This window comes from Strix uralensis, chromosome 4 (genome assembly GCF_047716275.1).
Source record: "Strix uralensis isolate ZFMK-TIS-50842 chromosome 4, bStrUra1, whole genome shotgun sequence".
In the NCBI taxonomy this organism is placed as follows: domain Eukaryota; kingdom Metazoa; phylum Chordata; class Aves; order Strigiformes; family Strigidae; genus Strix; species Strix uralensis.
Window position 1 is genome coordinate 128,394,083 of NC_133975.1, and position 144,179 is coordinate 128,538,261.

At 43.5% G+C, this 144,179-nt stretch overlaps 1 protein-coding gene across 6 annotated transcripts; it reads right to left on the minus strand.

The window, feature by feature from the left end:
• Positions 1 to 13,717: 13,717 nt before the first annotated feature.
• Positions 13,718 to 100,675, minus strand: PELI2 (pellino E3 ubiquitin protein ligase family member 2). 6 transcript variants are annotated; one of them, XR_012629000.1, is made up of 8 exons: positions 100,489 to 100,675; positions 72,949 to 73,078; positions 36,660 to 36,761; positions 29,701 to 29,898; positions 28,833 to 29,021; positions 25,448 to 25,916; positions 18,417 to 18,596; positions 13,718 to 13,827 (listed from the first exon to the last, which is right to left on the minus strand). XR_012629000.1 is itself a non-coding variant. In XM_074869123.1 (7 exons), exons 1-7 carry the CDS (start codon positions 100,563 to 100,565, stop codon positions 18,589 to 18,591), a joined length of 1,173 nt encoding a protein of 390 aa, XP_074725224.1. In that variant the 5' UTR covers positions 100,566 to 100,675; the 3' UTR covers positions 18,407 to 18,588. The 6 variants fall into 6 exon arrangements, 5 of the variants coding, with proteins under 5 accessions (XP_074725224.1, XP_074725221.1, XP_074725225.1 ...); XM_074869123.1 differs by lacking the exon at positions 13,718 to 13,827 and having other exon boundaries at positions 18,407 to 18,596; XM_074869120.1 differs by lacking the exons at positions 13,718 to 13,827; positions 18,417 to 18,596 and adding an exon at positions 19,361 to 22,564.
• Between the last annotated feature and the right edge of the window lie 43,504 nt (positions 100,676 to 144,179).

Genomic DNA, 144,179 nt, shown 5'->3' on the forward strand with positions numbered 1-144,179 from the left:
AAAGGGGAAAGGAAAGGGGAAAGGAAAGGGGGAAGGAAAGGGGGAAGGAAAGGGGGAAGGAAAGGGGGAAGGAAAGGGGGAAGGAAAGGGGGAAGGAAAGGGGGAAGGAAAGGGGGAAGGAAAGGGGGAAGAAGGAAAACAAAAAAGAAAGGAAAAAAGGGAAAAAGGGAAAAAGGGAAAAAGGGAAAAAGGGAAAAAGGGAAAAAGGGAAAAAGGGAAAAAGGGAAAAAGGGAAAAAGGGAAAAAGGGAAAAAGGGAAAAAGGGAAAGATCCAAACATTTTGCAATCCTGGAAGCAAGGCAATGATAGGAGTGGGCATGGGGACCACTGGGGCCGAGCAGGAGCAGCACACCTCAAGTCACCTCTGAGCACTTGCTGAGGAGCAAACCAAGAGCACCGCTGATTAAGTGGGTTAATTCCCACCCTAAATGATTATTTTATCACAGCAGCACTCCTCGGCGAGGCACAGGCCCTGCCTCTGCTGGCTGCTCCCCAACCTTCCTGTGCCAGCGACAGCCTTCCCCTGAAGAGCTCCCAATCTAGGTCAGAGCCGCGTTTTAAACATCTTTCAATATTAAACAAAACTAAGGCACTGCAAATAACACATCTGGGGAGGGGGGGTCTGCTCCTGTCCATCAGCTTTGTGGGAAAGTCAGCATTGAAAAAACACGGATAAAAGGCTCTAGTGCTACCAGGGTCTCAAACCTGCCAGAGCCCGAAGCAATAACAATCTGCCCTGCTAATATTTGATATGTTGCTCAACCTCGTGCCATATGATGGTGGTTTTGTGGCTGGAAAAACCCAACAGTTTGCTTTCTGCTTGAGCTCCATGGGTTGAACGAGGGGTCTGTGTTTTCCCCAGCGAGAAAGGACGCAGAACCACCTCCCCGTGCAAAATTTGACACCGGTCCTTTTCCATTAACACATGTGCGATGGATCCGGCACTGCCAAACCTGCGGGCACCGCAGGCAGGAGGAACCCCCGTGTCTCCAGGGAGCACACAGGATTTGGGGAGCCTTGACCATGGGGAAGAGCAGTGGTGCTCTGTATCCACAAACAATTGCTCTGAAATTGCCATTGAGGGGCTGCTGGTGAGCACAGGGAGGGTCTCCGAGGTTGGGGTGTGCGAAGGAGATGGCACTTGGTTCGGATGTCAGCCAGCTTTGCCGCTCCCTGCCCGCTCTCTTCCATTCCAGCTGCGAAAGCGCCTGTCGAAAGGGGTTTCAGACCCAATAAATCCAACCTCAATTTAGTGGCTGTTACACTCCGCAGGGAGAAGGACGCCCCTGTCCAGAAAAATGCACTTGCTGATTTTCATCCTTTTGATTTATAGAGCTTCTAGTTTAAGAGATGTTCCTCTCCTCTCCAAACGAAGCAGATGCTGACAGCTCCATCCATCACCTGGGCTGTCAGAGGCCTAGTGCTTTAAATAAGCTATTAAAGTGAGATCTAGCTGGTTAACAGTCATAACAGACCAGAAATCAGAGAGTTCACTTACTTCAGTGCCCAGTGAAATTAATTTCCTTTTAATGACCAGGGACTGGAGAGAGAGATTGCTCTGGTCTGAGGAGATGCAAAGATATTGCTGATTCTGGAGGTGGCCAGAGCATCAGCTATAAGCACCTGCCTGTGCTTGCTCTGGAGGGGGAATCTCCAGTCTTCGTTGCTGATGGCAAAGCCTAATTAATGGTCTCAGACACCCACAATGCTTGCTCAGGTGAAGGAGGTGGCAGCACTTCCCCTGGCAGCCCTTGGGGACCCCTCTGGGACCCGCCGGGGATGTGCTAGGATGAGAAACAGGTATAAATTGAAATGAGACGCATAAAACTTAACAACTTTAAATAACTTTTGTTATCTACTACCATTACCTATTCTCCTTTTTGTTTCCCTAAAGTAGATGTTCAATACTTATAAAATGAGTGTCACAACAGATTTTAAAGAGGAACATTTTCTTGTATAATTAACCCTTGAACTTGTTTTGGTAAGCCTTAAAATTACAGTGTTAAAATAATTAGTGCTGTTATCCAAAGTTTATTGAATATGTATGACTAAAGATAGAAACATGATCTAAGTGTAATTATCTAAGAAGTAGTCCTACAGAAGATTGAAAATGAACATAGTGACTGCAATTATCTAAAAGGAAGTCTATTACTGTATGATAAACCTGTCAAAATAATGATGGGGGCTCCTACAAATCACACAGGAGATCAATAAAGCTAATCCTCTATCATAGTGTGAGAATTTAGAAATTGTATTTTGACCTTAATTCACGATGGAGCCATTCAAAACATTTAATAAATGGGTTATAGTACTCCTTAATTAAAAATTAAACCTATTCCTGCTGGGCTGGGACCATGGTGGGGCCAGGTCCCACTGTGCTCTGCCCAGCAAAGCCCATCACATCCCAAAAGCAACCAAGATCGGCAGCAGCGTAACACATTCCTCTGCATTTTGTTTTTCTCCCAGCTCCCTGCAGGAAAATCCCAGCACTTTGTCTTTTTTAGTGAGACCAGCGTCCTTGTCATCTTTTCCCTTTCGATTTCTACCAGCCCATTTCATCCCTTCCCACCCCACCATCTGTCTTGTCCACCTTCACTCCTTAATCCAATCTCCCCGCTCATATCGCCTTGCCTCCGTGCTGCAGCTGATTTATTTCAGAGCAGCCAGTTTCTGCACTGGGTGGGTTGGGACACCTAGAAATTGGCTCAGATTTAATTTCCGGACCCATGAGGGGAGCCAGAGGGGTTTGCTGGAGATGTCCTGCAGGAATAGCTCCATGGACCCCCCCCAAGACACACCACGAGGAGGAAATCTGGACCACATCCCCATGCTTTTGCCTCTGGATCATTAATGGCCACTGATGCCTTGGGGGAAAACCTGCTCTAAACCCCCTGCTTGGCTTTAAGCTGTCCACCAAAACAAACTTTACAGCATTTTTTAACTCCAGGCTGGCCAGTAAGTACCAGTTTCCAGCCATTAAAACACTGCTTTTCAGCAGCAGAGACAGCTTGTTTGCTGCTTACTGAATATTTAATTCCTCCAAAGCAGCAAAGCTCTATCTGGGATGGTCCTGTTGGCCACAGCCATGTTGGTGTGTTGGGTCATCACCCATAAGTTGATGCCATCACCCCACAGCTAAATGCACGACTGGGGCCGAGTCCCCAGCCCAAACCTCACGAGGTTTGGTTTCATGGGCACAGACCCCCAAAAGCTCTTGTCTTTTTATCCACAGGTGAATATTTGGCTCTGCAGCCTCTGTTCCCAGCCTGGCAGAAGGTGGAGGGCACAGCACTGCAGGATGCTGCCTCCCCCGGGGAACTACACATGCGAGAAAGCCCTCGTGGCCCCTCCCTGGGGACCTGTGGTCCTGTCACAGGGATGTGGGAACACACCAGACTGCAGAGGCGATGCTAATACAAATGTATTAAGCTTGAAAGAGGCTATTTTTGGCAACCAGCAAGAGCTGTGTTATTGTCCAGTTACTCATTTGTGTCGCCATCAGGGCACGGCCACCCTCTGCCACTCCCCATGCTCGCAGAGACAAGGCCACGGTCACCACAGGTGGGGCTGGTGGCTGAACTCCCCTTTAGGGGGGGGGATTTCTGCCTTCAGATGAGTTTATGAAGCATCACTGTGGTCAGCAGAGACCCTGGAGAAGGATGTGGCCAAGGAACCCCTGCACACTGACCCTATGGGACAAGGTACGGCCATCCCACAGCCAGGGACCACCCCTCGCCCTCAGAGCAGCCTCCCTCTCCTTCAAACCATCAAGCCAACTGCATCGAAAGGCATCCAGGGCCTACACCATCGATTGTGCCAAAAGCAGAGCCTGCCTGGAGCTGCTCGCCTCCAAGAGCCATCCCTCCATGGAGCACCAGCCTCTTCGCAATCAGTTGGTGTTAAATGCATAAATCATTCCTTGGGATTTTCCCTCTCGTGCAGGCAGGAGTAGTCTAGGCTCCTGCAATCCCACCTGCTTGGGCAAAGCTAAACACCATGAGGCAAGCGAAAAGGAGTGGTGAAACAGAGCACCGAGAAGAATTTGGGAGGAAAGAAACGGCCAGGTCTGCAGTGGTAAGTTCACCCTCCCTTTGCCCCGTGTTGGGAAACAACGTTTTTTAATATGTGAATTGGCTCCCCCTCAGCATTAATTACATCATTATTATTACCTTGTGCATTTCCTCAGTGGCTGGTTTTGCAGCGAGCGAGGGGAGTCGCGTCCTTGCCAGAATTAAACGAGACACAGGGCCCTCGCCTGCCTTGAAATGAGTTTGTAAACAAGGATTTTGCTGGCATTTACTCTCATCCAGGTAATGCTTCTGGGCAAAGAGTCAAGCCCAGATTTGCTGTCTCACACCATCATTTCAGTCCCTTTAATACCCAAAAAAGCACTTTTCCTCCCTCTGCTCCCAGCACCACTTACTCTCCTCCTGTACACAACTGATGCCATCCTGCAGATGCATGCAGCCAGATCAGGGAGCTTCTTGGGATTAAAACCAGCCTGCAAAGAAAAGAGAAAAGGGTTGGTTTAATTCGGATCAGTGCCCAGACCAGGTTTACATGCAGCCCTGGGAAGGTTTGCAGCGGCACAAGGAGGCTGGTGCTGGGCAGCGGCACAGGGCAAAATCAGCTCTGCTGGGCTTAGTTCAAAGCAGTTGCAAAAATACAGCTTGGTTTTCCCTAGTGCTAAAGCTCACCCAATATTAGGGAAGAAATAAGACGTGAGGCTAATCCAAGTCTACCAATATTTCTCGTTATAACTCTGGAAATCTAATTACAGGCGAGCAGGAGCATCGCAGGCGCCTGGACCACGTCCTGCCCTTTCCCATCTCTGCGGGACCTTCTGCCAGGGGAGATGTGGAGCGAGCTGTTCCCAGGGGCTCCTTCTTGCTCTGCTGCTTGCTCCATCAAAAAGAAAAAAGAAAACAATACAAAAAAAAAAATAAAGGTCACAGCATGAGGGCAAACAGCTCCTTTTGGGCAAGGAGATGGAGGCGAAGAGAGGGGTCATGTGCGGCGATGGGGAGTGCGCCTAGCACCAAGGGAAGCTCAGCCAGACAGTGATGAATGGGCAGAACGATGAAAAGATACAGCCGTATTTATTACCACTGGTCATTTCTGACAGCAGAATGTTAATAAGAATACTAATAGTCAATATTTCTTCAGGAGAGGCTTCATCCATTTTTAGCAGCTTGCTGGAGCACAGTAGATGAGTTTCTTATGGGCTGTTTCTTGCGGCAGCCGACATGATGTGATGAAATCTGAGCTCCTCAAGCTACGGTACAGTGCAGTGGCACAACTTTATTGGGCTTTCAGAAATCCAATTCTACTGTGTCCAATATTGTGAGTTGATTAAACCTGATTTGAATCAACAAACGTCCAGGAGGGTGGGTGGTAACTTACTGTGAAAGAAGGGAGAGAGTTTAATAAACAGGCTTGGGAGATAAAAATCTACTTTTATTCCAATAAAACTTCCGTGTCAGAAAGCTGATGGTAGCATGAAGGGTTAGAGAGTGGGAAAAAAAAAAAAAAAAAAGACGCCGCCAAGCTGGTGAGGACTCAAAGATACGGAGAGTACAAAAGATTAAAATGAAAAGACATGAAGGCAGTATCTGAGTGCAGAACTTGTGGGCAGAGTTTGGGGATGAGGTGCAGAGCAGGGGTGCTGCAGGAAAGCCCCCACCACACTAATTAAAGCAGCAGGCCAGTATTTCTGTGTGGTCAGGTGGTGCCAGGAGGGAACAGCCTCTGTTGAGCTCAGGACAAGATCAGCCTTTCCTTCCACCTGCAAAAACCCAGCTGGGCTCGAGCATGGTTTAAGGTGATGGACCAGGGCACTGCCAGTGCTGTGGAAGAGCCTGGGATGGCAAGAGGGAAATGCAGGTGCTCTCTGCTCCTGTCCTGCACCTTCATCCAGCCTTGCTCAGGGTCAGGATGCAGCTCCTGAGGTGCTGGGCATCAAATCTCACCCCCAAAACCCAGCTCATCTCTCACCTCCTTCCCGGTGCAGCTGTCTGGCATCAGAAAATTGTGCATCCCCCGCTGGGACATGCCCTCCCCAGTCCCCAGAAGAGGATGGGGTGCCCAGCCATCCCTCACAGCAATCCCTATACCCCCCGCATCAGCCTTAAAAGCCTTCAGTCTTGCAGGTTAAACCTCCTGAGCTGGGAGGATCCCCAGCCAGCTTCTGCCTTACATTTGTACTCCCCTCTGATAAACCCAGAAATCCTTCACCGCTCGGCACCTTGCCTGCATATTAACCGGCAGCAGTCGGTGCGCTATAAATTCCCCACATCCCTCTCCGGTAGAGCTGTTCAGCGCTGTCAGAGCCGTATATAAAACCTCCCCCCATGATTTAGATGTGGGGGGAAGATTAAACACAAACTGAGAGCTTTGCGATAAGAATCTCTTTCAACAGCTGCCTGAAAACTGCGGGGTGCAGGTGAAGCCCTCTGCTCTGCATCACTTGCACCTCAAAAACCGCTGCGAGGATGGGATATCGGGAATGTGCCGTACAGAACTGCCGGGCAGGGCTGAAACCACAAAATGCCATACCTGGCAGCAAGGAGGGAGTGGATCAGAGCCTGGCTCAGAGCTGGCATCGAGCAGGTTTTACTGCCCTGCAAAAATATATTGTCCTGTCCTCTGGAACCGCGGGAGTCCTTATTATTCTGCCTGCATCCGTGCCGATGGCTCTCTCCCAGGCAGCTAAAGATCACAGCCAAGGCTGCTCGAGACAGTCGCTGTGACTTTTTTCGTAAGGGATATGTTGTCAAAACTTACAGGCTTTTTGCAAAAGGTTTAAAAGAGTTTTACAGCTGGGGAGTGAAGATATAAGCTGTTACTCCCAGGCATCCTAGAGGAATGATGGGCAGATACTGAATCAGTCTCTGAGAGGATGCTCGTGGCTGTTTGAACAAAAGCAGAGTGCAAACTTCAACCAGTGTCTCCCATCGGGCCACCAAACATTTGGCTTTCCCCAAATTTCTCTGCCTTGACATTTGGTTTCAGTAAAGAGGAGGCATTTGGCTGTCCCCTCCCCGATCTCCAGGATTCAGGCGTCCTACACAGATCCCCCCAGCACGTTTGCTAAGGAAGCATTTTGTGGGTACGTGGGCACCCCGTCCTCCCTGTGCTTGGCAGGTGGGCACATCTGCCCCCACCCAGCAAGCCCAGCACATCACAGCTTGGCTGCTTGCAATCCCACCTCCGCCCAAATTTTAATTAAATGGGAACATAAGTACCTTGAATCAAACACGAAAAGCCTGGTTATGTTGGATTTTGGTCTCTTTTGAAAAAGATTGTAGCTTTAGCACAAGCAGATAAGGCAAAACTCAGTATCTGCTGTAAAACTTGCTTTTTGAGCAGCAGCCAGCCCTCGCCGTGCGGCTCCCTGCCATCACTGGCTCCTCTCCAGCCCGGCGGCTGCATCTGGGCAGCTACTGAGGAACCCAGGGTAGCATCGTGTTGCAGCTTGTCATTTGAGAAACATTACGTTATCACATGCCCTCTGTATTAGACACCTAAACACCCATCTGGGCAGTGGGTGACACCCATCACCTTTCTTTTACTGCCTCTGGCCCATGAACTTGCATCTTGGGCAAGGACAGGGATGCAGAGGCACAGGGACAGCTTTGTTCAGCATCCCTGGTCCCCCTGTGGTCTGAACCTTTTTTTTTTTTTTTTTTTTTTGTCCTTGACAGCTGAAGCAAAATAGCAACATATTTCTGGGAGCTGGAGGTCATTTATGCAGCCATGACTCTGAGTTTGGAGAGGTGTGATCAGCACAAGCACTTTTCCTCACCCCCTCCCACCTTTCTTCTCAGCTGTATGGAAGCTGGGCCACACACCCAAATGGGTGGACAAACCCCTAAGGAAAGAGATTACAGACACAGGCTCCATCCCAACCTCACGCTTGTTTTATTGCCCTCAGGGCTATCATAACCTAAACATCCAAAAGGATCAGCCTGTCCCTCCTTTTCCATCCTCCCCCACCCATTTCCCTCAACATCATATTTTCCCTCCATCAATCCCAGCTCTCTCCCCTTCTCCCACAAAACCAGGAACGTTTCCAAAGGCTGGGAGGTTGCCCCCCAAGGGGCTTTGACGTGCACGGTATCGATGTGTATCTCCTTGTAAGGCATGCATCCATTATGAATGCAAATCCACCCGTGTCTGGGGTTCAGGGCACCCACACCAACATGGAACAGGAACAGTTATTGCCAGCACCTAAAAACCCCAGCCCTGGCAGGGTGGAATGCACATGTGCAAACCCTCCCTGTCCCGTTGGCGCTGTGGGTCTCCGAGTTACAGGAATAGGGGTAACATGGATGCACCACACAAAAATCCCACCTGGGTTTATGCTTCGCTAAAGCATCTCTGAATAGGTGCAGGCAGCAGCAGGCAGGGCCTGCAGGCAGCACTGGGCCGCCCCGAGCTGCCAGCCAAAGGAATCGCTCCCCGAAAACCAGCACAGGTGTTTAACAGCCCCAGATGGCTGTGTGGTTTTTAAGCGCTTTCAAAATAAAACCATTTTAAGCCAGGATGACTCAGACCAACAGCCCATCTCCAGGGCAAACAGTCAGCAAAAGACATTTTCAACACAACTTTTCAAACTAACCATACCTGAGGGGTGGAAATCTCAAAACTGGATGCACCCCCATTTTCTATAAGATGAGGGTCGAGCAAAACCTTTAATTTCTTGGGGATAAAATTACATGTCGGTATCATTTTTGCTGCTTTAAATGTTGCATTTTGGAGGGTCCATACTCAAATGCCTGGCAGGGAAGGGAAAATTAAATGAATCCCCAAAAATTTTGACCACAAATGCTCCAGGGCTTGGGTTTTTCACCTCATCTGAGAACCAGCCTCCATCCAAACACACCAAGGTTTTCCTGCATCTTTCCACACACTGGTGAGGTAGTGGCCTCTGGTCCTTCACAGTGGCTCCAAATCCCTCCAGAAAAGAGATTTTGCCTGCCAGGTAGGATAAAGAGGGAAATGACACAATTAACAACTCTTCTGGCAAGGAGGAGCTGTGCTTTATTAAGGAACTAAAAAGCATCCCTGGCTCCAGTATGAGCGCGGGATCGTGCTGTACCAGACATTGCTCATCCGTGGCCAAAATCTCTGCCCCGATAAGCAGCAGCCCCTGCCCCCAGCATCCCCTTTCCCTCCAGCGTTCCTCTCTTTGTTGAGTCCCACCCTCACAGGAGGTCACTTAGTTCAATTTTTTGTTTATTCCCTTATTCTGTTTTCCTGTCCCCAAATCCCTCAGCATTTTAAAGCCAAATCAAAGCCCTGTTTTGGGGTTGTTTTTTTTTAATTACTCATAATTAAGTGATTCTTGGCAGGGAAGACCATGGAAACAGTGTTATCCCACAGACAGGAATTCAGCTAGGAATTTCCTCTTAGCCTCCTAGCCCTAAATACATCTGGAAAAATGTATAATCACTTTATTTATTACAGCAAATATTTCCTTGCAAATACAGCCCTCCTGCAGCATCCCAGAACCTTTATCACAACAGCCTCCAGCAAGACCTTGAGCTGTGCCTTCATTTCATTATTTGTTGAGCCCCACTTTTCCTCCTGCCAACGTCACCTGGAAAAACCCTCTGGATTTTTTCGGGGGGGGGGGGGGGGGGGGTGTCTATTTTTCAGCGTGGTAGCTGATGCTAGATAGCGAGAACATCACCTGCACCCACACAGCACTATATATTGCAGGTGCTGAACATCTGCTGAAAGCTCGGTGGTTTTGGCCACCATCTCCATCGTGCTGATGCTCTCCTGTGAGTTACAGTGCAGCCGTGACAAAGCCCGAGCACCCCTTAGTGTAAAAGCAAAGTGGCTTTGGTGAGGGGAGGAAAGCAGTAAATCCCTGATGAAAATTGGTGATTGAAAATTGTTGATTGCTAGCTGGCTGAACAGGAGCCAGCAGTGTGCCCGGGTGGCCAAGAAGGCCAGTGGCATCCTGGCTTGTATCAGCCATAGCATGGCCAGCAGGGACAGGGAAGGGATCTTACACCTGGACTCGGCACTGGGGAGGCCACACCTCGATTCCTGGGTTCAGTTTTGGGCCCCTCACTCCAAAAAGGCCATTGAATGACTCGAGCGTGTCCAGAGAAGGGCAACGGAGCTGGTGCAGGGTCTGGAGCACAGGTCTGATGGGAAGCAGCTGAGGGAACTGCGGGGGTTTAGTCTGGAGAAGAGGAGGCTGAGGGGAGACCTCATGGCCCTCTACAGCTACCTGAAAGGAGGGTGCAGAGAGGGGGGATGAGTCTCTTGAGCCAAGGAACAAGCACCAGGACAAGAGGGAATGGCCTCAAGCTGCACCAGGGCAGGGTCAGACTGGCTCTTAGGAAGTATTTCTTTGCAGAAGGGGTTGTTGGGCGTTGGAATGGGCTGCCCAGGGCAGGGGGGGAGTCCCCATCCCTGGAGGGGTTGAAGAGTCGGGTTGACCCAGCGCTGAGGGATCTGGTGGAGTTGAGAACGGTCAGTGTGAGGTTCATGGTTGGACTGGAGGAGCTTCAAGGTCTTTTCCAACTGAGATGATTCTGGGATTCTGCCAGGGCTGACAGGGACCTGCAGAGCTGGGGATGCTGCGTCTGAGCTTTGCTGATGAGCAGTGCAGTGGCTCTGGCTGAACGAAGCTGCCTTGATGGTCTTGCAGCATCTCACATGCTGTGGTGCAGGGTCTGGGGCTGCCTCGGAGCCTCGCTTCTCTCTAAGTGGGTTCAACAACATTTGGTAACGGTGTTCTGGCAGGGTGCATTGGAGGGAACCCATGTATATGGGCCCAAGGGCGCACAGCAGGTGCCGCAGCCACACAGTGTAAGGGCTGGTCCCCCACAGTGACACGACCATGCTGTGTCCCCCCTCCCCGTAGCTCACAGATGCCACAGCACGAGCATTGCAAACTAGCACAGCACACCGAGAGGGCAGAAGCACAGAATCACTGGCTATCCCATGCACAAGCCGACGAGTCCCCAAGGACTCAAAGAGCCACAAGCCCTCCTGAACCCTTCCACCCCTCCATGGCCCCCACGTCTGGCCTCTGCACATGCTGCACATACACCCACATTAGAAGTTCAGCCTTAAAAAGAGTAATTTTAAAAGTTCACCAGCAAATGCTTGAGCTGTATTCCTACCAAGAAGCTTAATTCTGATGGAATTTACACGACAAACATCATACATGTGGGTGATACCCACAACTGCATCCCACATCCCAAACCCAAAAACTGGAGATACGCAAGGAAACAGGGAAATCCAGCCTGTTCATCAGCAGTCTCCTCCAGCCCTTCCTTTTTCTTAAGACCTGCTTGCAGCCTTGGGTCTCCAAAACACCAAAAAGTGTCAGCATTCTTCCCCTGTACATCAAAGGGTAAATAAACCCCAAGATTACTCTTTTCTGACATCTCACAGCATTTTAGGAAGACCACGTGGGTCTCCTAGGGCAGGTAATGATACAGCCAAGAGTAAAACAGCCCCAGTGTCCTCTTTCCAGGCTCAGAACTACCACCCAGAAATGCTCAAAGGAGCAGAAATGCTCAAAGTAGCAGGTTTAATAGGGTGGGCTGCTTCCCAAGACCCCAGCACATCTCAGGGAAACATCACCCTCCTGCTAAACCCCCAGAACTAAAGAAACTGCTTTCATGTAACTCCAACATGCCCTGCTGGGCTGCGTTGCTTTGAGCTCATCACAGTCTCAGCTTTGCACTTGAGTTTAGCTCTACTTTTCCAAATAAGCTCAAGGAAAAGCCTGTATCCAGGACTGTCAGCTCTAAATATTCATAAGTCATGAGACTGGCTTCAAAGTCATCAGATTTTTTAGAAACTCACTCATACATTGCTATTATTCAAACTTGTCTTTTTTTTTTTTTTTTAAATGTTCTATATTTGGCTTTCTTTTGATGTATCTTCTCCTTGGGTTTGTGTTTCTCCCTGCAAGCACATGGGCTTTAAAAAAGAAAAAGAAGAAGAAAAGATAGCTGCAATTCTGATACATTCATACAGATCCAGATGTTAATCCTTAAAACAAAACAGATAAGTGGAAAAAAAAAAATCAGGATGAAGCTGCAGTAGCTGGTGGGAAGCTCCAGGAAATCTGCCTCATCACCCAAAATCCCATCTGGCACCCAGCGCCCTCAGAGATCCCTGTCCCGCGCTCAAGAGTGGTGGCAGGGACTGAGGTGGGGTGAGTATCAAGTACCTCATTGCTCTGCTGCATTTGGATCTGCTAGAAAAGCAGGAGATGGCCATAAACCTGCAGGTAAAATTCTAGAAAAAAGCTCTTTTAGGTGACAGGGCTTGTTGAATGAGTCAGCGCTGTTCCCAGGAGCTGGATATGGGGACAGCGTGAATCCCCATTTCCCACGGCTGCATCCTGCACCCAGGCAGAAGGAAAAAAAACACTTTGATTCCTGCTCCTGTTGAGAGAATTAAAGCAAAACCCCATGCAGCATCCCCGGAGAGCGTACCAGTACCCCCCCCCCAGCACCCTGACCTGCCCACGGGCTTCTCCATCCCCAACCAGCTCTTTTCAGTGCTCCCCAAATCTGAGCAACAATGGAGATAATCCCAGCCGCCGTGGCAGGTGTCTGCCTTGTCCTGCCATTGCACAGCAAAACGCTTTGCATAATCCGACTAAATAAAATTGATGTGTCACTTGGCACAGCGCGGGGCCGGTGCGAGCACCCAGCTAATCACCACGGAATAAAAGCTACCAGGACTTTGATTGCTGCTGTAGTATTCTCTGAGGAGCAGCTTTACCTTGTAAATCCTGGAGTATATAGTTTGATGTTATCACTGCAGGGGAGGCGGGGAAGAAAAGAGAAAAATAGGGAAGTAGAAAGCAAATGCCTGGGTACAGAGTGCTCATGCATTCACAGACTGGGTGAAGGAGATCATTTCTTACTGGTACTAGTGGAAGCAGCAGTCAGTCATCCCTGCACATCATGGCTCCTCTCCTGTTAAAAACAGAGGTGAGAAACCTCCCAGAGCCAAGTGGCAGCTGACACTGTGCTGCTAATAATATCTAATTAATTATGGATAGCAAGGAAATTCTAGAAAAATATAAAGATAGTTTAGTGTGGCTCCAGAAACAAATAAGGCAAAGGGGGTAACCCAGGCGGCTTCCCACCAGATGTCTGTCCCAGGTGGAAAACCACGTGCATTTGTGCAGGATTCAACTCAAAGAATAAAGAAATGCAAAACCAACTGGTTCCACTGGGTGGTCGTGTAGAAAATAAGCATCAGACTCATGTGCTCTCATTCTTAATGAGATAATGCTCAGGTTTACTAACAGCCCAGCACGCTGTAGGGAATGCGGAGAGACTTCCAGGAGGCTTTTGACTTCGAACGCCCTGACATTTGAAAGCAGGATGGCAAAATATCAATAAACAGAGGCTAAGTGGCTTATGGAGTGGTCAATACCAGTCTCTGGCTTGGGGGAGCTTCCCAGGGCACAGCAGGGATCAGCACTGAGCTGCTGCCTGGGGACCTTGCTATTAATGAGCTGGAAATCCATCTGAACATCTCTGCTGAGTGCATGCAGAGTGTCAAGTAACAAGGGAGGCAGGACGTTATTAGAACAAACGGCCTGAGAATGGGGTTGATGGCAAGGGGCTGGGGGGGGGTGGCTTTGGGGTGGAGGTCTTCAGCCAGGGGAGCCCATTTCACCTCTTTCAGCTCAGCCAAACCCAAAACCCCCATTACTTGCCAGTTGCCCAGAGCCTTGCGGGTATGAACAAGGCGGTTGCAAGGACGGGATGTGATCTTACATCTCTGTATCCCACTGAGCAGCTCAGCAGGAAACGTGCATGCACAGATCTAGGAGAGAAATTTGAAAAAGCATGGAACAAGCACAAAAATGGTTTTAAAGCAGAGAAAATACTATATAGAAAGGCTCATAAGGATCTCATTCTGCTTAAGCTTATGGGAAAGAAAGTTGACAGTGGCTTGACTATGTCCATGCACCTGAACATAAAGAAAAACTTGAGAACTAAAGGGCTTGTAGCATGTTTTGAAGGAGGATGTTTGAAAAGCAGGGCCAGACTCGATGAAATAAGGAGGTACACCTCATTCATGGGCAGGGTGAGTAGGGACAGGACAGCCTCCAAGGGAAATCAGGGCTATTCCTCTCCAAGTGGCTCAAAAATGAAGATGAGACACAATCTTGGGAGAGATGCATTGGTTGGACACAAGCTCAAACCAGGCTGACATCCAGCAGCCTGGGCTGGGTTTTTGATCCCTCGTGTCTTGGACCTGTGGATCTAAGGTGGCCCCTAAGGCCCAAGCCCTTCTGGGCTGAGCTCCCAAGCCCTGCCCTGAGGAGGGAGGTTTGGAGAGCCCCACCGCAGCAGGATCAGGCACCATCATAGGTAGCACAGGCTCTCAGCAGTCATCTCCTCACCCATCTGCTTTCAGACACACCAGCAAGGTGTTGTCTAAATGTGCTCTGCCCCACAAGCCTCTAGAGCCACCAAACCCCAGCAAAAACCTGTTAAGAGTGGCTCATCCCACCTGGGTTCCCATCCATGTGTCCATCTTCCCTCGCTCCCTCCCCCCACAGCATCCTGCTGTGCCCGGCCACCGGCGCTGGGACAGTTTCTGCCCTTTCGTTTCCACATGGCCCTTCAACACAGCCCGCAAGTTGGTTTTTTGGAAAGCCAGTAGATCACCGGAAACATGCAGAGCAATTGCTTGAGGCTGATGGTGCTGTGGGTTTTTACAACGGAGGGGCTCAGGACAGCTCATGAGGAAAGCAGAAGGCAACTCAACGTCAGTGCATAATCCTACAGTGACACTCTAACTGCCAACAGGAACAAAAACACAGCAAAACCTGCTGATTCTAGTAAAATAAACACTTAAACCTCAACCTTTGAGATGCATGAGCCTCCCATTACACCCCAGTACAACTTTACCAGCAGGTGAAGATGTGAGTGTTCAACCATCATCACATCCCTCTTGAAAGAAGAGTTTATAAAAGCCCCAAGGCTGGAAGTTATTAGTTACTGCTGCCTGATGGTCTGCAGATGGGGGTCCCCGAAGGAAACCTGTGCATTTGGCAGGGCTGCCGCAGCGAACCCTGGGCTACAGCATCCATCAGATGCTTTGGTTTCCCATTGTGAGTTTATTCTTTGCTTCAAAACCAAGATATTTGGGGTTTTTTTCAGAGAAATCCATCACTGTGAGCATGTCTTCAGTTCAGAAGGGCAGGACCTGGCTGCTTTGATCCTTGCTTGTAGAGCACAGGAGATGCAGGGACACAGACAGTGCTGCTGTACATGTAGGGATATTAATGGTGCTTTATCCTCCCAGGCTAAACACAGCCGAGCTTTGGAGAACTCCTGCCAAACCCCCCAGATTTGTTTCCAAAAACTTCCCTTCAAAAAAGGCAGATCCAGAGAAGCACAGTGCTGTAGTTTCACCAGCCTCTGCAGGGCATTGATCTGGACTTGCCGAATGAGGGGCCAGGGCCCTATCTCCTAGCAGGCTCTGTGTTTATTAATCACAGGCCTTGAATACAAAATAGGCCAAGTTCTTCAAATCTGCAAACAATGTCTGAGTTCTCTTCTCAGTCTGCCTGGCATCATGAATCACTTAAAAGACTTTGGGCTTTCAAGGAAATTTCTCATGTATTTGCTGGCACACATGATGTTTCCAGTAACAGGCACCACTGTGGAGTCATTGACTCAAATCTCTGAATCTTTCTGGAAATGTCATCTTAGAGACGTTTTCAGTATTTTATTTGGTTGTTCATGAGAATTAAAATCCTCAGAGTTTCTACAGAACAAACTCTTCCCAATGCTTCTGTTTGGAAGTTGATGGAGGAAGCGACGATGCTCATTGCAGAGTTTACTGAGACCAAGCTGGTTGGTATTTTCTGAGTGGGGAAAACTTTATCAAGATCAGATCTTTTTCTATTTAAAGTAATCTACAGCAGTGGAGCTTTGCATTTGTGAGCAAAGGCCAACAAAAAAATCACCTTCCCTGGAAAGTGGATGAGACAATGCTTAGGATCAAGACAAGCAAGGTGCTCCTTTGCCTTAAATACAACACCCTTCCACTATATATAGATACTGCCTCTTGACTGTAGGGCTATGAATTATTTAAATTTTAATATAAATCTTCTCTTCCTCCACCTGCAAGTGAAAAAAAGAAGTCTGGTTGTTTGGAAGTCCCATGCAGACAGCTGCTTGGCATGTACTTTCTGGCCTGATGGCTTGCAGTTGAGTCCACCCAACCCAGACCTACCGCTGCCAAGTTGAACTCTACATGGATGGACCAAACCTGAAGTTCCTCAGATTCCCTGCACGCTCCTTGTCTGTCCAGACACATCCAAGTCCTTTCTGCATTTGTTGCACGCGTGCACGTCCCTGCCTGGGAAACCTCACCTCGGGTAGGAGAACAGGAGCTCACTTTTGCTGCTTGCTGCCCACGCAGCTCGGGAGCCTGGGGATCACCCCAGTGAAGGTGAGGCAGAACATCTGGCCCCCACGTGCATTGGGGAGGAAAGATTTCTCCTTGTACATCAGGGACCTCCTGTAAAACTCGCTGTTCTCTCTCAGCTGGAGGCTCCTGGCTGTCCAGACATTCTCAGTTATATGCACTCAAATCCCCAGCTGCTGCTGATCTGGCTTGAAGTGACCCTCCTGGCTCTCCTCCCAAGTAGGGGCCCACTCTCCCCAGCCAAGGGAAAGACAGGAGGATCTTGATATGAAGGGCCCAACCAGCAGTGGTTTATCTGGATGGGAAGGGAGGGAGGGAGAAAAATCTTTCCGAAGGGACAGCACTCCTGGGAGCCCACGAAGGGTGAAGGAAGAAAAGACATGAGGGAGGACACTGGTTTCTGCAGGGAACATTCCCAATAAGAAAAGGGAAATATTTATTTTCTGCTTGCAGGAAGATAAAACCATTTAGTCAAAAGCCAGATTTCTTTCAGAAAACCCTCAAATGGTTGTTTCAACCCTCCAAGCTGGGCTGGGTAGCCCTGTAGCTCCTATTTTTTAGCTAGAAAAGGGGAAATGAAAAACATCCACCCAAGGGTCGAGCAGGGAAAAGCCAGAAGTCAGACCTGCCCTCCCTGTTAACTTGCTGCCTTCCCCTGGGCTCCGTTAATTTTTCGGCTTTAGGTGCCCCAAGAGCCCCCATAGCATAGGGGGGCTCTGGCAGCACTTTGAAGTGCCTTTCGACATGGATCTGAAGATGTCAGTGGAGGTCAAGGTTTCCAAACAGGACAAGACAACGCATGTGCACATGGGAGTGGAAAAGCAAAGCAGCTTGCCCAGGGCTGGGGAACACACCAGCTTCCTGGCACACACACAGGCAGGGTTTGCCGAATCACATTTAATGTGAGAAGAGACTCCGCTTTGTACAGACCCTGCTTGTACAAAGCTCAGCCTAGTCCTTGCCTGGACCCTCTCCTCAGGAGAATTACTCTGGCCCATTCTCCCTTCCTCCACCCCTTCCCTGGTTCCTCACTTCGATTTAATCAGAAATCAAGAGGGGAGGGGATGCGCCACAGACCTGAGATTAGCCAGATGTTACTCATTGCTCTCCCCAACCTGCTGAGCTGGATTTGTGGCCTGAGCTTGACAGGCAGTTTGGCCCAAATCCCACGTCACCCTTGAGGCCGAGGCCAAGCCCTGGCTCCTCTGGCTGCTAACACACCTGGCTGTGCAGCTGCTCTGCAGAGCCACAGCTGGATTTCAGCAGCCTGGGAGCTGCCCCTGACACACCTCCCTCGCCTTCGCAAGGTGACACCAAAAAAAAAAAAAAAAGGCCCACAGAGAAACCATCTGTGAGGAAATCCACCAGCACCATCCCTCCTCGGGTCTGTGGGCTCAGCCTCAGCACAGCTCCCCCCCTTGCTCTGCAATTTAACCCCCCACTGAGGAGGGGTGTCTGGGTCGCTTCCCTGGAAAGGGCAGCAACAGTACCCAACCCCTCACCATTGAGCAAGGGAGCCTAAGGTTATTTTCAGACTTAAGCACAGCCTTCTTCCCTCCCCTGCCTCCCCTCTGCTGCTCTTGCAGAGGACAATTTCTACCAGAAACAGCAATTTCCCGCTCAGTTCAAAGGCCGGGGCCCCTGCCTCTGCAGTCTGCTTTACCTAGAGCTTTAATAATACAGCATTTAAGGCAAGTACTCCACAAAAATGTATTTCTACACACACACACACATATACATGCCTATATATAATTTTAAGCACTGATGTAACTGGGATTCTACTGAATTCCTTTCTGCTGTTAAGTATGGCCTCATCTTGAGCCTGTCTTCAGACATGAGTTTTCAGCGAGTTAAAAAGAAAAGAAATACCAGGCTCACACTCCTGTGTCAAACTTCTGTCTGCCTTAGTTTTACATGAAAGAGATTTCTTAAGTTTCTCCTGAAAATATGCATCCATACAGCAATACCTTGAAAGGGAAGGAAAAGCAGTCGTCACAAGTGCTCTGGAAGCCTCTCACAAAGATCACTTCCCAGCAGCACAAGCTGCAGTAAGAAGTGAAGTTTTCCAGCCAGGTAACACGGAGGCAGGAGTACACGCTCTCTTCAGCGGGGAGTGAAAGGCTACCACAGCATCTTTAGTCAGGTAGCTGGAAGAATGAGGAGAAAAGCAGCAAGGGAATGAGATCATTAGGATGATGTTTGGTCCTGTTGTCTTGCATAAAGTGAACCGAGAACAGACTGAGAGCTGTGGGTTTAAATTAAAAACCAAACTTGTGGCGTTGTCCAAGAGAATTGATACAAAATCTGCACAATTTGCATAAAAAAGCTCACAAAAGGTTACTACTGAGGGGTTCTATAGGGTTGCTTTAGGATCCGACCCTTCTCTTCCCCAGCCCTTGGGGTACACCACCAACCACCTCAGCTCTGAACGGTGCCTGTTTCTTCCTCAGTCCTTGTTCCTGCCTTATGCTTGTCTCCTTCCCTGAGGATTAGCAGAAAGCTCTCCCCCACCCGTCTCCCCAGACCTACTCTTAGGTTGTCTCCGTTTGAAACAAAAGAGGATCCTGTCTATCTTTGCTCTGCTATGAAGGGCTGTGCTTCACCCGTGCACTGCATTTCTTCAAGCCCAGAATCCCTTTTCAGAAACCCACCGGGCCAGAGACTGGCCTGACCACATCTAGACCCTGCCTGGCCAGCACCGCTCTGAGCGCACCGAACACATCCTGAACAAAGCTGGTCCCTACGGAGACAGCGATGGTCCCAGAGGAAAGAGGGTTCACTCTTCCATTGGTAGGTGGACACAGTTACACACAAATAATCCTGTTTGCCTGGGAGCATCTTCCCTGGGAAGTATTTCGCACTCTTCAGTGACAAGGAAGCCCGGTAGCCAGCTGGCAGACAACCACATCTAGAGAAAGTTGCAGATATCTTTATTTCCCTTTCCTATGCTCACACCAACATATTTTTTTTTCTGCTTACCAAGAAAGGCAGACAATTCATTTTAACTCATTTTAAAAAATGAAGCTTGTGTACTCACAGGGACTGCATACAAAAAGGGATGAATACACAGATGCAAACAAAACACTGAATTACCATTATGGAAATTAATTTTAAGAGTCACAAAGCATATTATTCCTGGAAATTGCTTTTATTTAGCAATTATGTTAACACCGCAAGAAGGCAGTTGGCATTGAAAACAAACAGTTCAATTTAAAAAAATCAGGGAAGTGAATTAACTGAAATTTCAGGGCACTCACACCTGAATACACTCCACTACCTTGAATACTTAAGAATCCTCAATCAAAGGCTTAGGCTTTTGTTTGCTGAGGAGTAGAAGAAAGAGGATAAAAGAGTAAGAGAAGCTGTTTATTTCTGAAGTTATTTATATGGTTTTGCAAATCGAAGTTAAACCCTGACAACCAACCAGCAGGGGAAAAAAACTGAAGGAGTCAGTGACAATACTGAGATAATATTTTAATTTTTTTTTTTCCGAAGGTTGTTTTTCTTTTTCCTGTAAAATGGCTTGTACTTCCACAGGTACAACAGCAAAGAAATTTCAGTCCATTTCACATGGTGTATAAAAGACCAATTTTACAAATATACCCAGAAGTTTTAGCAGCTGCTAACACTGTTTAAAGGTAAACATCACTTCTCCATCGTAAAGGGCTCGCTGTGTGAACGAGACTTTCCCTACGGTTGTGCCACAAGGAGCCTTCCAGGGGCTCTCCATCATGTTTTTGATCCGAAAGGAAAGTGAGACCCTTCCCTAATCACCATGACACCTACAGAAGGTACTTCCAGGTGACTCAAAGACTGGTTTTCCCCATCAGGGAAGTATAAATATGCCCCGTTAAAAGGAAATCTTGACAGCCACCAGTTTCATTTCTAGTTTGACTGTCCAAGCAACTCATATTTCTGTTCCGCTGCTAGTAAATAAAAACTCTGATCAACACAGAAAGTAAAGCTCTATCTTTACTACCTGTGGAGGCTGACTCTGTTCTTTCAAGACTGAAGTGTCTGCTGCAGTCAATGGGGCACAGTCTGCACAGGGCCTGCAGAACTACTGCAACTTCATCCTAGAAACTACCCTCTCTCCACCCCCCACCCCCCAAAAAACCAGTCTTACTTTCTAAGTTTTTCCTTTTAATTCACAACACCAAGTGTGAAGACTTGTGAAGAGTGCTTATAAAAATCCAAATAATGAGAAAATCTGTAAGAGACATTTGCAACTCCAATTTATATTTTCCTTGAAGAGATAAGCAAGCCTGAAGGTATCTTTTTAATTCTCTTCTTTGTTTGTTTTCTTTCCAAGCTGTATTTACTTGTTTACCTGTAACTACATGGATAAATAGAAAACGAGAGGAGCCAAGAACTCACAAGAGGCTGAAAACTGAGCAGACAAGGAGGAGGAGGAATCCTTGGCCAGAATACTGCAGAATAGCTGTGCTGTCCACAGTCTGCCTAACAGACTTCTGGTTCCTACCTGTTCCCATCAACCTACCTGCCGATTCCACTTCTCATCCAATGCAGCATGTTAACAAGTCTCGGGGAAAAGAAGACTTAACCATCCGTGACAGAGCGTTCCTTTACAAAGAACAGACAAGCACGGCTTATTTCAGAAGCAGATTTGCAGCTCAACTTTAAGCGAGAGCAGGAGTCAAGCCAGGTCAGTTTTCCTACCACACTAAAGCCACATTTAAATGCCTCGATCCATTCTCATGATGGCCAGATCGCTTCCAACAGCTCTCTGACCCCAGACAAGCGTCAAGACTATGAGCTGGCTGAACAGAAACATGACAGGCTTGGTGAAGCTTCCTACCACTTTCAGAAGAATGACAAAATGGCGATCAAAGCAATCAGCTGCTGCAACAGCACTAAAGGGAGAGTTACCAGTTGAAACCAACAGTTTCTTTTGGGTGTGTGGAGTTAAAAACTAAGTTCTATTCAAAGACTATTGCAGTTTCTCACTATCATATGCTCAGCACCCCTGCTCCTCACTCAGGCTCTGAAGCAGAACACTCAGTTCCAGGCACTGCCATTAGAACACCAAAGAATGTTTTGTTGGGAAGATCACAGCCTTTCCATGTCATCCCAGTACTTCCTAACAGACTGAGGAGAACCCTTTTTAGAGCCTGAACCAGGTCTGAAAGCGGGAATGGCTACAATCACATTTCTGATCAGTTCCTGGTATGCCTTTGCTTCAAGGTGGGTCTGTCCCTACTGGAATCATCCTGACAATGGCTTTTGTCTCTTCTGAGCCCCATTCCACCCTTACAAAGGAAAAAAAAAAGTTCCTCCTTTAATTACTCTGCAAGTACAGTACTATTACTGTACCCTGAGGCACAAAGTGACCACACTTGAAAAAAATTCATGACTAAAATGCAGTATCATGATAACTCTTTTGTACGAGTTGGACCACGATTCAAAATAAGAACAACGCTTACCACTCAGTCGTCTATTCAGACTTCAGCACTCTATCAAAAAGCTGCCAGGAAAAAGGAAAGTGTTACAGCTCCAGCATGCATGGATGTGACAGAAGTTGTTTTTTTGGTTTTTTTTTTTTTTAAAGATCAGACTAGAAAAATACTTTTAGTTGTAAGTTATGCAGTCAAAGATGGTTTTGAAGCATCCAAATAGAATCAACAGTAACAGGTGAAAAAAAATCCTTGCAGAATACATTGCCAGCATTTGAAATGGTGTGTAAGAAATACTGTAACACTGAAATCATGAAATAAACTTTCAAAACAAAGTTTAAAGGTGGTTCTCAAGTTCACTCACTCCGAACAGAACCAGTCATATTTATCCAGAAACTACCTTCTCCTATCGAGTTGTCAGACCAGTGAAGGTGTTTACTGATATGAGGGAAGGAGAAAAGGGCTAAGCAGCCAAATGCTCTGTCATTTCATTAGAGCAGCATATGTGGCAGTAGTGTTTGAGAAAAACAAGGCTACAAACTGTCCTGCCTTCCCAGTAAATTGAGCTCTGTGGGACCCTAGATTTGAATACTGGTTAGTGCCAAAGTACCTGGATTCATGCAAAGGAACTGAGGAAGTTTGTTTCCCGGGTAAGAGGAGAGTTCTCCTTCCTGCAGTGCTTCTTGTGTTATACAGAATTGCTGAGAGAGAAGGAAACAAAAGTCTCGCTTAAAACACAGTCTTTTCAAACGGACACTTCCCTCGGATACAAACCATTAGCCAGTCTTCCACTTCATGCAAGCCAAGAGCACCACAACCAGATGGTGTGCTAGTGTCTCCGGTGAGGATTCTTCTAACGCTGTACATGCCCTTTGCACAGGGTATAGCTATAGGAAGCCCCGAAGCAGCAATTAAACTGCAACAGCAAAGGAAGAAAGTAAAGAAGCTCGATAATGGAGATGCCTGGGAACCTTCACGTTTACAGTCCATTTATGCTCAGAGGGAGACTACACATGCAAGTCCTGCTCAGCTCAGCAATACAGCTGCCACCCCAGACCTGTCAAGCTGTCGTACACGAAGCCCGAGACCTCTGGCCACCAGCCTTAGCACACGGCCTGTGGCCTTAATTCAACAAGGAACTTTTCCTGAAAGCGTGTTTTCATAGCATCTCTTGTGAGAAACAAAGTATTTCACAGAGTCCAATAAGAAGGAGGTGGAGGTGAGACTGCCTCTCACAGATGAGGTATATGCTAAATAGAAATAATGCTGCAGTATGCATATGGGACCTGAGGAACTTGTACTGAATATAAACAAGGAAGAGGCACCTTCACGTTTATGACAGAAACCATGACAAGGAATTGAAGGCCAAAGGCATTTCTTCCCAATCTGGTTGGGCTGCCACTCTTGATGAAGATTAGCCACAAGCTTGTCTTGTGGGAGTAAGGACTCGGAATACGGAATCACAAGAGGATCTCATTGAAAAGGCACTAGGAAGAAGCATATAGTTTTAGGTTAACAAGATTCATCCTATTTCCAATTACCGAGAGGGACAAAAACTGTACAGTTTGGGATTTTTAGAGAAAATGCTGCAGAAAAAGAGGGGTTTTTTTAAACAGCAAAAGCGTAAAAAGAAAAGTAAAGCTATTTTCAAATTATTAAAATGCTGAACATTTATACAGCAAAATTATATTAAAACCAGCAGCAGACAAAGTACGTCCCCATCACCGTTGGCAAGGGACATGTAAAATGTTTATAAGGTTAACTATAAAACAATTTTACAACCAAAATATGAACAGGCCAATTCAAGTATATATATACAGAATATATTAAAATCATATAAATTATATATTTATACAAAGGGCACAAATATAGCAAAAAGCTATAGTTGATTAAACAGAACTGAGCTTGAATGATCAACTTCATCTAGAGATGTTATAGTTTTCTCCCAAATTCTTTTTTTTTTTAAACCTGGATAGATTGATACCTCAGATACCAAGAGTACAGAAAGCAAAAGAAAAAAACCCACAAATCAAAAAGTTATTCTGTATGAAATGAAACTAACAGTGGGCGGGGTACATCTCATCTGAAATTCTGATTTAATTATTTCCATAGTAAACATTTATCAGCTCTCTTAAAAAGTCAGGAATTTCAAGTGATCCACTTCAGATGTACCACCCTGGTGCATATATTTGATTACATTTGAATGTTGTTTGATTTGCAAACATTTGAAAAAAATGGATACAAACACATCTCAATCTGCAAAAAAAGGTGACAGATGGCAGCAAGTTGAAAACTGAACAAAAATACTCAGCTGAACTAGAAACGATGCTCTCCTTACAGCATTTTGGCTAGTAAGCGAGCTTAAAAAAAAATAACTTATTTTTAATTGCTTTTTTATTTCAAAACATAACAGCATATAACCACAATCCATTGAAGCACTTGAGAATCTAAGCAGTCCCATCCATGGGCTTATATTTAAACATGAACTAAGTGCTTTCCTGAATTCGGGTCTATGTAAATAAGTTCTGTGTAAGTTGTACCTCAACCTTCTGTCTGGGTGTGGCACTACCCCTTCCTTAATGCAGTTTTCAGAGGCTCGCTACATCTCAATAAATCCAATGGTCCTGGGCATGCAAGGAGCAGTTAGGGTAAGCTAAGTTAAGCAGAAATAAAAAGGCTGGACTACACATGTACAGAACATTGGTTTAAAAACAGAACTAAGTATGTAAAAAAGTAAAGCAGTTTCACCAGATGCAGGTTAAATGGGTAAAAAGAAAAAGAAAAAAACCCAGCCATATACCATACGTAATGAACAGTGGATATCTATTACACTGAAAGGAAATCAATGCAAACAGGATTTCCTCAGTTTCAAGTAATCCTTGATGCCTTTTTGGCCAGCTGTGTTATAACATAATAGATATTTTAATAGCTTTTATACTCTACAATTTAGGCGGCTAATTTTTCTCTTAGATATCCAATTATCTCTAGTGAACATTCACCTATGGTTGTCCACACATTCTGTATTAGCTCCTTGAGAAACTATTCAAGTTAAATTATATTGCAAATTAAAGACAGTTACATTCTGTATGTTCCTTCTAGATTTGAAAAATAGGTTTTAAAGGCTTGTCAAAGTTTAGAAGAAAAAACCTTTCCATTAAAAAATCTTAGTTTAAAAAAATCATTAAGACACCTTCTTCTGATCCAGGGTACTAATAAAAAGATTACAAATATACTACAATTTGACCAAGAAGACTTCATGAATATGCTGCTTTTGAGCATGCAACACCACTGATATCTGTCATGTTCCAGGTATCAATGTATCCCAATTCCACCACAGTCCCTCACAATTGCCTTGTCAGTTCCCCATCCCCACCCTACCACCCTATTAATAACATTATAAAAAAAGGTAAAATCTAGAGTTAGTGGCAAAATCTTCACAGTAAATTGTTAAAGAAAATGTTATTGTGGTCATTGCGAAGTGATAAATCAGTCAATTGGACCCTGAAAAATTAGCTTGACGCAGTTGTGTTCCCCAGACAGCTGTGTTGCACAAAACGGGCAGGCAGCATGAAATGCATGAGTACCGTGAGGCAGCGGGATTTGAGACCAGTATTTTGCAGACTTCTCAGAGCACACGTGTCCGCAAGGGGTGAAAGCATGAGTCGGAGGACCAGCATCCACGTAAAAGCCTGCTTCACAACCAAGCCAAAGAGGCACATAGGGGCCAATGGTTCTGCACATAGGACATTCCCGCTCGTTGGCTTCTGTGTCACTGCGATGTCCCCAGTTGTGATAGCCATGAACGTGACCGCAGCTGAGGTACGCCCAAGGCTGCTTCTCTTCTACCACATCTTTACGGTTGATGCTGGGAAATGCTAAAGTGTTTAACCCAACGGGACACTGCGGTCTGGCAGCGTTTATCTCCTGTCGCAGAGCTTCGATGTGTTTCTGAGTTGGAGTGTGAAACAGTCCATCTGCCGTTCTCCACAGAAGGGTGGCTCCACACAGGTCGATGAGGGAGCCATCTTGGAGGACGTTGGTCTCATTTTCTACCTAGTAGTAGAACACAAGCAGAAGTAGTTAAGCCCTAGAGCTTTTACAGACAACTGATTTAGTTCTGTAAACGTGTCATCCTTCTCACCAAACCCCTCCCTAGCACGCTACCTGATTTTGTCTTATTGTTTCCTTGTGGCCCCCCCCGTTTGTCTGAATCCATCTCTTGTCTCTTATCCTATACTTAAGATTATAATGAGCACTGCTCTCTTATTCTGTGCTTGTACAGGAGGTTCTAAATTTGCAACTGTCACATGCTATGGCAATACTAATTATTATACAGAGTCTTCCTGCCTGCAGTTCTTTAGGAAGGTATTACATTAGTGATCACTAACTTCTTCACAAATACCCCCGACCTCTGAGCATGCTACTTTTTCTCTCTAATACTGATTCTCTGTACGCCTTTGTCGTGTTTAAGTTAAGTCATGATAGACTGAAGACGAAGCTTGCCATTCTAAGGGCTGTATTAGCAGATTGCTCTCCTGGAATTCTTTGCCCATGTAGACTGGCAGAGGCTGCTCATGCAGCAAAACATCCTTTTTGGACTAAAAACTGCTACCTAGGACAGACCAGCTGTCCTGCCACTCAGATACCATTTTTTTTGCTTGTGGCAACTATAAAGCATTTTGCAGAAGCACGAGCTCCCACAGCGTACCTCATCAACAACAGGGAAACTCTTCCATAGAAACATTAGGGATAAGTGACAAATGCAATACTAGCTACTGGCATAGATTATCATTACAGCAGAGTGAACTACCAGTTGAACTTCTCAAGTGACAAGTTCTGCAACTGAAACCACACAAGCTCGACTTCTGAACAAATAACAACCCCAACTAATTAGGCCCTTTATTTAATGAGGTATTCCATGCAAATACAGCCCCAATGTACATTGCCTAAAGGCTTCTCTCATCTGACTAAAAGCAGGCACTTAAAACATTTTCAAGGGATTGTGCCAAACACACGTTGTACTTTGCTGAAGTATTCTTTATGTCACAAACATATAAGCAACTTGTGCTATTGCTACCAATTCAGTAATGAAGAATATATATTAAAAAGGTTCTTTATGAAATTAAAAGAGGAAAACAGACCTACTGTATGGCTTTATGCATAGACAGTTTGTAGAAAATACCACTAAGGCAAAACAAATACCCAAATACAAATGTATTAAGTAGGTCACATGAAATCATCATGCCTGTCTGAGAAAACTATGAATGACAACCAATTTGGCATTTACATTTTAATCCAGTTTAAATTCACAGATTAACTGTGGATCATCCTTGCACAAAACACCTCAACAGTACAATACAGACTACAGATAAGAGGTCACGTGTGTAAAGTGCTTCCAGCAGAAAAATTCAGCAGTACAAGTAGAGATGAGAGAAGCCTTGGTTTGATGCACTTTTCAGATAATTCCTTCACAAACAGCAAAGCAAAAAGCTTTCTCGTATGCAGTGTGTTCAATTTATTATACAGTGTGCATTTGGTTTTATGAACCCAATCAACGAACACTGATCACATCAATACCAGTGTGCCATGTAATTTTATTTAAATGAGAATTCAAGTCATTTTGGATGCAGGGAAGGGAATTTATTTGTTTTAGTATGCCTTTCTTTAGAAGCACTAAAAAGGTGTTTTGCTAACCACGTACAAAGGGCGCAATTGCAACATCATCTGTCCCAGGCCCCGAGGCGATGTTTGCCTGCCACCATTAAAGTGACAAAGCAATTTATGTACTGCAGGTTGCCTACTAAAAGCAGAACCAAATAGTCAAACTCCATTTTCCTAACTCCTTTAAGCAGTCGGTTTTCTGCAAAGCCAATGGCAAAGTTGGAAAGTCATTTCAGTGCGAGTATGTGGGATACTTTTAACACCATCAAGCTAATGGGACCTCAAGGTAGCAGTAAGAAAGCATGAAGAAGAGAAGGATATTCCCCCCGCCATGCACACTTTCGGTCGTTAAAATCCAGCAGCTGGATGATAAAGTTACAAAAGAAAAGGGGCATCTTCAGCTGCTGTGAAGATGCCCCTTGAACATCCTCTCACTTCCCGAACCCTAACAAAGGGCAGAATGGGCTTTTCCAGGTCTGCAGGCAGGACAGCATTCCAACCCACCCAGAGATAAAGAGGACTTCTGCGGAAGCTCATCTGCCTGACTGGAAATACGGTTGTCCCTGTATTTTGCTCGACTACTTCTATATGGTGGATTTTTTTTTTTTTTTTCCTTCTTTTGAGGGTCAGGGGGAAAAGGGATGAGTGATGGTTCTCCTTTGTAGGCTCCACAGATTTTGGGAAGGGGAAAGAATGAGAGTGCTGTGGGAATTCCCTCCCATCTTCCATGGAGAAGCAGACACATGCTTTCATGGGAACCTGTCTCCTGGTTATGTATGCCACAGGTCTCTGTGGCAGCTGAAATCTCTCACTTTTGGTAAAGGCAAAGTCAATTCCACTTCACAGGATAAACCAGGAATATACTTAGCAGGGCTTCTCTTATCTTCCTAGTGGCAGGTAAATCAAACAGAAGCTGCATTATCCAAACTTGTTTTGCATGCAAGTGGACTCTTCCTGTTACCATAGTACCACAAAAGACAGATCCCCATGCAGTAACTTCCAGATGGCCCCAGGTCCCAGGAGAACATTCCAGAGATGGAGAGTCAAGAGCAAAGTTTATTTAGCTTTTACACTCTATTTCAGTTGGAAAAGTGACATTAGTGGAAAATTTAAGAAATCGTGTTCTCTATAAGCAGAAACAGAATAGCTGTACAGAATCTACTGTAACACACCTACTTTGATGATTTCAGTGCCCGCTACCCAGGGACAACGCTATTATTCTACAGTCACCCTATGACAGCCTCCATGCAATGCTGGGAAAACAAGTATTCCTTGTTTTGTTTTAATTACCAGTTACTTTCAACTTACCAGTTTCCCCCTCTGTTGAGCAGACCTGGTTTCCCGGAGAGTGTACACATCACCACAGACTGAGATTTCCCGCCAAACTCCAGGTTTAGACTCCTCCGTGAACCCTCCTTTTGGATGCATGACCAGCACCCCGTTCGTTGTCAAACCATCCATGTGGCCATCAGGATTTTTCCACTTTGCTGCTTTTTCCTGCATGTGACAAACCACCCCAGGAAAGAAAAAGTTTGTCTAAAAGTTTATGGACTAAAGTTTTACACACTAAAGTTTTACTAGCATTGTCTAAAATACAACATTTCCTCACCGGCCAGCATTGCTTAGACACAGATTTACAAAAAAATGCATTTTTAAGAATACCTTGTGCCAGTGTGGTAACATCTTTTGCTTATGCATCTTCAATTACTATTCTATCTTAAATATTACTATTTTTAACTCAGCTGAGTGTCTCTGACTGCAGGTCAGTTAAAGGCCTCAAAGGTCAGTAACCATAATGGAATACCATGGCAACGGGCACATCCTTTTCTATAATGCAGCTGATGGGCTCCTTGGTCTTCAGCACTCAGAACTGCAACAGCACCTTATTCACAATAACTATCAAGAACGTATCAAACAAACCTAAAGAAAATCTGCTAACAGTTACTAAAGTAGAGCTTCACTGTTAAAGACAATTATGACCCTGAGTCCATACTGGTAATAAATCAGGCACATAAAACTGCAGTTTGTACTGAACACTGCAGCTGGTACACTCTAGTAATAAAAGTCTAATGACTGTATAAGTTATCAACTAGTACAAGGAAATTTGGGGGCTTGAAAATAACAGAGAATAAAAAACAGAGTTTGCTCATACATAACAATTACTAGTAGTACTTACACCAAGAAATATATTTTTAGATGAGTCAAATCCAGCTGCAAAAATCCTTGCTGTGTATGGTGGGCTCCTGTCACAAACAATCCTACATGCAAAACGGGATATGGTGCTTTGCGTAATCTGGGTTTCATCATTATTTTGACTTCCAGAAATTGTATCTGTTACTACAAAGTCTATGGGGCTTTCCGTTGACCTCCCAACCTGCAAAAAAAATTAAGATATTGATATAATTAGAAAGAGCCATAGAACTATCAAGCATTAAGGACACAGTTTTGCCATGTTAATGTTGATGACATCACTAAACTACTGTCTACCGAATTTGTGGATGGCAAGATCCAACCAGAGACTAATCTATATTTTCACATTTGTCCTAGGCAGAAATACATCACTGACATGGCATGACAAATTTTCACTTACTACAACTGACATACATGCTTGCCCAACACAGCCGCAATTCATTGTTTGCTAGAGTATTGTCAACAATATGAAAGTATTAACACCTTGCTATTTCATAATCCAATAACAGCAAATTACCACTATATTCTGTCAATTAAGAAAATGCTAAATTAATCTGTCATGAAAATAAAGGAACTTTTTTAGACCCAGAACTCATTTTGATATGTCATAACAAAAAGCTACCCACCTTCATGTTTTCAGAATTTGTAGCTCCAGAATAGAAGAGTAATAGTACTGCAGGTAAAACCCACCATGTGATTACATTTATTCCTAATCATGCGCATGCATGACTACAGAAATTAAAAAACTTGCTTCAGCAGAAATAAAACACAGCTGATCAGTAGACAAGAATATTTTTCTATCTTGCCATCTATAAATTTTAACTCTAAAACTGGAAACATCTAGGCATCTGGAACAGAAAACTTCATTATAAAATGGACAGAGGGATCTGACTGACAACCAAACATACAGTGAGACTTTATCAATAGTTATACATGTAAATTAGTGTTGCACCAACTTCAAGCGTAATTGGGAAGGTGGAGTTGAAGAACAAGGAGTGGAACAGAATATTAATTTTACAGACACCTTGTGATCAAACAGAAGAAAATTAAGACTATTCTTCACATGAAATCACTTTCAGTATCAGGCATCTACATTTATATAAAATAACCTCCTCACTAAACATGATCTCATTGTCCCCCAAGAAGTTATGTTCTGCTTAGCTTCTTGCTGTTCAAAGCCAGCTACAGAAAGACATGTATGGTTCCATCATTAACAAACATCTCTGCCAACTAAATTTGCTGTAAAGAAACATTATTCAAGAGTCAAGGAAAGTGGTAATATTAATACTTAACCCTTGTCACAACTGAACTGATAGCAACAGTACCGGGATCTCTCCCGTACTTCTCTTCTGCTTTGAGTTCTACTTTGCAGTGTTAAACTTGAACGCGTCAAAATTCATGTCTTAAGTGACACGTGCAGTCACTTTCTCCATATCACAGGTCTCGAGTATAAAATGTGATGAGCTTGCTGCAGATAAAGTGCTAAGGAAATACTGAAAAAGGCCTAATCAAACCCATGTGTTTCAATTTTTCCACAGAAAGTAAAGTGACTACTAGAATACCCAAGAAACAGAGCTTAGAAACTGTTTAATATGGGACACTTCTGATTTATATAACTTGACAAGTTGAAGCTAAAACTTATAAAGCTATATTCTTCTGCCTTTTACAGAATTATTTCTAACAGACTTCTATTTCCCATCCAATGCAATTCCTCCTAAGAGTCAGGACCAGCAGCAGGAAGCTTATTCATAACTTCTGACTATTCTCTATCTGTATGTGAAGTCTCCTAAAAGATAATCAATAACATGAAATAAATTTGTTCATAACAAGTTTCTGCCTGTTGCAGTCTCCCAAACAGATCTCTATCTCAAAGCTTCTAGATGCAATTAGAGAAAAACCTACCTTATTTGCCCTTAAAGGATGACAAAACACCCAAGTGTTTGTTTCCTCACATCATACTAATCAGTGAACGTGAAATCCAAATATGCTTGGATATAAGCATTAAAATCTATACACAAAGCTTTTGTGATTTTTAAAAGCCCTGAAACTACATGTAACATTTTAAGCAACAATGTAATTATATATCTTATTTGTGTCACAAGTATGTTTATACAACATCAAATATTTTACATATTTGGTTTCCTTTGTTTTTTTTCTGTTGAAAAGCCTTCTAGAGGATCAGTCTCATTCATGGTGCTACATTTCAACACCGGAAATTATTTTAAGTAGTCTTCAAAACATGGCAGTTTGCTCATGCTCCGTATATCAAATCAAAATTTGAGGTTTGAGATCACCTGAAAAAGTCCCTTGGGAACAAATGAAGAACTTGATGCTACCAACATTTACCCACCAAAAATTTTAACTCATCTGATGTTGTGGTCAGACTACAGTCACTACAGACCTAGTTCCATTATTCAAAGTTACTCTTTACAGACTTTATTACTCATTTTTCTTCCATTTTCCTCTATAGCATAGAAGACTTTCTTCTTTCTAGTAATTTTAAGCTATATTTTGGGACTCCTCTTGTTAATTGTGTCATATTATATATTATTTCATTAAGTTATTTCCAATAACAAACTATAAATCTTCCAACTGATGCATAAGACAGCATCTGTTGTCTACACTACAGGTTATTGTTAAAAGCTGTGTAAAAGCCAGGCAGTCAATCAATTTTCTAGTGTCTACTGTCAATCAAAGAAATGCTATTAAAAATGCCCACTCCCGCGACAAGGCAAAACCAGACAACCTGCCAGCAGATAATTTAACAGTTGCAGATTCCTGGACTTAACAGAATTTCACTCTGATAATAGGGAGAATTGGACCATGCATCTTCTGGAGGGCTGTTCTTTAGGAAAAAACAAATCGATGCTTCATATTGAATTACCTGCTTCTTGTATAAACTTGCAGTTATTTAGGGTACAGGTTGCTACACATTTTGGTTCCTTGCAGTGGTACAAACAGGTTTAATCAACCCATTCTCATCCAATCAAACCATGAAGGAACAGGTTCTACTCCAACTGACACATCATCAACAGAATGGTTACTAAACACTCAAGAAAATCTTCCATTTTTAGCAGCATATAGCTACTGCAGCATACAGACTTTGGGAGATGCCAGATGGAACAGGTTAAGTTTGTTATTACATGAAGAAATCTGAGCTGTATGTCACTAAGACAAAGTAGCATTTGTACACAAATTTCACCACAGAATTATATTAAGAAAAAAAGGAAGAAAACACACACCCAACAGCAGAACAACAAGTACAGTGTGGGTGGGGAAAAAAAAAAAAGAAAAAAGCCTATTCCCAAAACCAAGTGCAGGACAAGAGAACAGAATCATATGAAATGTCCAGGACAACCTTCCAAAGCACTTGAACACCTCCCAGTTTCAAAGCCTCAAAGCCCTGCTGCAGGAGGTTGTGAAGCCGTCTTGTTAAAGTGATCCAGTGATCCAGCAGATGTTTGTCAAGTGACTGAGCGGGATACAAGTCAGCAGGGAAGACAAGAGCACCCATTTCTGCATTGTTTCCAGCTTTCAAAAAGCAAGAACTTTCCTGGTTAATGCTTTAATATATTCAAAAACTCTTAAAAGACTACACTAATTTGTAAATAACTTCATGTTACCTTCAGAAAAAAGCTAGAAGAACAAGGGGTAGGACAACTACTATACAAAACTTCATCATGCATCCACTGAATGTGCATTTAACCGCCATGGTTAAGAAATGATGTGTAACTGTGGGGTGGTAGAGTACATGCATGGTGATTTAAACCACTTAGCTGCTAAGCTATACGCAAGAAAATACCATCATTTTCATTTTGTTATGGAAAATGTCAAGAAAATTGGTATTTAGCCTGAACACTGCTCTTCAATGCCTTCTGAATTTCCTTACTGCCCCTTGTATAGTTTCCCCATATTTTCCATATGTGCCTCACTTCCCATAAGGGTCTACTTGTGCTGCTTCTTGGTTATAAGCTTGGAAAGCATAAAATAAGCTATTCCAGGTTTGCAATCTTCAACATTTTCCTGTTTCTAGAAAAACTGAAGAACACAAGTTACCAACACTTTTCACATTTTTCTTCAAAGAAAAGGACTGACAACAGACTCAAAGTGGAAAAAGGTGACAGCTTTTCTGTGAATTGTGAATCCCCCTTATTTTCACAGGCAATCAGCTCTAACCCAATGGATTCAGTCCTCACAAGTTAGAAGCGGTACCGTGACCAAGAAAACAAAGAGCTCTGCCATCCCTTTTCCTTATTTCGGGTCCCACTGACTACTGTGTTACTAACAACAGCCATTCTAAAGCTTCTTGCATTCCTTACTATGGTTACCTTAGAGAAGTCACGCAGTGCTACTATCCCATTTCACAGAGGGAAAGATTGAGATTAAAAAGAAATAACACATGTTATCAGCAGCCAAGGAAGGCCCTCAAGCCTCAAGCCAATCCTGTGGTCCAGGCATTATCTTCCCCTTTTCAGCTTCTGCATCCTTGCCAGTGTTCTACAAAAGCCAGAAAAACACATTTGGAAAGAAAGCAGTAAACTCCAAGGATTGTCTATCCAAGTGATGCTTGATCAACAGTAAGACTTTACTCTCTGGATCAACAGACAAGTGATTTGCCTTATGTACCACAGGGCTGCACAAAACAGTCCTCAAGTCACTTTTCTCTCACTGCCCACAATCAGATTACCAAGAATAATCAAAATCTAATGGCTTATCTAAGTAATGGAAACCTCTTCAGCTGCTGTCTGGCATCACTTGAGCAACAAAATATTGCCACAGTCCACCAGACTGTTCCTTTTCCCATTCTCACAGCTATCTGTCCCTCTGGGCCAACACGTGGAGTGCAATCCTCAGAAGACAGCCACAGAGAGTGGAAACATGAACCAAGACACAGTGCTTGAGGTGAAGTTGAGATCAAGTCACAGCATGACAGTCCACACATCAAGACAGAAGAAACAGACTGCACTGAAAAGAGGAATTTTAACAATACGAAGCCTTAACCCTGACACATTAGCCATTTGAGGGGGCACCAGAAGGGCTAAGACAATACCAACACAAGATTCAGCTCAAAAAGTTTTATTGTTATTAAGAGGGGGTAGTTTGACCTATTACAAGCCAAACCAGTCATGTAACTACAAATGTATGGCAGATAATTGCCTGAACCACAAGCAGGTTCTCACAGGTGAATTAGTACATGGGTCAAAAGCAGGCCTTTTGTGACATTTCATCAGGCACCTGAGAGCTGCCAGAAAGAAAAAGCATGACCTGTGCTTGTGAAATGGCAGTAAGGGACATGCACTCCAGTGCCAGCTGTGGAAGTGCAGTAGTAGGGCTCCAGGCCAGGCAGCGCCATCCAAGCTGTCTCCAGGTACTACCCTGTGCAAATTCCTCCTCTACTGGGCATCGATGGATCTCAGAGGGGAACAGGGGAAGATATGCTGTTAGCTGGGCTACGCTATGCTTCACCGGCCCATTCCTCACTGAGCCAAACCCTGTCTTTAGATCCAGAGCATCCTCAATTATCTCCCTTAACCTACTGCCTTAGACAAGGGTCACTTGAACCTGCGGAGCACTGCTTTGCCTATGCTGCATCTCCTCGCTTCAGGCTGCTAGGTTTTATCAGAGTGACAGCTAAGCACCCAGCCTACCTAATTCTTCATTAGTACCACCCCCAAGTAAAAGCTGTAACCACCACTAGGATATTATGCCATCAAGAAAAGAGCTGGCTATACAATATGACAAAAAAGCAGCTGTTCTGGAACTCTTGTTTATTTATTTTTTAGTGTACACAAGAATGGGAAAATTCCAGCTTTCATAAATGGCTTTTCAAAATTTACATACAGGAAAAAGTTTTACTGGAGCTACTCAAGGCACAAAAGCATCTTGCAGAGATAAACAAGTATCACACAGTAACCCAGAAGGATGGGTTACATTTTTCTTTTACTAGTCAGCATAGAAAAACCTATTTCAGTTCACTGTGGCTGCATGATCCTTCATGCAGCAGCAAATGAACAAGACTGTTTTTTAATCAATCCCTATTTGGACCTAATCGTTCTAAAGTCACACTGGGAAAATTTTATATACAGCAAAACACGGAAGCCACATGAAGCAAAGACATCTTGACAGAGTTATTTCCTTTTCTGTCAACATCACTCAGCTGCTGACCCTTCTACATATGAAAGACTGAATGAGGAGGGATAACAATTTATGATAAGATGCTCTAATTACAGAGGTCCCTGACAAGGCAGACCTGATTAGTCTAGATTAGAAAAGGTTGTGCATGTTTGTTTTTTTCCAAGCTTGAAGTCTCCGTTTGTACAAAATTTCTGCTCTCATTATATACAAAAATAAGCATTGCCCAAGAAAATAACTTAGGTTACCAGAATGTTAGGTGATGCAGGAAAACATCAGGGAAGAGTGAAAACATGTTGGATAGATGGCAGCTTAGAGAAACTCAGCACAGTCCCCTACGCTACTTGATACATTCACACACCCTTCAGGAACAGTTTTCTTTATTACTCTATCCCTAGTTTGTCTCCTTTAGTGCACAGCTCCCACACTGCTCTCCCTACCTTTGCTTTTACCTTCCTCTTTCCCCATTCCCATCCTATCCACTTCCTTTTAACTCTAGCTACTTGATTAACTGGAGGGTGGGGGGTGTATTCTTGTGCTTATTCATGAATCCAAACATTTTGTTCTAGCACTATTTGTACAGTTGCTACACTGTCCTTGCAGAAAAAAAAAAAAAAAGAGTACAGCAAGAGCAGTGAGGATATTAACAGATGCTGGTGCTGGTTTGAGAAGAGCAGACAACACCATATTAATGCCACTGGGTTCAACCATGGTAATTCCACCGATCGCAGAATATCCAGAAGAATATAATGCAAAACTGTGGTTCCATATGTTGCTTTTAAAAAACAATGCATGTATTGCATAGAGCCTTACCTGAAACATGTCTGTATCTTTATCATGAGTATACTCCACTACAACGGTCTGGTTTCTGGATAATGTGTAAGAGATACTGTGCTGACCTTTACAGCTGATCGCCTGTTGAATAAAAAAATATGTCTATTATACACAGCTTCCACAAAAGTATTATAATGAAATTCATTTCACTATATAAACACCTTTACTATGAACAGGAAAAGCAGTGTATTGTAACATTTTATTACAAGGCTGGGTAAACACATACAATAGGATTTTTTTTTTCCCAGTTTGTTTTTAATGAAAAACCCCAAGCTGCACTTGCTCATTTCTAGTTCAGAAGTACCTAATACCTACCATTTTCATAGTTTAGACTACAAACACACGGTTTTGTCTCTGAAATGATATGAAGTTCCTAACCCTCACAGGAACTTGTACCCCAGCAAAGACTTGGGGTTTAAGGTTCTTTGGTTTATTTGTTTGTTTTTAAAGCAAGTGAGCAATACAATTGATTTCCTGTTAAGAGTGCCAGGATTTCAGGGATATCATTAGAGTTAGGTAGACTTCTAGTTATATCAGAAAGACCCCACCAATTTTATATAAACTGTGATGAAGACAAGCACTTTCAACCTGTTTTTTCTAATTAAAGGGTACTTCTTACTACCTGTCAAGGGAAGCTGATCTCTATAGATATAGCATCAAAGACTAAATAGTATTTCAGTATTTAAAACAAGACTAGAGGAGGACAACTCCTGTTACTCTGCTGTATCTTATTCAGATTGAATTCCTTACTTGTTTAGACTTCCCAGGTTTACAACTCTAGGTCGCCCTTTTATTAGTCCGGCAACTACTTCAGAAAACAGAACATCACCCCAACACAGGAGCAGTCCCAACTCGGAAAGAAACAGTGAGAAAGTTTTCCTTGATGAATAAACACACGAGCATAGTTGCTACGGCAGAGAGACATGGGGAGGGGCAGGGTCCAGTGATCCTTTCAGGACCTCTGAGACTCAGCATACAAAACTCTTTGTGGCACTGATGATCGCTTCTCAAGCTTAAGGAATCACCCTTACTTCAAATGATTAAGTGGTGTCAAAGCTTAATTGCACCAGCTGTACAATGTAAATGCACTAGTAAAACCTTCAGGACAGAGGAAAACAAGCTGACAAACTAAACCTATTGGCTAACAGGGGAATATATGTAAATATAAGGTCCATATAACTGCACACAATTATGAAAGGTAATAACTGTTACTGCTCAGAAAACACTTTGCAGACACTTCAGTATTGAATTAATAGGTTAATTAAAGCTTTCTCCAGCTTTCTGCTAAGGGGGGTAATTTTCTAGAAGAGTTTCTCAATAGCTCCATTCCTTCATGCTGCTCTTCACCTACAAAATTCACAGATAGGGATGATTAAACTAAGCAACTAAATATATTCCACTCATCTGTCTCACAAAAGCCTAAGTGATCCCAAAGCTACAGATTAATTATTAAACAAATCATTAAAAGTCTTGGTGAATGTTGGAGATATTAAAAACATCTACGTGCATACTAAAAGCCTACTAAGGGTTAGCAAAAGTATTTGACACAGAATTATTGAAAACATATACTGGAAGAATTTTTTTTAGTAAACCTCATGCATTTACAGCAACAGATTAGAGACTACTTTTACAACATGCCTCTTGTTGAAAGCTCTTAGAAGCTCCAACACTTGCTAAAGATTTCGGCTTAGGTGCTAATACCTGGAGGCAAAGGATTAGGCAAGATGACCTTTCCCAGTCCCTTGCAGTACTTTTTTCTCCAATGAAGCTTTTAAAAAGAACCAACTCCAACCATAAAATTTGGTTTCCCTGATTTTGTTCCAACAGTCATAACAGGTGAAAGGTGAGGTAAACTTATTTGGTAATCAACAGTACACAGATTCTAAGTCTCCCAGTTTAAATTTATAGTGTTTTGTAATAACCATCACACTAGCACGCAGCATGTTGCAAGAACAAAGACCATCTCGAGATGCAATTCAAAGGACGTCACTAACACTTTGTGACTTGCTAGGACACTGAACTGTAGGTCTGAAGTGTGGCATGTATGAAGAGCTTTTCCTCTACACATGTTTGACAACTAACAAGTGGATCTCAAGCCCTGAGCAGGTCTCCAGTGTTCCTAGAATATAAATGAAATACAGTGATGAACAGGAGACCATTACACCTTGCATTTTAAGCATAACATAACAATAATCAATTTATATTCATGTTATCAGATTCAAAAAGCAATAGCTTTCACACACAAAAATTTTCATTCATCTCCACAAAACTGTGCTACAGCTGTGGAGAGAAGGGAGGACAGGCCAATCAGCAACTGTTAACATGATGGTCCTGGCTTCAGCTCTAGCCTGTCTGTGCAGCACTGACCACCAGCAACCCAGAAAATTCCCAGGCAGGGATGTGTGCCCTAAGCTTATGCTCTTGTCAGACAAGATATTGGATCAAATGGAAACTTCGGTGAGACCCAAAACTGAAAGTTTTAAGGTCCAATAGAAAAACCAAAGCAGGAAATGTAAGAGCTTCCAGAATTACTTCGTAAGGTCATGTCCTATGCCTACAGAACTTGTTAATAATTCCCATTAGTATGACCAGGGTCAGTATTTCCTCTGAAATATTAGGATAGGACATAGTCTTTCTTTTCTGTGTGTGTTCCTTTCCCGTCCCAACTTTTCTTCCTCATCTTACTTCCTTTCCTCTTTGTCTTCCACTATTTAAACAGTTATTTTCAGTGTGAAATGCTGCATTTCATTTCCTGGAATTGTGAAATTGTTTTTCAAAAAGCTAAGAACGTTATAAGAAATGTTTCAACTTGCATGCTTTCACAGTCTACTCATCAACAACAGTTCCTTCGATTCAAAGACATTTTACAGGCATTTTAATTGCTGGTCTCAAAGCAATTGGCCACTTCCAAGTTAAAAAAAAAAAGAGTATTTCAAGAACTGCACAAAACAGAACAACTATGAACTATTCACAATGACTATGACAAGTGAAAGGTAAATACCTTAACAGAACAGTACTGTAAGTGGAATGCAGCTACAGGCAAAATCATGAAGAATTTTGACAGCTTGAGTAGCTACAGAACCACACTACTACAAGTCCCCAAAAAAGTCTGGAGATTGATTGCCCCAACCCCCTTAAAATTGGTTTGTAGCAAGCAAGATAGTGACGTTGCCTTTTTACTGCTTTTAGCATTCAAATTTCTAGACTTGTTTCTGCCAGTAGGATTTCCTTTCCCCAGAAAACCCTGATGTTGTCACAGAATTGCACTGCTGTGGTGATTGATGTTGTGAGGAACAGGCAGCATCACAGCTTCTAGCAGATGACTTCAGAATTTCAGGCTGGACACCACCACTTCCACCTTCCAGGCAGGAACTAAAAACATGAAAGAACAAAAACTGGGCACTAAACCTTACCTGTATCTCCTCACCTCCACCCCAAGGCTGCCAAAATCTACCTGAGCAATAGTGTGTCTTTTCAAAGCTTGTACTCAAGAGTCCACCAAAATTTTGAGTGTGGGGGCCAACATCAACTTAATTTGAGAGCAGTTTTCTCCTATCTTTTAGGTGCTTAAAAGTTTAATGAAAATCATCAATTGAGCACAGAAAGCAAGCAAACTAAATTAGTTCCCAACAGAAATAAATGCTGAAAAAACTTTGCTAATATATATAGCCTGAGCCTGCCAAACAAATGAGAAACATGTGGCTGGCTTCAGACCGGCCATGGCCATGGCATATGCCACCTCTTGTCCAGTAGGAATGCTGGTGGGGAGATACAGGCTACATTAATTCAGCCGCCTACAGTTTGGTTTATACGGTTAACTGCCTCAAACTGCTGAATTCCAGTAATTCCCTTTGGAGGAAACTGATAGCAAAGTGGAGACTGACAAAAACCCTGGGGAGGAATAGAGGGAACAAATAACAACAGCAAGAGATTCTTCCAGAATAATTCTACTGCTAGTGACTCTATGTCCACACTGGGGCTGAGGGACTTTAAAAAGTCCAAATGCAAGCAACAAGGGAAACCTGAGGTGCCATATTCCACTTGGCATGAAGGGTCACATCTCCCCAGCATCTTTACAACACAGAGCCTACGTTAGCACAGTAATCCATCCACCTCCACAGGGCTTTCAAGTTGGAGGACAGCATGCAGCAGCTCCAAGCCTCACTATATGTCGAGCCACTTTACCTTAACAGGAAGGCTCCCCTCCTCCCCATCGCTCAAAGTAAATGCCGCTGCTACCCCCACTGCGTGGCACTCCCACCGCCTTGAGATTTGCATTCCAGTGATTTAAGGTCATCAAAACCGCCACTTGTTATCGGAGACTGCAAAGAGCTGCATCTGAGAAGCCCCACTATCTTGCCCCCACACTAACGTGACCTAAACAATTTTTAATTTTTTATTTTTTTTTATAAAACTTTGCTAGTAGCTCCTCAAGTTTGCAGTTATATCCTTCCTGCTGGCTGGAATTATACTTGGCCTTGCTTTTTCCCCTGCCTCCTTACACACACTTTTCATTCTTACTCCCTTCTCTCAGTTTTGAGAACAACACCTCATTCCAGCACTCTGCACTCACAATCAAAGCAGCAGCTAAAGGCTACGGCTTACAAATCTGTCAGGTCTCAGAGGAACTAAGATCAAACAGAGACTGATTTCCCAGCAGCAAAACTGCAACTCAGCCAGCCCCTGGAACATCCCAGCCCACCTGAATTCTTTGCTCTCCACTCATTCCCCTGGAAAGGTAGCTGCTCGGAGTTTTACCACCATTTCAAGAAGTGAGAAAGTACAATTCCCTCACCCTACATATAAGCACATCTTGCAGGTAAGGGGAATAAGAATACACAAAGGTTTCATTTAAAAAACAGTATTTCTTAGGACCCTGCTTTTTTAGCAAAGATACAGAAAAAGGAGGGAACACAAAACTAAAAAACCCGACTCTTCAGCAGATTGGACATAGGCCCAACTGACTGGCAGCGACGCACACCATCGTATTTGCAAACACACAGCGTTAGCCAGGGGCGTGCACAGCACTGTGTGCCACCTCTCTCCCAACCACAGGCAGCATAGGTGGCTGCTGTCCTAGGAATGAGCAGAAAGGTCAGTACATCTGAAAAACTTGAACTGTTTCCTGTTGCACAATGACAGATTAGTGTCAAACACATCTCCAGAAATGCCCTTATCGACCAGCAAGCTATAAGGAGGCAAAGTGGCAGCAGACCAGCCCTTCTGCAAGAACATACAAAAAGCCTGTAAAATAATTTGACCTAAGATGGAATTCTTTTTCAAGAGGTTAACTATACCAGTGCTGGATTTCTCCAAGTGCAACAAGAAAACCTACATTTTCCTTGCACTCCTTTTTTATGGGGTACCCTTTAAGAACTCTGAAAGCCCATGTTTTGCACAGTTATGAACTACTATATATTCTTAAAATTTGTCTTCTGTAATAAGCATGCCATTGTTTCGACCAACAACAGACATAAGGGTATAGCAAACATTCTGGCTTAAGGATCAAATCTGAAGAAAGGCTTGCAATGTGCATGTGTTTTGGAGGTCTTTTTCTTCCCTAAAACTTACACTAATTGTTTTAGTAAGAGATTCTATGTTTATCTACTACGCAGACTTTACCTCTACACTTAGCCAGATGTTCCTTATACAGGAGCATCTTCTGGTGTGCGACAGCTCTCCCGCACACTGACACTGATAAAGTTGCTCATTTCCTTTAGTCATCTTCAGCCCAAGAGTGCAAGAACAGGTCAGGAGCTCACGGCATGACTACATTAACTTCACACTAGTCAAACCTTCTGGGTAAGGAGTGTGTCAATGAACTAGAGAAGCAGATCCCAAAACTCACACAGCCCTTAGGCTGCTGCTTACAAACTTGCAGGGAAGAGGTCTAATCCACTTCTAGAAACGGAGACTTTGCCGCTTTCTTCTGGTCCGTTGACAGTTTTTCCAAGGAAAAAACCCAAACCCTCTACATTTGGAAATTTAAACTTCACAGTTCACTTGTGCCTAGCTAGATCCCCAAAGATCACAGGAGGGACTTATTATTATGGTTACCAATGCTTCTGCACTATAGCAGAAGTGAAGGCTAAAACCCATTAAGGAAAGAGGCAGATGTCTTGCAGGAAGGGCTGCTCCATCAGAATAGGAGTTTTAGTTTAGTTAATTAGGTAGAATTAGGACAATAAAATGATTTATGGGAACACTTTAGTTTTCTTTGTTGGTAGTCAAGCTGACCGACACCACGCTGACGTGTTTAAAATTAATGACAGCAGTGCCTTCATGAGTTAAATGCTTTCTTACTTGGCTGCCGGCCTTCAATTTCTTTTATAAAAGAGAACACAAGAAACACTCAGGGACCTCAGACAAAAGATCTTGCAACTTAAAAGGAAGCTCTAGCTAGCAAGGAAGGAGTCCTTTTAAAGCAAAGAACACATCACATTTCCACTGGATTTCTGGACAGACTGACTGCCAGAGGCAGCAGACATTAGGTTACCATAAGAAAACACACCAAAAGCTCATGATCATGACACACTGATATTTTGACCACATCAGAAAAGTGAGTCTACTTAGTAAGTTTCCCAGCTGATTACAACAAATGTCAATTCCTATAACATTAACTAAAGACTGTTTACAATTTCACTCGGTCTCAACATAAACCCAACAGTAACTGACCAAAATTACTGCTTCTGTAATACGAGATTTCAGTAGCACTGAAAATTTGCACTGACTGATACAGCTATTATATACAATCTTCCTCTAGCCTTTTGCAAAGAAAGTAAGAGACATTATCATGGGAACCTTACAGGCTTCACGGACCTACAGGAGGGGCTTAAATGACTGTACCAACCAGAATCACAGGCCCAGCTGTTCAACAAGTCTGCATCTGCTTCCTGCACAGCTCCGTACAAGCCCATCCTTCAGTGTTCTTCCTTCCTCTCCTTATAAACAAGTGTCTACATTGGAACAGCAACATCTATGCCCACATTTTTTGAATACCAATGCTAAGACCTTTTCTGTCTCAACATTTTAGCTGTCAATATTCTCTTGACAACTAAATGAGAGTTAGGAAATGGTCAAAAAAGACCAAGAGTCAGTAAATGCAGATAAAGTAAAAGAATATGCCACCATAAAGAAATTAAATTCTGTACACAGCACTTAGCGAGCAATTCAACAAAAAATTTTAATACATATACTGACATTGCAACTACCTACTGGCAAACTGTTTCTTTTGCTTCAGTACATAGTTAACTGAATAAAGCAATGCTTGCCTCCTGAGAAACACCAATTAACTGTAAAAACATTGCTAATTCCGTATTGGTCTCCGACAGTTTTGTTAAATTTGTTAAATGATGCAAGCACTAACACACAGATTGGGGGAAAGTTAACAACATACATGTAACAATGGGACAACAGATACCTGACATTTAAAGAAACAGTTTAAAACTATGTATGTGAGGCACTGTCTGCAATCCCAGTCGTCATAATCTAGTTGATGCACGGAACTTGGAGGCCACCCCTCTTCAGTCTGCTGACTGCAGATCACCACCCCCCCCCCCCAAAACTCATGGTACATGGGCCCAGTGCCTATGCAGACACAATTTCAGTAAATGGTCTAGTTTATTTACACTTCAAGCTTTTATGGCTTTCAAAGCATTCACAAGTTTGTTCTTATGTACCCTTTCATGCTGAGTTTGGAGATTTGAGGGGGAGTGGGCAGAAGGGACACCACATTTGCCTTTTGCAGACATCAAAGCCATCTGCTACAAGTGCACATGTGAGGCTGTGCACTGCTACTCAAGCAATTTGCCATATATCAACTCAATAGGCAGATGTTAAACGATTTTCTCCATTTGCTGAAGTTGCATTGGTGTGCAATTTTAGACAACCAGCCAATACAGAGCATGCCACCCTTTCTCCAGAGAAGGCAACAAAATATGCCATTCCCAGAATTCTCTACTATGGGTACTGCAACAAGTCAGGAGGCAATAATCTCAAAGTATTTCTAGATAAATTACTGTAAAGCTAGGTCAGGGCTGACAGACACTTGACTGCACACTGTTATTCCAGGGAATAATGTAGAGTAGGCTACTCCTCAGACAGAAGTGAGTATTCAAAACGCATCTTCAAAATGCATAGTGGATGTTGACTAAATTGTACAGATTAAAGTTAGGTGGCCAAAACCATCATTGTTGCAGCCACTTATTAGACCTGAGCCCTAGCTCATACCTAGGACTCCTGACCAGCTCTGGTAAAGCAACCCAAGTTGCTCCATTTAATAATTCAAAGTATTAAAACCAGCATGAAATAGGTGCCAGTTTATACTAACAGGCATGGCTAGACGATACAGTGCCTCAGGAATTGTTTTGTAAGTCACAAACTTTTGGAGAATCAACACTTTTTACATAACCAACCTGTGAATCATTTTCCTCCCAATCTCACCTTTTAGCTTTTCTAAATGTTAACAACTTTCTCTTCTGCTTCCGTTTTCTTCCATCTGTGCTCAGCAACACTACACTGCAAGTGATCTTCCAGCCATCTTTAAAATCAAGTCTGTAGTCTTCCTCCTTTAGTCAGCTTGCTGAATTTCCTCCCCCAAGCAGACTGGAGCTAGACAGCTCAGAGGTGTAACACAAAGCTGCAGCAGTGTCAGATGCATCAACTACCCACAGCATCAATCATTTACCTCAAACTCCAGAATGCTCCTCTGGGCAAATTACTGCCTGCACATGGCTGCTACACTTTCTATTGCAACTGCTCCGGAGTTGCCTGCTGTGGTCCTGTGTCAGGACACATTTTGCCTGCTTTGGAAACCCAGGAGACATGTGTTTATCTCTGTCCTGTACTGAGTTTCATCTATTTGAAATATGACCTTAATTGGTTTTTGAACAATTGTTTCAGACTGTAAGTATGTGCGTATTCCTCTAAATTTTGCAGTTCACACATTGGTAGACAACAATAATTTATTCATACTTTTTTTTAAAAAAAAGAAGCTGTCGTACGACAACTTCTGTTTTACTCCACCAAGTATTCTCTTTTCATTATCTCAACTGATCACTACGGGGTATATAGAGATCCACTCACTGTCTTACAGCTTAGATTTCCACACACCTGTCAATACAGATTACAACCTAATGATCAAGATACTTTTTGGAAGACACATCTGTTCCTGTTTCAGCTTCAATCCACCATGCAGTCTTATCACTATCTAAAAGCAAAACGCATATAGGCATAAATTTGCAAAGTGGTTTTGCAGAGTATTTTATTGCCATTTGTGAAAAGGAAGCAGAAGAGCCCAGAAAAGTAGGACCAAAAAGTTGAACATATTCCTGCCAGAACACTGCTTTGGAACAAGACCTCTTACAATATACTGAGCATTCGAGGTCCTCTATCTGCAAAAAACAGGGAAGAACATAAGAGATAAGCAGCTGAGTTCTGTTGAGAACTACTGTTCCTGATCCTGCTGCTAGGACTTTGGTGGTACTAAGGCTTACTACCTTCACACAATAGATTTGGTTCTCCTCGTCTTCATAGTAAAGCAGCCTAAGAAACCTTCTTGTCTAAAAGCAAGAGAAGCTGAAGAGACTAGCAGTCTACTAAAAAAGATTTTGCACAAGAGACACTTCAGCTACAGTCACTTTAAGGAGAAAGACTAAATGGCTGACTGGAAAAAAGCTTGCTATACCAAGAGCTGTGTTGAACATGATGTTTACTGTACTAAGATCACATACTGTAAGACCTTTCCTGATGTGTGACCTTTTGAAAGCAAAACTTCTGACCCCAAAACTCCTGGCCTTAGTTCACTAAGGGTAGCATTTCCTTTGGAAGACTACAAGCCTATTAATTTAAACATAAAGGCATAAACATGATTTTGCCACTGCAGCTGGAGCACACCCCCCAAAACTCTTGATACACCCACAAAAATATCAGTAATTAGAGAAGGATGCAACAGTGTTTGTAGCTGAACATTCTGGTGCCAACAGTCTACACAATTCATTTATATACATCAGGAACAAAAGCAGCAGATGCCTGGCTACACTTATGTATTTGGATATGCCAAGCACACAAAATAGCCACAAATTAGAATCCTTAACTAAAAACCAGACAAAAAACTACAGTGATAAAGTCCCCTCAAGGGCTTCTATCAATAGACTGAAGGATTTGTACACTCGGCGCATCAGCAGTGAATGCTTCTGTGAATCGAAGCACCCATGAGCACCAATCTAAGCCTGCCTGCCAAAGGAGAGCACATAATAACAATATGAGAAGCTGCATATCATTCTGTAGCTTCCAGAAACCATAAATTCAATCTGACACAAATCAATTTTACATTAAGACAGCCAAAGACTCTCTAGACAGTTACTTTAACAGACCTGTTAACCAGCTGCACAAAAATCTCTCAAGAGGAAAAAAAAATACAAAAATGTGAACTGCCTTTTGCCAAAAAGCCATTTAGTGCTTACAGAAAGCAGTTACGTTTTACAAAGCCCAACAAGGGACAGAAGGTGCTTTCTCAACTTCACGCTACAGCTATTGTCCCGATAGAAAGCACTTTTCAACAGAACAAACCTAAAAGCAATCAGATTCTTCTCTACTGGTCTGAGACTCCTACAGAAATTGCAGCAAGTTGTCAAAACAAACTTGACTTTGTAGCATTTTCCTTCACAGACATTACCAATTAAAATATTCCTGCAGAATAGTTCAACTGGTATTTGAACCAAGTCAGACAAGCATTACTGACAGTAGCTCTCAGGAAAAGCAAGTTAAGCCTAACTTTCAAACAGAGCATCCTTCCTGTGAGACATTTTGGGGGCAGAAGGCACAGAAGGGTGCATTTGTAGGATCTGTCTCCTATATAGGGATGAAGGGGATCGGTCTGACCAGCAGGCTCACGGAACTCTAATACTCAACTAGAAGAAAAATAGGCATGCAAGTTAACAGCATGCATCTCACGTGGGAAATTATCACTTTTGTTTTTTTAAAATCCTTTGAGTCTACAGTAAACAAAAGTATTTCTAATCTTTCCAGTTATCATTTATACATATCACCAAGCATCCTCCTGGGTGAAGTTCAGAACTTACTCACATTCCTTATACACAACTTAGTACATTTTAAAATATACACACATACTCTGTTTGAACTGTTTAACTGAGCTACTTAAATGATTTAAGTCTAAACAGCAGTCAAAATGCAATCCTGATTTATACTGCTGCACAGGAGTTGAAAAGTCAACTTGCTAACAAGTGGGAAGCAAGAAGCTTTCTTCACTCTATGTGCAGTTGCCAAGCTCATTTCAAAACATAACTGACTGTAAGCCCCCCCAGTGCTGCCTCTGAATCTGTACAGAACTAGAAACAAGTCTGGCCCTGATTCCTAGACTTTTTTTTTTTTTTTTAAATTATCCGGGGGGAGGGGGGGGGGGGGGGGGGGGAAGAGACCATTTTTTCCACACAGGAGATAGCATGGCTCTGGGAGTATGCAATAACTAGTACTGCCTCTCCATCTTGCAAATTGAGAAGGACAGTGAGAAAGCAACAAGTACACATCCCATGCTCAGTCACCCACCTGAACTATAACAAAGTGTTAACAACAAAATTCAGGACTCATTTATCAGAATGTTTTGTCCCTGGGTGCCACTCCCAAAATTTTACAGTCCAAGCTACCTGCTAGGTTCACTAAATACACTCAATATTAATACAGGGAGGTTCAACCAAAAGCCAGGTATTTAACCTCAGTATCTTTGTCTATTTACTAACTTCAGTGTGGAATACCAGACTGGAAAAATTTTCAATATTAACAGTACGAGTAAAGCAAGTACAAAAGAACTGTCTGAGAGCACTTAAGCTGAAATATGGGTCATGTCTGCCACTAAATAGCTTTGATATCACAGTGGAGCCAAACAAACCTTTTATAGTTCAGTCCAACACAGTTACTGCTGCAAATACGCCACATCCTCAGCCCTGCCCCCCAGAGCAGTGTGCTCCATCTACCTGATCATTTAGTTAAGTTTCAAAACCCAGGCTGGGAAAGAGTGTGCACAGGGCAATTAACATCCAGGAAAATTCAAGCCTGTAGACAGACATTTGACAGAGTAGCCACATCTGTTCCACTTCTATCAGATAAGGACCACCATAGCCCATTACCATTCTGAGTTGGCAGCAAAATCCCTCCCTCTGTAGCTTTGGAATGGAATAAATTTAGCTTATTCTAGATTGTACTGAAGGATATTCCGCAGCACAATTCCCAGTGTTCAGAGAAAGTAATTAGAGGATTAGTCTCCTCTATTGGTCTCAGTTCCTGTTATTTTCATTGTGTTCTCAAATTCAAATATTCTGTCATTCTTCAGTAAGATTGATTCAGACAGAGGGGAGGAAGGAGAATTTATGTCCCTAAAATTTAAATCTATCATGACAGTTTAAAAATTCAAGCCACAAGGATTTGTTTTAAAATTTATAATACTGAAATTTGGTTTTAGGAGGCTGTCCTAGATGCACTCATATCCAGAAGTTACCACTTATCTCTTCTGCAGTTTAATAAAATTTAATGCAAGCTTTAGAGACAACTTGTTTTATATTCATATGTAACATTAGATAAGAGAACAGCTCATCAAAAGCCATGCACTTCGTACAACGTGATTTTACCACTGATAGGACCTGTTCCCCTCCCTCCCCCAAACCCACATACAGGCACTCTCAGAAATAAGGCAGGCAGAACTCCGTCTTGTATCAACACTTTTTTTTCCATATGTACCTTGAGTAATAAGGCCCAAGTTATCTGAACATATGGTCAAAAAGACTTTTTTTTTTAAAGGTACAGCAAAAGACTAGAGTTGCAGTAGCAAAATTATGGGATAAGTCACTATTTCTATGGAAAATACAGACTAGTACCCAGTGATGTGTGGGATTTGGGGTTTTACATTGACTGAAACAAACTTTGAGAAACAATATTAAGCAATGACACAATGCACTTAGCAGGCCCACAGTGTAGATAAGGCACAGTTTTAATTAGGGCTATAGAATATCAAGTGCTTCTGAGGGTAAAGCAGCCTACACTTATGTGGAGAGTATAGAAGGCTTATGAAATTACATACAGCAAGAAGCACTTCAAGTAGCTTTTTTTTCCCCCAGCATGCCTGGGTACAAGTTCTTTACATAAAAATTAATCATGTTTCCCACTATTAACTTATTTACTGATGTTTTTAATTTGGTGTCTTAAATTACTTGATTTCTTAAATCAGTTTTTTAAAGCAGGTTTTAACAAGTTGGAAAGTCTTCACTGTGTTGAACTCTTCTCCTGGTGGAGCTTCAAATCTCAGTCTTGTGACAGTTAAGAGTATTTAGCACTCAGTATAACTAGGTTGCCCATAATAAAGATGATAAATGAGTTTAAGATTACTGCTTACATTTAAGAATTCATAAATTTACATATATATTTGAGAGTTTTAATAGCAATATTTGACATTTATCAGAGTCAAACCATTTCACGATCCACAATTTTACAAGTTTAACAAGAAGTGGGTAAAAAAACAAAACCAACACCCCCACCCCCCACCCCCAATATTTCATTTCTTAACCTCTTTAACACTGCAGCACAAGACATACGCAGTGTGAGAGCCTGCAAGACTCCCCTGCGTGACACTACTCTGCGTTCAAGTTATGGCTCTGTGAACTTCCAAAAGACTTTGCCCCAAGTTTAATGGTTTTGACTGCTGGCAAGACAGTCATTGTTTTCCCTTGCAGGCAGCACGTGGGCTGGAGACTGCCAGTTAAAGAGCATTGGTACAGACACCTACACATTTTGCATAGAGCTGAAGAGATTCCTGCTTACTCACCCACTCTCTGGAGCCCATATCCACAGCTCTTGCCAAGGGAACAGCTTGTGCACAAGGTCCGGGACCCGTCTGGACCCGTGAGCTGAGCTAGCAGATACCCACTGTTTAATGCATTTCTGACAACCTAAGCAGTTTGAAGGGCAACCTCTTCTGTCCACACAACTGGGTCTGAAGCTTAAATCTGTTGACTATTCACATTACACAAGTTTTTAAACTTACTTGGCACATGAAATGAATACATGTTAACTGCTGTGTATTACAGAGCAACATTCATCAAAGTTTCTGAGCTTTGACAACTCCAGAATAAAAATTATGCTGCAGATACGAATAAAAGATTCCTTTCTGCAAGCTCCCTGCCAAAAAGCCCCATTACACTTTCCATAGAGCTGCCGCATAAAAGCATTCCCAGAATTGTTTAAATCATTTGCACTGTCCCTTTTTCTGCACCCACCTTCACCTCCAGACTTACCTGCCCTTTTTTGATTGCTTGACCAAGTATCTGATAGTTGTTGCATGATTTGGAAAATACAGCTAGTGTATATAAGTGACATATACTGTATATAGAAAATGTGATATAGTTTAAAACACTGAAATCACATGGTTTTGGGTCAAATGTTAGTCAAATTCCATTACACTTTTGACATATCTGGATGGTATCCAAAGGAATCTTCAGGACACTGAATGTACAAGTGGCAAGTCAGGTCAACTGTGTATGGGTGAATCAGGAAGAAGCTACAGGGACTCCTTGGAGCAAATGCTATCTACAAATAAATGATCAGATTATCTAATGCAGGCAGCATTAGAAAAAAAATCATGAATAGCTCTTTTTTTATATAAAATAAACAGCAGTGACCCTGAAGATCAAATTGAAAAAAACTGATCAGCCACCACTCTGCTGAGCTAAAAAAGTAATTTAAGAATAGTTAATGTGGGAATCTGCACTGAAACCAATTGATTCTTTCACAAAGTATGAACTGGAAGTCTACAAAAAACAGCAGGAAGACTAATTCATGACAACAGATGAAACTGGCAATCCAGATCAAATGCCAGATAAAAAAAATAATTAAGAACTGACATATTTTTAGAGAAAATATGATGGAAATCCAAAGAAAAAGATAATCTCTTCAAAGTCAATACAACTGAAGAATGTATTCAAATTCACATTTAATATAATTAAAACTGAAAAAAGCTTATCAGTTTTCATAACAACCACCCAACAAGCTAGTACAGATTCACTAATCCTTAAAAACAAGAACTTAATAACATAGTATTGTTGGAGAAACACAGACCACACCGAGTGCAATACCAACACAAAAATTCTTTTTATGTACAGATTGTACACAAATAATTAGCTTTAAAGAATTACTTTCAGAAACCTGTAGAGGAACCCCTGTTCAGGTGCCAAGAAAGACTGTCGTGGTTTAAACCCAACTGGCAACTAAGCACCATATGCAGCCACTCACTCACTCCTTCCGCCTTCCAGTGGGATGGGGAGGAGAATCAGAAAGAAAAAAAAAAAAGAGTAAAGCTCATGGGTTGAGATAAGAACAGCTTAATAATTAGAGTATAATAATAATAAAAATAATAGTAATGAAAAGGAAGATAACAAAAACAGAGAAATAAAACCCAACACAGACAAGTGATGCACAATGCAGTTGCTCACCACCCACCGACATCAGGCTCAGTATAAAAACTGGGGGGAGTGATATATATATATTCACTTCTATAAACATGTAAGGAAGGGTTTATCTCAATAACTGAATGCACTCCCCACCTGCAACATGACTTTAAACAACTTACTGTTTTACCATGTCTTGTCCTATCAAAACATTAATTTTTGTATGGACTCTCCCGTGCTTCAGTTAATCTCTGGGATAATAGCATTCATTCATTAACAGAAAGCCTAGTAAGTGAGGTAGTAAGTATAAAACATTTCACAACTAAAAGGGTTTTTTTCAACTGCATTAATCTATCATGCTGTATCAACTTGCATTATTATTATTATAGTTCAAACCACAACGGTTATATATAATAATTTAATAAAAAGTGTTTTTATCAAAGCATCTCATTTCAGCCTTTTAGTTTCTGTACATGACAACTGATACAAAATTATTTTCATTCAAGAGATTCACCCTCTGACTGTTAAGTTAGGTCAGTAAGTAGGGATAACACAGGGATTTAAAATGATGGTGGAAGCTATAAACCAAAATTTGCAGTAGATTATAAATCACTTCTTTATACTACATACAGTATCATTCCAAACTTACAACTTGGCAGATTAAATACAAACTTCAGTTTGAGGATTTTTTGGTATCGGCTTTTGGTTTTGAGCCTCTATAAGAGTAGCAAATAATCTCTTAAATCTCTGCTCTGTTAAAGATGAACGGCATCTGCTTTGTCTAACGAAGCACCAGAAACAAAGCGCCCCAGCAGCTGAGAGGGTTTCTCCACATCTATGAAGGCAAGGGCTTTTACCTCCTTCCCTGCAATATGATGCCTCTGCAGACAGAGCTGAACCTACAAATCACATATGGGCAATAAAGCCGGTATCTTCCTTTAATCTTCCAAGACTAATGCTTCCCAGGTTTTCGATCCACACTGTATACACAGATACTACTCTCTCTCAATAAGCACTATCATTTTCTACACCTAAAAGAGTCTCAATTTTGGCATTTACTCGCAAACAGCCCTCATCTGGTTTTACAAGATCCATTACCCTCCACATCCAGTTTCATGCATTGCAAACAGTGTCTACTGTAACACAAGAATGTTTTCCATCATTCTTAAGACAACATCATAGTTAACTGCGACACAATTTACCTCACCCCCCCACCCTGAGTTAAGGAGAACAGGGAACTCCTGCTTCAAAATAACCAAATACCTTTGTGTACTTAATATCAATTTCTCCAAAAGAGCACTTTAACCAATGCAGAGTTTAAAAATCTTAATTATAATTCCTTTATCAGCTCCAATCTTCCCCCATACCGGATATCTCCCAATTTCATCCAGTTGTCCCCATACTGGTTTTTAAGTACACCGTGTTTGGCTAAGATCTTTCAATCTGCTCCGTGCCAACTCGATTTCATCAAGATATTAAAAATCATATTTCTTAGTAGCTTGCTCCAATAGTTAACCGTTCTCCTAAAAAGCTTCCCATTTGAGTTGGTTTGGCTTCACCTTCTAGCTCTCGTTATTGATTCTCCTGCTAGAACAGAATGCCTTTTAGTATCCCGGATTTTCACAGCCACACTAACAGAGCTCAGCAGTCTTTGAGAAGCAAAACAGACTGTTCTTCTTCAAGGAGCTTCAGCTTTCACGCAGCAGCAAGTTAAAATTGCCAGGCAGTTGCTGCAGTTCAGAAGCAAATTTGAGAGCCACTTTCTGTCACAGAAATGGCAGTTTCTCAAGTAGCTGTGGTAACTTGTAGAATAGCTAGTTTAAGCTGCCAGTTCTCATTTGATGCTATACAAGTCAGAGTCTCTCTATTGCCTTCTTCAAATCATTTTTGCAGCTCCCGTTTGCATCCTCTCCAGTTTTTCAAAATGCTTCTGAAAACTTGACAGCAGAACTGCACACAGTATTTCATTAAGCAGCCGCATCAACATACACTGTAAGATGCTACCATTCCCTTACTCCTGGTACTGCTCTTTTCATCCAGGAAATCTATTACTCCTTTTTACTGATTGTAGAAAACTGTTTTCCAAGATACAGTCCCTGCTGCAATACCTATAGATCCTAATGAAACTCTCCAAATATTTCACTTTGCTAGTATTTGGTTATAGTTAGATTACAAATAACAGGCCTTCTCCAAAAACCTGTATCACCAAGCCATCCAGACCGCTCTATGCAGCCACCTTTGTTTTATTTACCCTTCTGACAGCTGAACTGCTATCAGTTTTGACATATGAAGTTTGTGGGTTTTGTTATTTGGGGTTTTCTTTGTTGTTTTAAGTTTTCTTTCATATTACGCATTTAATGCTGCAAGTTGCTTACTGCTATGGAATCGCATTAGTAATCAGCTCCGGAATTTAAATTTTGCAAATAGTTTACTGGGTTTTAAATTAATTAATAGCCAGCTGATAACAGCTAAGATAATATCACACAGAGCTGCTTCCTATTTCTCTCTTCTTGACTTTTCATACCAGACCGTCATCAACTAAAGAAAACAAATCTTAAAGAATAGGGAAAATAATACACAATTTATCATCCATCAGATGTTCTGCCACCCTTATACACAATTCTCACTTCACTGTCACACAATACTGTGGGTCACTAGCAGTTATTTTATCCTCCTCCGTTAAAAACAAGTAAGCTTCCTCACATTCACCATAGTAACAGCACAGTCAGACTGTTATCACCAGGCAGCTGAACGACAGGAACTTGTTTGGAATTATGTGCAACAGGGTATTGATACAGTTAATCAGACAAATTGCATGCCGAGGTCCCGTATAAATCAGTAGATTATCGATAAAAGCACATTATCCACAGAACTGTTCACTAGCGCCATACTCCCATCCTGTACTTGGGGTTACAAGAAATTCAACTCCAGACCCTAATCATCCAGTTTACCTTTTCACTCTCTTAGCAGACCATTAAAACTCTCCAGGAATTCCCCCACTGCTCTAATACCAGTAAGCAATTACCAAGCCAGCTTGTGCTCTCTCTCTCTCTGGCCACTTAGGATTCTTAGAAACACACTCATTTAAAAGTGTTTCTTCTAGTACATACTCAATAAACCAGGACTCACCTTATAACCCTCCAGTGAACAGACACACACTGTTCTGCTTTTCTCCCCAAATACAGGCAATAAGTGTGTGAACAGGGATGAAGAGGCACTGAAGAAGCGCTGTGCAAGCTTTATCACGCACACCTACCTTTGGGAAGGAAACACAGCCAGGCTCTCTCACGTTCTTCATCTTGAAGAATGTCTCATTACTTTAACTATGGGAAAGATACTGTAAGGGGCCTGATCTAACTGGAACGGATGAGGAACTAGATCGTGGCACTCATGCTGTGCTCCTGCCCTCTCCCTCAACAAACAGGAGGGTAAGTAGTTTAGAATACCACATTCCCCCTTCCTACTTCCCCATACACTTTCTGAAATATCAGCATTTCACCTACACAAATCCTCAGCAGGTTACAGAAACACAAAATAAACACAAAATAAAGTTTCTTCTCAAGTGATGACTTACAAAGATTCCTTGCATTATTACGTAGGCAAGCAAGGAATTTCTCTGGACTAGAACCTGCTGAATGAGTCTCTCACATATGCTGCTTAACATACGTACCATAGGCTGTTCTCCTCGGTGCTCTAAACTGTCTTCAACCCAGATGACAATCTCACTTGCAAAAAAATTAAGGTCATCCTTTATGTAGTCTTGTCTTCCATTGAAATGGAACAAAATCACAGAATCGTCTAGGTTGGAAAAGATCTTGAAGATCCTCCAGTCCAACCACTAACCTAACACTGACAGTTCCCAACTACACCAGATCCCTCAGTGCTATGTCAACATGACTCTTAAACCCCTCCAGGGATGGGGACTCCACCACCTCCCTGGGCAGCCCATTCCAACGCCTAACAACCCGTTCCGTAAAGAAATACTTCCTAATATCTAGTCTAAACCTTCCCCGGCGCAACTTGAGGCCATTCCCTCTTGTCCTATCGCTTATTACTTGGTTAAAGAGACTCATCCCCCCTCTCTGCACCCTCCTTTCAGGGAGTTGTAGAGGGCCAGGAGGTCTCCCCTCAGCCTCCTCTTCTCCAGACTAAACCCCCCCAGTTCCCTCACCCGCTGCCCATCAGACCTGTGCTCCAGACCCTGCACCAGCTCCGTTGCCCTTCTCTGGACACGCTGGAGTCATTCAATGGCCTTTTTGGAGTGAGGGGCCCAAAACTGAACCCAGGAATCGAGGTGCGGCCTCACCAGTGCCGAGTCCGGGGGTAAGATCCCTTCCCTGTCCCTGCTGGCCACGCTATTGCTGATACAAGCCAGGATGCCATTGGCCTTCTTGGCCACCTGGGCACACTGCTGGCTCATGTTCAGCCGGCTGCCAATCAAGCCCCCAGGTGCCTCTCTGACTGGCAGCTCTCCAGCCACTCCTCCCTCCCCAAGCCTGTAGAGCTGCTGGGGGTGGTTGTGGCCGAAGTGCAGCACCCGGCATTTGGCCTTACTGAAACTCATACAGTTGGCTATAATTCACAGCACTAGAACATTTAATTCTCTCTGGTCATGGTACATTTTTTCCCCCTCCTCCTTGCTGAGAGAGTCTGAGAAAGCCAGGCTTTGCATGGTACCAAATCTATATATTGACATACTCTCTTTCAAGAAAAATATTTTGGAGAGACCACCCCATATCACCTCTGTTTCTAAAAATAAATATTGAACAATAGTTAACATTCATTTTCCAGGCACAGAGAGAGTACCACGAATTGCAGATAGTGACTTAAGCACAATCTTTTCAAAAGATTATAGACGTTCCCTTAACAAGGAGCTACAAATGCACATATAAACTATTCGTTTCCCCTGACTTACACTCCACACTTAAACACTGGCAAAGATACTGCCATATACTCTATGGAAAAAGAACCATGCCCCACTAAAATACTTAAGCAAAAAAAGAGCATTTAATTGTACATTTAAAAATTCTTTTATGATTTATATGGAGTTTAATCATTTAAAGGGTCTTGAAATACCAGGTGCCCAACTGACACATACTCGTACACAGCAGAAAGTATAAGCATCAGATAGTTTTTGTGTCCATAACCCAAAGCATCTCTATTAGTCTTGCACTGAGGCTCAGACTTTGATGTGATAGCTAAAAATGTCAAATTAAAGAAGGTTTAAGTGTTATGAAAAGACAAAGCACTACCTGAAGAGGTTGATGTTACTACACTGCGTAACTAACAGCCTGGAAGGTCTGAAGTATTAATCAACCCCAAGGGAAGGTATTTATCAAATCTAAAATTTCAGAAAAGCCTGCTTAAATGCACACTATCTCATCATGAAATTATTATAGCATTAGGTTAAGCGTTAAAGTATTTAGTGCCTGTCAAATCGTATGAAGCAATATTAGAAATACACCATTTTAAAGCCAGAAACATAACTGTCCCTGCCTTTAGCTGGTAACAGTGAATGAGCTGATGCAGCAAAACAGTCGATACTTCTGCTACACTGCTATCAAACAAGTAGGTTTAAACACTAGGCCTGCCAGAACTCACACAGACTCTCCTATTGCTACAAGAACCACAAAAAAAGGGCGGTTAAATGTTCCATCTGCAGGTATGAAATACTACACAGAAAAAAATATTTGTTGTCTCTGCTGAATCCTGAACTTCACCATGCTGGGAAACAGAAGCAGCTAAAGAGGAGCCACTTTAATGAAGCCCCATGGGAGTGCAAAGATAGAGATAATTGCAGCTTTGTATCACTGCATATCAACCTGCCTAACTTCTGTTAGGAAGTTCAAACGCAATTTCACAAATTAATGCAAGATTTTTATATTTTTTTTTATTTTCAGTTAAAAACCAAACAAAACACCCACACAGCACTTATGGAAAAGGCATTCATAAAAGAACAATGCGCTTAAGTTGTAAGAACAAAAGACAGACATTCCTTCTGGAGGAAAAAAGCTGAGTTGTTACTATGAAGCTTCTCCAGTGCAAACGCTACAGAAAAAACGAGCTGAAATTCTGTCCAGATCTGGAAAGACTCATTTTATTTGTGACACTAGGAGATCACAAATCAGTGTTCTGCTGCTAGACACACAGATAGATGACTGACACTTTGTGCTCAGACTAGCTTCCAAGCAAAATAATAGTTTTGAGGAAATGATAGCTATGAAAGAACAGCATGTATCCTACGTTTTTCCCTTCAGTAGCAAAAGGCCTCAGTACCAAGGAAAATATAAAAACAGCAGAAGAGTTTGAAGTCAACTGTAACATGTAATTTTTAATGCTTGCCTCTGTGCATCTCACTTAGCAAAGCATATAAAGTACTGATTTGCAGTATGAAATAGTCAAACTAAGAGATAATCTAGTGTAACTAATATTCTAATTATAGAAGCATGTTTATTACTCCAAGATTCCCCTTCACCCTTCACAGAAACATGAACAAACAGCAATGCAATAAATTCCTACAATTTCCTGCTTTACAGAGTTAAGACCTATTTATTCATGAAGATTCAAAACTAGGATTCAATGACAATTTTAGGATTTAAGCCAGAACCAGTGTTCTGAACTATTCTCACGATCACAGCCATTGAAAACAAATGATTAAGAGAACAATTTGTAGTTCTACATTTCAGATTATTAAAATATCTTTTCCAGATCTAATGTTATATGTGAATATTCTGTCAACACACCCCCTCCCTTTCTGTTGCTACACTGCCATAATTTTTGTTCAGAGACAAGGAAAGAAACTTGCTATGGTAAAAACAAGTTTCACATTTTGCCAGCTCAAGAAGAAAAAAATAAAACTCAAATGCTACCAACATGGAGCGATGGATCGGCACTGTGCAAGTGTTAGTGGTACAAATGAAAACTGGGACACATCAAGCCTCACAATTCCTGAGCAAACTGGACTATTTTTACTTTATGTATTCCAGTAGGAACAAGGCTCTACAACAGTAGTGAGTGCTAAGCACAGTGCATATATGTTTTATATATTAAATGCAAAATGAGAAGGAAAATTCTCTTTAAAAAACCCATGAGTACAGTTTTAACGTTTTTCTTTCCAAAAAGAAAACGTTCAGCAGTGTTTCTCTAAAAAGATCAAAGGCACCTCACTGATCCCTATCATAGGCCAACTAGAAAAAACAAAACAAAAGAAAAACCACAGCTTCAAGACTCCTGGTGTCCCTTACTTCCCAGTGACAAAAGAGTACGGAGTAGAGGAGCAGCACAAGATGGGTAACTGGCAGGGGATGGGAGAGGGGAGGTGTGTTGGGAAGGAGAATAACTGCAGAAGGGCTTCAACCCATCCTTTCAAGCCAATTCATTAAATCAAAGGCCCACTTCAAGCTATGTATTATGTCTATTTTCATAAGATGTGCAGGAGATCATGCATAAGGGAAAAGAGACAAACCACAAGCTTTTTATCAGCTGATTTCCACATTATATGATGTCTTCTCCTAAAAAGTTATTAGAATACACTCCTCCAAAACTATGTCACAGCCTGATCCTGTATGCCAATTTAAGCGTTTAATGCAACCCCATCAGCCCCAATTTTTAATGCTTTAAAATCTTGGCAAAGTTAGGAACTAACTCCCAACCCAACAACTTTACAGCAATTCACCCGAAACACCACATCAGAGAGCACGTCTTCACTCTGCTTACACATACAACCAACCAAACTGCATACTTGACAAGAAGACTACCTGCCCCAGACAGGTATCAATCTTAGTTTCTGCCAAAAGCACTTTAATATAACCACAATCCCTATTTTAAAGACAAGGTGTTTTCCCCTCAATGTGAAGCAAAACATACACTCAGTATAACAAACTATTAATATAGAACTGCTACAGCAAGGCACAATCATAAATTAGATTAATACGGCACTGACAACGCCAAGATATTTAGTACATTTTTGGCCTTTCCACTCCACACGCAATTGCTTGCTGTTGACAGTTACATTAACAAATTCCATCAAAGGTGAATCTTATTCCACTCCAAGTCTTCCACTAGCCTTCATGAAAGAGGATTCAAACCTCATACTGGCTATAGTTAGCAGGCAGTAAATAAACGGATTTAAATGTCTCTGAGATGCTTCATGAAAAAGGGTTGCAACTGTAAATTGCATGCCCCACCAATAGGTTGTAATTTTCCTTTAACACTAGTCATCTATTTTAGTAACAAGGAGTGTGGTATCTAGACCAATGCAAAAACAAAAAAAAACACAAACCCAAAAATAAAGTGCATAAGCAGCAAATCACCATGTCAAAATAACATGAAGACTTTGGCCAATCATTGAAATGAGACTGTGGGTCCTTAATAAATAAGGAGGCTTTCCATTTTAAGAAAAACCGACTCTTTATTTTCATTGTCCTTAAAATACATATTCATACACAACAGAAAAAGTTATACAAATGATACAGAAGAGACATTATGTACCTGTAACAAGTGTTCTAAGTGCACTCTACTTGCTGTTAATCAAGCCTGAGAAACACGAGATTGAGAAAATCCTGGAACGCTAAATAGGCTGATTAGACAGAGTCAAGGTATCTGTGATTTATGAACTTTTACTAGTACTAACAACTCAATTCACAGGTTGGCAAGTGAAAGCCAAGGAAGTACTGCCTTTAAGACAGAGCATTCAGGGCTAATAAAGCCAGACCTGCACAATAAACAAATGATTCTGAGTATGACATTTCCTTGAAGACATCCTTGACTTCAAAACAAAGATTATCTGAATCTTGGCAGGAGAACAGAAAAAAAATGACTCTGCAGATACTCCTTCAGTGTTTGGCAGAAAAATTACTGAAGGACAACGAAGCTCCCAAAATATCAAACATCCACTGTACCCAAATTTGCTAGAGGTCCTTCTGGAGTCATCTTCAGCTGGAGTTAAATCAGCAATTAAGATACCTAAATTGATATGACCCACTGTACACATCAGATGTCTAAGCTGCTGCTGAGTCAACGGAGCCTTGACCAAATCAGTTTGTTCTAAAACAGGCACATGCTGCTCAGCTGAGCTGAGACTCCACTGGCATACAGACTAAACCTGCACAAAGCTTCAGCATCTTCACACATAGAGCAAGTGTGTCAACAGAGGTGTCAGTCTCAGACTCAAGCCTTAACGGCCCTGACACTCCTTTCAGTGACCTCCACGAGTTGCTGGAACAGCGAGGCTGCTGAAGTGATGGACTATCTCCACTGTATCCACCTTTGAGCACCATTGTGGTGCTTTGGTTTTATCTAGGCAAAGTGGCTTATTCAGAGCAATTCTAGGCAGGACTGGGAAGTGGGAGCAAGACTATTTAGGTACCAGAGATCATCTAATTCACATTAATGCTCTGCCATCAACACTGCAGCTAAGCATTATGTGACAAAACACTAGAACAGAAAGGATTACTGCTTCATGAAAGCTGTAATGTTTGCTTGTTGAGGCAGAACTATCACCTCTCAGCATTTGCATAGCCCACAATCCTACCTGAGGCAGAGGTACTGTTTGCTACATTCCAAAATCATCTCCTTTTCAGAGATTTGTTTGAAGCCATTCAACCCTCTGACCCAGGAAGGTGTCTCTACACTCCTGTTTCAAAGTGATTTAGTGCTTTTAAGGCTAAATGTGGTTACCTTCACTGCCACCAAGTAAAACAAATTACTACTTCAGTCTGAAAAAACCCTCAGTACCTTCATACTGACATGCTATATGGTGGTGTTCCCTCTTGTCACCTGTATTTGGTATGCGTATGTGTACTTTCATTTATCATTATGGCTAAACTTTAATCAGAGAATTTTCTACACAGAATTCCTGAGCATTTACTCACACAAACACAGAGAAAAAAAATCAGGGCCCTACTTTCTCATTTTAGCAAGTACATCTTCACCCAGAAAAAGTAAAAGATTGCAGGAAGGGAAATCCCTCCTTAAGGTGAAATCAAGCGATGCAGTGCCACTGCTTCACCACCACCATCACACAAATGTTGACTTTCCAAAGCATTAGACAGTGTTTGACATCAAGGATTTACAAAATGAAGAGAACTAGAACTACAGCTGTAGCAGACAGGACAGCAGGAAGTATGGACATACTGGTATAGAGGGAGATTAATACAAGAGCACCAAAGATTAGAAATAAACCTGGATGTCAGAGGTCTGCAGGGGAGGTGCAGGCTGATCTGTCCGCATTTGGGGATGTTTCTCACGCCCACTCCCCAGGAAAAAGCCTTCTGAACTTGAAGGGCAGGAATTAAACCTCACAGCAAACAGGAAGAGAGCATTCTGGTAAAGGGTTTCAATAATAGACTGTAAAGTAGTTACTGTCATCCAACATCCAATATTGGAACAAAATACAAGGTATAGAACATATACTCCTGTTTAGATTTACTGAATGAACTCTGTACCCAAATTTTACTGTAACAAGTTTTATATCAACTGATGTAAAGCTACAAATCCTTTCTCTCAAAAAATTCTAGTATTCTTTAAATAACAATTGGAATGCCTTCTTTTTTCCCTATCTCTAAAATATGTCCCTGGCAAAAGCCATAAAACCAGCTTAGGAGAATACGTGTAAAGCATACACTGCATCATCTAAATATGTATATTACATAGGTATTTGACAAAACCACTTCTGGAAAAGTTTTGAGTAATGAATGGGGTTACCTTAACTCAAAACCCTGATCTTTTGTACCTACTTGAAACCTTGGGTAAATTCATACATCTAAAGGAACTTAACAGATATGCAACTTCTTTGCTTTATGAAATTGTTTTTCTACTACTTCTAGAAAAAAAAAAGTTCCTCAGGAAGAGTCCTGGTTTTTATATGCATCACATAATGCCATAGTAATACTCTCAACTCCAGCAGTATCTGCTACTATAGTACAAAGATATTAAGATATCACATTAAATAACCAAGATATTTTTAACCAAGGAAACTAGGGTTAGACCTTCCCAGTAACAGTCAAGGTCATAACGAGAGTGATGTTTTAAGATATTTAACATGGGCTGGTTTTTGCACAAAATTGCAAACATTTTGTTTTGACTTACAGTTTATTACACTCAAGCAGCAGTACAGTAAAATTTTGTGACAAAATACCAAACAGTAAGATTTGAGAAAGCTTTGAGGGGGAAGGATGAGTTAGGAAGAACACTTTGAGCTATTAGAAGTTTCGCAACCCAGCTTTCCAAGGCCAGCTTTCCATTTGGAACAAAATAAGAGCAGCTGCCCATGCTGAAGCGAGGTCAGCTTTGTTCCTGCCTGCCTCCCACCTGGACCACCAAGGCACTGCCTTACTGCTGACCTTCAAGCAGTGGAAGATTCTGTGGTGGGCTGAAGCAGACAGAAAATGGTGTGGAAAACCAAATGCTAGCACAAGAAAACAGGGAGGAGGAAGAATTTGTGCCTCTTACACAGTAGTCTATTGTCTGAAGTTCATAACAGTAAATGTCATTATATGAAGGCTAGCAGTCAAAAGTAATCCACAAAGCCCCCTCAAAGTTCCTTTCAGTCCTCTTTCCAGTTCTTGTGGGTTTGCAGTCACTGTCCTAGTTAGTATTTCCTCCAAACCTGCTTTGTAGAAAATTCAAAACTAGTAAGGTTTGGATATAAAGTACAGTACTATCAAATGTGCAAACTAGATAAATCAGCCCATAATTGTTGAAGATTTTTTTGATCATTCATGCACTTTTTTTGCATTCATGCAGTACAGATAAAAAGTTTTGCTTTAATAACACCCACCAGGCACTCTAAAGCCTCAAGCACAAAAAACACACCTCTCCCTCACCTTCTCTCAACCACATGATCTCCTTAATTACATCTCCTGGAATTCTGGACTCAGGAGGAGACTGCATGTTAAACAGATGCATAGTCAAAATACTGTGAAGGAAAGAGCTTCAAAGAGAGGTTGGTTGGTTATCTGTGTGATCAGCTTACGTCCAAGCAGAACTACCTGAAGACCCAGTTGTGCAGAAAAAAGTCTCCCAGAGTCCACACTTAAGCCAAGGGCTGAAGGACAGCATTTTCCAAGTACAACATCCAGATATTTCAGCGGGTGACATGTAACTAAGGCCAATCTCAGGAGCTAAACCATTCTTTATAGGAGTGCTTCAGTCATCTCAGTGCAAGAGAGACCACAACGGATCTTAACACAGCCAGGAGAAGATCACCAAACCTTCAGCCATTTGTGGTAGAGACAGCGAGTTGCTGGTCCTATCAATTTAGTCATGTCAACAAGAAGACAGCACAACTCAGTCAAGAATGCACACACCTTATAAAGACAGGGAGGGAAAAGGTGGAATAATCTCATTCAGCTGGAATTAAACTTCAGCACCAGCAGCTGCTTTGGAAGAGCATTGTTTGGGGAAGGGACAAGAAGCTCTAATCCTCAGAGGCTGTAACCTGTACCCAAAGAACAGTTTCTATAGAGAATTCCCCAAAGAGCTGGAGAACAAGCAAGCTGCTACAGCTTCAGAAATACCCTGATCATCCAGGAGGTAAATGTGCACACTCTGGTCCCACAAAGTCCTGATTCCTGGAGGAAGTGTGATCCTACAAAAGAAAGTATCTTGTCAGTTAAATTTAACTGAGATTTGAGATTAACTAGCAATAAGAACCAGAAGTTTGACTTGCTGCAGAGCAACCATAAAATGTGGTTTATATCACCAGGGAAGTCGAGGTTCTTTTCAGATTCCTCTGCTCAATAACAACATCCCTCCCGGAAGCTGAACAGTACTGGCTTAGACACAAGAGCTAAGCTGCACACTGGGAGTGCCTTGTCATCTACATCTCCAATCAGCTGAGAAGTCTGGGAGGAGAAACTGAATTATGCAGCTACAGGTAACTACACAACAGGCCCTGGTACTGAAGTTTCTTTGGTCACATGGGAGCCACGAAAGAAAACTAAATACATAAAAATCAAACCGATGTTTGCTTTCCCTTTCTTTACCCTGGGTTAGGGCAAAAGAGAAAGAAAAGTATGTCTCTATACTTAGAAAAAGGAATGGTCCCCAGGGAAATCTCTGGAACTACCACAAAAGTAGTAGTCACCAACATCCAAGGCTGAGCGCGCAACATTTCTGGATGATCCCAGTTCAAGACAGATCACTGTTAAGACACTGGTCTCATTCTCATGAGCAACTAGTCAAATGCCAGGCCAGTAGTCACCGGAGCGAAATTTCTGGGGGGAATATGCGAATCTGACTTCAGTGCCCCAATTCCACAGTTTTTCAGCTTGACAGGAACCAATACCCCTCCTTGCTTGCCAGTGTCAAAAAGCAGAGAAGAAAGTGTCCATCATTCCCTGACTGTGGTGAACTCCATGTAGGAGAGATCTCTTTGAGCTCACACTGATATGGAGCTGGAGGAAAACTTGAGTACTGTACAACCAAGCAAGCTGGCAGTGCTGGGCCTTTAATGAGCTTCCTCAAGTCAAAGCGATAGGCATCTGCTACTACTGAAATTAGAAGGCCAAAGTATATATTACCACACACATTATCTCACACCAGGCATCCGCAGAGTCCAGAACTTCCTGAAGTACTGGCAGGATCACTATGGACAAGAGACATGCAGAATTTAAAGACAAGTCTGTACACAACACACAGAGTCTTGCATGGAGGTCATGTAAGTACAAGCTCTGATGTAGACCCAATGGCTAGACAAGCTTGTTTTCATGGAAGGACAGCTCATGAGATGATCAAAAAAAGAGATAGTGATCTTGTAGGAGCAAACCCGTAGTGCTAAAGAATTCTGAATTGCTTTCATGACTGCCAAACACAGATAACAGAATTTCTGCATACAGTGCTGAAGAGCTTGGAGCATTCAGCGAATGAAGGATCACCATAAGCACTTTGCTGGGGATACATCCCTTCAAAAGAGATTATCCTGATAAAGTACTCCCTGTTTTCTCCTAAAATCTTTGTGAGGTCTTTGGTGTTGAGTAGGAGCAAAACAGCAGGATCCCAAAACAAAGTAGTCCTGCATCTAAAAGAAAGCATAAACATGTCTCAGACAAGAGACCTACAAACAGTGGAAAAAGGCATCTTGTAGTCTCTCACAAGTCAGTCACCCCTCTAGTACTTCACTTAGTGAACAGACAAAATTATTCATTTTGCAGATGTAGTCATAAAAGACTTCCAAAAAGAGAAATATTTATATTTTGTTCTTTCCATCAACAAAATCTCAAAACACTCTGGAAAATAAGTATTTTCTAATTTGTAAAACAGGAATAGCAGCTGTTTGTTTCTTTGAAAAGTTACTGTTGGCCCATGAAGCTTGAATTGCCTTCTATGTTTTCAAAATAATTGCCCCTCTCAACAAAGCCTTAGAGCATAGGAGTCTCATCTACTCTTTGATGCAGTTCCAACTCTTCTGTTCCAGGAAAGCTGTTCCATACTGCTGTGACTGAGTATATGCTACCTGATTTTTCCAAAACACAACATTCCATCCACTTAAGACAATTTTGTTTGGATATTACAGTTTGAGATAACAGGAAAAGCACATACATTATTAGTTACATGTTCCTTTTGTCACCACACTTCCTTTTGAGCACAAAACAACCTATATACATATCATTAGCAACAAATACTCCAAGAACTTTCAAATTCATTGAAAGAGGGTAACACAAAAGTAAGATGCATGTTGCCTTACACCTCTTCATAGTGCCAGAATATCCATCTTCAGTTCTGTGGTACAAGTCTCAGTCAAGGACAGGCTCTGTATCATATGTGCTACAAAACTACATTCTATACAGCCTAGAATCCAACTGTCTCTCTCTACAGGGGCTTTGCACTTCAAAGCTAATGTGAAAGTTACACTTCTGACTTGTGTAAAGTCCCCCCCAAGACAGAGGTGAAGAAGCGTGTTTCCAAAACAGTAGCCAGGAATTCCTGCATTATAGATGCTAACAGTCCCAGACTCTAACAGTTGTACAGGAGCCCCTGTAGTCATCAGGCTGTTCATAATTGTGCTGCAGCACAGCCCACCCAAACACCTGGGACACAACAGCAGACTGTCATCACTTCTTAATATTCTAGGGAGGGTCTCCCTTAGTAAGGCCAACTCCCAGTGATACGTTATCCCCGAGAGCAAGTTCAAAAGGCAGTACCACCACGCAGGCAGAAACATTACATTCAGTCCATGCAGTTTCATTTAATCCAAAACCAGTTTTCTCCTAACTTTTAGGAAGCTCAGACCAGCCCAGCTCTCAGGAGACAAACACTTCTAAGACCAGATCCATTCCAGCCAAACAGAACAAATGTGTAACAGGACAGAGCTTCACCACGACAGTAGGTGGTCCAAAATTTCCACTCTAAATCCTGAGGAATGGTGGGGAAGCATGCAGAAACCAGTCAAATTGGAACAAGATCATTTTAAACAAGTTGTGCTACATGAGGCTGAAGTAGTGAAATTGTTACCTTTCGGTGAAACAAGTGGCTTTGCTGCCTGCAGTACAAATGCTACTTGAAGTTTTTCCAGTGGCACCAACAATTGAGGCTATTCCCCAATGGGCAGCAAAGGTTTTACAGCATCTGCCCCTACACTATGGCATCTGAAACTCAGCTGAGATAGTCTCTACTTTACCTAGCTCTCCATTACCACAAGACCAAAGTCCCCCAGGTTATTTCTGACATGGTAAAGGAAGTTGCAAACTGATAGATACTGCACAGCAGTGGGTTATGCAGCCCGGCTCCCTGCGGGACATGAAGTGGAAGCGTATGGGGAAATGCAATGCTCCCGAGTTTAACACTAGCCCTGGCAATTGCTGCACCTTCCTCTGCTTTCAAAGGGCACCCAAATTCAAGCAGAAACTGCTCTAAATGTTAATTTAGAGCAGATGTAGTTTATACAGAGTTTACAATGAAAGCACTTTTTGATCTTTTGTCTACCCTCTGAAGGGAGAGTATGAAAACAAAAAACAACATTAAGTCATAAAAAAATAATTGTTGTAGTCCTCAGCAATTTTTAATTTTCCTCCTTTCACTAAACATCTGGTTTTTGTTAGAAAACGCTGTAAAATGATTTTCCAAAACCTTTGACATGCATTCTACTCAATAGGTCCCAAAAACTCAGGAAGGAGAGCTTCAAACCAAGTAACAGTTGTTATTTATTAAGCCCTACTAATGAAATTGGTCTAACCATTTTCTTCTGTCTAACCATTCCCTACTATTTGCAAGGGCAAGGGGATAGGGACTTAGCATGTTAAGATGATGCTCATTTAATAGAAGGACATTACACTGCGGAAACTATTATTCAAGCAGACTCAGTCTGACGAGCCAGGAAAAAGCTGCCTCTGCACACCTTGGGACTCTCAAGATACCTGTGTGATTAAGTTACTTCAGAACAAATTATTGCTCCATGAACTGATTACACCATAAATAAACCCAATAGGTAAGTGAGAAGCCACTGACAGACACAGTATCCTCCTGACAGCAGCTGAGCTCCACCGCTCTCGTCCAGAGTGAACACCAAAAAGCTGTCAGTGCCAAAAGGATTTCTGGTCTTTTTTACTCAAAATTCACAAAGTACGTCACAGCAGATGCAATACCTACAGTAGATAACTAATCACAAGAATCCTATACTTTCATTTTCTCTCATCACTCAAAGCACAAATTGCAGCTCTCTCCCCGACCTAATAATTATTTGTATGGCTGCATTTTGTTCTTCTCCAGTAGCAGCATGAAACTTGATTTGAGCTGCAGGAACCAAGCCAGTGACTATACAAGCTGCTGTTGTGACAGCACAAAGCAGAAGCTAACTCGGCAGGTAATTGGACTTGAAGTCAGAAAGATCTTCCCCAGTCAGCTTGAAATAGTAATTTCATAGGGTAGAAAATACGTTGTCTTTATCTACCACAGGTTACCAACGGAAAACTTTGATCCCAAGACAGACAGACATCATAAATACCAAGACATACCACCATAAAAAGGTATTAAATGTGGGGGGTTGTACTCTGCAGCAATTCAAGAGACATTCGCAATCTTCTCTCAAGTCAGTATTAAGAATGCAACCGCTTAGGTATCAAAGCACAACATTCACTTGTTAAGAAGGAGTACTTCTAGTGCTTGCTAGTTGTATTCTTTTGCCTACTGACTCAATACTTTAGAAGGTCTCAAATACTGTACAAGCTGTTACAACAGAATTATTCATGCTTCCAGAGTAATCCTAGGGAATCCTGAAGGGCTAACATCAACAATTCATGCTTCCTAATGCCACACTTCAAGTAACTCAAATGCACATGAAGCTCCTCCTTCATTTTTCTAAACTTCACACCCATGGAAGTAATTCCAAAGCATTAGAAACCAATAAAGAAAACTAAATGCATGCATATGTGAAGTCATGACTTGAGTGTTCAGCATCACCAGTAACCTCATTGTTAATGCCAGCTGCGAGCAGCCCCCTCACATGGAGCTGGGAGGTTCTCTCCCACTGCTCCACAAGAACAGCTCCAACTAACAACACCCAACAAGGAGTTAGTGACAGCTGTGAAGGAGTGAAGATCCACCTGTGTTTGCACAGGGGGAAGCGTTAACCTGACAGCCCACTGAATCAACAGATTGGACGCGTACAGGAACATGAACATCTTTGCTTAGCAGAAATTGGGATCATACAGTCTTATTTAGACAGGGCATATTATTCACCTGCTTAAGATCTGTAAGAAAGCTGTACTGTCCTCAAATATTATTCTACAATGATATTAAGTGATATTAAGCTGGTTTTGTTTTCAATTACAGATGCCTCTTTCCCTGTCAGACATGTACACCCCCAGACCAAAAACCACCCCACAAACCCTCAAAATACGAAGAAAACCCCTCCCATAACTCCCTCCCCCTCAAGCCTAGTAAACTCAAGTTTAGTATCCTATCATTCCCAAGTGATTATTCTGAAAACTTTCATCCCCCTCTCACTTGAAGTTCAGCACTCACCGGAAAATTTCTACACAAGTAAACCTTGTAATCATTTCAGACACCAGCAGACCTAGACTGGAGTTCCACAGCATTAATTATTGTGCATTGGAAGCAACAGTTAAGACAACTCAACCAAATAAAAACATTACAACTGCTTGAAAATAAAAATCAGCAATCCTAGCTATGTCATGATGAGTTAGTAGCAAACCTACACCTAAGAGTTTGGGAGTCAGAGGAAGGTTTTCACAGATCATATGATCATGACTGATGAGAGTTGTCGTCTTCAACATGAGACCAAAGACAATGCAAGGAACGGCCTCTCCTGTGACTCGATGATTTTGAAAAAAGCCCGTCTCAAACAAACAGTCTGAGTTTTGTAAAATAGAGGACACTAGAAAATTTCCTGAATGGTGCCTAAGCATAGAGTTAATAAAATAGGTTTTAAAGTCAAGTGCATAATGTTGAAGAGATGCACACATATTTTAACAATACTCTGAAAAAACTTGAGACTTATTACCCCATGCAGTGCTTTCCCCCAAAATATATCCATACACCCTCAGAAGGCCAAAGAATTCTAAATTGTCTTCAGCACCTCCAGAAGGCACAGAGTGGCAAAAAACAAGCACTCCAGCAGAAAAAACAAAAGGCACTGATTCATATGCAATTAGCTCAGCTAAATTTACTACTGAATCCATTGCTACTCCAGCTGTCCTTGACACCTGCACGGACAATGGAACATGACAAGCATCCTCTTATATCTACTGCAGTTTTCAGGCTGACACACTAACTGAAAATTGGTGACAGTTACAGTTCTTGAGCTGCTGCATTAACGGTATTAGCGCAAAAGCAGCATTGCAGCTTATTCAAACACCCATGCCACAGCAGAGACAAAACAAATGGAGACAGTCAGTGCTTTACCCACCTCTGCTAAATCCACCACCCAAAAAGTATCAGTACTCTAACACGTTTCTTTCTACTCAAAGATTCAGTTTACACAGTGACAGACAAGCAAAGCAGAACAAAGAACTGGTATCTGAAAAGTTAGAAGGAAGGATGTAAAAGCAGGAAACTTGTTAATATCCTGCGCAGCACAAGTTCCCACTGTTTTATCTTACTTAAAGAAGAGTTAGACAGAAAGACTGAGAGCAGAACAAAACTTTAGAGGTCAAGTTGCACATTATTTTTCTAAGAACAAAGCAGCTCACTCTTTTCTCTGTTAGTCTGTGATTCAGCAATTTACAGAAGTTGTATGCAGAAGCCATTCCTAGTAAAATAGATTTAGGCTCTGGTGTCTAAGATGTCAGAAAAGCCTACGGAAGCGTCTTAAAACATAAGTGTCCTTTCTGTGCATCAAAAGATCCCTAACTGAAATCCACTGCATCACTGTTCTGGCACACGTCCACCAGCCTTGCCCCAGACAACAGTATAAATACACAAAAGCTCTTTTATAAGGGTTCAGAGAAAGTGCAAAGGAATACATTCAACCTGACATATCCACCTGAATCCAAATCCTCAAAGGGGGGGCTTTAATGTCTCAGACTCTATGCTATCTTTATAATGGCACTAATTTGTACAGCACACATTTTATCTGCGCCACAATAACGCACATGAACATTAACCAGATACCTTGCGGTGTCTGCCAGGTGTTTAAATATTTTGCAACTCAAATGCTGAAATACTATCTGCAGTCCCAATGCTTAAGATTATCCAGTGAGAACATGTGTATATTTCCATCAGCTATGTAAACCACATTTTTTTTAATTTGTTACATTTTAAGCAACAGACCAGAGTTACCAACACACAAATATAGGCCAATTTTGAAGGTTGATTTCATCAGGAAGATTCAGCTCACAAATGCATTCATTTTGAGAATACAAACACTGAAAAAATTTACAGAAACTTTTAATCCAAGTACATATTTATCTGCATTAGGCAGGCCCTATATAATCTGCAAAAAACCCAAGCTGGATATTGTATATTTTGATAAGTTTAGGTGTATTCTGTGTACAGTATGTATTAGAAAACATAATCCTATACTATGCATTAAACAATATTCTTCTCTTGGTCTGAGTTAGACAACACACTCTGAGAATAGTATAGGTTCTCTCCCTCCCCTGATATGTATTTTGGCAAGAGTGATGTGCACCTCTTACAAACCATCCACTTTTGTGAGTGTTGCCACAGAACTCCCCCTCCAGTTTGGCCTGAACTCTAGACGCTTTTTGTCGCTAGGAAAAAGACTTTGAGAGAAGAGATAGCATGACTTTTTGCAGCTTGAAACATGTTCCAACACCAGAACTCTAACCTAGACAGTTCTATACATTAGTATACTACTATATTAACGTATTTACTGCTTTTCCTCCATAAATTACTGTGTTCATAAATTTACTGCTTTTCCTCCTTCACCTACACTAAACTTCAGGTAAAAACATATACAATATCATTATTAGCAACAAAAATGAAAGGCTCAGAGGGATCACAATGGTTTTTCTGTACCATGACAGTTATCTTCCTGAAGAGGAAAGAGGCATACCAAACTTACACTCCAGTGAGAAAGAAATTAAAATTCTTTTTTTATTTGCATCACCTGACTACACTATGGCTCAGATGAAACAGTCAGCACTGACAAAGTCAGCTTTCTGAACAGGGCAGAAAGGTCCCATTATCTCATACCTGAGGTTAAAGACTATTTTAAACAGGTAACTGGATGAAAGATGTATACCCCCAGAAAGAAAATCCACTGCAGACTTCTCATTAAACCAAACATATCTAACTACCACAGAATGCATCAGGAGCAAGGTAAATCAGTGGTAGAATGTGAGTTGTTCTCCACCCAGGATCATTAGAAAAACAGGGTTTGCCCCACTGTCACATACCTTCGATGCTTGAGGAGTAGAAATCACGTGAACAGTGCTGGGCTTAACTCCGTTTGCCTTAGGTCGCTTATAAAGGGCAAATCTGCTTTTCCTGCGTCCTCTGTCACCATTAGGGAGGGATCCATTATACCTAGAAATAAACAAAAGAAGTTTGGCATAAACCACCACCAGTTTGGAATATAGAAAGAGCAGCAACTTCATCACAATATCCTGATGTCATCAACTGCATGGGCAAAACCAAAAAAGTAACAACCATGGTAAATTTTGTTTCCTGAATTATGAGCATTTCAACATTCTTTACCTACCAGTGGTTGAAAATGTATTCATCATTAATAAGGTAATCAACTACAAATTACTGACTTTTTCAGCCACAGAAACACTTCTTCACCTCTAGAATCTAAGGAATTCAGAAGAACAAATCTTCTCCGTAATTCAAAACATGGGGAGTTTTAAAATGTTTTTACCCTACCATCCCCCTTCCCCACATCTCATGCAGGAATGGAGAAGACAAGAGGAAGAACAGGGGTGATTTGAAAAAACAAAGTAATTCAGGGGCAAGTAAAACTAAATAAAGGGAATTTTACTCTACTCACATAGAAGGATTTTTTAGTTGGGATTTTTCCATTATTTTTTAACTCTAATCTTAAAGGCTTCATCTATTATTAAGGAAAGGGGATGCAACTGTTTTTAATTCATGTGACTATATCTGAAGACTCGCCGATGACTTCCTTTATCAGGTGTAACACGGTAGCCTTTGACAGTTCTTTCATCTCTCTCGGAGGACAGAGACCCAACAGATTAATTATTCAGAGAAGTCTTAAGCCTCAAGGGAACACAGCTCATTCTCCAGGGAAGGGATCAACTGGAAAGTTCTTTGCAATGCATAAGCATTGAATTCACTGCCAGCCCACCCCGAAGATTTAGGCCAGGTAGATGCTTCTCATCACAGCACTGTCATCTGTAACATTCTTGCTAACTCTCCACTGGTCTATGAAGATCTCAGGGTTTTACTGCATAGATACCCCTTCCGTTCGTGATCCTGAGAGATTTCAGAGTTTTGCTTGAAGAACTACAGATGTTATTTCACTTATAAATCTCACTGGTGAGGTCTATTCTACACTGATTACCTATACCCCTCTCCTACAGTTTTTATGATTAAAAGCTAACATCACAGTCAAGAAAAGAATCTGAAAAGGAGAAGAAAGAGGAAGATTCAAAGGTGACAAACTCGCTGCAAAGCAAAAGATGTTAAAGTTAGGACAACTCTTTATAGATACACTTAAAAGTAGCTCAGCTCTGCATCTGCAGATGAAAATAATTTGTTTGTAGCCCTGCAGAAGGCTCATAGTCACTCATTGCTCAGGCTGTAAGAGCTGCTCTATGACAATCGCTGACTAGGAAAAGCAATGCAGTAACCCAGAATCTTTTTTTTTTTCCTTACCATTACCATCTGTATCTGTAACTAACTAGTTTGTGTAACAAGAGATCACACTTGGAGAGCCTTGTCTCCTTTTGCAAACAAATGAGAAATGGGTAGCGGATGAAAGCAAGCAGTCTCCTTGTTCAGGCTCTGGAGCACTGCCCTGCAGAAGGCTGACTGCCTACTTCAGGCAAGGATCACCTGGTGTCACACAGGGAAATAGTTTAAAACTTCACACGCATGGTGTCTAAATACCAGTGGTCTGAATTGCAGGACTGCTGAATGTTTGTGAGCACAAACAAGAACAGATTTAAAATTGAAATAATCTCAAATTTAAGTACTCTAAAACATGAAAACAGACTTTTTAAAATATATATTTAATACATTATGCTAGAGACACCCAAGTTAAGAGCTTTTCAGCTGGGCTACAGTTGAACTTGTTTTCCCACTTCCATTTTCATAGGGAAGACTACTGTATTTTTCTGCAATATTAAAAGATATTTCCAAACACAGCAGAAAAACAACAGAAGTAATTTATTTCATGCCAGGCCTACTCATATCTGGAAACTTGTTATTAACCCTACACAAGAGAAGAGTAGCACTCGGTTAACACAGCAGATCCTCGTCACCAGAGATGAATTCCTAGAAAGATACATCAACACAATCCACAGGCAACTTAAATACCAGCCCTCAAAATAGGAATGATTTGATTCTGCAGCTTGAATCTTCCTAGATATATACACATGCTTTCTTTCAAAGACATTATATTACCATGAATATGCCAACAAGTTCTAACCTGCCTGAAGACAACATTCTTTCTACTAGTATTTTTATCTGAAAGCCTGAAAAAGCAACTCCTTCAGAAATATATATAAAGTAGTATCATCACTAGCTTTATGTTCTGTAATTAAAATTTTTGTATTTGTGTAACTTAAGCAGCACTGAATTTAAGTAGTTCCACCAAAAGTTAAAGCCAGGCTATGGGGGTTATTTTGTTTTTTCTCATGTTTTTTCCTCACAAAATAATTATAACTGGGAAAGGCTACTTGATTTCATTTCAGGTCTCTGTGGGATTTAATTATCTTTTAAAAAAGAGAAAGAAAGAAGTCACTCAAGGTTAAAAAGCCTTCTGGAAACTTTAAATAGCAAGAAAAAGCAAAGCGAAAGTTTAATTCACTCATCCTGATTAGCACTGACAAGTTTTCATGAAGGTTTTCTTTGTGCCAATTTCTAAATTTTGTTTAAACAAAAGGGCAGGAGGAATTGAGTGGTAGTTTTACTATGTGTTAGACTTTAACTATAGACCTACAAGTTTTATTTTGATCTGACATTGGTAAAAAGAGCTAGGACAATTACTAGGCATATGTATGTGTTTTACAGGAGGGAAAAAAAAAAAAGAGCATCAGAGAACTTGCCTCTTTCCTCTCCACAGCCAGCAGACGCCTTCATTCTTTTCTAGGCCAGGACTCTTAACTTGCTCACCACAAGTCAGCCCTCCCCATGGCACTTAGGCCACACCTTTCCCTGCCACTGCCTAAACAATCTACATACCAAATGTACAGATATCAATGCCATGGGATATTGTCAGCCACAACAGGACCTGCACCCACCCATTCACCCAGTGTCTCTGTCCTGGTAAGCGTGCAACCAAGATTGCTCTTGAAGCAGCAGACCCACATTCACTTCTTGGCAAGTCCCTGCCTTTCTAAGCTGAGCTGTCCCGCAGGACACAGCGGGTTCAGCATTCAGGAGGAGGAATACAGGCACTGCCACCCACACCTTGCCGAGTCAGCTTTTCTAAGCGCTGGGACAGGAACTGTAGCGAGAGAAGCAGCCCTCTCCTATACTTCATTCTTCTCAACTGTTCTACTGAGCAGTGCCTGGGCGAGCAACAAGTGCCTCCTCCCGGGCAGCAGCAGGATGGAACTGCACAGGGAGAGACAAGGACTAAGGCCACAAATTCCTCACCACTGAACACTGGGAGACTCAGCTTCCCCACAGCAAACAGGAGCTTCATAAATAGAACAGAAGCTCCTTGTCGAATCCTCTCACAACCGCTCTCCACATGCATCGTTTCCCTTCTCCCTGCACCCTTCCAATAGCTCCAGAAGCCTGATGCACCTTAGGGACCAGCACATCACCATGCCAACTTTTTCCTTCACAAGATGGCCAGCACCACCAAAGACAACCTGCAGCTGGAACTCTCCATCCCACTAAAAAGTTCATTTTATGAGCTTTTCCAACTAATAAAATGAACTAGGAGAAATTCTACTGTGCTTTTGCCAAGAAAGGTTGGACCAGATGATCCTTGATGTCCCTTCCATGCTGGTATTCTATGATTCTAGGAAACTAAATTTTACAGAGACAGAACGAACATTTCTGAGACCATATTGCTCACGTGCAGATCTACAGGGCACTTCTAAAGTTCACCAGATGCTCCAAAACATCAGACCAACGCATGTGGTAAGAGCAGCCCTATACTTTTTCCAGATGCTTCTCAGTGACAGCAATACTGGGACAACCTGAATTATGAAAGCTTGTGGGATAATTATCTCTGTTGATAGCACTATTCCTTGCAAATAAGGGAGTGGTGCTGGCATAGGCTATGGGCACCATAATTATCAAAGCCAGTTTCCTACAGATTTACATCAAACAGTTGAGGACTTTGGTATACAATGAAATGCAAACTCCAATTAAGTTTTTCCCATGGTTGGGATATGTAACGAAAGACTCTCTTCTGCGTGGATTCGCGGCTGTCTGGAGAACAAGACCACACACGCTCTCTCCCACAGTCCGAACACTGTGGCAAGTTCCTATTTTCTACTAGTCTTGTAGGAACCTACTTGACTACTTCAGAAATCATCAACAAGTTTTGAACCATTTGTGGGATGGCTTGTTACACAAGCTTTTTTGGTTTGCTTTGCTTTTTTAAAAGGAATCAGGCTTAGCCAGTGGCAAAGAATAAACAAGACCTATGCTATTTAGGACAAGAGCTCTAAAAATCTTGACCCGCACCTTGAAAAGTTAGACTTCAACTCAGGGAAGCCATCCTCAAAATTAAGTGCGATATGTATTAGCTACCAGATTCAGAAGCTACTGCAAATAGCTGGGTTTTTTGTTTGGTTTTTTGGGTTTTTTTACAATGCTATGAAAATACAATCATAAAACTTAAATACTTCTCCATACCTAAGCAACCTCCTAAAAGACTACAAACTGAAAGAGTCATAATTTTCACAGGTAGTATTTTCCCTGGACAAAAAGAAGTAATTTCACTTTGCCTTCCTCACCTACTACTAACAGATCTACTGCACACCTTGTCATTTTTAGATGCAAACCATCCTATTTCACAGACTTTGCAATGAACAGCTGACATGCAACAGTTCAGTTGTTACCAGAGCTCTCATGAGTGACAGAAAGCACATCTTTGCTGTGCTAAACAATAAGCTGCAGAAGTGAAGTCAGACTTGAGTGAATTTTTCCTTTTAAGCACATTCTGATTCCATGTTCAGTATCATCCAGTAGTATATACTCCATACATAAAACTGTGTTACACCGTATTTTTACCATCATTGAACTAGAGTGGGCCAACGCTGCTGCCAAAAGCGGCAGTCCCACCTTTCATTTGCTAGTTTGTTCCTACTACTTCTCTCTCTGGTTCAGATGAAGGGGAAACAAAACCAGATTTATGCTTTAAATTTAGTTTTAAACCACATCAATTCCTCACTCTCCAGTTCACTGCAAAGCCACAGAAGCACTTCTGTCAGCAACAAGGGAAGAACAGCACAGAGGGCAGGAGAGATTCCTTTGGACATATTGCGAGTCTACAGTTCTCATGACATCTACAACATTAGAAGTCTAAAGATACATCATTCACCTTCACAATACCCAGCCCCACGGCTTTTCACAACTGTACGCTCAAGTCCTGACTAACTGAAAAGCCCTCTTCTGCTGAAGCACCAAACATTTACTCCCTTGAACACAGATTAAAAGGAAAAAAGTCACATGCTAGTTTATATCAAAATGCAAACAGAAAGCATCAACATATGCAACACTGACAACAAAATAAGTGAACTTGTCTCTCCTTTAATGTAACATCACTGCCAGTACTTCATACTCTTCACACCACCCTCCCTTGTACCATACCGAACAATTCATTTTCTATCTAGGAGAACTGATGTATTACTTCAGCAAAATAACTTGAAGGGGTTTGGATTTTCTTCTTCTTTTTTCAATACAGTATCTATTCCAGATACGTTTTTCTGTATCAGACCTTCATAAAACAAGCAGTTGCTGTCTGAGAATTTCAGAGAAACAGAACAGTGAAGTTATTCTCAAACTTAATCTCATTGGGAAGTGTTGCCAAATAGGAAAAGCAAAGATAAGCAGTACTTCTGTACCAACAGGCTAGTACTGGTTTATTTTCTCCTTTGAACTCTATTCTCTGGTACTGTGTAACAGCATTATAGATATGAATTTAAGTCTAAGCTTGTCTCCAGCTCATTATTACATGCATCAATTCCTGTCTCAGAAGCAGCCTCCACCACCAGAGATATTGTTAATCGTCAGCCTGATCCTCTAGTGAAGTTTTGGCCGTGAACGCAAGACTGCTCCTTGAACAGGGTAGTACTTCACAGATGACTAAAGAGATTACAACAAAAACCTTTAATGCTGAAGTTTCTTGGAGGTTGGAAGGAGGATATTGTTGTCCTCATTGTCATCATCCCCCAACACTCAGCAAGCCTAGACTGACCAGAAGGTTCCCTTCTGTCTTCTAAAGACGTGCTTTCCCTATTGCATCGCATGTACCTTTGACAAAATATACAGTTGCTTCCTGATCACAGAATGACAGAAAACAGAGCTAGACAGAGCTCCAAGGAGTCACCTAGTCCATCCCCAACTCAAAGGCTTGATCCAATCCATCCATGACATTTCTGGTTCAGTTAATCTGGAAAATCCAGGCCTCCCCAGTTTGTTTCAACATCTTTAGAGTTAAAACTCTCCCCATGCAGACAGCAATGGAGATTCAGGCCAAAGCAAGTCTCCTGCACCTCCTGCCAAATCCACCAAAGAACCTAAACAACCTGTTCTCTTTTCACGGCAGGCTCACATGATAGAAGATTTGATTCCCATCTGATTTTTCTTTCTTTCTGAAGGAAAACATTTTAAGAAGTTACAGCAGCAAACTAAAGTAGCCTTAGGTAGAGTTTTTGTTACTATAATAACTACAGCAATAAGTAACTCATGTGTAAGCAAAGGGCTCCCATCCTTTGAGTAACAAGAGCCACTGATCCAAGACCTTCACTTTATGCAACCCTGGAGGAAGTTCTGAATGAAAGACACAGTCCCACCTCAGACTCTGCTAAGACATCTCTGTAGGCATAAATGCTTCCTAATCACTACCAGCAGTACAGCTTAATAAAGCTGTCTTCCTGCAGAGCAAGAAAATCCAAACCAGCAAGTTCCAAAATCCCAAATAATCTCATCTCTTTCCCCAATTAAGAGCAATGGTTTTGCATCTGTGAACTTGATTACCCCTGAAAAAGGTATGTTGGAATAGTTAATTGTGGCTGTAATCAGCATTTTTTTTTTCCCTTCTTCTTCTTGAGACAAGTGTTCTTACAACTTGCATCTGTGAAGTCATTTTGCTCTCCTAAAACACTTTAGGAAGCATTCCCTTCTCCAGTACTTTCGCAATACTCGTTGGCATAGTGATCAATCCCGTGTGTTCACCATAAACCTTCTCTTCCCCAGCACCACATTTTAACACTGCCTGCTTAGTTGACTGCTACCTGTACAGTCCTAAAGCCTTCAGAGAGATTGCAGTGGTTCAGTGAAATGCAGTCTGACCTGATAACCCCTATAGTTATTAGGCAGATTTTTCAGAGAGAAGGCTGATTTGCATCGCTGGCTGGTGATTAGGGGTTATTTTTAATTTTACTTTTTTTAAGCTACCATTCAAAAGTTGCTCCTAATTGCTCTTGCTACCATTAGGAACCTAGTAGTCAGCTTGACCAAGAGCTGTACGCTACGTTTATGATGCTTTTATGTTCAAATACAGCCAGCTTCTTTCTGATCAGATCAGATGTGGATTAGCTGGACACGTGGCTAAAAGGTTATGTTCACCATGAAAAAAAAAAAAATCTTTCAGAGGCACCTACAGAAGGTCAGATAAACTAGAACCTACTTCCCTCCTTCACAGGGTATACAAACTAAACTGAACCTTATCTACTGAAAACACCACAAGAAGTCACATGTGAAGTAGCTGGGGTTCTCCAGGGTGACCCTGCTTCTCCCTTGGTGCTCTGGAAGAGAACTGGCGGCTCTCTGGGTTTGCAAGTTCCTGACCAGGGGAAAAACCCTATTTCTGGCTGCTGTGGCCTCTCCTCATTGCCATTGTCCCTCCCACCAAGTGATGAGAGGATCTAGTACGCTACAGCTCAGATTAATTCATAGGCTGCTTTTTGAACTGTTCTGCTCCACACATACCCTCCACTGTCAGCAGAACTGCCCCGCTATTATAACAAGTGTAACATAATAGTTTTTTAAAAAAAAAAAATCAAGTTTGTTTTAGAAGAATATTTATAGAAAATACAGCTGACTAACCTTCATGCACATTTAGCCTACATAATACAGGCAAGTCAAGAAAATATACACTTGATCTATATAAAACTCATATACAAAAAAATTCAAGGATGCTGCTGGCTTGCAAATACCAAATCAATTGTGTAAGAAGTGCTTTTAATCATCTTTATTTACACTACACATCCAGTTTCCTTCAAAATTCCCAAACCTCTCTGCTATTTTGATACCCTCCCCTTCACTGATGTGGGAAAACAGAGTAAGAAAATACAGAAGCAAAGTAGCAAAAGCAACCCGTACCAACGTGAGGGGCACAAGAGTCAGGGCTTTATTACTCTAATTACTTGTAACATAAGATGACTGAGATCCAGTCAGTAGCATAGTCTTGACACTCATGTAAACTAGCTGATATTTCTTCTGGGGTGGGAGGAACTTACTATAGAAAATTCTTATAACTTTCTTTGACCATATTTTTCTTAGCAAGTGGTTTGTTACTTGCTCCAGATTATTCTTCTAGGAAATTTTTTACTTCTGCTTTTGTGAAATCAAAGACAGAGACCCTTGCCATCACTTTTGAAAGACATAAGTTTCTGTAGAAGTTTCTGTTGGCATTGAAACCTTAGTTTAATTAAATAAATTCAAGATCTTCAATTGCATGTGTTAATGACAAGGTGGAAATAGGTATTTCAAGAGACACTAACGAAGGATATTTGCTGCATAGGCTTCAGCAAGACAACTATATAAGCAGCATAAGAGTTTGATTAAAAGCAAATACTCTAGAACAGCCTAAAGCAGCATGCTGATGCAGACTACCAGAGCATCAGGCTAAGTTTCAATTAAAGCAGTCAAATAACCTGACAGTTCCAAACAACTTAATAGCTGAAAACCTATGTAGGCAGCCCAGTGAGGCACTACAGTCAGAGAAAGGAATGATTATAATCTCACCTACAACATAAATTTCTTAGAAGCCATCCATAACCATGATATTAGTAGGGAAAAAGACCAGCTACCTTTAACAGGAAAAAAACCCACCAAACCCCCACATTTATGATACTATTGTACCAATTCCAATATAAGTGATATGCCAGAAGAGCATTAGAATGCAAGGGGGTTTCCTTTCAGAAAGCAAAGGGTAAGGGAATCTGTTCTTTCACATAATGACTTCCTTAACAATCCTTATTTCCAACATTTTACTGCTCCCCCCAGCATTCATTTAACAAGGAGGCAATTTTATTCAGTGCTTTAAGCCCATCTCCAAAGCTGTCAACTAAAACCATTCACTACTGCATAAAACCAACAATGCTAGTGCACAGCAAAATACAGGGTATAAACTAATCAAGTTCATTTCAAAGCATGCTTTTTATTCTAGCTAAAAGAGCATAAGAGGTGGTCAAAGCACCATGTTTAGAGAATCCTCGTTCCAACCCTAAACCTCTCACACTATAGAGGAAATGCTATTCATCTGAGAACTATCTATAATCTAGCCAAATGACACTGAAATTGTTTGATACGGTATTTTGTTAAGCTAAATACAGATGGAAACGATCGAAAGCGAGATCTAGCTTTTACTGCATTCAAAACAAGTCAGATAAACACAAAATCCCTTTCAAAGGAAAGTACTATGCACAGCTGGGTTTTGATGCAAAGAGAGAAAGAAGTGAAGGAGGAAGACTGTTTATCCAAAACACCAGAGCCTTAGGATCCACACACTTCTGCTTGGAAGCAATTTCTAATCTTCTCTTAAATACCAGATCAAAAAAAGGCTGCAAGTTTCAAAATTAAGACAAATTAGACTTCATATAACACAAGGGAGCAAGAGACCCCAAACCACACCTGCTCTGACATACCAAACACGCTCCCAACCTCTCTATTTGTGCTTCATACATGCTTGAAGGTACATAAGCAAGCTGTTCAAATTTTAGTCTGAGGAACGAATAGTAATAACAGCATGTTACATCTGAAACTTCACTACATTAAACATTATGGAGAAACTACATTTGATTCAAAGGACCATTTGGGCCGTTAAAAAAAAGCACAATCCAGACAATTCATTTCCTAAGCAATCAAATGCTTTCCCTAAAACACTATTAAGGACTACTTGACAGTTCACATTTTCATAAGAAAAAGTGATAGCTTTCTTATAACTTCAGTTACTCTCTAAATGCAAGCAGTTGTAACATTTTTGTGATTCCACAGACAAGAAGTTCCAGGATGTCTGTTACAGCTTTTTCAAACACTCAAGCATGACAAGAATCTTCTTAGGTTCATTCCAGTACCATTTAGCACAGAGAAAGAGCTAAAATTTGCATCCATTTTGTGAACATAGCTGATCTCACAGGCAGTCTACTGGATAGAAAGTGAAGCACTCAACTACTGTATCCTGACCTGCAACATCTGTGTCAAATCCTATCAATTTTAACATTTCTTTTAGTTTCCCAGGGAAAAAACAGCCTCACAACTGCACAGCTCCCTGGTCAATCCCATCCGCTTAACAGAATCCCAAATGTTTGCCTTGGAAACAGGAAATAAAGAACTGGGTTTCCTTCTTTGTAGCACTTGTAAGTATTACTCTCTCTCAACACAGCAGCTTCCTTAATATCACTGGTGCTGCATTATCATTGACTGCTACAGTGGCACAAGCAGTCAAGGGCAAGATAATCTACCGCACAGCCTGCTCCAAGCAGATTTAGAGCAGGTAAGCAAAGAGAAAAACCAAAGAATTTCCTTTCCACCTTCTGGCGCCCAGCAAGACCTAGAGGTTGAAAGTTTCCAGATGGAGGTTATTTTAGAGGGCTGCTGCACTACCACCTAGTCGGACCAGATGTACCAACCTAGCTGAGAATCATTCTGTGGTTATATTTAGCATGCAGTGTTCAGTGTGAGTTACCGTGAGAAGTTCCTGCTTTTAATTCTTATTCTCCAAACAAAATAAAAAATTAAAAGAATGGGCATTCTAGGAGGTAGATGTAGAAATAAAACCAGTGAGACATAATGAACACACAGAAGCCTGGAAGAACTTCACAGCTCTAACAGTCTGGAGAGCACCATGAAGCAATGCAGCATTACACCTAGAACAGCTACGAGGAAGCCAAGCAGTACCTATTCTTTGGTAGCAAGTGTATTATGCGCCCTAAAAACCATACAGGATAAATTGTGCTTCATAGCCAGTTTTAAAGAACTACCTGAAACCTACCAGATCAGTGTGTGTACCAGTAATACACAAGCATCACTCCACAGCTGAAGCTGTGGGGTTTTTTTTAAAAAAGGCTTAATAAACAAGAAATTGACAGTGCAGCAATGCAGAGAACTAAACTTTGATATATCTGCTTCAGACTTAAAACACACTGACAACTTACTAATTCACAGCAACCTTGGGTGTTTGCTTTTATCATAATCTAGAACAAAGTTACTCAGTCACCTCTAGCCAGGAAAATATTTTGCAAGGTTGTTAAGTGTTTACTGCTGATCAGCAAAACTAGTTCTGATCCATATAGCTTTATGACAAAGTGTCTCAGTTTCACACTTCTACCCACAGAATTTTGAGACTTTTCTTCCCTTAAGCAGACTTCCCAAAATTTTACACCAAATAAACACTGACCCTTTAGAGGTCTCGGAACACTGTCACAAATGTTTAGGAATTGTGAGGTATCTGCATGCATTTACTAAGAATGAATCAAAGTCACAGAAGTGATGTACTCCTAAATTTTTTCATTTCTAAATGGTCAGAGATTCTGATCTCTAGAAGAATCTCACTATACAGCTTCTTGCAGCAACTACTTGAGCAGGAGGTTTTGCAGTGCTGTTGGCTCCAGATGGGAAGGCATGTCGTTCCCAGTGATGCAGCAAGACAGAGTTTTATGCAAGATAACAATGCAAGACTGTTTATATACAGATGCAACCACTGAAACCCTAAAGACAAGCTGAAGACTCTATAGTAACTAAGTTTCTTGGAGGACCAAAATTTTCACTTAGCTTATTTGCAGCGCTAATCCAGCTTGCCTACTTCTGGTTACACACTCTACAAACTGAAGTTTCATAAAATTTGCATTTATACATTCCAACAGATATTAAGTAATGCACACAAGTGGCACAATGGTTTGTAGAAGAGAAAACAAGTTTAAAACCACATATAGTTCTCCCTCAAATTTTTTCCTTTGGAAATCCAGCTCTTTTTCTTAGCCAAAACCCACAAAGACAGCATACTATTACTATTTTTGTTCACCAGCTTTCAAATAACAAGCCACCCCATATGTTTCTCTCTATCTAGATTTCTTTGATTTTAAAGGCAAGGATGTCCTATGGGGCAAACTAGACCAAGAAAACAGACAATCTGTTTAAAGCAATGTTTCCCAAAGTACAGGCTATAATTCCAAAGAGTATTACAGGACTTAGAAGCAGCATTCGCAAGCCAAATAGAAATTCAGCTGTAGAAATAAAGCTCATGAGACCAAGCCTGAAATTGGAAGTGGATTCCTGAGAAAAGCATGTCTGAAGAGCTGGTTCAGAGACACAGAAATCAAGTAATCAATTACAGCTGGCTGGCTCAAGAGATTCCTTTTTGCCCTTAAGTTTTTATTGCCATCCCTCTCCATAAGGGCACCTCAGCCAGGATATGCTGTTTTCAACTGAGTAGGGGAGTAGTATGATGCTACAGAATTTTGCATCCCACTCCCCTGCCAGTGCATGAGATATGCAAGTACAGATGTAATCTATCTCCTTTTTATGTGGGTTTTGCAGATGCACAAATTCTTACCTCTTTTCCCTTGCCCAGCTAAAGATATTGCATGTGCATTTTAGAAAAATCAAGAGCACATTCCCTTGCTACTCTGTCAATACTCTGGCATTATACCCACAGGAATATCTGTAAGGGTCTCCCACAACTGTTTTACTTTCCTCCTACAGCCCTACAGCAGCGAAAAGAGCTGCAGCATTTGCTTCCATTATGTAGAACTCTCTCAGGCAAGAGATGCCATCACTCTACCACCTTGAGGGGTAGCAGAAGAGAAGAACGATGTACAGAAACACTCATAGCCCATCAGTCAGTTGCAGTATCTTTGTAAAACTCAGAAGTAAATCTTCTGGAACTGTCCATTACAACAGAACAAGCCTGAAGTCCACTAGAGAGTCATTCACCTCTGGACAAATCCCAAACAAACTTCTTTCAGAGCTTTGGCCAAGGACAAAAATCCTCAACTAGGCTATTTTACAACCACTTGGAAAGGGAGACTTTTCACATCCAGAAAATTTCATGTTTATGTTGAGTAACACAGCATACTAGTCCGAGTTCTGAACTGAGTTCATACACGAGAGGCAGAAGTATGAGGCTGCTAAACTACATGGGACATTATTTGCAATTCCCAAAACAAAGTTTCAGGTTGTGTTCAAAATGCCTCCAAAAAGCTGTTTTTCCAAGAAAAGCAGACACTCAATTATTCTTCAGGGACATCTTTTTCCACGGAAAAAGCAGAGATGAGGTGATCCAAAGCAAAAGTACGTATCACCACAAGACTTGTGTTCTGTAAGAGCGCTTCACAAAGCACACTTACTCAAGGTTTTTCTAGTACCCCAATAACAACCAGAAAGTTTTTCATCCCACGGCACTGTGCTTACTCGTACATACAACACAATGAACATTCACGATACTGAAGTTTTCTTCAAATACCTGTGACAGACCTTACGGTGTGGCCCAGGCTGCCATTACACATGCTACGTCCAAACCTCTTCCCCCGTTACCTGCAGTGCCAGAACGTTTGTGTCCATTCCCATTCACTCAAAGTTGACACACCACCATTGCTGCAGGCAGTAGAGGTGAAACAATAGTTGTGACAAAGAGAACAATCAAAAAACAAGGAGTTTCATATGCCAGAGAACCAGCAAAGTGTGATTTCCTCTGGGTACATGTCTTGCAGTTGGATTCCTTCTTTGTCTACTAAGGTGACAGCTCCAATTGAAGCTTTTCCTCAGAGGTGAGAATCATAGTCACATGGATTCCCTGATGTCTAATGAGGAGGGGGTGGGGGGGCTCATTCATCTTACAGACTCCTCAATAGAGCTCAAACAGCATTGGGAGGCTTTGGAATAAAATCAGCTCAATGACATACTTCATTTCCAGTTACAGACTACAACCTCACCTGTCACTACATCTTTCAGTAAGTCGCAGAGTATTCATCAGAGGCAGATGGAAAATGACTGGAATAGGGAGCTAATAGCGCCAGTGGAATTGAGGCTGCGGTGTCCTGCAAGATGACTGCCTAGATGGCCAGGAGCAGTAACTACCTCAGACATCTGACTTCAACTGTTTGGATCATCACCTCAAAAATGACTACGGAGTCCTGCCCCTACCCAACGTTTTTCCTTTACGGTCTCAAAGAGGCATCAGATCCAGTTTATCCCACACCGCTTAAATATGTGGAGTTCTAGAGGCTACAAGCAATTACCACGATCAGTTTGAAACAGGCACCTGTTCAGAACTTTCCAGGTTTTCACCAGGCTTAATTTATGCCAAGACAAACTGCATATCTGAACAGTCATTATCTGGACTGTTGTTCTTCCAAAGCAAAGACAAAGCAAACAACAAATAATAGGAAGCTAAAAGGTCCTGTCAAATACTACTTGCTATACCACTTATTTTTTTAATTTTGACAACAGCTATCACACTCTGCAGAGGTCTGTACGTGAAATAAAACTCCTCTTTCTCCAAAAATGGGCAACAGCATATGTAAAACCTAGGAGTGGAAGAAGGAAGAAAATGAAAAGTTTAGGTTATCCCAAACCAAACCACTCTTTAGATTTAGTCATGAATATCAGTGCGAAATTACCTTCATTTAAGTAAACAAAAGACTGCATGACCAACCCGGTGGCCTTCTATGATGGAGTGACTACCTCAGTGGACATGGGAAGAGCTACAGATGTCATCTGTTGGGACTTCTGTAAGGCCTTTGCCACGGTCCTCCACAACATCCTTCTCTCTAAATTGACAAGATATGGATTTGATGAGTGGACTGTTCAGTGGATGAGGAATTGGTTGGATGGTCACATCCAGAGGGTAGTGGTCAATGGCTTGATGTGCAGATGGAGATCGGTCACCAGTGGTGTCCCTCAGGGGTCCGTAGTGGGACCAGGACTGTTTCATATCTTCATCAGTGACACAGACAGTGGGATTGAGGCACCCCCAGCAAGTTTGCAGATGACACCAAGCTGTGTGGTGCGGCTGACACACCTGAGGGACGGGATGTCATCCAGAGGGACCTGGACAAGCTTGAGAAGTGGGACCGTGTGAACCTCATGAGGTTCAACAAGGCCAAGTGCAAGGTCCTGCACCTCAGTTGGGGCAACCCCCGGCATCAATACAGGCTGGGGGATGAAGAGATTGAGAGCAGCCTTGCAGAGAGGGACTTGGGGGTACGAGTGGATGAAAAGCTGGACATGAGCCAAGAATGTGCACTCACAGCCCAGAAAGCCAACAGTATCCTGGGCTGCATCCAAAGAAGCGTGGCCAGCAGGTCACAGGAGGGGATTCTGCCCCTCTACTCTGCTCTTGTGAGACTCCACCTGCAGTGCTGTGTCCAGCTTTGGAGTCCTCAGCACAGGAAAGAAATGGACCTGTTGGAGCGGGTCCAGAGGAGGCCACAAAGCCGATCAGAGGGCTGGAACACCTCTCTGATGAGGATGGGCTGAGAGAGTTGGGGTTGTTCAGCCTGGAGAAGAGCAGCCTCCCAGGAGACCTTATTGTGGCCTTTCAACACTTAAAAGGGGCTTATAAGAAAGATGGGGACAGACTTTTTAGCAGGGCCTGTTACAGCAGGACAAGCAGTAATGGTTTTAAACTAAAAGAGGGTAGATTCCGACTAGATATAAAGGCGACATTTTTTATAATGAGGGTGGTAAAACACTGCAACAAGTTGCCCAGAGAGGTGGTAGATGCCCCATCCCGGGAAACATTCACCATCAGGTTGGACAGGGCTCTGAGAAACCTGATCTAGTTGAAGATGTCCCTGCTAATTGCAGGGGGGTTGGACTAGATGACCTTTAAAGGTCCCTTCCAACACAAACTATTCTATGATTCCATGAATCACTTACATAGGCTTCACCTAGTTCATGCAAAAGTAAGAATGTAGTGAGAGGCAGGGAGGGGGCAGGGGAGAAGGTCGCTTTGCACATCTGGTTTTAATGAACAAGTTGTTGTTTTTACAAATGAATACACTTATTTTCTGGTAATTGAAGAGCATCATAATTGCTCATCTCCCAATATTTTTTTTTAGTTTAACTCAACTAAGTGTTTTGCTCCCTTGACTTATGAGAAACTGATCTTTAGTGCATTTCTCTAACTACATAGCACAAACTATCAGGCTTTTACCACCTGACATATTCATAACAAATTTCATCAGTTCACAAAACTAAGACTATTGTTTCTCCTCAACTGCCATCTCTGCCCAAAACTTACAAATGAGCCCATACTCTTTCTGGCTGGGGTCTGAATAGAGTCTGCAACTGGAACCTAGCCAACCCCAAATCCAGTTCCTTCCTGCCTGCCTGCACTGGCTACAAAATGCCCAGAGGAGAAAGAGCAAATCAGTTTTGCCGCAGAAAGATCTGCTTACCCTTTAACAAAGTATTATTTTACAGTTGTTCTCTCTATGCTGAGATTTCCAGTAGGTAAAGCCTTAATATAAACCAGTCTTCTCCAAGGAGTGCAAGGTGCAAACTAGCAATATATGATCAGAGGCCAATTCCTGAATTGAATTTAAAGTCATATTGCACATAATAAACTAGGAGGGTATGCTGAGCTTGACTTAGACTCTGCTAATCACTTAAACCCTAGCTTTGCTTACAGAGGGAACTGTGCTTTATATTTTGTAGTCTTCCTGCATCCTTACATGGAAAAGCATTTGCTACATTAAAGCAGCCTCTGCACACTGGAAACTCAAAACTTGCAATAAAACTAGATATATAGCACTCAAGTATTGCAGCTGGAAGTGTGATTGTGCAACCAAAGAGATAAGGCAGGGCTGAGCCAGCAATGTAACAGCAGTATTTTGTGCTCAAACACTGAAAGCAAGGCACAAAACACAAGTAAAAAGTTAAGGCTTTTTTGCTCTGACAGCAAGCAGACTGAAAATGCTGCAAACAATGGCTTATTTATCTCTCAGAGGCAAAAGGAAGAACATATTTAGAGCTTCTGGGAAAACTCTGTCAAAGTCTTTAAAGGGGTGTAGGGGCTCACTACCAAAACCGGTTATTTAGGAAATGCTTTTGGAATTGTGGAAAAAAATTGCAGTGCACATACCTAAAAAACAAATAAGTAGCTTGCAGTCTCTACCCTGGCATCTTCAGCAAGACATCTCACCTAAGGGAAGAAATCTCACCCCAGTCAGCAAGACTATAAAGCACTGCAGCTTCCACAGAGGCTGACCATGGAGGCACGCTGCTGTAACCTCTGGGAACTCTGGTACAGTCCCAAGGGCAGCTGCCTTGCCTGTGGTGTTTAAGGGCATATCTCATGTTTCAGACTTTTCACTAGTCCAGTGAAGACCATCTTAAAAAAAAAAAAAAAAAGAGGAGTAAAAAATCATGCAAGACTGATCTGTTTGGCTATTGCCAAACTTCCTTCTCCAGCCTGAGCTCTGATGGAAGAGGTTAGCTGCTCACGCCGACCAAAGCTTGCCTCCTCATAGATCTGCCCCAAGACCAATTTGTTCCGTGTGCCTAATTTGCCAGTAGGATTTTTTGGGCAAAAGTCACCAAGGTACTGACAGCCCATTTAATTAGATCTTCTAGCAGAACCAGATTAGGGAACACTTATGAAGAAATCCTGTCTCCACTGGTGTTCTGGCAGAGGGGGTACAGACCTGCAGCAGGGCACTGTAACCTCTCCCATCACACACATGGTTCTGGAATAGAACTTCTGCCCACAGCCTATGACAAAAGGCAACACACTAAATTCATTAATTCAAACTCACTCCCTGATGCACTGGGAAACTATTCCAGAGAATTTTAAGATCCAGAAAGTCATTTAAGGTAGTCCTCACACAACTGTTAGCAGAAAGGTTAGGACAACTACAAGGTAATGAATCCCATCTTGCGTGAAAGATGCCTCTCCAATGCCAAAATGATTTTTGAATCCAAGTACTGAGTTTCATAGCTGTTTGCTCTCAGAGGTCAAGCATGGACTAGGAGGAAGGTAAGCTGGAAGTACAACAACATTTTGGTTTATTAGTCTACGTTCCATAAAAAAGTCATCGGTGAGCTACAGACCCTGTCACAGGATGTGCAGGGAAGCAAGAACCATACAGCTCTTAGTACTTTTCAGCAGCTTGGTCTTTCCTCTGAAAGAAGGACATACACACACTACTCCTGTTTCAAAGGTTATGACTCCACCATTACTAAATCAGACATCAACAATCAAAATAAAGTCATGCTGTTGCACATGAAGAAATACAGCTGTGCTTATATCAAAGTTTCAGCCCATTAACCTCTGTGTCTAGACTAAACAGTTCTTTCACTCTTCCTAAAGGCACATGCTAGAGAGTTTGCACATTTGGTCTCCAGTTTATTTGCAACACGCAAGAGGAGATTTAAGCTTTTATATGCTTCAATTTGTTTACTTTACTTTCATACAGTGACTAATTGTCTTCACAGCCAGTACCACTTTGTCTTATCCATGACATTCACATGTCTTAAGAGGATACACCTCATAAGTTTGAAGCCTACCTGTTTGTTTAGGCATTGCTAAAGCCAGACAGTTTGAAGAATAAAATTGTTTTGTGACAGTTTATGAACTTACCAGATTGTAAAATAAAGCTAGCATAGATACTTGAGGGTGAAAAGTAATTTGAAAGCCTACTAAATGTATCACTACAGGTGAGTAGGAAGATTGCCTGCCAAAAGTGTTTATCAGTTAAAGACTACAGGAACACTTCTCCTTTGTCCTCAATTCTTTGAATGTAAAGAGGAAAAAGGAGAATCCTGCATCAACAGGGATCAGTTAACAGTACAGTACTCAAGATGACCACAACGCTTCTTGGCCTTCTCTGTTTTAACTTCTTATGTGCCAGCCATCTCTAAGTTTTCTTGCCTGTCACTATTCCTTTGTGGAGGCAGCACAGTCAACGGACATTTTAGTTTAGTATCTGTTTCACTGTGCAACTGGCTGCTTTCCTCTCTATTTAATAGAATTAGTTACTACACAGTAATGTAGCTATATCATAGTTAATATAAGCAATAAATATGACAGATGAACATTAGGTCTTTATCACCAAACACTTCATAAGGGCACGTGTGGTCTTTGTACCATTTCCTAGCACAGGAAACCTTCTGCTACATTAGATTAGGAACAGTCCCACGTCTAGTCCACCCTCCTTGAAACAGGCTAGTTTGATCTGCAGTGAAGTCAGGATACACGGTGTGCCTAAGTCCAATATTAAAAATGATACTGGTAAATGGGGAAAAAACCCACCTGAAGTAAATCACTTCCAGAAGCACAACACAGGGCTTGTTTACTTTGCCTCCCTACAGGCGAAACAAATTGCTATTGATAGAAGCATGCCTAATAGGCCCTTCAACAATCGGCACCTTCGTATCATGCCTAATCAAACTGAGCTCATCTCAAAACCACTCTGCTTTTAATACAAACTCTTCAGTGTTGTAGATGTTGTCTGTATCTGTTTTCACAACTGCTGTTTATAATATCTTCCACCGATATGACAATTCTGTTGTGAAACAAAGGAAAGCTTTTAGCTGAATTACTCTTTCTCCACTGTGAGCCTAGTAAGTGCTGCTACTATGAAGCTGCATGCACACTTCAGACTGACCTCACAGGATTTCATATTCTAGCCTTTGAAGAACGGAACAAACCTTCAATGCAAAACAGCTAATACTTGCTATTTTTAGGAACAGGAGTTATACTAATCAGAACAAGTAAAAGCTACCTCTAGACAATACAAGTCCAGTGTCACCTTGTTCACACATCATTCATAACCCAATCGTATTAAACCCCCTCCTGCCACACAGCCTCTCAGTAACAAGTTTTCAAAGACTGAATGTTTGTATCAAAACTGTTGAAGCTTTGCTGTGCAAAGATTTCCTACAAGGACCGTCTTCTTGTATCTTAAGCTCTATTAACTCAGCCGACAAGTGCTGTTTGTGTGAAGGGCAAAGAGGTGTTTATTTTGTGGAGTCAGTCAAACCCAAAGACAGGTCGCTCTTACTGCTGAACTCCCAGCACCACGACACCTACTCGGACGTTAAAAAAACCCCGCAAACAGCTTACTGCCTGCCGCCCTTCCCCTCTCCCGGTCTACGGGTTTAAAATCGCATAACCAGGAGCACACCCATTATATAGTCATCAATAGTACACAGAAAACCAGCCAGAGAGTACTTGCACAAAAGGTCGTAATTACAAGGTTAAATGTACGAACCATCACTAAAGGGGCACATCTGGTCATCCAGAGCAGATGGACGATGGTGCACCACAGCGGAAGAGCTGGGACAGCACTGCTCCAGCTATTCCCCCCACACCCACAGCACAGTAATCTACTGCTTTGGAAGTCCCTACTGCTCTTGACTGTACTATTTGCTTAATATAAAGACCAAGAGCTATTCTAGGCCACGAGGTAATAGGATTAAAACAGTCTAATCCCAGATGTTACTTACAGTTTGCCAGAGAAGTTACAAATTGGTCCCCCAAAGTATGTGAATGACGTTATGATCTCAAGACCCAGTACTAATCTGCATAAAGCTACACCAGCAGAAGTCTTAAAAAAAAAAATGAGGCAAGGTAAGGGAGGCATAAAATTCTGAACTGCATCTTGTCAAGAGGGAAACAAGTCATCTAAAAGAAGCAGGACCCCTTCAACACAGTATTAGCACATACAGGTGATAAAAGTGAAAAATGCGAGGACACCATTTAGTCATGTATTTATAAAACAAATAAAATGAGAAGCTTTGCCTTACAAGTCTCTGGAAGTGGGCACGCTCTCTATGCCAGCATCCCCACTCCTATTCCTCAAGGTTTAGGCTTGTGACAAGTCACATGCAGCTTTACAGTGCTGACCTTGCACCAGAGAGAGAATAAACACAAGGATATTTGTTGATATAAGGAAAAGCACTCTCAACACAAGCGAGATTTAAGGCATCAAATTGTATAAACGGAACAGAATTTGACAGCTCCAAGTACACCTGGAAACCAATTAAGAGTTTCTGCTTCAAGCTGGGAGCTCAGACTGAATCCTCCTCTACTTCACTTGCCTGTCTGACCACAGGACAAATAAGCCACAAGCACAAGAGTGCAGAATAACCAAACACAACTCTAGATGACACCACAAGAAGCGCTTCTTCTAAACATGAAGTAAGACTGTACAGCATGCTAGAGTTGTCATCTTTGCAAGGTTTCACACCCAAACTCATCACGGATGCTCAAGACAAATTCAGAACCAAAGCACGTGCAGACAATACCAACAAGTAAAACAACACAAGACAACAGCTGGTTCAGGCTACCTAAACAGCTGTTGCCTACAGGCATGTCTATAGTATTTTGCAAGCAGTTGTAAAACTTCTCTGCTGGCACTCTGAACTAATAAGCCCTACCTTCAGCAAGGCACCTTGGCTCAGGCACAGTGCCACACTACACTCACACAGCTTTTCATTAGCCGAGGAGTACAGGAAAAGAAGGTTTCACCTTCTCAAAGTATCCAGTTGATACGTGCTATCACTACTGAGGAATAAGGACTAAGCAAGTTAGAGAGCAGCATTAACTCCGTAATAAATGAGTATAAACCCACCATAATTTAGTTTGAACTAGATAATAAAAAGTTCCTGACTTCTTAAGGAAAAAAATCTGTTCTCAAGCAACCTTGTAATCACAGTTGAAAAACAGCCTGCTGTTAAGATGGAGCATGAAATAGCTCAAGCAAGATGCTGCTTGCAGCAACAAAAAACCCAAATCTTAATAGCCTAGAAAGTAATTTCTAGGTTTATAGGCATATTTTGAAGAACAACCAAGTGGACTTTCACAGTATCTACTCATTTATAAATTTCAGCTCAAAATGGAAACTATGCATCCCGATTCTGTCAAGATAGGAACGGAGCAGCTATTTGGTTCTAGAAGGGAAGTGCATCAGTCAAAGGCAATAGAGTCTTACATTTCTCAGACTTGTTTACTCAGAGCAAACAGTCTGTTTTGATATTTTAAGAAAAAAATTAAGTCTTTCACACCATGTGTGACCTGCTGCCTGTAATCCCCCTGGCATATACAGCTTAACTTCCAGAATGCACTCAGTTTCCTTTTCATAACAAGCATTAAACATGCAGATGTTTGATGCTCTGATTTGAGTCAACAAATATAGATTTTAGCTTCTAGAGTTTGAAGTTTCTGCTCTCAGATTTCACATCTGTATCAAGACGCTGTGAATAAAGCCTACAGCTGGATACAAATCTGTACTCTGAGAAAGTCAAAAGTACTCCAAGGAATTGGATAGTTGCAGAGAACCAACTCAAGTATGTTTTCTTTCTTAGCTTAAATGAAGCAAAACGTCTGCTCTATACAGCCATACACAAGCTTTCACTGAAAAATTCACGAGTCTTTCCTCAAATATAATCCTTCCTACTATTTTTTTCTACATTGCAGTTAATGTTCTATTCAGACACAATACTTCTGGTGTTTGATTAATCTGCTCACAAGCTCTGAACTGGCACTAATGACATATTCTCAATATGCAGCATATAAGATCCATTATAAACTAAGCACAAGACAAAGGTCTCCAAGAAGCCACTGTCAATATTAAATAAAAAAATAAATCCGTTTCTTCAGAGCAGCAAATGATTCTCAGAAGAGAATCATGACCTTGAACATATTTAACGGCTGGCTATCATTATTTGCTATAGACACTCCTTTAAATGAAGCCTAAAGCACGTTTTTACATAAGGCTCAAAAGCAGAACCTGACTCACCTAAGCAGTTTCACCAATATATCTACACTGTATAGTGCAGAAAATTACAGAATCATTAAAGCTTCATCTTGATATCAAACAGCAAATCCATGAGAGTGCAACAAAAGTCCCCAGTTTAATGCCGTAGGTGGGATGACCCTCCCTTTGCCTTCAGTCCATAAACAGAAGCAAACAGATATTGAGGACAAACAGAGATACCATACTGCATCTGCATTTGTCAACGCTGCTGGAAAACTGCATCAGCTTCTTCCTCAACTGCACAGCAAGAGATTAACAAAACAGTTCCCTGAAATGCCAAACAGGTAAGTTAAAAACTGGAAATGGGCTGAAAAGTAGGAAACACTTCAGAAACTTATTTAGCTTGTCAAGGGGGTAGAGGTTAAGGAGCAACTTTGATCAGTCAGAAAAAGCCTGTATGAGAAAAAGGAGTCTAAAAATGGAGGTCCCTTCACATTAACACAAAAAGACATGTTTCAAATGTAAACTTGCTCCAAGTCTAAAGTGGTCCCTCAGTGAGAACAACTTCCCCAAAGCTACTGTAGAATTTATCACTGTAAATATAGATAAGATTTTTATTCTGTTTTTCCAAAAGATTAAATTTAAGCAGAACTACAGCCTATTTAGTCGAGGATGTCCAATGGTCCACATTAAACAAAGCTCAAAGAGCAATTCACAGCAGCTCCTTTGGGCACTGCGGCCTCTCAGTTAACAGATTCATTTATTTTAATGGTTGACTCTGGAAAATTTATACATAAAATGCTGACAGTGATTTCAAAGGGACCACTGTAACAACAATGAGCGACAGCCCTTAGTTTTGTCTAGCTAGATAAAAGAATTTATTACATTTGCAAAACCCATTACGTCTATAAGATAAAGTCTTCCTCAGCTGAGGATGCACTTCCTTCCTAGTTTAGAGTGGCTAACGGAAGCCTTTGGTTAGTAAGAAATATTACACTTACATGAACACACCTATTAGAAACCCCATCCAAAATGCCTTAGGATTGGTTGCAATACATCACACTGAAAGTATCTAATGTCAAGTACAAAATCCTTTCGTTGGTAAAAAACTCAGACATTGACTAAAACTTACGCTTCTTTGGTATTCCTCCTCCAACTTACATCATTTTAATTAAGTGACTTCTCTGAGAAGTTAAAGTTGCCCTTCGACATCATTAAATATTGGAAAAGTCTACAAAGATACATACATGCAGTCCCAAAGGAAGAGAGATTTAATTGCACCTGCCTTCAGTGAAAGCTACCCCACGCAACCAGGGACCAGCACACAAGACAAAGCCATGCTGGCCTCAACGCCAGAATAAATTATTCACAGTGCAATTCAAACTTGGGGGGAAAAGGGGTATTGGGAGGAAGGGGACAGGACACGCACCTCAAGAGGCTCACTAGATACCTGACAAGTCAAATGAGGGTCACTGACAAACAACGTACTAACACCATGACACACTATTCGGGTACTGGTTACTGTATTCAGTATCTCCTTCAAAACTCCCTCCAGCCCCATGTTCCCAGAAATAAATAACGGGGCCATTACTGTGACGGGACTTCAAATAAAGCTTTTCCCCCCCCCCCCCCCTATAAAAATTAGAATATGAATGTTTCTGCTTCACCAAGAAATCCATAGCCTTTTGTGAACAGATGATGCTACCAGCAGATGTACACAATCAGATTCCACAAGCTGATTCACAATCAAGCAGATGATCTCTTCTGTACCAGCCATCTTGACCTGCCTGGCTTGATTTACATAAACTGTTTTTATTCACTACAACATTGATTATGTAAACCTCAACACAATCTTAACCAAACATGCACTGCCACATCACTGACAGAAAACACATAATGGTTTACTGAGAGAAGGTTATTAGAAATGTATTTGCTGCAATGACTGACTTCAAACGCCTTGGGCTTTACCCTCTGATCACATTAATGTGCAGACGAGCAATCACAACCATTGTGAGACAATACAGGAACATGTTCTGAGGGGGGGAGAACTACCTACTGCCAAAAGAACGCCTTCCCCGGGATTTAAACGTCAAGTATACAACAACCCTACTTTAATACTGCTAAGACAGAGTAAGAGCAAAAGCTGAAGGGAAAGTTTTGTCATCTTACAAACAGGACTCTCAGCAGTTTGCCAAGTATGCCAGTTCCTTTGTTCATCGTCCTTTTCACCACCTAATTTATAAGTCTCACAGCTCAAGACAGAAGTCATTCATCAACATCACAATCAAGGCTTTTTTTTTTTTTAACCCACACGGTGTCTCAAAACAACTTTTTTTTTTTTTTTAAATCTAGCTGTGAGGTCACTCTATCAATTTTAATCAAGCAGTTGTAACAAGAGCCGCGATGCTACTCTTCCACCGGTCCACAGGTCTCAGTTTCACTATGGGGAGCAGAGCAGATTCACACTGTCTTATTTAAATGGAACTCCTGATTTTAATACAAAACAGGTATTAAGAATTGGGGCTTTTTTTTTTTAGAACACTGAACAAATGCTTAAGCTGTTTTCCAAGAGTTCCTAGTCACAAATGTTGAGTCACCAAAGAAAGAGTTATGTTTGTATTATTTATGGCATTACACACAACATTTAAGTCACCTCTGATAGGAAATGCAGTAATCGGCTCCTAAAGTGCTAAAGGGACCTTAAAATCCCAATCTTCAGTCCAAACACGGAAAACGCAGTTACTGAAGTCATGGCATTTCCTGGACTGCTTCCATCATGTCTACCTATTTCTACATCCCATCCACCACGCACAGTGTGTCAGTAAGCTGTGAAACAATAGGGCACTGGCTGTCAGTGCAGCCTACAGAGGCATCCTGGCCAGAGAGATTCAGCTGCCCGCGTGCAGACTTCTTGTTCATAACTGTACGACAAGGACAAGAGGATTTGTTTGCTTTTTTAGTACATGTAACACCCAGAAGATATAAGCTCAGTAGTTTTAGAGAACAGCTGATACTCAAATAAAAACTAAACTTGGTCATATAAAGTTTATTTAAATTTTATTGGCATGTTTCAACACATAGCAGTGAAGATCAAGACCTCTGGCAGAACCGATAAGCTGAGATCAATGCATTTCCATATTAAAGGAAAAGCACACCAGACTTTGCTAGGTTAAGATCAGAGCCAAAACATTTCATACTTCTGTACTTTCAACTGCTGCTAAAAATAGTAAAGCAACAGAAAGGAAAATGCTTCCAGCTGTGCACAAAAAGCCTCTGCAGCACAACATCAATTTATGCACTCTAATTTAATTAAAGATTCAACATTATTCTATGACTTTATCATCAGAGACAGCATTGCACAGCTGAGGTTACCCTCCATTTCCACAATCAAAACAGTAAGAACGTTTCTTTATTAAATTTAGTTTGATACGGATGTTTCTCCCAAATCAAGTTACCCAACTTAAATACAAGTCTTTCAAGTGCCAGCTATGCCACGTTCATGGCAATAGCTGTATTTTATTCCATGGTAACTGCATCTTGACCTAGTCTCGTGATAAGAAACATTTAGCATCCCTTAAGGAAAAAAGGTACACCATTGGACACATGAGTACCCAGTCTTGGCTGCTCTTTTTATCTGCTCCCAGAGATTCAAACAGTTATTCTGCAGAGGCGAACACAGCTCTTTATGAAATGACTTGACCAAAACAAAACAAAAATCCCTAACAAACCCGAATAAGGTTTTCTACGACCCTGCAGCAAACGTGTAACAGATTCTGGGGGAGGCTGAATAACGCAGCAAGACTGCAATGGTTCTGCTTCAACGGCTGGCTTGAAACCTTTCTGTTGTATTTATGACTGAAAATTATTCCGTTAACCGTATGTTTCTACATATTAAACTATCAAAATTAAGCATCTCTTCTAAGGTTCACAAGGGCTCTCTGCAAGCACGGCTTAGACGCTTCTCCCTCATCTGCTTCCACGGTGTTCAGCAGAAAGGCTTCAAGCTTTAACAGCAGGGCGAGGACATAATACCAAGCGGATTACTTTAAGATCCGTATCAAGCTGAGAAAATAAACATTTCCACTACGAATCTGAATATAAGTGCTTCACCCTCCTCCCCCCGCCCCCCCCCCCCCCCCAACCTCTCCTCCTAATTCCAAAGTCATCTCCCCTGCAGCCCGCACGGAGGACGAGGGGAGAAACCGCCAGGGAGAGCTCGGCAAGCGGCTGCGGCGAAGGAGTGCGCCTCGGCGGCACCTGCGAGCGGCACCGGCGGGAGGAGGGGGCCGGGGGCCTCCCCGCAGCCTCCCCCGGCAGCTCCGCACCCCCCCCGCCAGCCCGCACAAAGTTTCTGTGCAGCCCGCAAGGCCCCGCGGTGACGGTGCCCGACAGCCCGCCCCGAGCCGCGCTCACCCCGCTGGGAAAGTCGCTGGCGGCGGGGCCACGCTCACCCCCCCACACACACCGCGGGGCAGGGCACGAGTGGGACCCCGACAGCGCCCGGGCGGTGGAAAAGGCGGGAAGCGGCGCCTCCGCGCGCTCCCTCAGCGGGGAGACGCGGCCGGCGCTGAGGGGAGGGACACGACACCCCCCCCCCCCCCCAACATCCCGCTCCGGGGGCCCCTCCGCAGCGCTCACCCCAGCACCACCAGCTCCCCGTACTTGACGGGCTCCTTGTTGGGCGCGCAATGCTCCTCCTGGCTGGGGGAAAACATGGGGGCCGCCGCGAAGTCACCCCGCCGCTACGGTCCCACCCGCCGCGGGCGGCGAGTCCCGAGCGGGCTCCGCGCTGCGCCCCGCACTGAGCCGGCGGCCGCCCGACAACGGCCACTACACCCGGGGGGGGGCGGAGCGGCGAGGGGGACGTACCAACTGGCCGCGGCAGGGGGAGGGAGGAGCAAAGTGGCCGCCCTCTCCCCCCCCCCCTCCCGCCCGGCCATACGTGGCTCCGCCCTCCCCGCGCTCCCGTTCACCGCCTGCAGGGGGGGCGTGCCCGGGGCTTGGCGCCGTTGAGCTCCGCCCCTTCTGTGTATCCTGCCCCCCCCCCCCAGCCGCCTGCAAGTGGTACGGCCCCGCCGTGTTATGTAAACATAGAGTAAAGGAGACGGGGCCGCTCTTAAAGGGGCCGCGCTCCGGCGGGCGCAGCGAGCAGGGGGCGGGGACAGGCAGCACGAGACCGGGGGGTGGGGCTTTGGAGCACCGAGGGGTCCCGACCGCTGCCTACTCTTGGAGGGGGGGGTCTAGGTCACCTGACCGGGAAGGGGGGATTGTCCCGGGTTCCAGATCACCTGGGGAACTGGAGCACTGCGTGGGGTTCTAGATCACCCTCCTGCCCCCCGGGTAGGGGTGTCTAGATCCCGGGGGGGTCTTTAGACCCACATCTGCCCGCAGACCCCAAGGTTCTAGATCACCTGGGGTGTCTGGGTCACCTTCTGTCTGGGTCGGGGGTTCTAGATCACCTCAAGGTTCTGGATCATCTCCAGGGGCTGCAGGCCACCTCCTGCGCAGGAGGGTGGTCCTGGGCTGCCTGCAGTGGAGGGGGGCTCTAGATCACCTTCCTGTGGTTCTAGATCGCTGTGGAGCTCTGAATTCCCCCCAGGAAGCTCCTAGGTCACCTCCTGCTCTGGAGGGACGGGGACTCCAGACCACCACACCCCCCTCCTACACCCTCCCCACCATCTCCAGCATGTCAGTCTCCAGCGACGGGGCCACCACCAGCTTCTGTGCTTGTGGCCAAGGAATGGCTGCTCTCCTGTATGAGGAAGGAGCTGTAGAGCCCACCTTCCAGCCTCATCTCTCCAGTGTCTTCTTCTGAGGCTGCAGAAATGCCCCCCCCACCTTTGTTCTTTGGGAAGAGCTTTACAAAGCCAGGGCTTTTTAATGCCCCGACTCACCCCTCCAGGTGTGACTGCCATTCCCAGTATCACAGATCTGCTCCGAAGCTGGGCCGGGGCTTCTTTATTCCTTCGAAAAGCTTACTTTCAACGGAAAAAAAAGGAAAAAGTCTGCAATGAAAGAGGGTGACAGCTGTATACCCAAGGCCACAGCCTCTCCCTGAAAGCCCACCCCCCTCAGCACTTGAGCACAAACACATTTTCACTTCGTTTCTGACAAATTTGCATGAGATAAGTCATTATGTCAAAAAATTGGTGGGCAGACAAGCATCTGGGGACATGTGCCCAGACACCAAGGCCTTGTGCAATGCAAAACCAGGCTAAAAAGGCAGCAAGGAGCAGAAAAACCCCAAATCCCAAACTTCCTACAGTGGCTTCCAAGGACATTTCCCCGGCAGCCCACTGCTGCCTCAGTGTCTCCCTCATCACCCTCTTCGCTCAGAGCTTAATTTCCTTTCTCCTCGGTACCCGACGCAAACACAAAACCAACAAAGATTAGCTCGACATCGATCCGTGTCGAGGATGGAAATTCTCATTAGCTGCTATTTGAGGTCTCTAACCCAGGAGCCCGTTAACAAAGACAAAAGTAATTGGCAGTGGCCGCCACGCTGCTCCCGGCCTTCACCAAAAAGCACCCCCTGGGCCAGCATGGTCAAACTCGGGATCAAATCCTGCTCCTCCTGCCGAAAGCTTTCCCTCTGCCTGAAATTGTATTTAGCTATTAATTTTCCCAGTAATGTTATTTTTCTGTCGTTTCTGGTGAAGAGGTGAAATGGAAAAACCCAGCCAATCTCACAGGGCTGCAAAATGGAGATCTTCCCAGGGGCTGTGTGAAGAAGACAAGATTTTATTAAAGACAGAGAGCTGAATTATTACAGATTTATCTTCTTTATTGCCCTAACAAAATAGAAAAGAAAGCCGGGCTGTAAGTCACTGTCAAAGAAAACAAATACAGCCCCGAAAACTGTGAAAAACAAACCTCCTGGCTGCATCCTCTTCAACATCTCCCGTTTCTGCCCCCGAAAGCAGGACCTTCATAGCAGCTTGGCTTTCGCACGACATAAACAAACTTCAATACTCTTCCAAAAAACTCTCCCAAATGGCTCAGCCAAGCCCAGCTTCCCGTAAGTCAAACCTCCCATTAACGTGGCTGGACTTACAGCATCTTCAGCTGCTCCCCAGCCCCGCGCGGGGATGGAGGGATGAGGAAGGACCTTGAAGATCTTATTTTGCCCCTTTTTTCCTACTTTCTCATTTTCTAATACTATACTTTTTGGAGAACAGGGAAAAGTTGCTCAGAGCCTTGCACGCAAGGCTTGTAACTGCAAAGTTTGCACACTTTTGCCAAGCCTGCCCATTTTTTTTCAGCAATGCAAACCAGCGCATCTCCTGCATCTAAACACAGAAATGCAGAAATTATTAACTACAGAAAATGCGCTGGATTGCATTGCTGAAAAAATGTATTAAATGCAGAAAATGCTCTGGTTCGCATTGCTGAAAAAAAATGCTCAGGCCTGGAAAAAAGAGCCGAGCAGGATTAACAGGGGAATATTTGCACCCGATGCATTCGTAGGAGGTGGATGAGCTGTGCTGGGGTGGGGAGGCACCTGCCCGCCATGAACCTGTGGTGGGAGACAGTGAGATAACCCCCACCGCTTGGGTTGATGCATTATTTTTCTCCTTGAAAATGTGCTTCATTTGTACATGCACCATCTCTTCATTTTGCATCTCCACACGGGGTATTTTAGGCTGGCAAGTGAAGAGGGAAGCTCAGCCTCAGCCCCATGAGGTGTTTTTAAGACTGCTGGGTCTTTTCTTCCCAAATCGTAAGTTTTCTCTTTGTAATTTCCAAGGAGCTATTGCTCCCAGCACTGGAAACCTGCTTTTAATTTTCTAATTTTTCTAATTTTTAATTTTTGACTTATGAAGCAGAGCCAGGAGGAGGAAGCAGCTTTCCTATACGTTGCATGGCTCCCCATCCCGCACAGATCACAGCCCCGAATCCCGCTATTTCCTCCAGCTCCAAAAATTCCTTCCGCAACTGGTGCAAGCAGCGCTTGGCTGGCATTTTTCCCCAAATCCATTGAAATAATTGCTAAATGTACCCACAGCTGCATTCTCCTTTTTTTCAACTCAAAATGCCTCACAGTCTCAGATTCGGGATGGCTCGGCATGGATTTTCAGAGCAGTGAGGGGAGATTCGGTTGTTTTCCCCCTGGAAGCGGGAATTGCAGATAACTTGGAGCTCCTTCCTGGCGGCATCAGTGCTGCAAGAGGGAGTTTGCTCCCAGGTTTAGCACGAGCAGCTGTGGGGCTGGAAGGAAGGATATCCAGCCCAGCCAGAAGAGCATTAAAATCAATGTTCGAAAAAATCCCAAACATGAAGAAATAGTACATGCCCATTTATTTTTAAAATGTAATAAAAAGTTATTTTAAATGCAGGAAGATTAATAAGGCTCTAATTCAGCAAAGTACTTACAGATGTGCTGGACTCTAAGTAAGTACTTCAGTGCTTTCATGAATCAGGGCTTAGGGACTGAGCTTGAAATATAGAGAAAGTATTGAAAGCTGTAAATAGCCCTCGCATCATACCTGTGGCTTCCACTGCACATGAAGCTCATGGTACCTGGGATCGGCGCATAAATAGGGATAAAGTTTTCCATTCTCAGCCCTATACCACTGCCGTTAACAGAAAGGTTTCCAGGAGGGGAATCAGGTTTATGTTCAGCCATCAGTGTGGATGGTCAGGGCTGGGGAAGTTGATCTCTGGGGTCGCAGCAGCCTGGTTTTGGTGCTCCAGGGTGGGGAATAAACCCCAGGAAAGGAGAAAAACTGTTTCAGCTCCAAGGTTAGGATCAACCCGGTATTGCCTGGGTGGGTGCAAACCTCTCAGGATGGAAAGTCCCTAGCTCACAGGTGACTGAGGCTCTCGAGCAGCCACCAAGTGGAAGCAGCAGAAGAAAGAGCTGTAGATGATTTAAAATCAGGTTTGATAAATATTATACAGGAAAAATATTATGTGATTGCTCACAAAGATGCAGTACTGAGCTTAGCATGTTTTGGGGACCCTTTCAGTCCTGTGTTTCAGGGGTTCAGTGCCTAGCATAGATTGGGCTAAAATAGATTTGATTTTCCTTACAACACTTGGAAAGCTGTCTATGTGTTTTGAACCTGCTATTGTCTTAATTTTCTACCATGCCATGTAATGGTCTTGATTCACAGTAATACCTACAATTTAGAAAGGGGAATTACATTGAAAAATAAATGGAAGAGCTAAAAGGATAAAACGATTTCAGGTATCATGGCAGCAGCTTAAAGATATGTTATAGGCTCCAGCTTAACATGTAACACTCCTTAATAAAGACCCTAAAGGATTTTTTAAAAGCAGAGAAGTTAAGTAGTAGAGTGAAGAAGGCTATTAGGAACAAAAAATATAGCCATCAAAAAGCTATGTCTAAATGAGGAAACTAGAATATAGCATAAACACTGGCAAATATAAAACCACAATAAGGCGAGTGAAAAAGATTTTGCAGAACTGTTTGCCAGAGGCATAAAAATGCACATAAAAACATAGCAGAGACAGAAAGTCTACCAGGGACTCACTGAGGCCAGCAAGCAGTGAAAGTGTGCAAGAAGTCTTGGGTGAAATAAAATCCTGGTGGGTCAGATAAATGAGCCCCCCATGTGTCTGCACTGGGAGTGGGGGCTGGAGACTCCCCCAGCAAAACCCTCTTTATCTGGAATAGGTCTGATGAGCTTCTTAAATACAAGTGTCACCAACAGAGGTTTTGGAATAAATAGGTAAATTGAGAGAGGGAGCAGATTGCCAGGATGAGAGGTCACTGGCCCAAGACTTGTAAAGAGATTCAAATATAATTATGTGAATAATTAACAGTATTTGTCCACAGCGGATGAGAAATAGCAGACTTGACAGTGGTTTCTGAAGAGGCAAGTTTAAGAGCTGCGGTCAAATCTGCCTGACCTGCGCTAGGCAAATGAGTAGAAAATACAATCAACTATAGGTAAATATAGATGCATAGGGATGCATTTGGCAGATCTGACACACTAGGAAAGGGCAACATGGGGGTTTTGCAGAAAGAAGTCAAAGTTTATAACGCATTCACATCATTTGAAGCAGTCAATGAATATGATGGAGAAGGTGATTGAACGTGTATCACATACTTGGGGTTCATGAAAGCTTTGCCACCATTAAGAGCTGACAAAACAATAAAAGTAACATGAGATAAAGAAAGGGCTTCATGGATTAGCAGCTGACTACAAGAGAAACCAAAGGCTAGAAATAGGTTTTCATTTTCACAGTGGGGAGAGGCTGTTGCTGGGATTTTGTGGTATTGTGGGGCCCTGGCCAGGCAGCTGACTTCTAATGGGAAAGTTTGCTGAGAAGCCAAAAATTTTAAGCTGACTGCAAAGAGTTATAGAAGGACCCAGCAAGAAAATGTCCAAGTAAAGTACATAAGAGAAGATGACCTTAGCCATATCTGTCTAATGACTGGCTCTAACTGAGCTATTATCATTCAGGAAAGACATTCTGAGGTTTTACAGTCACTCTAGGTCCTTCTCTTGAAAGATCAGCTCAGAGATCAACCTACGTCTAAAAGACGAATAAAATGTGCCAAGAAGCTTCTGTACGTCTTTTCCAGTGACATGGGCGGATGGTCCAGATCCCTTTTCCTACACCCTGTGCCCCATAGCTCACCCATCTTTCCTGGAGCACTGACACAGTGCGTTCTTCACATACCAAATCCCATACTGAATCCAGAACAGCACTATTCTAACTACTAAAAAGAAAAAATTAGCTCTATCCCAGCCAAAACCAGGACAACTTGTGATAGCTAAGGGGCAATAAACACCTTTTGGATTTGTCTGCCAAAATCAGAAGCACTGTCAACCCAAATCTCAGCGTTGTCTCTCTTGCCCTCTCCGCAGGAGGATCCAGGTCCATCCTCATCTCCAACCCCTGCCGAGGACCTGCAGCCCAGAGCCGAGTCCCCTCTCAAATCACCACATCCCTCTTTGCAAGATGCTCTCTCCTGCCCCAGTTGCTCATCTGGGAATGGACTTTCTCTCTCCAAGACCTTCCTTTTAAATTTTGTCTCCATTTGAAAATTAAGACTAACACAGTGGTGGAAGGTAGAGGATAGGGACAGTTTCCCTGTAATTACTTATACCTAATTTAGGGGAAATTCTGTTCTTCTGACCTTCATCCCAGCAGACAAAGCTGGTCAGACTGGTTCTCTGCGCTTAGACCACATTATCCTACTACGGGAACCATCCCTGGTGATGATGCTCCCCATCCCCCAAGAGAGCAGCTTCGAGACCAGATGGCTGGGTCCCCATCCACAAAGAGATATTCAGCCATCCCATAAATCAACCAGATTTCCCCCCTCGAACATAATGAAAACACCCAAATCATTGCAGGATATAAGGTAGGAGAGGAGCTCTGCTTTTCAAGTGGTGAAGCTCTGGCAAAGTCTCAGCCTGGCTCTGGTTTACCCTACACCAGCTCCTGTTGCGAGGGCTTGTCAGCTAAACCCCAGGTGTGCTGCAAGCCTCGTCTAACTGCTGATATCACACAACCATTTTTTGTTAACGAAGGAATCTGCTTTTCAGGAGATGCTTGAGGAGTGCCGGGGTGACAGAAGCTCCACTATGTCAGCACCATGACCCTCAGACCCAAAACTTTCCCAATTTGCAAGCGTCAAAGTATTTCACCCACCAGCAAAGCGTGAACACCCACAAAGTCACTTAAAATGAAACATCATTTTCACATATTTCCACTACAGAGAATGAAATATGTTTTAGAAATTACTGCATATTACTGCATTCAGCCAACAGATAATCAGCGGGTTACAGAAACATCTCCACATCTCCAGCGCGATCCAGCCCGTGCCGTTCCCAAGCAGGATTCAGCTCCGCGGCCAAAAGCACTGAGCTGGCGGGGGCCCATCACCTCATCTCCCCAAACCCCTCAGCACTGCCTTTTGCAATCTTTGCAGCACTGATACATGCATATGGTTTTAGAAGAGAAGGAAAACACTGCTTTGCTAAGGACTAGAGGAACTGTGGTTAATAACGACTTGGGAGTTCAGACTTCACCGGCAGTAAGACCTAACAATTCATCAGTTTGCTCCTCTGTACCTTGTTAGAGTAAAGAGGGACAGGTCATATCTGAATATGTTAAAAGCAGCATTTGGCCTTCAAAGTATATACATCAGTAAAGCCTTATAACTAGCTCCTAGCATTTGACATTCTTTTCATTACTATAATTTACTAAGTGCATTGCCAGGTGCTCCTGGCAGGCTTCCAGGCTGCCTTCAGCCAGGCAATGGATGAACTCAGAAAAAAGGCTGTCGCTGCTCCGAAACCTTGGAATCATAGCATGAGGGGGGAAAAAAAAAAAAAAAAAAGGCAAAAAAAAAAAATCAATAAACACCCCACCAAAAAAACGACCACCAGCCGGGCGCAGATGTCAGGAAGATGGAGCAAAAGGAACAACATCCTGCGACATCCTGTTAAGCCAACGTGCAACCACAGCTCCTGAAACCCGGAGCGCTGCCTTCCTCCTGGTCGTGGGAGCTTTCGCTATAGAGGTGGTTATAGATGGTCACTTCTCCTACGCCAGTATGGGTAATTAGTAAGTCGTTACCTTTGTAAGCTGAAAGGCTCGCTATTGTCAGGATCAGCCAAGACGCTGGTGGAGTTGTCATTATTATGGGCTCTTTAGCAGACGGATGGCTGAAACTATATTTCACAGCAATAAAGTAATGGCTGAGAAATGCAATTCTCGTAGCCCGCTGATGAAAGCTACTGGCTTTCACTGGAATCATTAGGAGATGAATATGCCTCATACCTTATCAGATAATGTCTTTCCTTAACAAAGGAGCCGAGTTATCTTGGAAGAGTTTGAGAGCTCCTCGCCTTTCGGACAGGGAAAAGGCACAGTTATGTGTTGCTGAGATTTACTAGTTATGTTAAATTAGGGAAGATTTTGTATGGAAACACTAGAAGAAGCTATGAAAAGATTGTGAGACCTTTTTTTGTACAAAAAGAGCACACATATACCTGCTGTTGCCATTAAGAGACAGAAGATGAATGAAAAAAGCCTTTGAGCTGAAAGAAAATCAACACGAATTCATTGCTAAGTGTTAGCGATCATATATATAGCATACATCCAGCTACAGCAACAGAAAATACGTTATTGAAGGAATAGAAAGAACAGGAAACCACTTGCTAATAAAAATCGCCATCTGCCTTCTGGAATGAAGGACTAGGTTCAGATGTTTTAGTCAAAGCAAAGCATCCAGGAAAGCAAAAGCAACCTTATAAATGCCTATCTGGGTAGTAAGAAACCATAGAGCTGGTGGCAAAACCTCATTGACTTAATAGTTGAAAGAAAGGGTCTTTTGACTCCGGCTCTCCAAAGGGTGGAAGTACTGCAAGGTGGCCCTGTGGCCACATTTACAGCCCCCTGCCAAGCTGATTATATGATGAACATCCCAATTCTGCTCTGAGAAAAGAGACATGTACCATTTTCTTCTCCGCAGGCTGTTAAGCCCACTGATTTCCAGGCACATGATGAAGCCGACGGTAGGAACACGCTGACATCTTTACGAGGAAGAACAGGCTGTGACAGCCCTGTGTGCGAGCAGGGAGTTATTTCGTGTTTTGTTAGCCTGAGTTTTGGGAACAGATGGGAACAGAGCCATAGGAAGCCTCCTCATTCAAGAACTGGCCCAACTTGCAACTCATTAGTGAGGCCCTACACAGCTAAACCCTCTGCTTGTCCCATCTGCAGCAGCCAAAACCTCGGTGACCTGCAAACCCACCACCTGGGACCCCCAACCCTGCCATCGCTACTTATAAATCTTTACATTTGAGATGCGCAGCCGATCGATAGTTTCAGGATGCAGATGGGGCATATGGAGACTATAGCAAGCAAACAAAGGCAGAAGCCACGGGCCGTTTCCATGATCAGAAAGAGAAACAGTTTCCAATTATGCAAAGGTCATTGACTGAGCATGGTGCTACATTTAAATATTTTAGTGCATCTTTGCCTGGATCCTCTCAGAAATGTTTGTGTGCGTGTGGGTAAACACTCCTCTGTGGTTTTGGTAAGATAAGGGAACACAGAAAAAGTGCAGATGTCTCTGTTTTATGCCACGTGAGAACTTTAAAGCAGACTCAAGCATCTTGAGGGCTTTGGGTTTCTTTTTTTCCCTGTAGTTATTTATTCATGCTTTGACTCCTGGTTACTCCACAGAGTTTCCAGCATGAAGCTGAGATAAACATTTCTACCTCCCAAAATTCGCATTGGCGCTGTGCAGCACTGACAGATGCGATGGGAGCTCGGTGCTGCTGGGTGTCACCTCCAGCCTGGCCACGCCGTCACCTCCTCTGTGCCCACAGGGCACGGCTGGCACGGTCAGGGCGAAGGAGACAAAGTTTGACATTTTTTTTCCCCTCCTCCTCTTTGCAAATGTGTAACAGTGAGAAGGGACATTGTCCGCAGGTCCGTGGGAAGCACAAAGCGATGGCTGTGCTGACCTCCTTATAAAAATTCAAGGCTGTCCTCATTTTTCCTGGAGGTTTTGGTAGTTTGCACACACGTATCTTTGTTGTCCCCCTCCAACCCCAGCACTAGCCAGTCCAAAAGCCTCCAGTGCCAACCCAGCCCTGCTGCCCACACAGAAACCAGCAAATTCTGACGTATCCAATCGAAACTTCGACATTTGGGGACAGGTTTTGAAAATTCCTCCTTGGAGAAAAACCCTGCTTTCATTTCCAGGGATGCTGCCAGTTCAAAACTTCAGTGAAGCTCAGTTGGTAGCACTGGCCACTCAGCTTTTCCCAAAATCAAGCCGTCGAAGCCTCTCTGGCCAGTTCCTCACCACTGCAAGCGCAGGGAAGGGTGGGATGCTGGCCTTCCCAGGGAACTAGTTTACATGTGTCATTTGGAGATTTTTATTTAAATATATTCTCCTTGACCACTGAGGTCCCTGGCTGGAGTCTGTGATTTTTAAAAAGGATTAATGCTGCAGGAGCCTTCATCCAGATGCCCCCCCAAGAGGTTTTGATCTGGTTGTGTGCTGAGTACTTTGCCCTCCTAAACCTACTGCTTCAAATCCCTTTTGCTTTTCTTTTTCCAGCCCTATTTTTTTTCCCCTTTCAGTCACTTAAATGCTGAGCTCGCTACAGGTATAAACAATTTTTTAAAGAGCCCTCAATTTAACAGCCCAACAGTTTATATTATATTTTGGGGGGAGGATGGGTGCCCATCGTCACACAGGGGAATCTGTGTTCATGGGGAAGCCTGAACTCAGCAGCTGGGATGTGCATGAAGGGTCCTCGCCTCTCCCCATCACCCAGCAGCATTTTCAGGTTGATGCAGGGTCGCCCTACTCTGCTGATCTCTGAAAATTTGGGATTTAAGTGGTATTTGGGAGCGAAGCGTTACACTGTTGGTAAATACGGGGGATATGCTGGGTTTCTTCCCTTAGCCACAAGCAGGATTAAGGCCAAAGAGCTCCTTCCTGCCAAAAACAGGGAGAATAATCCTGTCATAAGCTATTAATATGGAGCTGTATTGGCACTTGGCAGCAAACCACCAAACCCACAAAGTTGTGTTTAATTTGCTGTTAGAGGACAGACTGAGTCTTCTTCACTCAATTATACCAAGACGATATTTCAGCACCAAGCCCTGGAAAAATGCCACCGCTCAGCTCTCGATGCCTCCACATCTCCATCCTGGGCTCGCTGGCATTGCCTGTCAACTACTCAAAGGGGAATTTCAAGAGCTCCTGTTTGCTGAGATGGCCCATGTGCAATAAATTAAGGGTTTTTCCACACACACCAGCACTGCTGTGGGGAGCAGAAGGTGCCTCAACCCCCACCTCCACCCCACCAGCCCTGAGAGCCAACCAGAGCCCTGGCACCCATCTCATTTTGGCCCCATGTGTATGCCAGAGTAGCAAGAACAAGCAGAAACAACCTTATGTTTCCCCCAGAAAAAGGGCCAGGTTGGATTTTTGACTTTCCACAGTGTTTCTTCACCCTCCTCCTACCCCAGCCTGCAGGTCCCCGTGCGAGCTGGGCTCCCCACCGGTGCTGGGCTTTGCCTGGTGCCTTCCTGACTTCCCCAGCTCCCTGCCGGATGTGAAGCCTTCCTCCATCATCCAGGATGTCGTTTTCTATTTTTACTCAAATCCCTTTAACTTCTTGACATTTTAAAGGCAGCAGCCTGGAGGAAATAGATTATCCTGCCATTGGTACTGCGTGGCTCCAGTCCTCGGTTAAGAAGATAAAACTTCTTTTCAGGGTTCATCACATTCCTGAACTGGCTGCAACTCCTAATTCACAAAATAGGGAATACAATGCTCATAAACTTTTGTTCAGAAAAATCTTATGATTAGTCATCATATCCTTCATGTAGATGAGGAACAATAAAGGAACATCTCTCATTTTAATATATACGGCCTGGGAGACAGCTATAGCCTTTTATCTCAGCTCGTAGAGTATCTCTTGGCTTGCTCAAGTCCCATTAGGGTTAGGAAGCTGGTTAGCTGCCCCGATAGACAGCCTCTGTTGCGTGGTGACATGAAAAATAGACGCAAGTATGCATTGAGGTCTTTTACAAACTGCAATGACTGAAGCAGGGACCGCTGCTGGTATTAATTTTGTCCTACACTCACCGTGTAGAATGTGAGCTTGATATTTCCTTCCTTTAGTTCTGCAACTGCAGGGCCTAATCCTGCTTTTTTTTCTTTTTCCCCCATTTCAAACAAAATTGCTGTTAGGTCCCACTTTTCCTTTGTTTCCAGCACATGAAGATGTGCAGAACAACCACCGCCTTAGGAGTGTTTCAAGGCAGCAAGAGGAGAAACTCCAGAGCGGCTCCAGGGAGAACGCTCCCACGTTCCTGAGATTCCTCTTCCAACGCTCCACAGACAGACTCACAGTTTTATTTGCAAAAACTGGGAAAGCTTCCAAATCCCAGCTTGTAAAGCCTTCCACCAAAAAAAAAAAACCAAACCAAAAAACCAAAAAACAACACAGGAAAATCACATTATCCCCCCGCTGTGGAGCAAGAGACCCTTGCAAGCAGCAAAGCCCCCACAGATGTGGCCCCATGAAGCACAGCGTGCTGCGAATGTTCACCACCGATGCGCTGCTTCCCAGCAAGTGTGCGGGGCCCGAGATTTAAATTTGTAAGCACAGCTCTGGGTTGTGTCTGCAAGGATAACGTGCTCTTCATCTGCAGGAAAATTCGAGACAGGAATAAACAGCACTTGCTGGGAGTTCTGACGGAGCAGGGTCCCTTGGCTGAGCTCTTGCAGTGATTTTTCTTGTGTGGTGTCTCCAATGTGGAGCAGCGGCTGAATGCCATGCACTTGGGTGACAGACTCTTGCATCTGCCCCCATTTTCCCAGCAAATGGGAAAAAAAAAGAGAAAAAAAAGGAGTGTTTCTGCTTGGCGAGGGTAGGACACGGGTAACCCCTCACATCTGCAGCCAAGCCAAGGTGGGCAAGCATGTCACTGCAAGGTTTGATGCCTTGATGCAAACACTTGGACTAGAGTGAGCAGCAGCTGAGGAACCCCTGTTAGTGGCATGATTTTTGCAGTGTGGGCTCAGGGTGTTGTAGCAGAGATTTGACTTTCGCTCCTTCACGTTTTATTATCCCGCTGGAGCTCAGAAAAACCATTGACCTTGAAAGCGCAGTTACCCTTCTCTCCAAGTACTCCACTTTGTCTTGGTCAGTTATTGTTAGTGACACTAACAGAAGAGAAATAAAAAGCTGAACCACTGGATATTACATTGTTTTAACCTAATTTCGCACATTTTGAGCACTCATTCTGCCGGCCAGGGAGATGGACGAACTCCACCTTTCCAAACCTGATCTACTCCAACTTGCTGGAGCCTTTCCTGGAGCCACACTCTCGCAGACCCAGGGGTGACAACTCCCCGACCAAAGTAAGGTGGATGGGTGGCACGGATGGACAACCTATCTGTCAAAGACAGGACGGTCACAGAGGAGCTGGGCCAGGGCCAGAGTCGTCGTCTGGGTCTGTCTGTTGGACTGCACAACCTCACCACGTATAAGCAATTAGCGTTCGTGCAGAGAGGTCTGACAGACCCTGTTTTGCAAATGCTGAAGTGTTGACACTTCCCGCCAAGGTGCATCTTGCGTTATTGGCAAAGAAGAAGCTACTCTTAAATTCTCAGGGTTTCCCCAGTAGACCTTCCCATTGCTTTAACTCAGAAGCAGCCCAGAGCTGATATCCATGCTCAGATCTGCAATGGAGCACTTTCATTTAATTGTTGATACAGCTACAGTCTGCTTGCAGATAATCAAAGTCAGCAACGGAGAGGGTGGACAGGCCTGGCTGAGGTGAGCTGGGTGAGGCTGGACTTGGGGGGTCATGGGAAAGGCCAGCGTCTGGACCTGGCTCTGGCGGCGCCAACACCTGACACATCTTAGATCCAAATGCTGATAATGTTAGAGGACCCTATGAGCAGCCCAGATCCACAACACAACCAGGAAGCAAGATGAAAAAAATATGTTTCCCTGCCCCATGTCTCTTCCCCACCTCTCTCCACACCCAAAAATTTGTTGTTTCTGGAGCTGGTACCTGGGCACCATCCTGCTAAGAACCAAAACGCTCCCATCACCTCTTGGTCATCATCTTCATGTTTGAATGCAAACTCTGTAGAAAGGGTGAAGGCAGGTGGTTAAAGGTCCCCCAGCCACCGATGTACCTGTCTCCCACGGGAAAACCTCAGTGCATTTGAAAGCCTCCTGGGTGCACATACTGCTTTTGCTTTGAATTTGAGCTGCCTGACAAACAGCACGCTGGGTCCCCCCCCCACCTTCAGAGCAAAATCTGTGCCGTTGCACTTGCACGTTGCAGCCAAGCCCTGCTGAAGATGTTATCAGGAAAGGGAATTATTTGCTACTGGAGAATGTACTTGTGCCTCGCAGCTATTCGGCTGCACAAATATGTGGAGTGTTGCCGATAACTCACCAAGGGAAGTCTGGAAAACGGATTCTGCAATGAGATAATTCTGCTTGTAGACTCTTATGTGTTTCTGTTTCCTTCCTCTTTCTTCACCCCCCCACCTTTTCCATTTACATCTAAATGGGATCTTTGTTTTTTTCTGAGTCAATATTTAGTCTCTTGTTCCTCGTTCAAGCCTCCTAGCTCAGTTTCTCAAAGCAGAGGCACCCGCAGGGGAGAGCCAGGCCTGAGCAAGACATCTGGATCTGGTGCCACACAACTCCTCCAGGTATTCACGGTCCACAGTGGGAATGACTTCTACATATGGATTTGTAATTGAATGATGCAAACTTTCTTATTACAAGCACCCAGAAATAAATGCCACATTATATATATGATATTTGTATAACAAAAATCCAGGACTGAGTCGATTTGCATCGATGTCACTGGCACACTGGAAGTTGACATAACTTTAGATAAAGAGACACTTCCCAAAGACCCTTCTCAAACAAAGATGTATTTCCAGGTAATCATTTTAGATCCTCTCTCTTGCAGAGACTTGCATTAACTCTAGGAACAGACAAGGAAACCTGTCCATTAACAGATTGATTTCCACTGAGGTATCGGCCGCTCTTTGTCCAGCTATTGTCAGACCAGCCGATGGTGCTCAGTTGATTTACAAGGCAAGGCTCCAACACTCACGGTCATTGCTTTTTCTTGCTTTTTGCATTGAAACTACAAGTATATATGTGTTTGCTTATGGGCTTGTCTATATGCAAAAGTATTACGATCTTATCTGCAAGCTGAGCTACACCAGCTGGAACACAAAGCTTGCCATTGTTTCGGTACGAGACCCTGTTACATCATATGCTCTAAACTGTATTTAATTTATGTTTGTAAGTAAATAGATACATTAAGAAGAAAAACATATCTTTTTAGGCTTACATAAAGCATCTGTACAGACCTACACTGAAATAAATACAGATTGGGTTGCAACCTATAAACACACTAGTTTTTCTAACCAGAGGAGACCCAATCATATTTTTTCAGTTCCACCATATGGAGAAGCCTGTAAGGTGAGACCTCAAACTGATTTCACCAGACCTAATTCACACAGCTGCATGGACTTTTGGGGTTTGTTTTGTTTTCTCCAAGCCTGTTCTGCCTTTGCTCAAGTCAGCTGGGAATGGGACTTGGTTTTGTGGCAGGAACCAACTTCCCAGGAAGCATCAGTGGCTGAAAACCCAGGCAGGCAGAGCTGGGTGCAGCTCTTGGATGAAGACAAGAAGGTTTCAGCCACCATCTTATTGCCTTGCCTGCCTTGCTCAGCAGAAGTGTCTTCACCTTATGAATTGCCAGGAAAATAGAAATACTGGAGCAGAACAATATATTCATCTTTGGTGTGACAACACCAAGAGTTGTCCTGGCCATAGATGGTCCCAAATTATCAGCCCACACAACTACCAGGGTGGAGGTGGGTTTCACTGTGACCAGAAGAAAAGCAGGGGAGAGCTTGTGGGGAGAAAGGGAGGGGAAGTGCTGCGAGACACACACAAGGAGCCGTTAGGTGCAGGCTATGTGCGATGGTGGTCGAGAAGCTCGGGAGGATTTCTGAGGTGGTAGAATCATAGAACAGTTTGGGTTGTGAGGGACCTTTAAAGATCATCTATTTCCAACCCCCCTGCCATGGGCAGGGACATCTTTCACTAGACCAGGTTGCTCAAAGCAACCTGACCTTCAAATCTTCCAATGATGGGGCATCCACGACTTCTCTAGGCAACCTGTTCCAGTATCTCACCACCCTCATCATAAAAATTTATTCCTTATATCTGATCTAACCTCTTTTAGTTTAGAACCATTACCCCTAGTCCTATCACTACAGGCCTTGGTAAAAACTTTCTCTTCATCTTTTTTATAAGCCTTCTTTATGTATAGAAAGTCCTCAATAAGGTCTCCCTGGAGCCTTCTCTTCTCCAGGCTAAACAACCCCAACTGTCTCAGCCTGCCCTCATCAGAGGGGTGTTCCAGCCCCTGATCATTTTGATGGCCTCCTCTGGACCCGCTCCAACAGGTCCATGTATTTCTCATACTGAAGATTGGACACAGTACACCAGCTGGGGTCTCACCAGAACAGAGTAGAGGGGCAGAATCACCTTCCTTGACCTGCTGGCCATGCTTCCTTTGATGCAGCCAGGGATGTGGTTGGCTTTCTGAGCTACAAGTGCACATTGTCAGCTCATGTCCAATTTTTTGTCCAGCAGTACCCCTAAGTCCTTCTCTGCAGGGCTGTTCTCAACCCATTTATCCCCCAGTCTGTACTGATACTGGGATTGCCTCAATCCAGGTGCAGGACCTTGTACTTGGCTTTGCTGAACTTCATGAGATTCACGTGGGCCCACTCCTCAAGGCTGTCAAGGTCCCTCTGGATGGCATCCCTTTCCTCACATGTATCAACTGCACCACTCAGCTTGGTGTCATCCTCAAACTTGGTGAGGGTGCACTCAATCCCACTGTCTATGTCATTAAAAAAGATATTGAACATCACCGGACACCACCAGAAGATCTCCATTTGGACATTGAGCCATTGACTGCCACACTTTGGACGTGGACATCCAGCCAATTCCTTCTCCTAGGAAACAGCCAAACTTGTGTTGGTAGATGGCTGTTGGAGACAAGATATGAGCAAAGAGGAGGGACCTATGTCCTGAGGCCTCTTGCTTAAATAGCTGGTGGAAAGAGGAATTTTCAGAGTGCTATGCACTGACATGCCAGCCCCTTGCCCAGCCACCCCTGGGAGGGGAAGGGGCACAGAGGCACAGACACCCACCCCCTGCCCTGCTTCCCTCTGTGGGCCCCCTCTCTGATGGCCAGTGCCAGCAGACCAATGCCTTCTTCTCCCTCTTTTCAGCATGGCCACGTTTCCTTGGGACATCAGCATTTTTCAAAGTGAAATACAAAACCCCACCCCTACACCCACTTCCCATGGGGAGTTTTATAGCAGACCAGAGCGAGCTGCACCCATTTCCTTCAGCTGAGCTCTCCCAAGCATACACACACAGCTTTACAGACACACATATTTAATTCTGACCAAAAGTAACTTGAATCCAAGCGATGAGATTTAAAAACATTAGGTTGGCACTTGGCTCCAAACTCCTTCTGCCTCCTCAGCCATTGACCGCAGCAGGATGATTTTGCAACCGGGCTCAGTGTAATTCTTCTGCCTGCTGTCTTGAAGTCACGCAGAGATTGAATTATATAACAATACTGTTTAAGCACCAGCAAAATGCACAATTTGATTAATCTCAGCAATGCGCCGACTCCAAAAATCTAAAAAGACAGCCATGTGCATTTTAACAAAGTTAAAGCCCAAAGCTTTTCATTTCATCCTAATGGATAGCAAAGGTCATTCTCCATTTGATAAATGATGACAGCACTGCTGCATTTGTCTTCTGGCTGGCAGTGCTGGATTCCTCTGAAGTTCGTGTTAATGAGATTCCTCCTACCACAGAAACAAAATCCTCCAGTGAGGCACTGGCACTGGATTTATCGTGAAGGTACCTGTTCTGCATGCACACAACAGGATAAATGCAACTTCCTATCTCGCTGGCGAGGTGCCCACAGCAGCTACGTCCTGATGGAGTGACGTTGTCTGTGCCATAAATCCCAAGCGGTGGGAACTGACTCTGCAACTAGACATATTTCTTCTTCCCATGGCTCAGTTGAGCAACATTTTTCAGAAGGAACAGGTATCAGCAAAGAATTAAAGGGTAGATTCTGTATTTCCCCCTTGGGAAAAACGCCTAAAATAAAGCTATCAGCCCGAATCCTGGAGGGATGATATTTATTTTGCTTGCAAAACCACCCAGCAACATCCAGAAGCCACGGAGTTCCCAAGTCGGACCGTAAATTAGCAGAGATATGTGCATGTGCTTAACGTTGCTCTTGTGTCTTGCACAGTGAGAGGTGGATGAATTAAAGCTGTAGGAGATGCAGGACCTCTCTTCCAAGAGTGAGGTAGGAGCCATGGGGAAAGAATGAGACCAGACAGCAGCACGGAGAGTGAGATCCTTCTGCAGAGAAGGATGTGGTAGGAAGCTCAAGGAGCAGGCACAGGTGCTGTAAAATCCCCAGAAGAGCAAGCACCCTGTGACAGGCTCTTCCTCCTCCTTTTCCTCCTCCTTCTCCTCCTCCTCCTTTTCCTCCTCCTTCTCCTCCTCCTCCTTCTCCTCCTCCTCCTTCTCCTCCTTCTCCTTCTCCTCCTTCTGCTGCTCAAGAAGCCCAGCAGACCATCAGGGAGGCACTGGGAGGAAAAGCCCAGGAGACAACATCTCTGGAGAAAAAATCCTAACTGGAGCATCAACTGCCAAACTGGGCATGACTAACTTGATCCTTTGTCCCAACTCTTTACCCCAACACCGTGAGTTTTGAGGGCTGTTCCAGCAAGGAGACAGACTTTCCCAAAGACATGCTGCATCTTTACAAACATCCACAGACCCCTGATTTCTTGGGCCCTCAAACGTACACATATATAAACCTTTCTTTGAGATGGAGACATCCACCTGTAGTTTGGTTCTGGAGACCCCTATTTTTTCCAGCTGCTTCCTTCTGCAAAGGCAGGACAGTCCTTAACACTGATGAGTGACTTGAAGTGATTAGGAATGCTTCAAACACAGGGGTTTGTCCTTAAATTACACAGCCCATTAACAAACCCAAATTAAAACAACACTATTAGCAGGAGATCTGAGGGAGAAGGTGGCTTCAATTTTCATACAGATGACACATAACTGAATACCAGAGATTTAATATGCAGATAATAGTCCTTCAAATCCAGTCTTACCAACTGAAATTGTTCAAGTACAGACTAAGCCCCCCAAAATCTTGAGACTGACACTGAAAAAAACAGAAGATGACAGAAAGCACTCCCATTTTTTTTTTTGTTTGTTTTTAATATGACATTGGGGTTTTGAGTTTTCATATTTTGAAACTGCTCAGTACCCACAAAAAATGAACTTTACATTTAAATAACCCATACAGGGCTGTTTTGCAGGTAGTGGAGGAAGTGAGTTAGGTAAGAAGCTCTGGGCAACCTGTTGCCCAGGTACCCAAAAGGCTTTTTATCTTTTAATGTATGAGATAGCACCTGTGTTATTCGCCTTAACCAGGACAGCTCGTGGGCAGCAAGAGGTGCTGAGAAGTCACCCAGCCACTGGCCAAGAAACACGGTTCATGTGTACCCATCGTCTTTGGGGACAGTCCCTTGCAGTACAGGACCGATAACATATGTGAGAGCCACAACATGACCAGCATGTGCAAGTCACTTAGGAGCAGGGGTAGTTTTAAAATGGCTCACCTGTGGCTATCGTCTTATCCTTCTCTCGTTGCATCTGCTTTTTCACTGTCTGCATCACCACCAGCATCTTTCTAGGCCCTTTGTGCAGAGAGAGGACCACAACGAAGGCCTTGCACTGCCTTGAATGATCATACACTTCTGCAGAACCCTGTGACTTCAAAGCCTGAAGCACCCCTGGTCTATATGATGGCCAAAACAGGGCTGAGCATTACCCCAGAGGGTCAAACAACCCCCTCGGTCCCAAATCAAAGGGCAGTAACTGTGCTCAGAGCTGACACATGATGAGCCCTCCTGACCATCATGCCTTTCCCATGCCGGGTAGCAGACGCGCACACACAGCAGCTCCTTTCATCCTGACCTCCAAAAGCCATCTCCTTTCAGGTGGCCACAAGCCCTCTCTGTTCTCATGACTTCACCACCCGCCTTTGCCTCTGGACAGGCAAAGAAATCACCACAGAAAAGTTTAAAGAGCTGCCACCACCCAAAATGACATAATCATAATCCTATAATGACAATATAGCACATTATAATTTGCAAGGGGGGGGGAGGAAATCTTGGTGTAAATTGCTTGACTCTCTGATTCACTAACCTGAGTGCAATTATGGCACATCAGTTATGAGGTATAGATACTTTATGTAAGAGTCAAAAAGGGAGAGGGCATGGCATGAGTTTCCCTGTCCTTGCCTGCGGTGCAGGACCCGCTCAGGGAAATCTCAGCACCCACCAGACCCAGTCCATAGTGCTTGGGGTCATTATTTGCACCCCAGAAACCCAGAATGTCCCACTCATGGGCCAGGACTCACCTCTCCAAATAAAAGGAGCCAGAAAGCAACCGGCGCTGCCAAGGCTCCACAGCCTAAGCAAGCCCAAGGACTAGTTTTGAGTCAGAAATGTGCATTTTGGTGCACACCTGAATTGCTGCTGCCACCGGGTTGCTCTGGGGACAGGCTGCAGCCAGACCCCCCCTTCCAGGCACAGCCTCCGCACTGCAAGGATCAGCTCAGCAAAGACTCGCTCCAGGTGCTGCAACGCTGCGGCAAGGGCTCTCAGAGCTGCTGGAGCTTTTAAGCATTAAAACACAAATAAGATTTACTGGAAGTTGCTGCAATTTCAGCAGGGCTGAGTTACGGGGCTCCCTCCCCACTGAATGCAGATGCTGCTATAGGAACTGAATGCATTTCTTCAGGGGGGGTCTCCTTCGAACCCCCATCTGACACCTCCATATTTCCTACACCGGCACTTTGTCTCCATCCTGGGCTCTGCTAATAAAACACAAAGCTGCATTTAAATATGAAGCTGTGACAGTCCCCAGGACTGTTAAAGGTTATCACAGCTGAATTACTCATCCTGGAGAGAAAGGCGGAGGGAAGCAGCTGACTCACATCACAGCAACATGGAGAGGGGCCGGTGAGACAGGGCTGCTATATGAGCACGGACCATGATTTTCCTCCATAACTGCTCTTTTTCCTGACTGCTCTCTCCAAGTGAAGCACTGACAAGCACGAGAGAGGCTTAATTTCCCATATGCATGTGTGTGCGTGTACCTGCATGGGGATACGGCTGCTTTTCCACCTGAATATGTAACATCTCTGGCAGCCTCCACATGCCTCCCGTAGCCTAGGGGTCTAAGCTTCTTCCCCAAACTTCCCCCACGCGCTGCGCATCCCATCCTTACCCCAGCTCACTTCCTGCTCTTTACTAAGGGAAAAGCCAGCTGACAGGCATGTACATAAATTACCCCAAGGCCATGAAGGCTCTTATCACAGCTAGAAAACCCTGGTCACACTAAAGGATATGCAAGAGCCCTCTCCCTGCCACAGGCAGGCTCAGCCCCTCTTCCAGCATGGTCCAGGAGAGCCTTGGTTCTGCTGCATGATGGGGAAGGCAGGCTGTAGGCAGATATGTTGCAAAAAGGTAATTTCTTGGCATGACACTGAGTCAGAGCTGTATTTTCTGCCTTCTAACATTAGCCAGAACATCCAGACGTCCAAGGTATCTCTGGATGAATGGACCCGTAAAGTTGACCAATTCTTTCTTGGTTTAGGGCATGGCCAGGGTATAAAAGCAGGCTCCTGGGAGCTGTTTTTACCCAAGCCTGACCTTTCAACCTTGATTACTTTACAGCAACCATTGAAAAACACCCGCCAGGTTTGTGCAAACACCATGGGCAGCACCTCCTGGGAATGGCGTGGCTAATGAAGAGCTGGGAGAGGGCTGCAGAAAAGATGCTTCTTGCTTTCCCCATGAAACACATCAAGCTCCTCTCCCAGCATAGCAGCCGTTCCTTTTTCTTCCAGCCGTCTGTGTTATTTTTGTGTCGCGTTGCTAGTTAAAAATACCCCTTGCCAGCAAGAACAGAGTTATTTGGGGCACCCTTGTTTATCTTTGTTTGGAAAGAGCGCACACTGCCGTCAGCTGCCTCCTTCCTCCTAAAAATCACCTTCTGCAAAAAACATTGATCCTGTGCCTGGTCTATGGCCCTGGAGAGATGCTCATGGCCATGATGGGCTTTCAGCCAGGCCCAGTGTCACCAAGGAAAGGGGAGAGGGACGCAAGTGCTTGTCAGGTGTAGGGAATGGAGGATATGTCTCCAGTCTCTTCTCTGGCCATTAAAGTTTATGGCTGCAGCAGGAAGCCAGTAATGACCATAAATAATTTGTGGGTGAAACTGGAGCTGATCATGGAGCAAGCACATCCCCAGAGCCCAAACTTCCCTCTTGCAGCCATCACTTCAGAGGGAGAAACAAGATGGGAAGTGTCCTCCCGACACCTTGCCATGGGCACGTGGGGAAGGGTGTGCTCAGGAAACCAAAAGTCCATTCAGGATCCTGAACAAAAATAATTAGACAGTGCTGAAAGCCCATGATGTTCATTAGTAACCACAACTGATTGCTAATCACGACCAAGGAGCATCCGCCGAACACCGCTCACCCAAACAGCATGCTGCAATTCGTTAGGTTGGGCAAAATTATCTCCCCCCCTCCTTGGCAATCTTTGGTTGCTTTTATTTACTACAGGGCATTTTAAGACCCAAAAGCATTCCTGGGGAAAGTGTAGCACCCTGTGTTCAGCAGTGCCGTGCCCTCATCAATGAATCAGGCCTTTCTTTCCACCCTCCAACATATCGCTTTTTTTTCCAGGTTAAAGTAATCAGGGAGTAAAAGTCTGGAATCTAACCACAGAGAGCACAAAAATATTTAAAGAAGCTGGTTTAAATCAGGGCTTTGACTTGCTTTTGTAATGGCCTCTTTGGTCAAGGCTTGAACGTGCTGTTGCATTTTGAAGCAGAAAGTAGAGGATGGGTTTGCTCCATCCACTCTCGGGGCGAGCGTGAAGGCAGAGGCATGGCCTGTGTGCTCCAATATTCAAGAGAGGGAAAAGAATTTCTTTAATCCTCCTTTTTTTAATTTATTTTTTTTTATTAACCTGCACAGGGGTGGTTTTGATCCAAACTACAGTCATCCGAGCTCCCACTGCTCATCCCCATCCATCTCACAGCTGCGACTGCACATGGGACTGTGTGGCGGAAACCTCAGAGTACCAGAGGCAACACCAGCCCTCCCAATGGCTACTCTTTCTTAATTTCTGGTTTTTTCTCTGTCTCCAGACACCCAGAGGAACCATGTGCCTCCATTTCCCACCCATCTTCCCTCTCAGTATCCCTAGAAAACATGTCAAAGCCCTGCACCCAGCAGTGGCTGGAGCAGCCCAGTCTCCCTGCTTTCCAAGGTAAATAATGACTTTAATTAGGAACTATGTCTAACTAACCACGAGGAGTTCATGACACAGCTGACTGTCAAAAGCCTTTTTGCTCTGGTTTTGAGTTTTCACAACCTGACCCCGCGTCTGCCCCTGTATGCATCAGGGCAGACCTTGAAGCTCAGGAAAATAGGAGTTACACCAGTTCCTTCAGGCTGGCCTCAAGCTGTGTACATCTTTTTGAGAGAGGTGGGTAAAACCCCTCCTGCAGGGGACTGCCACCTTCCTGGAAAGGAGATTGTTGTCATCCTCATTTGAATTTTAAAAATCAAACAAGCTCTGTTGATTCAGAAGTTACATTTAGAGTCAGGGTGGTAAATAATGCAAGGTTTGCTCTTTTTATCAGCTCGCTTGGCAAATCAATTGGAGGACTCAAAAACGTATTGTCATCATAAACGAATGAATTCATTAATGCCCGTTGTTTGCCTTCGTGTTTTAATCGAATGCAAAGCAAATACATCCGAAGAGTGTTTACTGAGACAGTCAACCCTAGTCAGGCAGGACTGAGATCTCCTGCTGGTTTTAATTTACCTGGAAGAAAGAGGAAATGGAGACGACAAGGTGGTAGGACCTCAGTGAAGATGACCGGCAAGCTTGGGACTTGTATCTCCTCTCCTATGCATGCCCCAAGAGAAAGAAATTAATCTTTTGGATGTGCTATCCAAGACCCCTGCTCCTTGGGAGGCATCTCAGGAGTGGAGGCATGTGTCTGGCTGAACAACCCCCCCTCACAAAGCCTGTTGTCTTGCTGGTGGGGAGAGATTTCATTCTGTTTAAAGCCTCTGGACAAAGCACTACCTGTGGAAAACATATTTCTTTAAATACTCTGTGCACCCTCGGACAGCCCTTGCTGTATTCCCTTTCCATGAATCACCAAGACCCAGCCAGAGCAGCTGTACTGGTGGTTATATGTGTTCAGCAAATATGTTCTTTGGCACCGAGCTGAGCGGTTTCTTCACAGCCCTTTTGATGTGCAAAAGGGGAAAGATGCAAAGTGTCAGCTCCCTTGCCATCACACAGTTTCAGGAGCAGTAACACACGGTCCCATCCAGCCCCACGAGCCTGTGACGGTGGCAGGCAGGCTGGCAGGAGTCTGGAGAATACCGAGAGGTTTGTGTGTCCCCCTCCTTGAGCAGACCCTTCTTGCAGGCATTGGGGAGCAGGCTCAGATCCAGACACAATGTGGGATCCAGCTCTTGTGCCCTTTCCATGTCCCATGGGTCCTCCCGGGACTTTGGCAGCGGGAACAAGGGAAATTCACAGCATTTGCCAAACATCCAGGTACCTGCAACCATGGCTGGCTGGAAGGCGTTGCAGATACTGCTCTTAATAGATTTAAAAATCTATAAAAAGTTGCTTTCACCCCACTTGCTCAGCAGCAGAAATGACCCTTCTGCTATCCCTGTGGTAAGTCATCTTGGCATGGCCCCTGTGCAGTTACACAGGGATTAATCTGGCCCCATATAGTGCCTGCCTCAAACGGAGCTGCCGCCAAAAACAAGCTCATTTGCACATATTTATCGTCAGAAAAAAATAGCCGCTCACTGATCCAGAACATTCATCTCTAAATATTTACAAAGCATTATTTATCCGAATGAAAGAGACATTTTTCCACTCAACAAACCAGGCATATGGTAGTGGCGTGCAATAGGAGATGAATTGCGCCGAGTAATTCTAAACAGATTTAACGCCAGCAATAATTATTTTTAATCAGACAGAAAGTTCCCTGGGTGATAACCGAACATCTAGCATTTGAAAGTAATTGCGTCGGCCCGCATTGTTGGATACTGTTTGTTCAAATATGCTTGTTGTGCCTTTTGATACTTCAGTGCAACTTCAACCCCCCTCCCCCCCTTTCCATCTCCCTTGGGGGTAAAAAAAAAAGGAGAAAAAAAACCCCAAACCCCAAGCCCTCTGTCATTTATTTCAAGCATGTCTTTTAATTACAGCACTGCATTTAGATAGTGTACAAAATATTCTGGGCTGGATGCCTATTTAACAGACTCCCCGGTTGCTGCTTGAAGCTGCTCGGCAGAACACTGTGAATCATTATAAAATCTCCTACTTCAGTACATACCGCGGAAAATGAAGAACAAAATGTACTGACAGAAAACATTTAAGAAAGAATGACACAGGAGGAGGGATTTTGCCAGGCTTTGGTTTTTTAGAAGAGTTTGATAGATGCTACAGATGAACCCAGCAGGTTCCCAGCCCCAAATCGCTCTCCCCTGTGCTGCAGGTCGAGGTGTTTTGTGTAACCCGCCTGTCTTCACGTCAACAGGCTGCAAAGCTCACAAATACCCTTCCAGGGGCTCTGAGCTCCCAGGTTTTTTTGTAATGCTAGAGGACCACACCTGGAGAAGATATAGAAACCTTTGGCATCTCTTGCTGCCAAATCATAGAATCACAGAATAGTTTGCGTTGGAAGGGACCTTTAAAGACCATCTAGTCTAACCCCCCTGCAATGAGCAGGGACATCTTCAATGCGATCAGGTTGCTCAGAGCCCCGTCCAACCTGAGCTTGAATGTTTCCAGGGATGGGGCATCTACCACCTCTCTGGGCAATGTGGTTAACTCATTTTTAATGATGGTTTTACACTCTCTGCTTGTCACCTCCCAGTCTCAGCTGCGAGGGAAGCAAGGAGGAGGTGTTTGTCCCTGGAGCCTGTGTCCCTGCAGGTGTAGAGCCCCTTTCACCCCACAGCACATCACCCAGGGCTCCTGGTGCCTGCAGCCAGGGAGGGGACAGCAGAGCCATGCTCTTGCACTGGGACCAGTGCCCCTCCCCATAGCCTTGGAACCATGACCTAGTGCCACATTTGGGACTCCTCTTGACCCCCAGGCAGGCTGGCATGGCTGTAGCCAGGTGATCTGAGCTCCCTTGACACTTGTTTTTGGCTGGGGAGGTGAGGAGCGACGGCAACGCGATGCCAAGGACAGGCTAAGCTGGAAATACAATCTCTTCGCCAAACGATGATACAGCCAGAGGTGAGCAGGGCACACAAATAAGACTAATGGCATATTAATGAAAATTAAGATCTACCTGGGAACGGCTCGACCATCTGGTGACTAAGCCCCTGTAACAAGCTTACATGCTGCCTTTACCTGGGCTCTTGTTTACACAGCGGGAGGGTGAAGCAACCCCTGGACCCACCCCCCCACCCCCCCATCAGCGTTGGGCTCAAAGTTAGTCTCCCGCCACCATGAGAAGAGCAAATCCCCATGCTCAGCCCCAAACAGCAACATCTCAGAAAAGATTAAGTTATGTTTCTGGCAGGGCTCAGGGTTTCCAAGTCCCCTACAATTACAGTGACAATTACAGGGCTGCTAACTGCTGTAGTTGGAGTCAGGAAAACAATGTAGGATCTGCTGCAATTTAAGGGTTTATTCATGTAGTTTCCAGCTTAAAGGAATTTTGATTCCTGCTGAGGGGTGTAACCAACACCAGGACCTCATTGCCTAAACCTGCATGAACACACCGTGGGGGGTAGTCCTGGCCCTGATAAACCCACAGCTAATGATCAAGGGTGCAGAAGAGATGAGGAAAAGCAGCATGGAGAGTGCATGGTTCAGCTTTTCATTTCTGGTCCAGAATAATATGACCCCAAAAGGAAAATGCTTTGGGTCTGGTGATACTCACAGATGCTCGGGGCATCAGTCTCCTTGTCCCTGAGAAAACTTATCCAGGAGAACCATGGACATCTACATCACCTGGGGACATTTGACTGGACATGTGTCTCAGAGCCTGATACCTCTTCCTGGAGAGGTTCAGCTCTGGGCCCCCCAACATAAGAAGGATGTGGACCTGTTGGAGCAAGTCCAGAGGAGGCCACAAAGATGATCAGGGGACTGAAGCACCTCCCCTGTGAGGACAGGCTGAGAGAGTTGGGGTTGTTCAGCCTGGAGAAGAGAGCAGCCTTCCAATACCTAAAGTGGGCCTACAGGAAAGCTGGAGAGGGACTTTTTACAAGGCCATGTAGTGATAGGACATGGGGTAATGGCTTTAAACAGAAAGAGGGTAGATTTAGATTGGGTGTAAGGAAGAAATTCTTCCCTGTGAGGGTGGTGAGGCCCTGGCACAGGTTGCCCAGAGAAGTTGTGGCTGCCCCTCCCTGGAAGGGTTCAAGGCCAGGTTGGACAGGGCTTTGGGCAACCTGGGCTAGTGGAAGGTGTCCCTGCCTGTGGCAGGGGGGTTGGAACTAGATGATCTTTAAGGTCCCTTCCAACCCAAACCATTCCATGATTCTACAAGAGCAGGGGAGTTCAGAAAATCCTTTGCAGCTTCACCTGGGGGATCCAGCACAGATCCCATAAAGACAGGCCCACTCCATTAACCCCCACGCTCTCCCTGTGTCTGTTAGTGTATTTCTGATAAACCGAAGGAGGTGACCACCAAAGTCAGGAGTGCAGCTGATGAGAAGCAGGCTTTTCATTTTCAGTTGCAAGATTGGTAACAAAAACCATCTTATTCAGCAAAATCTATCTCCTGCACATGAAAATTTCTCTAACCTGGTTCTAAATGTGATGGACTTCTCTGATCCTCCAACCACTGCCGTTCAGAAAAGATAAATGTGATTTTGCTTACATCCCCAGAGCCTTTGCGCTTGGCTGGGCTGGAGCACACAGCCACACGCACAGGCTGAGCTGAAACACAGGTTTTTCCAGCAAGTAGAAAGTTCAAGGAGAATCATTTTATGCCTCTGAAGTGATATCACCAGGCTGAGAAGGTCTAGGGCTTGAGGTTTAAGAATCAAGATTATTTTAGGCAGGAAAAAAACAGCACTGCTTCCTCCCAAGGACTTAGGCAAGTGTGGGGAGATGGCTCTTGACTTGTTCTCCACCATGGCTGGTGGCAGCCCTGGGCGTGGGGGTGCTCCTGGGGAGAATTCTGGGAGATGCTGGGAGGAACTTCCAATACAGCCTTGGGTTGGACTGTAAATCCACCCAGGAGAGACTCACCTGCCCATGCCAGCCCCAGCAGGACACTAGACATGAGACGTGCCAAAAACCTCCAACACTGACCTTCACTTTCAAACAAACCTCAGCCCCCCAGGGCCACATGGTGGTTTTGCTGTGTTCCCAAGCAGCCACACTAAACTTTGAGATGATGCACAGATTTACTGGTGCTGGGCTCAGAGGCGAAATGATCGGTCTTTATTGCCAGCATCAAAGCCGTGCTCTTCCAAGGCACAGCGTTATCAGCAGTTCATTATTCCTCCCGCCCGCCCGGCCTCCTTGTCCTGCCCTAATAAGACGAGCGACAGAAGTCAAAGGCATCATTCTGAGAAAGCTCTCAGGAACTGTTCATCAAACTTGCCCTTTTGTAATGAGAGCCATCTAATTTACATGCTCATTTAACGTTATACCCTACATCTGACAGCACATTCCAGGTGCCTTCTTCCTTTATCTGAAACCCAGCCCATTTACAAAACCAGCGTTTCCCTTAAATCATAATTAGGTCACTGTGACCCCGCACGAGCTTTAGCAAACCCCTTTGTGTCCAAACAGCACAGCCTCCCAAATGCTTTATCCAAACAACCTCATCACGAGGTTAAGCGTATTCCAGTCCAACGAATTAACAGATCTGCAAGCTTCGTCCGATTAACAAAACTGAAATGCCTAGGGGAAAAAAATAGGGAAATCATTCCTAGGTCTGTTCCTGCTGCAGAACAAACACCTTTTCCCCCAGGGAAGCCTCTCCCGCTTCCCTCGCATGACCCTTTCCAAAATCCCAAGTCTGGCTGGCAGCCCACAAACGTCCCTGCAAGGGCCTATCCCAAAAGGCACCAAGAGGACTTTACGATTCATCTGGAGGAAATATTCAGACTATCTGGGGGGAAAAAAGTCAATTTTGCTTATTTCTGGGCTGCTGATTTAGAAAGTATTAATGCAATATCATGGTTCCCGTAACAGGAGCAGTACAAAGCAGCTCAGAGGGGTTTTGCCATGCCCACATTCCCCCGTGCATCCTTCTCTCAGGCAGAGCTGAGCATCCCCCACCACGAGCATCCTTCATCCCAGCCACTCCAAGCTCCCGCTGCCTCCTCTGTCCCCGGGGCACAGCACCACACAGCCCGCAGCACTACTTGCCCCACTTTTGCAATGTCCAGACCCCGCCAAATCCTCCGGTCCGTGCCTGCTTCACCAGTTGAAGCTGCGCTGGTTTTATCACCCTCTGCATACTCCTAAAAACAGCCCTGGGACCTTCCAGCATCACCGGGGCACGGCTCATCTCCCCAGCCCAGCTGAAAGAAGCCGGCTCAGGCACAGCACTCACCCAACCCGTGCACGGGCTCATTAACTCTGCTGAGCACTCAGGGACTCATAACAACATTTCTGCTATCGCTCTGCTCATCAGCACAGGACCCACGTGAGCTCATTTACGGGTGGCTTTGCATTGCTGCCTCTCCTTTGTACCTATGGAAGGGACCTTGCTGCCAAGCCCCCGTGCTAATCCTGATATCCATCCAGACTGGTGCAAGGAGGCATTTTCAGATATTCCAATTTTTTTTTCAAATATCATGGGATGAGCATGAAAAAAAAAAAAGAAAGTCATGTGGTGCTATTAATAGTCACTACTAATATTACCATAAGCTCAGGGTCACCGGGGCGCTGTGGATGCAAGTCAGGGAGCTCACAGTAATACGCACCCAAAGGGATTTCCCAGCTCAGCCCCTGGTTTGCTGCTGGCAGAAACGGCCCTGTCAGATCTTTCATCAATTTAACAAGCTCTGCCTTAAAATTAGTTTTGAGGTCTTTCACCCCCAACAATCCTATTAGCCCCAGTCGTCCCAGGATTCTATAACTGTGTGCTGATCTCCTCTTAGATTTATTCCTGCTCAGTTCAGAGCGATTTGTTTTTCTGCTGACATCGCCCTTCAAGTTAAATCAGTTTGCTTCCCTCCCTGGTGTTTACATTCCCACTGTATTTATAGACAGGCATCACGTCCTCTCCCAAACTCCTTGGCCAAACACAGATGATATTTTTCATCTCCTTGCCTAAAATAGGTCCCTTTTCCCCTGCCTTTCCCAGCGACCCTTTGCTGCACCTGCTGCAGTTTAAACTCAGCCTTTCTGGGGCAAAGACTAGAACTCTGTGGCACATTCCCAAAGAGATTTCCTCGGCATTTTGCAGGGTGCTTAAATATTTCCTCATCTCTATTTTGCTTATTACCCTTCAGGGTCACATTTTCCTTTTCCCCAGCAGCTCTGTATATAAGTTGCACATAGCAAAAGCACCAGAGTCTTTCTCCTCCTTGTAATTCACACTCATGAGCCCTCAGTTTAGTGGAAAATCTGCTTCATCTCCCAAATTCATGAGCTAACCCTTTGCAATATGGCATTTTGCCCTATTTTATATCACCTCTAACCCATCCCCTTGCTTTTGCTGCCCTTCCCCAGCCCACAATAACAACACTGACCCTTAAACTCCCGCTGTAATCTCCTCTCAGCACACAGCTGATGCTTTCGGGAAGGCAGACAGACCGCAGCCTCTGTATTTTCCTTGCCTAGAAAGTCTGCTCCCTTTTGAAGAAAGAAATCGGGTGACAGAGGGTTGGCCTGGCATCATTTATAGCAAAACCCGTGCCACCATACATCCCGTCTTCTAGTACCTGCTGACAGCCAGTGAGAAAAAACACACAGGAGAACATCTTCATACAGGGTTCTCGGGCCAGGGATTTAATTTTCATATAGCTCATTAACTCACCCAGCAGCGAGCTTGCTGCCCACACTTTCTAACTCCAATTATTCCCTCCATCCCCTTTCATCCCACAGCCTCCCAGCCTTGCAAGCTCAAGAAAATAAAATCATCTCCATGACTAGCTCTTTCTTTCCCCCTTTTTAAGTATTTTCTGTACTCCAGTCAGATGATACCACCTCTGACTTCTCTGTCCACAAAAGGGCTACCTTAAGTATTTGATGTAAACGCTGCAGGGAGAAATACTCACTCCATTTTGAGTTATTATCTCACCAGAATACCATATATTATCTAGCAATCTCCAGCCAAGCAGGGGGTCCACTGTAGCATCGCATTATCTTGTTTGGAGCGCACAGATTGCTCACTACGTGGTTCTGCCCACAAAGGATACATTAAAAAAAAAAAAAAAAATAGAAAGCATCCACTTAGGCTGCTGATAATATCCTGCTGGAAAAAAAATAAAAAAGAAGCAATTGCTAATGGCCCAGAATTCGTCACAAACACACAGAGTCTCCCAAAGCCTGGCTTGAAACCGGAGTGCTTGGTGCTTGTAATACTCTGTGTGACTGCACAGACGCATGTCGGCGAGGGGTGCTGAGCTTCATGGCAAAAGGCAGAGTTTAGAGGTCAGAGATGTTTGAATGCATCAGGGGGCGGTGCCCCTCATCATATTTCCTCCTGGAGATCAGAAACTTTGCACAGTTTAAAATACATTATTAAAATATTAAATACATACACTAAAATACATAAAGTCCTTTAAAATATATTATATTAGGTGCCTGGCACCATGGTCTTTTGCTGTGACAAGTTTCCTATAACCAAGTGTATCTCATTTCTTTCAAGCAATGCCAAGTGTTCAAGGCCAGGTTGGACGGGGCTTTGAGCAACCTGATCTAGTGAAAGATGTCCCTGTCCATGGCAGGGGGTTGGAACTAGATGATCTTTAAGGTCCCTTCCAACCCAAACCATTCTATGGTTCTGTGATTCTAAGTCCCATGCATTTCAGGTCAGTGGGTAATGGCGTGACGAGGATGAACAGTGCCATGGAGGAGCTGGGAAAATGCTGGTGCCCACTCTCGAGCACTGGTGAGCTGAGAAGTACCTACATCAGCCTCATCTCCAGCAAAATCAAGCTACCTCCATGGTCTCCAGCACTATGGCCGGGGAAAAGTCCTGCTGGTTGGACCAACATGGAGCCACTTGAGACAAAAATCGCAGCTTCCCTCTGAAGAGGCAGCAGGCAATGGGGCACCACTGCCTGGATTTGGTGTTTCTCAAGGGAAGGGACCCCAAGAGCATCTCTGCTCTATGGCAGGACACATCTCAGGGGCTTTACAGGGATTTCATAACTACACCAGTGTGAGTCATTTATGGATTTAAAGAGATAAGAAATTTTTCATGCCCATGTTAATCAATTCCTCCACTCAATTAGTCTTGCAGATCTAAGAAAAGACGGATTTTTTTTCTAGAGAAAAAAAAATCAGCATCTCCACAGCAGAGCTGCACTCATGGAGGCTCAACACAGGACATGCCTGCAGCAGCATGGTGGGCACCAGCCCTTCTTCCTGCAAAGAGCAACAGGATCCAGATGTTAAGGAGGGCAATAAAGTGAGAACAGGGGCAGGTGAAGACAAGGTCATGCCCTAAGGTTAGGAAGGTGTTGAAGTTATCCACTGAGGCCGGGACATGTGTGGAGTCCCCAGTGCCTGTTCCCAGCTGACCAGTTCTGGCCTTCACCCATCATTTGTCTTTGCTGGAGGGAAAGGCTTGGAAGAATCCATGTCCCATGTCCTCTGGGACCATGTCTGGGGACAGAGCAGGGGCTGTGGCTCTGCCTCCAGAGGATTTAGTGCCAGGAGAAGGATGCAAAGTATGAGCTGTGAGGGGACAGGGAGAACTTCAAATACCAAAGAAATGCTGCAAAGTGTTTCCAGCCACTGCCTCGCTCCCCTCCCTGAGCTGGCTGGGCTTTCTGAGGCTGGACGTGCTGCTGGACAAGAGGCTGGGACACTGTGGTGTCCCCAGGAGTGAGCAGCACAGCCCAGGGCACAGCCCAGGCCTCAGAGCCCACTGTCACCCACCATGTCCCTGGTGCCTTTTGGCAAGGTGTCATGGGTCACATTGCAACCTCAGCCAGCAGCCACAAATGCAGCATTTTTGCCAGTTGCAATGGTGCTGGGAAAAAAAAAAAAAAAAAAAAAAAACCAAACAAAACAAAAGAAAGAAACCCTCCAGCACACAGAGCCCATCCCACAGCCCAGAGCATCCACCACAGTCCCCTTTGCATGGCAGGGAAGTAGGGCAGAGAGGCAGAAGAGAGGAAACACTGGGGGAGAGGAGGGCAGTTCTGCTCCCAGACTTTCTTACACCTTCCCCAGAAACATCGGGTGATGGTCAGTATCGGTGCAAGATGCTGAAGGAGACGGATGGGGGCTTAATCTGGCACGGCGGCGCTCACATTCCCATGCAGGGCTGATCTGATCCCCATGGACATGTGTGCTCTTATTTGATTAATCAGAGATGATTTCTTGCTGCTTTCCCTCTTTCCTTGTCTTCAAAAGCAGCTCTCCGGGAGGACAAAACCCGACATGTGGTGCAGCAGCCAAGTCGGGTGTTTCTGCTGGAGCAGAGCATCTGTCCTCGGTCCCTTAATCTCCCGCATTAGCTGCACAGAGGTCAGGGATTAGAAAAGGTCTTGCTCTGCAGGCGCTGCGCAGCCCAGAGGTTTCTGTCCCTATTGCACAGCCTGGCTTTGTACAGTCCTAATATCCTACAACAGCTTAGAGCAGTATTTCTCCTGGACCAAGCATATTTTACTGCATCTGCTCTGCAGCTTCTACTTGGCTACGGCAACCTGGTAAGGTGGTGGAAGCCCCAATTCTGCCCCCTAGGAAATTTTGCTTTTCCTCTGTTCATTGGTGACTTCACCATTTGCATCCTTCAGTCCCAGCTCGGGAAGGGAAGGCAGATCCCAAATGCTGCTGGGCTGACTGGGCAGGTTGGGCTGGAAAAAATCCCCATGGCTCTAAGGGATGGAAACCAGTGACCCTCAGGTTTTCTGTCCCTCCTGTGAAGCTTCATCATGGTGTCTAATAGTGAGAGGTTAATTAAGCTTAACCTTGAAAGCAGGAAGATTAATATCCCCCCCAGCTTTCTCGTTATCAACGACCATTGCAATTCCAGGTTCTCTCATTTTCCATGACGGATTCACACAGCTTTGAACAGGCTAAACCTCGGCCTCAGGAAATTCCAGTGTTGGCTGGTTCCTGCAGTGGGTCACCTTTTTATCAGATCTGACACCTCCTCATCCCCCAAAATCCTACCTGAAAAGCAGGCAATGCCCTGCCCATGCCCCTCTCCCAGATAATCATCATCATCCCTGTGCTCCTATAGCTGGGCTAGTGGCTCATACCCATCCCCCTGTACTGCTGGCTTCAAAATCCAGCCTCGGATTAAATAATCCTGCATTTGGTAGGGAAATAATTGGTGCCACTCTGTTTGCGAGCTGTTGCTTTTGGTAATGAAAGCCTCTGTTCCAACCCAATTAGCATGATAGTCTGAAAAGGCAAAGGACGGCACTATTATAGCTCAGGGAAGAAAGCAGATTGTGTATTTGGATTGGAGGAAAAAAAGGGAAAAAAAGGTCATATGGATATCATAACCTTACGGCAGACCTTGCCCCATCTGTGTAAGTTTGGATCAGTCAGACAGCATCTGAACAGAGGGAGGAGTCGCCAAGGACCCGAGGATGCTCCAAAAAGGCATCGTGCCCCATGGCAGGGATGTGCCCCCGTCCATCCCTGCTGGGACGTGCCCCAGGAGCTGAAACACCCCAAATGCCTCCCCGTGGGTTATGGACACCCTATGTGTGTCCCCAGCGAAGGAGGGCTGGAAGCTCAGCTCCCCGGGTTATTTGAAATGAAAAGCTAAAAACCATGGGGCCTGAGCCTTTAAACACCGTGAGCAAGCAGCCTCACATCAGTAACTATCACTCAAGGGCTGCTAAAGACAGCTTCAGCTTTGCAAATCTTCGCGCTTACATGGAGTTTATCGGGCTGTAATCCGGACTGCATTGCATAATGGGTTGCATTACATGTAATCCATACGCTAATACGTTCTGAGCGGGAGCCAGCATGGATATTAGACTGTTTACCTCAGAAAAGCAACATACCCTTCTGCAGGCTGGAGGTTTTTGTGTCCCTAAAGACACGCTTAGGGAGCTGCCTTCATTAAATAAACCAAATCTGGGTGGTTCTAGGCAAAAAACTACTAGCGCATATAACAATTACTGCATGGAAATGTATTTGGAATATTAATATATAGCTATATAGCACATAGACCATATATAGCAGACAGATCACATAGAGCAGACAGACGATACACAACACATTGGCAATATATGGCACATTTCTGTGGCTGCGTGGAAAGACTTGTGCAGGGAAGGAGTATGAAGGCAGGAGGGCAAGGGCAGATGCGGACCCTAGAGCAAACCCTAAGGGTCTAAAGAGATTCAGAGCAGAGACCCCAGAAAAAAATGCAAAAGCAGCAAAAATAGCTAAAAAACCATCCATGTCAAAATAAAGCTGACCGGATTTACGGATAGTATTTTAAATTAAAGGCTTTGCAAAATTCACGGGGTTTGTGTTTTATTAGATTTGCAGACAGAAGCGGAAGAAAATCATGGCAAGAGGGAAGAAGGGGAGGACACAGCTCAATTTCCAAACCCTGCTCACCTCCCATCCAGGGTGTGAATGTGAGAGACACCATCCAAATGCGAGACAAATGGGCAAACGCCAGCACTTTCCTATAGATCATACAGTAATGAAGAGCAGGAGATGTAACCTGCTTGGAAAGATATGTTACAGCTGTGACAGCTTCGTGTTTGTGCCTTGGGGGGCAAAGAGCTTATCCCAGCCCACCTCCTCTGCAAGTGCGACCTCAGCATCCAGCCTGGTTTTCCCCAGGTTGAATGCAGTTGTGTGTCTTCATGGTAAATGTATTTGTAGCTAAAACAACCCAGACAAATGGTTTTTCAATCCCAGAAGCTAATTAGCATTTTACAACCTAAATTATCTCTTCCACGCCCTCCCCCCAGTTTTCCAATACTCTTGTTTCATCTTGTTAAGATCAGCTGTGTTGACTTTTTTTGCTGTTCCAGGGCCAAGTGAAACTTTTAGACTAAAGAAAAAATTGTTAATTTGAAAATAACATTCCCTGTTATTTTTATTGAGTGAATACATTTCACGTGATGTTTCACACACCATTAAAATTGAAGAATTTTGACCAGCCCGCTGACGGTTTCTGTTGGGGGTACTGATGTTTTGCTTATATATGTGTATACTCCCATATGCCAGCTATTACCATCTGGGAACAGCCTTTTACTACAGTAGATTTATCGCACAGAGCAATAAGCACAGTTGTCAACCTCTCTAATAAAGATGAGAGTTGCAGTACAGATCTAAGAGCAAAATACTGCCCCAGATTCCCTACTAAGCTGAATACTGTCAAGTTTCTCTTGTGTCTATATTTCTGTTCCCTTTCCCAGCTATAATGAAAAAGAAACTGCGAGGCTGAAGAAAAAGGAACAATGTTGTTTAATCTGGAAAGAAAAATCAGTTTTCTTTCCAAGGAAACCCACTTGGTAGAGATAGTCACAAGCACAGAGCTGCTGGTACCAGAGCTCAGCCCACATGGGGCTTTACATCTCCTCCGTAGCTGGAGAAGGATTTTGGGTTCAGAAGAGCATTTCCAGGCTGTGTCTGAGTAGCTGTGAGTGTGAACCGAGTAGCTTCTGGACTCCTAATTCACACCTGACCAGACTGCTAGTTGGTTTGTAAGGGCAAATGAGCCCTAAAGCTTTAGGTATGATCTTCCCATCACCAATGTCTTTCATATCTGCCAACCAACCATGAAAGCAGCATCATGCAAAATAGTCTGCCATCAGTCTTCCATTTCTCTCTTCTTGTGTCTTTTTTCTTTTTCTTTTTTTCTTTTTCTTTTTCTTTTTCTTTTTCTTTTTCTTTTTCTTTTTCTTTTTCTTTTTCTTTTTCTTTTTTTCTTTTTCTTTTTCTTTTTCTTTTTCTTTTTCTTTTTCTTTTTCTTTTTCTTTTTCTTTTTCTTTCTTTTTCTTTTTCTTTTTCTTTTTCTTTTTCTTTTTCTTTTTTTTCTTTTTCTTTTTCTTTTTCTTTTTTTTCTTTTTCTTATTCTTATTATTCTTTTTTCTTTTTTCTTTTCTCTTTTTCTTTCTCTTTTTCTTTTTCTTTCTCTTTCTCTTTCTCTTTCTCTTTCTCTTTCTCTTTCTCTTTCACTTTCTCTTTCTCTTTCTCTTTCTCTTTCTCTTTCTCTTTCTCTTTCTCTTTTCCCCTTTCCTTTCTCTTTCTCTTTCTCTTCTTCTCTTTTTCTCTTTTTCTTTCTCTTTTCTCTTCCCCATTCTCATTCTCTTTCTTTTCTCTTTTACTTTTTAAAAATTTTTTTCCCTTTCCCTTTCCCTTTCCCTTTCCCTTTCCCTTTCCCTTTCCCTTTCCCTTTCCCTTTTTGTTCCTTTCTTCACCCTTTTCCAAAAGTAGATCAACGTCTCATTCCCCTTTTGCAAAATGTTGTGAGATCCTGATGAGGAAAGCCCTTTGCCAGGTGCTGTTAGTGCCTAATCTTAAACATATATTTAATATATTAATATATATTAAACATATATTTAATGCAAAGTCTTGAGTGCTGAAATCACTGAGACTTCGGTATGTGCTCAAATCCACACTCTAGAGCCATGGCTTGCACTGCCATGGAGCTGGAGGTGTCTCTGGAAAGGGGGCTGTTTTCCTCCCCTTCACAACGTGTTGCCTGAACATTTCATGGCCCTGGATTGAAGCAGTGATGGCACCTGGATTTGAAGAAAACATTTGTAACACAGGGAGGTTTGTAGCTCGAGGCAAAAGCAGCAGGAATGCTGCCTTCCCTAAACCTCTTGCCCAATTTCAGGCTGCTCAGAAGATGCCAATATCACAGAAAATAATAATAGAAATAACCCCCCTCTCATGCTGCAATTTGCAAGACTGTGACTGTATGTTTAATGGCAATCATACATTTAAAAGGCTTCCAGTGGGCAGCTGTTTGTCTTCTGGTTTGCTGCACAAAAGTGTTATTCTTTCAACAGTGTTTGCCCTTTGTATTCCCAAAGTCATGAAATCCTCTCTCCTGCTTCCCACAGCTCTGTGCAAACAGGACAGCAGTGGTTGTTAGGGCACTTAGCACCTCTGCCAGCTCTTAAAGCTGATGGAAAAGTGCTTTGCAGGCACTTTCCTCTTCTGCTGGGCTAAAGCAAGCCAGGGCTAGAGCCAAGGGCGTGCCATGGGCCCAGGTGGCAATGAAGAATATCTGCCTTCAGATAGGCAACGTCATCTGATGGTGGCACACAATCACATCTACATCTGCCCTTTCAGACAGCAGACTTTGCCAGAAATTACATTATAAATTCAGTTTAATAATTTAATCTTCTCTGTCTCTCTTTTTTCAAATGAAGAAGGGCTTTCTTAAACTCCCCAATAATTTTGCTGCACCGTGGCCAGGATACTGCCTCGGTGTCTCGTGCACCCTCCTGCCACTGGCCTCAAACGTGACATGGCTAAATGGGACATGACATACTCTACCTAAACCCAGAGCATATGATCAGAGGCATAGCTATTTTATTTATTTATTATAAAGCCCTATTTTACTGGTCCATTAGTCACACATATGTAAAACAGGCACATTTCTTGTGAGTGGTTAGCAGCACGGACAGCAAATTATCTGTCCTTGGCTAGCAGCAACAGCTCTTTCTGCCCAAATTTATGCCAAATTGGCAAATCTTCCCATGATTATTTCATTTGTCGAGCTTCTGTGGCTGAAACCATAAGGAATTTTGTGAAATGTAAACTTTTGGGGCATGACGTAACTCTGCTAGAAGGATTAAAAGGATGGGCCACTGCTGGATTTCAGCTTGGCTTCCCTCCAGTTTAACCTTGAAGACCTCACCACAGGCCCCAGAAGAAACTCTAACCCCAGGGACATGATCATCAACTCCTCTTTGACCTCAGTAGGGCTAGGATATCATCCCATGTTCCTTAAATATGTTCCAACCTCTTCCTGAATCCTATATCAGCTTGATTTGGGATTCCCCCGATAGCTTCAAAGCTGTCGTCCTGTAGTGCCTACTGTGGAAATACGTTGGGAGCTTTTCCAAGGATGAGGCATCCCACTTGGCATGAGCTTTCCAAAGGGTTCCGGCACCTGCAGAAATGCAACTTCTCAGGAGGGCTCAGCAGCAGCGATGCCTAACTCAGGGGATGGCTGGAAAACATCTCACCTCCATTAAAGCTCAGAAAGGCCATCGAAGTCAGAAATCAGGCTGCTGAGGCTGAATTTGGAGCTGATCCACCAGGCACGGGAGGGAAAAAGCCAAGCGCTCGCTGGTGTGTGTGGCCAGCTTGCCAACTGAGCTCATCTGTGGCAGCAAACGGACAGAGATTTACATTAATTGAATGGAATAATATACTGTACCGCAATTTAAAATATTTTTCATTCAGAGATAAATTAGGCTGTAATTAAATGGTGTCATTTAGTGTACTGCCCAATAGATACAGTAATTGCTTTTTTTAAGAGGCAGCCTGGTAATATCTACTCATTCGTAAAGGAATAATGATGTTAATTTAACCTAGTGGAGGTATAAACAGCCACGTTGTGTATCACACTCCAGTGCAACAAACCCAAAAGTTCACTTTGATCACAACAGCTACATTTTTTGCATCCTCTAATCCCCCTCTTGCTCCCATCCAAACCAGCTGGGAATTAGCACTGCTTTCAAGGGGAGAGACGTGGGTCTTGCTCCTTTCATGCTCCAAAAGCTGAGGACACCTTCTTACAGGAATTTGCCTTTGAAGATGAAAAGGGAAAGGTGACACCTTACCCTTAGCTGTCCTCTCTGTATCTATACAAGACCACCAGTTTAACCAGTATAACTACTGGAAGTTTAATGCCAGAGTTCATGAAGAGCCTGAAAGAAACCAGTTTGGATTTGTGGCTTACATGTGGCACAGGGCTTACCCCAGACTACACACAGGTATCTCCCCTCCTTGGAAAATCCTGCTGGCTGAGTAGAAAAAGCATTTCCAAAATTTTAAGGGCTACCTGTAGATGTCCCATACCAATCAGCTCCCAGAGCCCCCACGTTGGATATTACACCTCCCTTCAACTCCATCCCTCGCCCTGCTCCCCGATGGGTTAATTCCCCTCACTCTGAGCTGCTCTGTCCTTTCATCCCTGCTTTAATGAGCTAAGTTGTAGTTAATGATGCTCCTCTTTAAAGCAACAGTGGTAGGAACCAGGTTAATATTTGGGGCTGTTCTCTCAGGCTCCCTGCAAACTCAGTCTAAATTGACAGAGTAAATTTGCTATGAGCTGCATTAGTGAAGCAGGTAATTCATGCCATGACTTCCATCTATACCAGCAAAAGGAGCCCTAGAAATATTTTGATTTTACAGACAGCATCACTTCACTGCAAACAACTTGAGATTTACTCATCGTCAATATTTCTGCATTTCTTTTTTAGTTCACAGACTGAAAGTTTATTTCACAAATAGAGCAGCTAGGCACTTGTAAAAAAAAATTAAAAAAAAAATAAAAATATATTTGTATATACACACCAGGCCAGATATATGGGGAGACTTTTGCAGCTAGAGGCACCCAGCACAAGAATCGGAATGGCAGGGTCAAAGCTTGCACAAGGTGAACCCAAAAATAAGCTCCTGTTTGGAGAGGAGCTGTGGTGTTTACTGCGGCGGCTGAGGAGGAAGGATGGAGAACAGCCCTCACTAGTTAATTTTAACAAAGCGCACATTTTTCTGGCTCTATCATGGACTTGCATATTTTAACTCCTATCTTCTGTTCAGCAGCTAAAAAGAGACTTTCATTCCAGTTTTGGCTGCTGCATCTCGTTTCCCATTCACGGGCTGTTACACAGGCACTATTCTTACAGCCACCCTCCTGCTGATAACAGGGGAAAGACGGGGGTTCACAAGACACCCCAGAGCTGCTCCCTGAAACAGGTGGGGGTTTTCTGCAAACACCGGCTTTTACAAGCCCATTACTGTTATGTCTGTAGCGAGGCAGGAATATGAATCAGTACTGAGGCTAAATTAGCTTTCTGCCCACAGTTCTTCCAAGGAATTCTTACAGAGATATATTTGTATTAAATAAAAGAGATTAGAGGAAACTATATAAATGCAATCCATCATCCACAATTAGAAATAAATGAGGATAGGAGCAAGAGAAACTTTCTCCCTTTTAGTCCTTTTTCAGGAATATGCTTATGTGTGTGTATATATATATATATATAAAAAAAGTGTACATATATATATACACACACAGAGGCACACATACATATATATACACATAGGCACACATATATATATTCATATATTCAAGAGTTTTCATTAAAGCTATACAGTATACATATAAATTTACATGTACTGCATGTATAAATATGTATTTTTATATATGTGTGTGTATATATAGATATAGATGATATAGCTATAGCTATACGTAGATAGATATAGATATAGATATAGATACAGATACAGATACAGATACAGATATAGATATAGATATAGATATAGATATAGATATAGATATAGATATAGATATAGATATAGATAGATACAGATATGTGCACACTACATATACACAAGCAGCCAAAAGAAAGAGAAAACCTGCCTGCCTTGCCCAAGGCCTGACACATCATCACCCAAAGGCAATTTTATCTCAACATTTCACCTCTTTTTTTTCACCCGTAAAGACCCAGCTCCAGGAGTCAAGTGAATTTTTCGTAACAACAGCTTTCTTCAAAAAGGCAACCAGGAAAAGCTATTCAACCAAAAATTATGTTCTCATTATCAACATTTTGTCATCAACATCTCACCATCAACATCCTGGTGTCACGCTGGGCTCCCACTGGGGCTCAGGGCTCGGGAGCAGGAGGACCCTCAGAGCCCCCCAGTACTGAAGGGGGGAACATAAGCAAAAATCACGTCTCAACTTAACCAAGGCATAAATCATTGCAAAATTCAAGTTGCCAGGCCAACGCGCAGCCCCAGCACCCCTCTCGCTGCCTCCCCCACCCATGCTACAGAAGGCACTTTCAGGAGCACTAAACTTACCAAAACCATTTTTAAAAGACCTTATTTGTTTGGAAAGTGTGGGAGGTGAAAGGTTTCTTTAAGTAGATTTAAAGTGAAAACCATTAGCAGTGCATTGTTCATTTAATTCCTTTATCCATGACATGAGAACAAAATGATCTGATCTAAGCAAAACTTCTGGTTTCATAGCAACAACGAATATATAGTTTTTGTGGGGATATATAATGCAAATCAGCGCTTAGGTGCACAACTTGTGACTACTTTATTTCCTGTACTAAAGTCTGTTGAAACACTATTAAAATATAATTTAACTAAATGGCTTCCTGGAAAATAATAATAATAAAAAACCTTTCTAGTTTAAAAGTCAAAAAATGTCAAAAGCGCGGTTAAGTTGTGAAAAATAATAAAGCTGTTTGGCTCTTATATAACTCTTTCCATGAGATCTCAAAATAATTTTTGAAGGAAATAGGGGGGATTACCCTTCTTTCAGTGCTGGGAATCAAGAGCCAGGTCTGAGGAAATCATCCTGCTGTAGCTCCGAGCACTAGAGGACATCGCAGAAATACAGCCCAGGTTTCCTCAGCTCGGTGTGATCTTCTGGCACCTTCCGAGAAGGCACACACTGGGTATGGAAATAGTGGAAAAAACTTCTAGAAGTGCTCAAACAGCTGAGGAAGGGGCTTTTTTATAGGTAATTTGGGTGTCTTCGTAATTTGGATGTCATTGAAGTCATGTCCTTCCTTGAGGTCTGTGAACGTGCTACGATTTCACCACTGGTGTTAGGTACCTTTGCTGAGACAAGGGGGCTGAGAAATGCATCTTTTCTCCTTTTATTTCCATAGCTTTCACAACAGATAGCCTGTGACACAACACTCTACTCCACAGACACTGTCACCATCCCGTCCTTCCCTTGCCACTGCTCCTTAATGGTCATTGCCTTTTGGAAAGCAAAAAATAAGGTTCCTTCAGGATCCAGAGTATTTTGTATGTTTAACACTAGACATCTTCACTAAATTTTCTAGTTCCAGGCTATTATGCAAAAGTTGAACAGTAGCAGGTTGTTCTGCCCTCCAAATTTGGGGTGAAAATGGCCAAGGCTCCCATGCTGGGCCTGAGTTGGGTGCTCCAGGCAGGCAGCAGACCTGAGGGACAGATGTCAGTTTTACAAGCAAATAATACAAACAGTTTCTTATGAAGAGGTTTTTAGCCTCAATCTTCAGGCACATGCCATCACCCAACTTTGGATAACTCATCTTCAGTCCTGCCAGGGAGTGCCGGGTAAATTTGAGGTGACTCCGGGAGCAGGAAAAATTGGACTGTGGTTTTCTGGGCAGTTCATTTATAAGTTACTTCAGTGACTCCAATGTTCCAATCAAAGCAAAATTTAGCCACTCTAGATCTTACCTTTAACCTTCTTAATTTTCTGCAAAATAAAGAAAATAGTTCCCTT

Excerpts from the sequence above, each read along its gene's own strand:
- PELI2 (XM_074869120.1), bottom strand. The coding sequence starts at position 100,565 with ATGTTTTCCCCCAGCCAGGAGGAGCATTGCGCGCCCAACAAGGAGCCC. Across the intron at positions 73,079-100,488 it reads GGGGAGCTGGTGGTGCTGGG|GTATAATGGATCCCTCCCTA; the intron begins GTGAGCGCTGCG and ends GTTTATTTCTAG. Across the intron at positions 36,762-72,948 it reads CTACTCCTCAAGCATCGAAG|GCGATCAGCTGTAAAGGTCA; the intron begins GTATGTGACAGT and ends TTTATTCAACAG.